Raw genomic sequence first — 144179 nt, forward strand, 5'->3', positions numbered from 1 at the left:
GGTGATTTATATCAAAATCTTTCTAGCTGTTCTAGAGAAATGGTGGTAGTATTTAGACAAGCTAAATATTTGCACAAGATGTAAATTTATCCAACAGCAATACATGGAATTATTTATACTCAACATTTAAGATTTACTTCTGCAAATATTAAGCATGGAAGTCTATTTGAGAAAATGTGACCCATGTTATTTTCCTTAATAAATGAGTATTATTTTTATTTATTATTCATATTTAATATAAAATTAACAGTGAAAGTTAGCTCTGAACATTTTTTACAACACTTAACAAAGTTTGATTTTTCTATTGTTTTGGATGTCAGTAGATTTACAAGAACAATCATTTAAATAAAAAAATATAAAGCCTATGTTTAAAACATGGCCTTTATTAATGCTCTCTAATTAACTCCATTTTATCTTACATTGAAATAGTTCTGCTTTGCTTAAGAAAAGACAGAAAAGTGCATTTTACAAGAGTACTTTTTCTTTAATTCTCTGCGAAAATGGAAGGAATTAGAATCACAAGTTGACAAATGTGGTAAAATGAAGTTTCAAGAAAACATCGATTAGTAATGCTACCCCATCACTAGTGTTTCGCTCTGACTTTCTGCTGTGTGAACCATAATATCCTGATATACAGTCTAGAGCATCTATGTTATTACTCTACAGCATTTTTAACACAGAAAGAGGGGTTAAAACCCTTTTCAATGTACAAACATGAATAAAAAATTGATAAAAAAATCACTTTTATACATAATGTATATGCAAACTGTTTTAAATACATGGTTTTGGAAGAGTTATTTACAAACTGCATCAGCCCGTGGGACAATCCACAGACAAAGTATACACAGTTGCTTTACTTTATTGTTGCATCTCAACTTTGGGAGATATAAATTCATTCGGCAGTATAGCAAACATAAAAACTGTGACAAAGCATCTTAAGGGCAACCCAATAAAATTTGTTCCTCAAAACAATTTAAGTACTAGGACTGCCAAAGTTTCCAAACAAGGTTATAGTTTAATCCAGATGCCCGATTACAGTTCTACATTGTGGAAGAATAGACAGACCCACTGCACATACAGGCATGGTTACTGAATAAAACCTCCTGTAAGAGCTACAACTGATAGGTATGTTTTTTCAAAAGAGTGAACTAACCTAGAATTTTTTTCCAATTTTATTAATATTTTAAAAAATACATAAAAATACAACATCCAATGTCTGAATAAATATATTTAACAAGTTGCAAGATACCTTATTTTACACAAAAAAATTCAGCTTTAGAAATCTTGTTAAATAACTTCATTGTTGTTATATATTTCATTTTTCGTCTTTTTGTAACAAAATAAAAACTCTGAAATTACATAGAAAAAAGACAAAATATTTTTGTCAAGGGATAAGATAGTCCACTGAAAACTTATTCACAATTCCACTGTAAACATTAATAAACATTAAAATATTTGCATAATTGTGTGCTCAAAAATCCTATAAAAAGTGGAAGACTTATTACAACTGTAGTTTTCAGTCAACTACACTTCCTTTCACAATTTATTTTGTCCCATTTACATCTTTAAAACTGGGCACATTGCTGAACATGTACTTTGGCAGTTCTGTAGAGCAAGTGCTTCCACAAAGAGGAACTACTCACCAAGGGTTAGCATACAAGCTGGGTGAAAGTGCAGCAGTAACTTGATTCTGTTTGATAATATTCTGATGTCTGTTTGATGCACTTGCTTTTCTATGATTTCCTAGAACACCTGAATGCTTCATTGGACATAACTTTTCAAATCTGATAAGTGCCCTTTCTCTGTATTAACAAAAAAACAATAAACACGATGACAAACATGTCAGACGGTGCCTACAAAACTTCAGTTACCAGTGAGCTTAATTTTTCAACAGTAAAAATAAAATAAAATAAAAAACCAGGGGGGAGGAAAAAGATACAGTCCAGCAGTGGAAGAGTGTACAGAATGTACTTGGCAATGTCAAACCAGTTGAGTGCTTTTTGTGGTTATATTTCAGGATTTATGTCCATGGCAGCAAACTGCTGACAAGGCAGAGAAACATGTATCACCTGCATTCTACAGCAAGCACATTCTGGGGAGGAGAAGACGATGATGGACTCATCCCAGTGTCTGATGAAGCAGATGACATGGATGCTCCTGTATGAGACACTGTAAATACATAAAGCAGGACATCAGCACCACACTGTCAAATTATCATTCACACTGGAGGCCCGCTTAGGTATCAGACTTCTTGTCTGTACACACACAAAACAACTTAACAGAGCCCAAGTGAGCCCTGTCAAGTTTGAGGTACGTTGACAGAGTTGTGTGTAGAAGCTTATATCATACCTGCACCCATTATACCTGGCTTAACATAGTGTCCTTACTAGTTGCTCATTTTAATGAGCATTACCTTCATTTATTTATTTATTTTATTTATTTATTTAAAATAGGCATGGAGGAGAAGAACTAGCAGTATAGGAAGACCTCTCAAAAGTCCTGTTATAGAAAAATACAAGTGGATTCCTCATATATCGACTTGTAAGTTCAAAGCCTTAATATTTTAGAGAACTACTCTAGTTTCTGTATGTTTCTACACTGTGCTCAGATACCTTGGAGATGAGTAAATATTACTGGATTAAAAATAAGATTTATTTTTACTACAAAAAGCTTTATGAAACTGGTCCAGATTATTTTTCTCTTATGTTCACACAAGTTGGATAACTAACATCATCCTTTCTGTGGCTTAAATCATAAAAGGGACAAGACAATCTGTTATGCTACTTGTGAAAACCCAGATCCAGGGTACAATACGAAGTCCAGATCCATGTCTTTTTAAAGTGAAATTTTACATATTCAAGATTTTATTTTATTATATGTATAAACTTTGAAAAGCAAACCATGCTGTGGATTCTAAATTTATCCTGTATGGATAGAAGACAAGTTAAACTTGATATAGTAACTGTTTTTTCCAAAAAGTTAAAATAATGGATGTCGAATATGTTGTCACTTAAATTTAATGTTTTGGGGTTTACATGTTTAAAACAGACATCTCATGAGAGGGAGGTCTGAGTGTAAAGCAAATAGGAAAGTTACCTTCTCTGTCTTTCTTTTTTAATCGTTTTCTTCTTCTGTCTATTGTTGCTACTTCTGACTTCAGGGACATGTAATATTTTCGGATTTCCTGTAGTTTTTCTTGTAGAAAGGAGATTCTCTCAGTGCTGTTCATGTTGTCTAGTTCATCTTAAGAGTGGGGGGAAAAGTTACTTTACAATGGTGATTTTAAGAAACGATAACTGGAACATCACATGCAAACCAATAATGCACTTCCACAACGCTATACTAAGTAGGGTTACATCCAAGACAGATAGCCAAAACCCACATTTTCCCCCTTCAAAACACAAAGGTTCTTATTAAATTCCATTTAATCCAAGGTGTTTTAATTATGGTAGATTAGCAAGAATTGTACTTCTTATAAAACAGACAGCTATGATATACTTATATATTATACTTTATTTACATGGATCAACAATTTTTTCCCTTGATTGATCATTAGTCCTGCACTAATGGCTTTGGGGGAAAAGATTATTGGTTCTAAAATATTTGTCTCAGACCCCCAGAGTTTTAGGTTACAATATCTTGGAATTTAAAAACAAAAAACAAAACAAAGAGAACTGCTCTGTCCTCCCCCTACACAATAATTTTGTTAGTCATCTTGCTCTTCCAACTCAAATCTTCAATCCCAACCTGAATTTTTGTAGCCAATAATCCAGTAATTCCAGAATTAGAGATGAATGCCTAGATTATGCCATCTGAAAACTAGGATTTCAGACTATTTTTGAATTGTATAACATATTAGTTTCACAGTCTAGATATTCTTGAAGTAATAAACTGCTGAATGCATGCTGGAAATTAAATGAGCGGGGGGAGTAAGATGATAATTTAAATCATACCATTTTTAAAAGAACTTTTGTAGTGAGAAAGTGAAGCACAGAAATAAATAACATTATACCAATAAACCTGGCTTTACAATGATAATGAGCATTCATGCCAGGTACCCTTTTGGAACTGAATATAGCAAGTTCTGGATATTGTACTAATATAATTTTGAACTCCAATTTAAATATTTAACACAATTTAAAAAATTCTTACTGAGTTGGAAACTCCATTTATACACTCTAGGGGAAGCATTGTGGTGATGTTTCTCTCTATGTTTATCCTTTTCTCCATCTTTGATGTGAGGGGAAATTACTCTTGCAGGGGATCGCGCAAGCTTCTGTGGTTTGGACACATTTATGTGTTTTACTGGAGTACATTTACTTGAACTGTCCATGACAGGAAGATCTTCACTATCACTGCTTTGTCCTGTAATAACAAATTAATTTTGATTAGAAGACAGACCTATAATTTTGGTATTCTTCTAACCCTATAATCTACCTTACTTAAACTGTGGTTATGGTCAGAAAAGTGAAAGGTAAAATTGTGCTTCCTTACTCAAAAGACCCAGCTCCATTTGTGGATTCCAAATTGTTTCAGATTACTGACAACCCCATTTAAAATTTTCTAATTTTGTTAGGTACACTATGAGCTGAATCTGCAGGTGCACCAGGGCTCTCTCTAACCCATGGTGGGAGCAATTAGGGGCTGAATCAGCCACTGCCAAAGTAGATTTTTTACCTACAAAAACAATAAAAAAAACAAAAAACCACCAATACAGACATTTATTCCAAAATAAGTGTTTGCTGCCAAAAAAGCAGGTGTGACTTAAAAACAAATTTAGTTATTTCAGTGTAGACAAGGCCTTAGAGTCACTTTTCAGAGTGCAAATGCACTAATTACCTATAGATGTGAACAATGTACAATCATTTCAATAAAGAGTATACAGCTCTGATACAGAAGAACATCAGTTACAAACACCAGAGTTATGAACTGATCAGTCAACCACACATGTCATTTGGAACTGGAAGTACACAATCATGCAGCAGCAGAGACAAAAAAAGCAAATACAGTACAATACTGTGTTAAAATTTCAGAGTAGCAGCCGTGTTAGTCTGTATTCACAAAAAGAAAAGGAGTACTTGTGGCACCTTAGAGACTAACACATTTATTTGAGCATAAGCTTTCGTGAGCTACAGCTCACTTCATCGGATGCATTTGGTGGAAAATACAGAGGGGAGATTTATATACACACACAGAGAACATGAAACAACGGGTTTTATCATACACACTGTAAGGAAAGTGATCACTTAAGATGTGCCACCACCAGCAGCAGAGGGGGGGGAAGGAGGAAAACCTTTCATGGTGACAAGCAAGGTAGGCTATTTCCAGCAGTTAACAAGAACATCTGAGGAACAATGGGGGGTGGGTTGGGGGGGAGAAATAACATGGGGAAATAGTTTTACTTTGTGTAATGACTCATCCATTCCCAGTCTCTATTCAAGCCTAAGTTAATTGTATCCAGTTTGCAAATTAATTCCAATTCAGCAGTCTCTCGTTGGAGTCTGTTTTTGAAGGTTTTTTTGTTGAAGGATAGCCACACTCAGGTCTGTAATCGAGTGACCGGAGAGATTGAAGTGTTCTCCAACTGGTTTTTGAATGTTATAATTCTTGACATCTGATTTGTGTCCATTTATTCTTTTACGTAGAGACTGTCCAGTTTGACCAATGTACATGGCAGAGGGGCATTGCTGGCACATGATAGCATATATCACATTGGTAGATGCGCAGGTGAACGAGCCTCTGATAGTGTAGCTGATGTGAATAGGCCCTATGATGGTGTCCCCTGAATAGATATGTGGACAGAGTTGGCAATGGGCTTTGTTGCAAGGATAGGTTCCTGGGTTAGTGGTTCTGTTCTCTGTGGTGTGTGGTTGCTGGTGAGTATTTGCTTCAGGTTGGGGGGCTGTCTGTAAGCAAGGACTGGCCTATCTCCCAAGATCTGTGAGAATGATGGCTCGTCCTTCAGGATAGGTTGTAGATCCTTGATGATGCATTGGAGAGGTTTTAGTTGGGGGCTGAAGGTGATGGTTAGTGGCGTTCTGTTATTTTCTTTGTTGGGCCTGTCCTGTAGTAGGTGACTTCTGGGTACTCTTCTGGCTCTGTCAATCTGTTTCTTCACTTCACTTCAGCAGGTGGATATTGTAGTTGTAAGAATGCATGATAGAGATCTTGTAGGTGTTTGTCTCTGTCTGAGGGGTTGGAGCAAATGTGGTTATATCGTAGAGCTTGGCTGTAGACAATGGATCGTGTGGTATGATCTGGATGAAAGCTAGAGGCATGTAGGTAGGAATAGCGGTCAGTAGGTTTCCGATATAGGGTGGTGTTTATGTGACCATCGCGTATTTGCACAATAGTGTCCAGGAAGTGGATCTCTTAGATTCATAGATACTAAGGTCAGAAGGGACCATTCTGATCATCTAGTCCGACCTCCTGCACAGCACAGGCCACAGAATCTCACCCACCCTCTCCTACAAAAAACCTCACCTATGTCTGAGCTATTGAAGTCCTCAAATCATGGTTTAAAGACTTCAAGGAGCAGAGAAGCCTCCCTCAAGTCACCCATGGCCCATGCTACAGAGGAAGGCGAAAAACCTCAGGGCCTCTCCAATTTGCCCTGGAGGAAAATTCCTTCCCGACCCCAAATATGGCGATCAGCTAAACCCTGAGCATATGGGCAAGATTCACCAGCCAGATACTACAGAAAATTCTTTCCTGGGTAACTCAGATCCCATCCATCTAATATCCCATCTCAGAGGATTAGTCCTATTTACCCTGAATATTTAAAGATCAATTACTTACCAAAATCCCATTATCCCATCATACCATCTCCTCCATAAACTTATCGAGTAGAATCTTAAAACCAGATAGATCTTTTGCCCCCACTGCTTCCCTTGGAAGGCTATTCCAAAACTTCACTCCTCTGATGGTTAGAAACCTTCGTCTAATTTCAAGTCTAAACTTCCTGGTGGCCAGTTTATACACATTTATTCTTGTGTCCACATTGGTGCTGAGCTTAAATAATTCCTCTCCCTCTCCTGTATTTATCCCTCTGATATATTTAGAGAGAGAGCAATCATATCTCCCCTCAACCTTCTTTTAGTTAGGCTAAACAAGCCAAGCTCCTTAAGTCTCCTTTCAAAAGACAAGTTTTCCATTCCTCGGATCATCCTAGTAGCCCTTCTCTGTACCTGCTCCAGTTTGAATTGTGTTGGACTGGTCCAAGCTGAGGTTGATGGTGGGATGGAGATTGTTGAAATCATGGTGGAATTCCTCAAGGGCTTCTTTTCCATGGGTCCAGATGATGAAGATGTCATCAGTGTAGCGCAAGTAGAGTAGGGGCATTAGGGGACGAGAGCTAAGGAAGCGTTGTTCTAAATCAGCCATAAAAATGTTGGCATACTGTGGGGCCATTCGGGTACCCATCGCAGTGCCGCTGATTTGAAGGTATACATTGTCCCCAAATGTGAAATAGTTATGGGTGAGGACCAAGTCACAAAGTTCAGCCACCAGGTTAGCCGTGACATTATCGGGGATACTGTTCCTGACGGCTTGTAGTCCATCTTTGTGTGGAATGTTGGTGTAGAGGGCTTCTACATCCATAGTGGCTAGGATGCTGTTTTTAGGAAGATCACCAATGGATTGTAGTTTCCTCAGGAAGTCAGTGGTGTCTCGAAGATAGCTGGGAGTGCTGGTAACATAGGGCCTGAGGAGGGAGTCTACATAGCCAGACAATCCTGCAGTCAGGGTGCCAATGCCTGAGATGATGGGGCGTCCAGGATTTCCAGGTTTATGGATCTTGGGAAGCAGATAGAATACCCCAGGTTGGGGTTCTAGGGGTGTGTCTGTGCGGATTTGTTCTTGTGCTTTTTCAGGGAGTTTCTTGAGCAAATGCTGTAGTTTCTTTTGGTAACTCTCAGTGGGATCAGAGGGTAATGGCTTGTAGAAAGTGGTATTGGAGAGCTGCCTAGTAGCCTCTTGTTCATATTCCGACTTACTCATGATGACGACAACACCTCCTTTATCAGCCTTTTTGATTATGATGTCAGAGTTGTTTCTGAGGCTGTGGATGGCATTGTGTTCTGCACGGCTGAGGTTATGGGGCAAGCGATGCTGCTTTTCCACAATTTCAGCCCGTGCACATTGGCGGAAGCACTCTATGTTGAAGTCCAGTCCGCTGTTTCGACCTTCAGGAGGAGTCCACCCAGAATCCTTCTTTTTGTAGTGTTGGTAGGAAGGTCTCTGTGGGTTAATATGTTGGTCAGAGGTGTGTTGGAAATATTCCTTGAGTCGGAGACGTCGAGAATAGGATTCTAGGTCAAGACGTCAAGAATTATAACATTCAAAAACCAGTCGGAGAACACTTCAATCTCTCCGGTCACTCGATTACAGACCTGAGGGTGGCTATCCTTCAACAAAAAAACTTCAAAAACAGACTTCAACGAGAGACTGCTGAATTGGAATTAATTTGCAAATTGGATACAATTAATTTAGGCTTGAATAGAGACTGGGAATGGATGAGTCATTACACAAACTAAAACTATTTCCCAGCTGGACTAGAATGGGAGGTGGTTTGTGGCCCATTTCCAGTGGTTCTGGCATTTGGGGGGGGGGAGGGTGCACTCTTACTCTTTGTGGGGACTAAAAATCCTAAGATTGGTGTTTGAAATATTGTTCCTCAATTCGGGGTTTGTTACAGGAGTTGTTGGGTGAGATTCCATGACCTGCGTTGAGCAGGAGGTCAGACTAGATGATCATAATGGTCCCTTCTGACCTTTATAAGTCTATGATTCTATGTTATTTCTCCCCCCCCCCCCCCCCACCCCACCCCCCCCCACTGTTCCTCAGATGTTCTTGTTAACTGCTGGAAATAGCCTACCTTGCTTGTCACCATGAAAGGTTTTCCTCCTTTCCCCCCCTGCTGCTGGTGATGGCTCATCTGAAGTGATCACTCTCCTTACAGTGTGTATGATAAAACCCATTGTTTCATGTTCTCTGTGTGTGTATATAAATCTCCCTACTGTATTTTCCACCAAATGCATCCGATGAAGTGAGCTGTAGCTCACGAAAGCTTATGCTCAAATAAATTTGTTAGTCTCTAAGGTGCCACAAGTACTCCTTTTCTTACTGTGTTAAATGTAAACTACTAAAACAATAAAGGGAATGTTTAAAAAATAAGATTTGACAAGGTAAGGAAACTGTTTCTGTGCTTGTTTCATTTAAATTCAGATGGTTAAAAGCATTTTTCTTCTGCATAGTAAAATTTCAAAGCTTATTATTATAAGCTTTCAGAATAGCAGCCATGTTAGTCTGTATCAATGTTCAATTGGAAACTTTTGAAAGAACAACAACATTTTTTCAGTTACAAACATTTCAGAGTTATGAATAACCTCCATTCCTGAGATGTTTGTAACTGAGGTTCCACCGTACCATATTCACATAGACATGCAGAGTGATCTTGTACCTCAGTGTATAGTTAGATTTATTTTGTAAAAACAAAAACAATGCAAGACTTCTTACAATAGTGCCAAAATAAAAGGTTCTCATTTCAAATATACAAGTCTCAGGAAATTTTAAGTTACAGTTCCAACAGAAAATCTTCACCCTGTCACTCTGCACATATTAGGCATTATTTAACAGCCTATGAACAATATTTGTTGCAGTTACTGTAGGAACCCAAAATATTTATTTGACACAAATCTTAACAATGCCACTGTTGGCACTGACTCTACTGACCTATTTGATTCAATTCCTTTAGCTATCGGAGGTCATCACTACTTATAAGGGGGTATAGAAGACTAAATCCAGACTTTCTGCAGCTGATTTAAGAAGGTTACAAATCTGAGCACAATGTCAACCACACATAAAAGTCCTGTCTCTAAAAGGTATCGTACTTACCTCATTGCAGTCTATGTATTTTTTCTTGTAAGTTATAATTAATGCATCTTTCTAGCCTTAGAAGCACTTGGACATGATTTTTCAAGGAAGTGCTTCTATTCAGCAAGCATAGGGACAAAAATGATAACTGAGCTGAACACATATAACTGTAAAATATTTGGTATCTTCTCACATACAGCTGCCTTGTAGAGAGAGATGATAATGAAAGTGATGACGGTAACAGTCATAAGACTGCCAGATTTTGTGGTTACTGAATAGCTGGTATATTCTACTAAATATATAGTCAGTAGTCCAGTCAACACTAATTAAAGGCCCTGGCAAGGAAACCCCTATACATGTACAATGGTGATAAATATCAAAAGGATGGATTACTATACACTTGTTATGGATACAGCACAAACATGCACTTCCAAATGTACCTGTTCCATTCTTTTCATTTTTGGCTACAGCACTTGATCGCTTTGGAGTACGTTTTTGTTTCTTTGCCAGTGTCCCACTATTGCCATCGCTTGGCCTTTTTTGACCTGAAGGAAAAGAAAAAATGTGCCTCAAATATTTCTGCCTTCAATATACCCCTTTTAAAACAAATAGATTGAACTGAAAACTAGTATTAGAAGCAGCCAAATGCCACTTTTGAGCCAATAGTCCTTAGCAAAGCAATACAGGATTTACAGTGGTTTCAGGAATTGTCAAAATAGAGATTGGCTTTTCACATGGGAAACACTTACCCTTCTCTCCAGGATCTCTGTCCTGTACTGCTATACTACAATTGCTTGAAGTGGTACTGGCTTCAAATCCATTAGCAGACTCGCTTTCACAGAGACCTTCTTGAGATTCTTCTGCCACACTATCCACTTCAATAGTTACATCACTTTCACTTTTTATACTGCGAGATTCATCCTGACTAAGAGCAAGGGGCGAGGCCACAGAGAAGTTAGGCTGGACTGCAGGCGTTAAGGCAGATGGATTGGAGGTCAAAGTGTTGGGGTCTGGCTTTTCTGCTACTGCATCCTCACTACTGCTCTTTTCCTTTTCATCAAAGTCATCCAAGTCCACTTCATGGCAAAGTAGAGTTTCAGGTCCAATCTGAGGCATAGTGTCATCCTCATCTTTTAATGGAATATGCTCATTTTCCTCAGATGTACATTCAGAGTTTTCATTCGTCAGCTCTTGAACATGTTGATCTGACTCTGCTACTAAAGACGGCATTTCCTCATTTTCAGTTCTGAGTGACTCTTCATCATGAAAGTCTTTACATTCCTCCATCCCAATACATTCATTAGTCCTCTCCTCAGACACAATATTTGGCACTTCCATCTCACACTCTCGTCGTACCTTTTTCTCAGGAGATGTCTGTTCCAACGTTTTCCTTTTCAAAAGCTTCTTATCTTTTGTACAGGGGTCTGTTTCATTTTCAATAGTGGTGGAAAACTCTTTACTGTCTAAGGAAGAAACGTCTGATCTTTCAGATTCTATGCGGGTTTCATTTGTTCCCTCTTCCTGGCTTTCTGGCAAAACCTTTACATTCTCTAAAGAGGGGTCTCTTGTCTTGCTCCTTCTTCCCTTCCCCTTAGGTGATTTTTCAGTCTCTTTTTTAATTTCTTCCACTTGTTCAGCTTTGTTTCCAAAAATCTGAACTATTTGTTCACTTTCTTCAACTTCCAGTTTTAAAGTTTCTAGAGGCTGCACTTGAGTCCTGTCATTTTCTTTCATCAATACATGTGGGATCTTTGGGTTTTCTTCAGCAGGTTTCTCATCAATTAGTTTTTCATTTTTTTCCATATCTGAAATTTCTGCAGAAAATTCTTCATTCATACTCTTTTCAGAAGTCTCATCAGCTTCACTGTCAGATGAACCAGAATCTGCCAAAAAATAAGATTAAAAAACAACACATTAGGTCATTGTTAAAGCATAATTTTTTATATTAGCTATGCAGATGCTATTCAATAACCCACACAGATATAGTGTCAAAAATCACTTAGTGGGGAGGGGGAAATCAAGAGTTTTGGTTTTGCGTCAACTCAAAAAAAAAATCCAAATGTGTTGCATTATTCAAGCTATTTTTGCTACAGTTTTTCTGAGTGTTACTTTAGATCTCTATGGAAGTATGGTAGCACTGGTGTAAACTCTTTTTTGGGGGGGGGGGTTGAGGGGGGTTTAGAAATCAAAAAGCCACACAAAAATCAGAGTTCAGGAGGACAGGATAGTTTTACAGGTTTCCTTATAGCTTGAATCTTCCCAGTCACCTCACCTCAAAAAGGAATGGATGGCTCAGAAGACTGGTAACAGGGTTACAGCCATTTTATTGCTAAATCAATGGTTTCAATCAGAAGCAATATAGATAGCAAGTAATAAGATGGTGCCTGATAGTTGTGCAAGACCTATATGAAATGAGTCGGTGGCTTCGATTCAGTTCATACTAGACAAGGGTTCTTATCATCAAACAACACTGCCACCATTTGTACTTAACTAGCCTCCCTGCCGGATGCATGAGCTGTGAGACTGGAAGATTGAGTGACCATAGTAATGGCCACAATTTTATCTCTGAATTAGGATTGAAGCAGACTGATGCGAGAACATGGGGTAGCTGCCCCTTTCCTAACTGCTTGGGGAGGAAATAGAGAATTTTTTTCCCTCCACTGGTGTCAATTTAGTTCTTTTAACAGCATTAAAATTCGCATGAAAAAAGGGGGGTTTAAAATTGCTTTTTCAAAAAAGGAATGAAAATCAAAACACAGGACAGAGATCACTCACCGTTTGATCCTCTATCAGAATCAAACATTCCTGAGCTACGTCTCGTCTGCCTGCGAGGTGTTCCTAAAAATCAAAATCAAAACTAATTAATTTATATAGAATAAAATTTGTTATACAGCTAGTAAACTGACTGACTGCACAAGACTTCAAAACTGTTGACTTACAATACAGCAATATGTTTATTAAACGTTTCATACTAACGTGTGGGGTTACATTATTAGTATTTACATACATTTCTCCTATGTATGAGCACCTAAGTGTCTCACATGACTGCATCAGGTACCTTCTGTTCCATTTGGTAATGATGAGCAATCTGACATATTGCTCCGTGTACTTCTGGCTCCTGCTTTACCTTCACTATTAGGTGTTTTGGATAAACTGCAAGACACGTTTGACAGAAGAGTAGATTTCAGAGGGGGGCGGCCACGTTTTGATTTCTGTTTCTCCTCATCCTTTTCCTGGTCTTCTTTACTCTGAAGACACAAAATTGGGCATTCTATGAATGTACATCACTGCTTATAGTCAAAACTTCACCCTTTTTGGGCTACACATTAAGGGGAGGGGCTAGGGAGTGAACAGCAAAATAAACTCATTCTTAGGAGCAGAGAGAGCCATTAAGCTCTTACAAACTATTACAAGTTTACTGATCTACAAATATTACTTTTGCTTTTTTCTTTTGTTTTCTCTTTGGTCCTCCTTTGTCCAAAGGCCAGATAATCCGATCAGCTTTCACCCATTCATCATATCTAAAGGCAAAACACAGCACACTGTTACTACTCCCATTAAAAACTGTTTTATTGTAATTTGATGGTTCAAAACTGAATTGCAAAGACCTTAATAACAATTCAAAATAGAACCCCAACCCCCTTTTAGCAACATATCAAGTATCTGATGTTTTAAAACGTATTTAGTGCTATGTTTTATTGCAATTACCTTCCTAAGATCCTGAGGAAATCTGAAGGTGCAGACCTTCCTGGTCTCCTGCCAGCAAAGCACTGGAAGTCAGGTGACCTGGGGTCAATTACAGACTCTTCCATCAACTTCATGTGACCTTAGGAAATTCAGTTTTAATCTCTCCACGCCTCAGTTTCCCCATCTATAACACTGTTATAAAATAATCATACTTACCTGTGTTTTTAAAGAGTTTTCAAATCGTCTGGCAAAAGACACTAAGCATTAGGGGAGACTGTCAAAGGCATAAATGGAATTAGGTGCTTATCTGCCATTTGTGCCTTTGAAACTCTCCTGCATTATTAATTATTATTATTATTATTAATATAAATGAGGGGATGTGAACAGAAGTTTGGAGAAAAGCTTTCTTTCAAACCTACATGATATCATAATGTCATTCAAGGAAGTCTGTTTAGATTTCTCAGGAATTCAATGAGGTGGCAAGTCTCAAATTTTAATGTACAAGGAAAATACATTTTAAAATATATTTGAGTTTTGTGGCATTAGCACAGTCACATTGTTTATAAAAATAAAGAAATGCCATTACACAGCAGGTATTAAACATAAGGAATGCATTCTTTTGGAATACAACGTAAGTGTTCAGTGGATTTTTTCTACACCTCCTTACAGTTCAGCTTCCCCACCCCGCTCCCACCATGAATTTCTTAAAACATGTATCTTCTTTAATTATAGCGAGCGTTCAACTGCCAGCATATTTTTTGTTGCTGAAATTTCACAGTTTAATAAACCAATAACTGTATAAGCTACCCTACTACTAAATGCAATACAGTTTCTAATACTCATGGTGACATCTGGAAGCACAACACCACTTTCTTAAAAGGCCAGAGTAATTTAAAAGTCACTATCATAGCTCACTATATTCGCCAAAGGTCCGATCCTGCTGACAATTACCACCAGGCATCAGATTTATTCCCACAAGAACTCCAACAGTACTACTCACAGTTTTATGATGAGATGGACCAAAATCCTGCAAACACTTACACACATGCATAATTCCATTGGCTTCAATAGGATTACTCATATGTGAGTGAAGGTACTCGCATGAAAAAAAGTTTTAGCAGAATCTGACCCTATTGTGCAATACTAATTCACTGCAGGGCCAAGAGACCCATTACTCTTCCCCCTTTGATGACATTTTCTCTTAAAAAGCAAAAAAATCTCTGAATACTACATTTTTTAAAAAAAGAAAAAGGAGTACTTGTGGCACTTTAGAGACTAACAAATTTATCTAAGGTGCCACAAGTACTCCTTTTCTTTTTGCGAATACAGACTAACACGGCTGCTACTCTGAAACCTTACATTTTTTTTAGTAAACTAAAATGAACGGTAATTTCTCCTTCTTACCTTACATTCCAGCCATAGTAATGTACTAAATATAAAACCTCTCCATCATCAATTTCTGTGCTTTTAATACTGGCTTCATAAATTTTCTGAGTTTTTCCACGTCCATATTTTACTTTCACTTTGGTTCCCGTTAGACAGGGCTCTGTGTCCTCCTCATCTTCCTCCCCTTCTGATTCTCCTTTGTTTTCAATTTCCTCCCTGTAGCAAGGTATATTTATAATGCCCATTGATTATTTAATTAATATCAGACCTAAAATTTCCAAACCTTAGTTAAAATATTCCCTTTCTAATCAGCAGGAGAAGAGAAAAAAGTTTGTACTTGGGAGTTCCTTGATTCATGTATAAAAAAAGGGATTGATCATAGCTTATTCAAGTCATACACCTCCACTCTGTTTTGCACAAGCTAGAAGTGTTAAAAATGATGAATTCCGATTTATTCACAAATAACATTTTAACACGATTTATGATGTGCAAAACTATCTGAAAGCTTTAATGTTTATCATCTGAAACATATGGAGATCACAGAAAGAAGATGGACAAAATATATTACATTAACTCACTGCTTTGAGGCTCAAATGAAACAGGAGGTGCTGAACAAGGAGATACTAACTTTAATTCTTAATATTTGCTTCTGATGTGCTATTTTAAATTTTTCCACCTTTCACAATTTGCTTTCAAGTTATCTGAAATGTTTGCACTATCAATGTAATGGCTCTTTTGTGGATATCTAATCAGTTCCACTGAAGCAAATAGTGGTAAACACAAGGTTACAATAAATGCCTTTAACCATGATAAAAATTCTTAACAGCCTCTTTTTTAAACTATATCTACCATTTAACTTAAGGAAAGATCCATTATAGGGACTAGGTGCCTGAAAAATGTCTTTTCAATAACCAATGTCTCATCTGATCTACATACTTACATGGCCTTTTAAACAAATTATTTGGAATAGAAGCAAAACCTAGAACTAAAAGTAGACAAAATAGACAGAAAATGCACAGTTTGCTCTTTACAAAAGATAAATGTTAGGTTATAGTAAGAGATGATCTATCTTACAGCAATAACAGTTTACACTAAAAGGAAAGACGATGGCCAAGGCATCTAGTACTTACAAGAAAAATGACTAAGAGACCGTAAATGTATGTAATACACCTATGCAACCTACTGTACACCCACGCTGTATCTATGTTTTAATGGAATTTTTGCTTGCTGTGTTATTCTACAGGATCTTTCTTTTGACTGAAAGCGCAGCCTTCTTTGAAGTCACTGTTTTTTCCACGAGTGCATCAAAATGAGATCAGAATGGCCATACTGGGTCAGACCAAAGGTCCATTTAGCCCAGTATCCTGTCTTCCAACAGTGGCCAATGCCAGGTGCTTCAGAGGGAATGAAGAGAACAGTGGTCCCATTCCCTGTCACTCATTCCCAGCTTCTGGCAAACAGAGGCTATTGACACCATCGCTGCCAATCCTGGTTAATAACTATTGACCTATCCTCCAGGAACTTATCTAGTTCTTTTTTAAACTCTGTTATATAGTCTAGGCCTTCACAACATCCTCTGGCAAAGAGTTCAACAGGTTGATTGTGATTTGTGTGAAGAAATACTTCTTGTTTGTTTGTTTTAAACCTGCTGCCTATTAATATCATTGGATGACCCCTAGTTCTTGTGTTAAGAGGAGTAAATAACACTTCCTTATTTATTTTCTCCACTCCAGTAATGATTTTATAGACCTCCATCATATCCCCCCATAGTCATCTCTTTTCCAAGCTGAAAAGTCCCAGTCTTATTAATCTCTCCTCATATGGAAATGATATGGAGATGATACAGTCAATACATTCTCCAGTTGTTTGAAACAAAAAGTCATCAGGCTTGATTCACTCTCAGCTTGTGCCCCAAGTGCACAAGTGAATTATGTCACAACAAGCAAAACCAATCCCTGAATGGAGCGGGGGGTAGTCAGAACTAGCAGGGTGGGAAGAGAGAGGCCTAGCATGTTTTCACAACCCCTGGACAGCAGTGATTTAAACCAATTCTGCCACTCAGTTTGTACTATGGATGCTATTTTCTACTAGTTGGCTCTTTACTACAACATCTCCTCATTCTTCCACATTGTTCTGTTGCCTGCCACTCTCTCCTTGCCCTCCATGTTGCTCTCTCTCCTTCCCTGCCTCTTCAATCCATCTCCCCTTTTCATTTTTAACCCCCTTTCCCTTCCTTTCTCCTTTGCTTATTAATTCATCCCCTCCTTGGCATCTAAAATACATTTAAATAAAAATAGAAACTAGCACAAGGTGGACATTTGCCAATCATCATGAGCCACTTTGCTTATATGTTTCATCCACTTTCTACCTCAAATCATACAATATAAATAGACAAGACAGAGTGTAGAAAACCATTTATCACTACATGGTTGTACAACACCTAACACAACACCTAGCCAATCCTAGGGCTGGCGCTTGCTTGTATTATTGTGCACAAATACCAATATAATCCAAGCCTGCAGTGACAGAAGTCCATCCAGAGAAGTGGTACAGCAGAGAATATTGTGTGCAACTGAGGAGGGTGGTGACACTCTTGGCTAAAGCATCGCAGAAGTGGGGCTGGGATGAGAACAGAGCTAGAGCATCCAGGGATGCACCGATTCAATACTTTTCCTGGGAAGCATCCTCAAGAGAAACTCCTGTATGGCCCCCAAAACTAGAATGCTGCCCTCCCTGACTGAAGCCTTGGAGGAAGATGACAGTAGAAATACTACCTGCTATCTCCCAGGGACGAATCCTCCCTCAGGTACAGCAGGCCGCTGCTATTTTGGAGATGCACATGGAGGGGCAAATTGTAATGGGGGGTACGTGTGTGTGTGAAAATCATGGACCTGATTCACACCTGATCTCCTGGAATGGAATCCTAAACCTCCCTTGTACTCAGCTTATACAGAGTGCCACTGTACCACCACACAGCCATTCTCTTAAAGAGCAGATGTAAGTTAATATGTACCTCTCTGGCCTTCTCTCTTCCTCTTCATCAGATTCTTTATCAGATTCCTCTTGTTTTTTCATTTTCTTCTCTTTTTGCTTTGGTGTGTTCTTTCTCCCGAGTGGTGTCTCATTTTCTTTCTTCTCTGCATTCTCAAGTGTTTCCTCTACATCTTTATTTTCTTTGTTGTTATCTTTTAATTTGTCCTGCATTTTATCCTCTTCAGTTTCTTTTTTAGTAGTTATTGTATCGCGAGCAAGTCTCCTCCGTCCCTAAGACAGAAATGCAATCTGTTAAACAAGCATAGTCATGTTCAGGGCAGGGGAGGTTATGCAGTGCATGCTGTGCACTGAAGTATTTTTATTTTTCTTGTACAGAAGACAGACTGGAGGCCAATGTGAAGTTTTGCATTTGAGAGTTATCACATATTTATAAATTTAAAACATTGTTTGGTATCAACAGAATCACCATTCTGTTTACAATTATGGGATTCCAATATCAGAGTTCTAGCTTTTCATTAGCTTCCAGGTGCATTTTAAAGGAATTTGTTTAGATTGAAAAGGCCTGTAATCCCTGAACACATGAAATATCACCCTCCCTAGCTGACTACGGCAGTTGTGGTAAGTACTTGAGTTGTCAGTCCCATGGTTTAAAAGGGACAGAGATGCTCACAAGGTATTTTCTATGAGAGATCCTCAACTCTGGAAATTGCTCTCCTTGGTCTGACAGGACCCAGATTTGTATGCAGTGTGGTTGTAGCCGTGTTAGTCCCAAGATATTAGAGGGACAAAGTGGGTGATGTAATATCTGTTACTGGACCAACTTCTATTGGTGAGAGACACAAGCTTTTGAGCTTACACAGATCTCTACTACAGGTCTGGGCCTGATGAAGAGCTTTATGTAAATTTGAATGCTTGTCTCGCTCATGAACATAAGTTGGTCCAATAACAGATATTACCTCACCTGTATTACTATTACAGAGACCTTGTCTCTCTAGATTTGTTAGCTTTCAGAGCATGCTGCAAGACTGCTGGAATTTCCAAAGGGGTAAAGAAAAGCAGTGGGGATAGCTGGTGAGTTTTGGGGAAGGGGGCCTTAACTGTTATGGGATTATTGTTTATTATTAAGCGGCGTAGGTGCTCTTTTTGGTAGCGTCACATTTTTGTACTCCGAATATAAATCCTTCTGTTAGTATATATTTATTATTCAAACAACAATCAAAACCCATTAGGTGCCCTAATAATTAAACGTATAGCAACATAATGGCAACCACCTGGAAGCATTACATAGTCACATACAGATAACATTACCTACGTATTATTTAATGCCGCTGGTTGGCTATGTTAACAGGTTAACTTTGTCATCCAATAAGTCAAAGCAGCATAAAAAAAACCCTTCCTCTCCCTCTTCTCTCCTGGTGCACAACCTTCCCCAAAAACCCTGTCAAATAAAAATAGCTTTTGCAGCATGCTGGAAGGTGATCAAGTTAGAGATAATCATAGGTTATTGGTCTGTATTATCTTTTTATATTTTCAGTGCTTGTCTAAAGCTAAACACTGTATATTTATATTATTGTAGAAGCCACATCTTTTAAAACTATTGATTCAATACAGTTAGAGCATTTTAAGCAGCATTTCCAGTAAGCATATGCTCACAGTATTTTTATTTTCATTTACTAAGAGCCTTTCTATCAATCATTTAATACCTTGACAGGATCTAGTCAACAAAAAACTTGAATAGGAAACAAACTTCTGATGTTATATGGAAACTATCTTGCATCACAAGGATAAGTGATACTAAATGTGCATTATTAACTATTTTAACTGGAAACATTCTTTCTTCTTTGATAATTGCCAGAAGTAACTTTTTTCGCCTTTCAGTGTGCTAGTTTTAATCAATGACATAGTAACTTCCTTAACAGAACCAGCCAGAGTTCTAGCCAGTTAATCTAGAGAATTGAGCCAGTTAATTTCTTGTTCGAATGAAAGAAAAATTCTTTTACGTATTTTCTTATACTCTACTGTAGTAAGAGGAGGCCCTGAAACAAACTCTTGTATCAGAGGCCCAGTCTGAGGCCTGAAGCCTGAACCAAAGTACTTCCAGGCAGTGTTAAGCAAAGTTGGGCTGTGAGCCAGAGGCAGGTCCCACTCACAGAAGTTGGCAAGAAAAGGTTGTTAGAAGCACGTGCACACACACATATGTGCTAATGAGAGGAACTTGCGCCAAGACGGCATCAGAACTCTCCACAGAGATAACAAGGAACAGGCAGGTGCGTCTTAAAGACAGGGTCAAAAGGACAACATGATGGATAAATTCGTTTGAACTATGATGAGTAATCTGTCCTGCAACGGTATAAAAGTAGGTCCTGGAGCTCACATATCTGTCCAGCCTAGGGGGCAGTGGAGTGTCCCACCACTGACTGAGCTGTGTCCATTGCCAGGGAGCACAAATTCGTAGTATGCCCCGTAGGGAACTATTACTGTGCTTCGTTTGACAATAAACCTGGCTCGGGTTCCTTCGTACCTTACTAGAGTCTGTGGTTTTTGGGGGTTCTCTCGGGATCTGCTGTGTTAGCTATCTGCGCAGAGCTGGGGCAGCACACAGAGGGAACACACATGCAGCTGACTGTTATCATCGAACAAGAGCACAGCACCACACTGGTAGCTACTGACAACATCTACTTTTGATTGAACATTGAATTAGATGGGTCACTGATATATCTATGTACCTGCTGATATGGCCCTCACCACCACAGCAGCCAAGCAATACTCAAAATAAAAAAATAAAAATAAAGACAAAAAAAAACCTCACTATTCCACCATTCCCCTCTCTGTATATGTGAATGAGTTGAAAGGCTGAAAATTTTTATTTTTATTTTTTAAAGAGAGAGTCATCATGAGAACACTAGGTCAAAGAAATGGGGTACTTAAAGCTGTGAGTTGTCTGCTCATTCTTATCTCTTGCAGGAGGAAGTTCCATAATCTAGGTCCAGCTCCTGTGAAAATTCTCCTCTGTATTCACAAGTCTACCCCATTTGGTGATAGTCTTACAGTTCTGGTGGAACACAGCTGTTGATGAAAGTCATGGTTGTGCAGGGAAACAAAGTCTGAGTCAGAAGGGACCATCACAATCATCTAGTCTGACCTCGTGCACATTGCAGGGCACAGAACCTCACCCACCCACTCCTGTAATAGACCCTTAACCTTTGGCTGAGTTACTGAAATCCTCAAATCACGATGTAAAGACTTCAAGTTACAGAGAATCCACCATCTACACTAAATTAAACTTGCAAGTGACCCGTGCCGCACACTGCAAAGGAAGATGAAAACCCCCCAGGGTCTCAGCAAATCTGACCAGGGCAAAATTCCTTCCCAACCCCAAATATAGCGATCAGTTAGACCCTGAGCATGAGGGAAAGACCCACCAGCCAGACATTTGGGAAAAAACTGTCTGTAGTAACTCAGAGCCCTCCCCAGCTAGTGACCCATCACCAGCCATTGGAGGAGATATTTGCTGCTAGCAATCCCAGATCAGCTAAATGCCACTGTAGGCAATCTCATCATACCATCCCCTCCATAAACTTATCAAGCTCAGTCTTGAAGTCAGTTAGTTTTTTTGACCCACTACTCCATTTGAAAGGCTGCTCCAGAACTTCACTCCTCTGCTGGTTAGAAACCTTCATCTAATTCCAAGCCTAAACTTGTGGATGGCCAGTTTATATCCATTTGTTCTTGTGTCCACATTGGCACTTAACTGAAATAACTCCTCTCTCTCCCTGGCATTTATCCTTCTCATGTTTTTTAAAGAGAGCAATCATGTTTCCCCTCAGCCTTCTTTTGGTTAGGCTAAACAAGCCAAACTCTTTGAGGCTCCTCTCATAAGGTAGGTTTTCCATTCCTTCAAATATCCTAGGAGCCCTTCTCTGCACCTGTTCCAGTTTGAATTCATCTTTCTTAAACATGGGAGACCAGAACTGCATACAGTATTCCATATGAGGTTTCACCTGTGCCTTGTATAATGGTAATTAACACTTCTTTTTCTCTACTGGAAATACCTCGCCTGATGCATCCTAGGACTGCATTAGCCTTTTCATGGCCGTATCACATTAGTGGCTCATCATCATCCTGTGATCAGCCAATATACCCAGGTCTTTCTCCTCCTCTGTCATTTCCAACTGATAAGTACTCAGCTTGTAGCAAAAGTTCTTTTTGTTAGTCCCCATGTGTATGACCTTGCACTATTAAATTTCATCCCATTTCTATTACTCCAGTATTCAAGGTCATCAAGATCATCTTGTATGATATTCCGGTCCTTCTGAGTATTGAAAATACCTCCCAACTTTGTATCATCTGCAAATTTTATTAGCACATTCCCACTTTTTGTGCCACGGTCAGTAATAAAAATGTTAAATAAGTTTGGTCCCAAAACTAAGCCCTGAGGAACTGCACTAGTAACTACCTCCAGCCTGACAGTTCACCTTTCAGTATGACCCATTGTAGTCTCCCCTTTAACTAATTCTTTATCCCCATCTTCTCCAATTTAACTAATAATTTCCCATGTGGACCTGAATCAAATGCATTATTGAAACCTAGGTAGATTAGATCTATTGCATTTCCTTTGTCTAAAGATGATCTCAGGTAGCTTGGTCAATCTCCTGGAGGGTTTTGACCATCAAGAGAGAACTTAAAATGGACTATATTCAATGGGAAGCCACTGTAATCAGTGGAGCATTGTCTCGATATGTGAATGGAAGTCTGTGTTGTTCAGCATGCGGGCTCCTGTGTTTTGTACAAGTATGGCAATTCCCATGTACAGCCAATCCTCTAGGGAAATCTCATATCGGTAAACTATTAAGGACACCCAGTTCTATTGAGCACATACGTAAAAAACCCCTCAAATTAGACTACTTACTCTCGGGGATCTTAATTCTATTTCCTCTTTTTCACTTTCGCTGCTGGAATCATTTTCTTCTACTTCATTTTTTACTTCTGCTGGAAGCATTTCTTGTTCCTCTTTTACACTTTCCTCCATTGGTTCTTCTTGTTTCTGAATGTCTTTTACCACTTTTGGTTCATTATGATGGATGGTCCTAAACTGAATGTTTGCAGAGCGGCAGTATTCTTCAAAACCATAAAGATACCTATATATGCAAACAGAGTTTCATTACATTTTTACCGTTGCATATCTGATTTTTATTTCACTGAACTGCAAAAAAATTCTTTATTTTCTTGCTCGCAGAAGTGCAAGAGAAGAGCACTAACTCCTGGGGTGGGGGAGGGGGCAGGAGGGAAACAAACAACCAATCCCCAAAACCCCAAACCAAACATTAAAAACCTCAACCCTATGTTAAGAGATTTTGAGGTAGCATGATTAAGCAGTCATATCTGAATGACTAAGTTTAACATTGCGTGTGCACAGCTTTAATTCTGTCCCATTTGCTTAAGCATTCATGACAGTCAAGAGCATATCATGCTATACAGTTTCTCAAACACACAATTGCTTCTACAATCTTAGAATCACCTTGCAATATTTTTTTCCATTCTTATATTGTTAGAGCGTTTTCAATGTCATAATGGTCTATCACAGCTTTACTAATCTTTGCATGCTAAATAATTTTCTCTGTAAAATATGCATCTTAAATTAGTACCCAGCTCAGTTCCCATTGAAGACAATCTGAATATTTTCATTTTCATTTACTTTAACAAGTAGGATGAGACCCTTAGTCACCTGCTATTCAACAAGCACCAACTTTTATTAGGTTCAAGTCAGAGAATGATAGTTAACCACTAAGCTAGTTTAGCTGCAAAATTTAGGTGGCCTATATATGCCTGCAAATTTTAATGAGCTGTCTGGCATAAACAACTGTAAAAAAGAGATAATACACATTAATCTAAGGCTTAGAAAACATATGACATACTGTATTTGAGAAACAAAATGCAACCATGTCATTAAAGATTTTTGTACTGCAAATGCACAACGGTGAGAGTTAATGTTGCATGTGTAACTTTAATTTAAGCAATTCCTGATACTGATGTCAACCACACAAACTCAGTGCTCAATTGTTCTGATTGTTTTCTTAAACAAAAAAATTAAGTTCTTCAGAATTGGGCAAAACATTCCCCCTGCTTCCCACATGCAGAGCTCAAAATGCTGAATTATATTTGCTCAATCTTTCAGGGAAAAAAAGTCCACTTTACTTAGAAAGTGAGCCTGAAACATATTTAATCCTGAAGATGTAAGAATCATAAATGAAAATACAACTGAAAATCAGGGGTTAGAATGAAAAAGCTTATACAGCCTTAACTCAAGTGGTCATCACCACTTCTCCTACTCTTATAGCTAACAAAGTGTGTCTGAAAACCACAGATCTGTAGATGATAAAGATATAACCAAAATTTCTGCACTGATGTTTGTAAGATTACTTCTGCAACACACAGGCATCTGAAGAAGTGGGTATTCACCCACGAAAGCTTATGCTCCAGTACATCTGTTAGTCTATAAGATGCCACAGGATTCTTTGCTGCTTTTACAGACCCAGACTAACACGGCTACCCCTCTGATACCTTCTGCAACACACTTATTTCTAGCTACATTCTACAGAAAGTTTAAAAGTCTGGAGCAAATAAATGCAAAGCTCTGCCCATAGCATGCAGCTATCACAGATCTCAATGGAAGTAGAATGTGTGCGCATCTGAGGACAGAGGCTGTCCATGGTGTTAAGCATAAGTTGCAAACTGATTGTACAGCAGTTTTATTGCTATATTCCAAAACAGTAATCCCACATGCCAACAATGGAGATTTCCTGCTCTAAAACAAGCACTGTTCTAAGAAACTGTAACTGCAAGATCCTACATGGTGCCCAGCAGTCTTCTACTCTCCTTTGTAGTTAATGGAAGTGGAGGATGCCAAGCACCACTGTCACTGCAGAACTCCGGCCCTTGTTTTCAAGAATTTCTTAAAATCTGGCAAAATTAATGTAGCAACATAACAAGAGAATGTGGAATACTTACTTGTCTACTAATATCAACTCCTGAGCCACCAAAATAAAGTGTTCATGCCACTTTTAAGATTTTCCATATTTATAAAACCATGAATTCATTCAATCACCTAATAAGATACAACTTACTTTCTATAAGCAGTTTTTACATTGTAGGAAGCAGCTGAGTTCAAAATAGGAATGCCAAGGTCCATATAAATTTGCTTCCATACAGCACCGCTGTCAATCTGGAAAAAGTAAGTTTTATTCGTTAACCAGGAAAATTAAGAACAAAATTTACTGTGACACTAGAACTGTAACCATAATTATCAAGAATATGAATAGATATTTTGCTTAAGAAAAATTTGACACTTACATTGTCACACCCACCCTGTTGATACACAAGTCTAAAAAGTTTGAAGAGGTTAAGATCCTTGTAGCCCAGAACAGGAGGTTTATTGATAGGAGTACCTAATTAACATAAGAATACAAATAAATAAAGTTGCCTTGCAGATGAGCAAACTTCTCTTCCATCCTATAGCACACACTTGATTGCTGGTACATTTTTCAAATTAGTGTCTTTAATAATATTTTTATCCATAAAAAGGTATCCCAAGTCAGTTGCTCCCAACCAATGGTCATACTCAGCTTTGGTGTCAACATCTGGTTGATTTCTAGGTGGATTATTATAATGTTTGGCATCATTGGTCTGCAAACTACACAGGTTTTCTCACCCTTCTCAAATCTCTCAGGAAAACCCGATCTGATTGACTGCCCTTACCCAAACAGCAGGGAAAACATAGAAGGGAAGCCAAAACTTGGAAGGGCAGCCTATCAGAATTGTTAAGGGAAAGCCTGGTAAATGGTAGGGGGTGGGAGTCAATAAAGAGAAGATCATCAAATGTTTGGGTGAAGGGGACATGGAGTAGAAAATTAAATTAAAGGGTCAGAATGTGAAATAGTGGAAAAGGTGGCAAGACAGAAAAATATTTGTGTAGAGAGAGAGTATGAAACTAAACTAAGAGTTGGGAATCAAGTAGGAAACGAGTAGCTATTAATTGTGAAAGAGGAGGCCAGAAACAAACAGGGGTAAGGGCTGAAAATTGATGAAGTTGCTGCTCTTCCCTGCCAAGGTAGAGAAGTTTTCCATGAATAACTGTCTTTAAGCAATATCGGTTTGTCTCAGGACCGAGTCTTTACTTTTACTGCTCTGTTACTTTCCTTGTTTTCCCCCTGTCCCACGGCCGCCTACACAGTCTCTCCCTGTTTCCTGGATTAACTGCACTTGAGGCCGGGTGACACTCCTCAATGAAGGAAGAAGAGAAAGGACAGCAACAGAAGTAGAAGAATCACATTATAAAGAAGCTAGTGTTGCTTTCACATGACACTTTTCTCTGAAGCCCCTCCTTATTTTTTCTCTCTCCCCTCCCTCCTCGAGTGCTAATTCCATATGGCATGGCCTTCAATGTGATGCTGGATGGACTCCAGAAAAGCCTGCCATAACAAATACATGACCCACTGATATATTTGTGATAGGCAAGTGGCAAGACTGAACAGGCTAGGTACTACTCCATTAAGCCTCTGTGGATTGGAAAATATCTTATTAAAGAGAAGACCAGCCTACTTAAAATGGTGACCTGTCATATTTTTTTAATTATACTGAAAGATTGTGAAACCATTTTGTTTGAACTAATATAGTCTGTTTCCCTTTTTATGTTTTTCTATCAACATTTATGGTCAGATTATTGTAACATTTTATGAACTTTTATGCACTCTTCCCTGGTTCACCAAAGGGCAGAGAAGGTATTCAGCATGTAACTGATTCTAAACTTACTCCTCTCAACCCCAGTCCTTTTAAATCCAGATATAACTACACGTGCTTTGCTATACTATGCTGTAATGTCACCACTGCTATGGAATCGTTTTGGAGCCTGGCAATTTGGGGATCTACAAATTGGTCAAATAGCAGTTTTTAGTACATACAGTGCTTACAGAAAATTTTAAAAGATATTTTTTGCCCTGTGTAAAACAGCTGCTAATTTTTAACAAAAGTATCTAAAGAAAGTCCAGTCTTATTTGTACATTTTTTTCAATTTTACTATTGATCAAAACAAGTCTGCAAACTTTTTATATTTAAAAAGACAGCCATTTCAGAGCGTAAAATATGTGGGCACAATATGTTATTTGCTGAAAGGATAACCTATTTTTTTGGCTTCAGTGTCTTTAGAAAAGCTCAGGGTGTTCAAACTGATTGCCTCCCCAAAATTGGAAAACTAGTATTGCATAAGCCACTGAGATATGCGGTTGTAAGGAAGGTGAAACTGGGAGGAGGGCAAAGCACTGTACTATGTATAAAGGTATCTGCAGCACTTCCAATGTATTCTTTGCCATTATAAGCATCTAAGTGTCATGTATATAACAGACTATCTAATTCTGTCGAGAAAAGTAGCAAATCTACTCCCTTCCTTATTCTAACTATTGAGCCAAGTTGGATCGCTTAGGTTGTTTTCCAGGTCAATGTCACTGTTGCTCCACTACTAGTAGAATGTATGTGCGTGATTAGGATAGCCTTGCAACAACACTTAAAAATGGCACATTTCCAGATTTCTGGTGACTGAAAGTTCCACAACCCAGGGACAAGTCTCAAAGTGTTTTTATCCTCCAAATCAGACTGCCATAGAGGGACACCAGCTCAGAGGCTATTTCAGAGATACTTTGGTACTGGCCCATCAAGAACTGTCTGAAAAAATCCAACACACCAAACAACAACAGAAAACCAAACATCAATTAGGCAGGGTTTGCTTTTACTCTGTGTGTTACGCTGATAAGCATCTGACAAAAGAAGACTTGCCCCATTTGAAAATGGTTACAAATATTTTCATCTGTATCAGGATAGTTATTGTAATATACATGTTTCCCTGATGCAAGGGTGATACCATAATACAACACATTAAATGGGTTGGTACACAAGAGATAATAAGTTAAGCAATGAAGTACCTCTGTCTTCCATAAACTTGTAAAGCTGTTGGAGGAAGCTGTCCCTCTCTTCAGGATCAAGCTCTTCCTCAGGCTGTCAAAACAAAGGGAGACATACTGAAAATATTAAATGCATAGGGACAGTCAGATCCCAAACAATTCATTTGCACAAAAAAGCCAAGCTAGAATTGTTCACCCATATAAAGATATGATATCCAGAAAATAAACCAATCAGAAAGGGCTAGCCACACAAATGAGCAAAAGTTTAAATAAGATGAGGAGGACTAACTTGGTTCCCCTCCGAAGGTTCAAAACCCCATAAACTGGAGTCTCAACTGGGTAAAAAGAAAATATAGAGCAGTGGGATCCTCAATTTATTAGGGGAAAAAAAGAGTAAGTAGTACGACACGGCCTGCACTAATATATTATGTGATGTCATACAGTAAAATCTAACACTGAATGTGTTATGTACAAGACCATAGCAGTTAACATGAATTCTAGCTTTCCCCAGTAGCAAAACTATAGTTAAGGGTGCAAAATGGTTTCCACTGTAACAGTCCTGATAGCTTCAGATGCTCATACATTTCTGGGGGAGGAGGGGAAGGAAATCCCTTGGGGAATGAAACTTTCCATGCTTGGTCTCAGCTCAAAGAGGTCATCTCTGGAAACATCTCAGGAGTCACTTGTATAATTCAGAACAGGAGAATGTATGTTATCTATCCTGTTTTCTTTTTACCTCTACTATTCTGACACTGCAACCACAGATAAATACACCTAAACTTTGAGTTGGATAGTCCACAATGTGGAGTAAAGCCTTTGCTATGTTCAAAGGGAAAATGTTAAAATAAATAAAAGTTATGAGAAAAAAAATCACTTTAGAGCATGTTCAGTGGTATTCTGAGATTTTAGCAGAGCCTAGAGGTCTTGCTCCCTGCAACATCTTATGTGTGCCACATTCTAGGCTTAAGGATTGCTGGCGAGGCTGTCTGTACAAAAAAGTGCCTGTCACAGAGGAAAGATGTACAGAAAAAGTCAAAAATGAAACTCCACTGCTCTATCATTAGTAGAAAAATCACAGGCAGTTTTGAGAGGAAGGGGGAAGCAATAAAAAGGTTACTGATCTCAGTTTTAGTTTGGTCTGCATTCAGCAAATTCTAAGCTTTCATTTTAATAAAATTACATTTCTAATTTTCTGTTGTGAAAATAGAGCCATTGCAAGCTAAACTGATACACCACTGCCTTGTTAACTGAAAAACGGCCTCCTGTGAAGCACTGGTATTAGTTCACCCCTTCTTCATCCTGCTTGCTTCAATGAGCTGTAATGTCCAGAGCCCAATGGGGGCCATTTAAATACTGACATTATTCCGCAGAGAGAATTTTGTGTTTTTCTCTTCTCATTTTTCTTTAAGAAGAAACAAGGAAATTAAATGCCAACCCACAAAATTATATAATGTTATAGTGGCCATTTTGCTCACCCTGTATATTCTATGGTATACATTTAACAGAAATATAAGTAAGCTATAAAATTAACAATAGAATCACACAGACAATGCTGCATATTTATTATTGCATAGGAACCTCAGCTTTTATATTTCCTGCTTTAAAAAAATTAAACTGTGCAATCTTAACGTTGCAATTAATAGATCTCACCATTTACTGTAAAAGGTTTTTATGCCTATGGATAAAAGCACTATAAATGCTAGATATCTACAGATGTTCAAAATTCAGAAGCACTTCCACCTTGAACTGTTTATTCTTGTGGACATATCCCCAAAACTAAAACAATGCAACTGTAGGTTAGAAATAGCTCTTCCATGAGAAGATATTTAAATAAACAGTCTCTCAGTATCTTCACCTGAAATTAAATAAAAAGCAAAGATGAAAACCCGTACATCCCAAGGGAACAGGAGAAGGAAGATCAAGTAAATGACTATCCATGGGGAGCATGGAAAACAGAAGGAAGAGTTAGGACAGTTGATGCACCTAATTGGCCAGTCACTGGACAGCAGTCCAGGTGAAACGAAGACTCATGAGTTGATTCTGGAGAACATTTCACATTCGGCTATCTATATGCTATCCTTACCTCCTCTCTGTGTATCTTGGGTGCAAGTGGTTCCCAGGACATCACCTGCTGTTCTGAAGCAGAGTTTCATTTCAATTATCAACTGCCCTCCAGACTTAATGAACTTAATGTCCCTAAGGGAACATCCTTGCTCCTGAGAGATGAGGAGGGATGAATTATTATTTCTGTCATGATCGCCTCAACCAATTGGGGCCCCATTTTGCTAGATGTTACACATTGAGAGAGACAGTCCTTCCCTGAAAAACTTACAGTATGAATAGACAGGACAAAGGACGCTTTATTATTCCTGTTTTACAGATGAATATAGGCACAGAGGCTCAGATCCACAAAGGTACATAGGCACACAAGTCCCAGTTTCAGGCTCCACTGCAATCCACAGAACTCCCACCAAACCCTGTTAGTGCCTAAATTCACCCAAGCACCTATATTTTCAGAGTAAATGTCCCTCATCCCAGATGGTTTCTGCCTCTATGCACACACACTGCAGCCTCACTCTAGGTGTCAAGGCATCCAGAGTTTTATACAAACCAGGGGAAGATCAGCATTTTCCCTCCTAACAAGGGTGCAGGGCCCAGTCCAGTAGATGTACTTAGAGACCACTTATCAGATAAGGTCTCATTCAAAATCTGAAAGGAGGTGGTGGTGATGGTGGCAACAATACTCCACCTTATAACTTTTAGCACAGTGGTTAGAGCACTCATTTGGCATGTGAGGATATACCTAAACTGCAATAAAAAAAACTCAGGGTACGATCACAACTGGCCTAGGCTTGCAGGACTTGGGCTGCAGGGCTCTAAAACTGCACTGCAGATTTTCAGCTTCAGGCTGGAATTTGAGATATTTGAGAATTTGAGAATTTCACTACCTGAAAGGGGGTTTCAAAGAGGATGGCTCTAGACTGTTCTCAATGGTAGCAGATGACAGAACGAGGAGTAATGGTCTCAAGTTGCAATGGGGGAGGTTTAGATTGGATATTAGGAAAAACTTTTTCACTAAGAGGGTGGTGAAACACTGGAATGCGTTACCTAGGGAGGTGGTAGAATCTCCTTCCTTAGAGGTTTTTAAGGTCAGGCTTGACAAAGCCCTAGCTGGGATGATTTAACTGGGACTTGGTCCTGCTTTGAGCAGGGGGTTGGACTAGATGACCTTCTGGGGTCCCTTCCAACCCTGATATTCTATGATTCTATGATTCTATGATTCTATGATATGAGACCCCAGGAAGGGGATGGGTCTCAGAGCCCTGGGCCCAGACTGAGCCTGAAGTCTACATTGCTATTTTCAGTCCCAGAGCCTGAGCCCGAGTCAGCTGACCCTGGCTCTCAGACTCTGTGCCACAGGTTTTTTACTGCAGTGTAGACATACCCTGAGAGACCCAAGTTCACTTCCCCTGCCACTCGGGAAGAAGGGAGACCCCTATTTGAATCCTACCTCTCAGGAAAGTATTCTAGCCATTTAGCTCTGGGATATTCCAGCAGTTCTCAAAAACTGTGGGTCGGGACCCAAAGGTGGGTTGGGACCCCCTTTGAATGTGGTCACCAGGACTGGCTTAGACTTGCTGGGGCCCGAGGGCTTCAGCCCTGGTCGGCAGGGCTCAAGTTATAGGCCCCCTGCCTGGGGCTGAAGCTCTTGAGCTTCAGCTTTGGCGCCTCCACCCAGGGCAGTGGGGCTCAGGCTTTGGTCCTCCCTCCTGGGATTGTGAAGTAATTTTTGTTGTCAGAAGGGGATTGTGGTACAATGAAGTTTGAGAACCCCTGGGATATTCTACTGTGGGGTGCTCTCAGTCTCTCCTGTTGGGTGTTCCACTGTGTATAAATAATGAGAGTCACTGGGCCGGAGAGAGTGTTTGAGTGACTCTATAGTTCAGTGGTCATAGCTCCCACATGGGATGTGGGAGACCCAAGGCCCAGCCCCCTGCTCCAATGACTAATTATTTATACAGTGTGCAAAAACTTTAAACAGGAAAGATTGAGGGAGCCCCTCTTCAGAACATCTCAGTGGTTAGAGCACTCAGTGCATCTCAGTGGTTAGAGCACTCTCCCAAGAGAGAGGATTTGAACAGGGTCTCCCACATCCCGAATGAGTGTTCTAACCACTGAACTAAAGATTATAAGGTGGGCACCACCACTGCGACCTCCTCCTGCTATTTTGTGTGGAGTTAGGCAGGCACCTAACTCATTCTCACAAGAAACAACTTAGGCACTTACGCTGCCTGACTCCCGGAGAAGGTTCCCAACTGTGGATCACAAGCAGAGAGATGCACCTCCCTGCAGCCTGGAGTTAGGTGCCTACCTCCTTGAGAGGGGCAGGAGGCAAGACATACTCCTTTAGTTGCCATCTCTCCTGGGCTTGTTTAGGTATGTCCCCACATAGAATGCTGGCTTTTGTGGATCACATTCTAAAGCCCATTCACTGTATAGGGAGTCTAGGCACCTAACTCGGGCTTCGTGGATCACAGTGTTGTTCCTGTGATTTCCTAGGCACCTTATGGATCTAGGCCAGAGAGGCCATGGTGACCTAGCCAAAGTCACAAAGGGAGCCTGTGGCAAAGCCAAGAACTAAACCCAGACCTCAAGTCTTACTCCAGTGCCTTAACCAGAAGGCATCCTTCTCCATAACGTTATGGTCACCTCCTTTCTTCTGAATGGTGTAGTGATCCTTTGGCTGAATAGCAGGTATTTGGCTTCTCTCCCCGTATTCCTCCTGCTGCAGCCTCCAGGAGGGGGAAGATAAAGAAGAATTGAAGGAACCTGGAATAAGCATTGCAGCATCTCAGAATTGCCATTGCCACCACCTGCCACCATTGAGGAGAGTGATATTTCTGTTGATAGGTAGCATGAACATTGCACTTCTAAGCATGGCATTCGTGCCACCCCCTGTGGTAGATAGCAGAAATGCTGCATGCCAAGCAGCAATCCCACCTCTTCTCAAGTCCAAATATTTTCACTGAAAGGCTTCAGAATTTCATATATAAAATCTGTGCAAATAATTTTCTGTGAAAATTTCCAGTTCCACAGTAGTTTAGTTTCTCATTTACATCCTTTTCCCACAAAGAGGCTCTAATCAAGGGTGAGTGAGGCCCAATGATTTAGTTCAAAGAAGAGGCCAAACCTGTTCACAAGTGGCCATTTAACAAATTAATTTACAGAGCTCAGAACTGAAATATTTATTGCTCACTCATTACATATAATCAAATGCAACACCGGGAGTTTTTATTTTAATTAAATATTTCTGTTATTAAAGGTGGTTTTAATTCAGAATACTTCTATGCTGCTTGGTCAGAGTGCTCTTAGTTGTAGCAAGAAGAGCCCATAAAATGTTGTGAGGGTTTAAGTTAAAAAAAAAAAATCTGGTCAAATTACTAAATTTTTTTTCCATCATGACAGATATAATTTGCAGTTATTCAAAACCAACAATACTTACATGATTTCTCTGTAAACTATACACCTTAACTCACTGAGTCTCAGAGTACCTTTCTTAATCCCTGTATTGCTAAGTACTTTGTAAGGTAATCATATATGTAAAAAGAAAAGGAGTACTTGTGGCACCTTAGAGACTAACAAATTTATTTGAGAACAAGCTTTCATGAGCTACAGCTCACTTCATCAAATGCATTCGATGAAGTGAGCTGTAGCTCACGAAAGCTTATGCTCAAATAAATTTGTTAGTCTCTAAGGTGCCACAAGTACTCCTTTTCTTTTTGCAAATACAGACTAACACGGCTGCTACTCTGAAACCAATCATATATGTGTTTTATTTAACCTGACAGTGTAGGAGCAAAGCAAACAATCACTATGAACCTGATCCAATGCCCACAGAAGTCTACAGCCAACTCCCACAGATTTTAGTGTGCCCTGCTTCATGCCCCATATGTTCAGCAATAGTTGTGTCAGCCTTGAACACTTCTATGGATTCAAATGAGAAAGGATACATAGCCCTGACATCCTGGCCTATTGCCTACTCTTCAAAACAGAAGTTACAGCTCTTGTTGGTCTTAACCCGTAGAACTGACAGACCAAAAAAACCCAAACCAAAACAAAGAAGCCCACTGGTTTGCTGTCCAAAATGAAGAACAAGAAAAATTTCAGACATTAATGCCTTTGAGAGCATGGACAGTTTAATATAAAAAGAGTAGCAGAGCTCAGACTACGTAATCTTTAATTCAGGATTGATATGAAAATCCTTCAAAATTTTGGATATTTCAACTTGTTACAATATATAGAATACAGTATTGTAAACTAAGATACATAAATATCTTTTTCCTTAGTAAAAAGAAAAGGAGTATTTGTGGCACCTTAGAGATTAACACATTTATTTGAGCATAAGCTTTCATGAGCTACAGCTCACTTCATCTGATGCATGCATCCGATGAAGTGAACTTTGGCTCATGAAAGCTTATGCTCAAATAAATTTGTTAGTCTCTAAGGTGCCACAAGTACTCCTTTTCTTTTTGCAGATACAGACTAACACGGCTGCTACTCTGAAACTTTTTCTTTAGTGTTATTGCTTGACCAACCACACTATGAACTTCCTGAAGGGAAAACAGAACCAATCTAGGAGGCAGAACAATATGATATGGCAACCAAGGCTCAGAAGAACGTGAATACAGTAAGATCAAAACAAGTCCACAAGTTATTGTAATTGAATTATTCTAGAGCTGTTACATAAATTTGTCAGTCACAGATTTGCTTTCTGATATTGGATTTCATGAAGTAAAGACAATTTAAAGGATTAAAATTACTGCAACAACTTGCAATTTGACACCAACTGAAGACAACAGTTGTTTTAAGTTTTTAGTTCTACTCATATTGCAAAGTTCCTTTATAAGAGGGGCTCTCCCTGTAAAAACTCGTAACACGATGGGCAAATGAAAAGGTAGAGAGAAGCATGATCTGATGCTCTAAACAGAAGAGCGGGAACCAAGAACTCTAAAGGTTTGACAATTTGCTACATACCTTCAATCTTTTAACGTCTCTCTGCCTCATGTTATCTGTACAATGGGGTTAATATAGGTAACTCAGAAGGTTATTATAAGACTACAACGTTCATATAGAACTTTGAAGATGAATACTGTATATAAAATGTCTAATTTTACAACAGGGTGCACTATAAACCAGAAACTCAAACAGTAATCAGAAATCTTGGATAAGTGAGTTAATTTAGATTAGTGAATTTGTCACCTGTAAATATATATTGTGTGGTATTACATTTATCATGGCTACTTACCTGCTATGTAAATATATGTATCTTAAGGAAGCTGTTTCTCGCTGAATAGCTTTGAAACTGTGATATTCTTGAATGCAATTTTTAGACTCAGATTTTATATGCTATCTTAAAACACATGCACTTGACACCAGAGATGGACTGCTTCAGATAACATTTGTATCTTGCCTCTGAAAACCATTTACACATTAGAGAAGTCTGGGAATAGTGGCAATTTGGAAGGAGCATTAGAAGTCGCTAGTTGTGTACAAGAATCCCAAATCTCTATTTCTAAAATGTAAGTCATGGGTTTCAAATATTTCCACCTCCCCACCCCCCATCCTCCACCCAATGTAAATTTAATGCTGGTGAAAGGTCCAGGAATGAAAATCCTTAGGACTGAAATCCTCTACTTATCCACAGAGCAGGTATAGCAGGGAAAGCTTTCTTGCACTGCTGGTGGGCAGTGACGTGACAAGTGCTAACTGGATGACACCTCCTCTACAGGCTAAAAGGTAGTCCAGCCATCGTGCCCATTCAGTCACTGGTTTGTCTGCTCAGAGTGCCAACAAGGGTGCCAACTGTGGTGATATTTATGATGCAAATACCTGTCCATTGGGAAGTAGACTTTGACCAAACAACTAATTTCACACAGGAAAACAATGAACACTTCATCCGTTTTTTATATACATCTGCAAATCTGGAAGTATCATATGAAACTTTCTAGGTAGCAACTTTTCTATGATAATTACACTTTCTATCTTTTATAGTATATTGTTGCCTTTCTGAGAAACAGGGATCTGAAGGGTGTTGGAAAAAGTGCATGCTACACCACGCTCCTGATTCAGCATTTAGGAATTTGACTTCATTAGAACATGTCTTATTTTGAAAAAAACTCCTCAGAGTCATTGTTTAAATGGACCATCTTTCCCCCCAGTTGAAGACTTCAGTAGAGTAAATTCACGTGACAAGAAATCTATAATTTGACCTAAAAATATATGCCCCTGTTACAAGGAGTTTGGCCAAGTGCTTGCCACTGCCCTGAGAACAGAGCCCACCCTCTGCCACCACATCCTCCTGGAATTTACAGTTCTTATTTTCAAACAGCAGGAAGTGAGTTAGGCACCAAAGTTTCATTTTCAAATGGAAAACAACTTACTTCTGATCTCATATGAGACAGACACCTTTAAAGGATGGCCAGCATGGTGACCTGTTCCCCCCCATTTCTCCCATGAGATGAATTGGCCAGCTTCTGGAATATCTCCCATTAGAAAGACTCTCCATGAAAAAGAAGCAGGTCTGCTAGCCAACCCTCTTGAGTGGGAGACACTGAGGGAGCAATCTAGCTAGCACTGTTTTTATGTTCTTAACTCTTCATGCTTCTAAAAATGTAAAAGGATAAGAAGAGATGAAAAATCCAAAGGGATAATAAAACAAAACACTACCTCCTCAGGGGCAATAGCAGTTAAATTTAGCCATGGTACACTATCCAAACCTGAACAGTGAAGGCCTTAAACACCATTCCTCCCTTCCTACAATGCCCCACCGTCCAAAGCGCTTGCCCTTTGATCCAATCATCATTTAATATGATGTCTTACTGTAACTCTCTGAAATCCCACACATAAAATCAAATGCATACATTCGACGTATAGGAATTCCTTTTGTTGCTTCTGACTCAACAAAAGGAATTATATATATATTTTAACTAAATGCATGAACAGGGCTTGATTTGTCCACAGGAAGAATGTCCAAAGAGACTCAAAAGATCAAACTGCAAGCTGCAGGCACTCTCCCCTTTAAACACAGGGCAAGGAAAAAGTTAATCATTGGACATTTTTATTTACTGGTAAACAACTAGCAATTGCCATCTTCCTTGACAGAAGAGTAGAAGTACAAGAATATAATATGGTTGTACATATTTTTGATTTTTAATAAGACATGCATATTAGAGACAGACCTTTCGCTTCTAGAATGTTTTCAGTGCAGTCAATGATATAGAAGAGTTTCAAATTTTGGAACCTTCAGTTCCAATTTATCCTCAGAATGGCTGCTACATCCTAATATGTATCTAGCACACTCGTACTTCAGATTTTTAAATTTACAAATTGAATACGAAAGTTTATAGCCAACAGACCAGTGGCTATATTCAAACCAACCACTCACTTCCAAATGGGAAAAGTTACCTTATTCAACCAAAAAGAAAAGAAAAAATAATAGTAACAAAAAGTCAGTTTCATTACTTAAATAAGCATCCAATTATAAGTTGAAAGCAATACAATAACTTAGGGCTGCTATGCAGTATTTTGAAATTACTGCAAAAAAATCTCATAAAGTTAATCTTTTGAGAAACTCATTCTGCAACATGATACATGTTAATGTTCTTCTAAAATTTAATACAGATGTCAATGCCAAAGCTATCTGCAGATTTTCCTCCTGCACTGCCAAATTTAAAGAATTCCACACTCATAAGTTACCTCCAACAGGAGGGATAACCATCTGGGTACCACCATGTTGATCCCATACTCTCTGATCCTGAGAAGACTATGCAACACCACCACAATACCTTGGTGCTTATCCTAAATTACTCCTTTGTACTGCACCACTAACAAATCAAATCACAAAAAAACCAAACCAAACCAAACAAAACCTACAGTGTGTCAAAGCAAAGTTATGGATCCTAATCCAGCCTTGAGAACATACTAGGTTCTATAATCACAAGCAACTACATTAGGTTCCATAATCACAAGCAACTGTTCTGACTTCATAATAAGACTATCCTTTGGATTTGACTGACAATATACTGGGTATGTACTAAATATATATTTGCAGAGTTAAGGGGACTCCATGTCATTTATCTGAGAAAGGCCTTCCATGTCTGTTGGCAGCTAGGCCATTACTGCACCACCATGGTAAATTTTAAAAAAAGAGAACAGAGTGACTCAGAGTCCCAAAACAGAAGATGCATTGAAGGATATTCTAACAGAAGAAGGAATGAGGTTATTTTGACCTTGATTAAAATTTGAGTGATTCAATATTTATAAATCATACATAGCCAAGGCAACAGTCTTTTATTCATTGGCTGCCTTAGGTCTGCATCCCAGATTAGTGACGTTTTGAAGAAAACCCTTAAAGGAAAAAAAAAAAATCACAATTCCTAAATTCTCTCTTTAGCAGAAATATTGAGCTTTGTCCACAATTAAATATTTAAGATTAGACTATTATAACAGAATAATCAAGATTTTGACTTCATGGTCGAGAATGACAGCTCTGCTCAGACAATCTAAAAAAAATATAAAAATATCTATGCTCCACTAGATATCTTTATGATCCCTTCATTTTTACATCCCTACTTGTCACCTGGAAACAATGGATACTACAGCTTTTCCTACTGACATATCTACATCTCTGGAATTCTTTACCTCCCTTTCCTTGATCAACAGATTATTTTCTTAGAATCAGAAATGAAAACCCCATTTGTTTTATAGGAATGCTGTTTTGTTTTTAAACAAAGCTACCCCTCCCCCTTCTTTGTTTGAAGCATACTGCACTTTTAGACAACATCCATTGTAAAATGACACAAAAAATTATACTAGAAGCCGATAAAGCCATCTTTTTTTCTTTAAAAACAAAAAAACCCAAAACTGACTGGGAGTATGCAATTTTAACAAACGTTAATATAGAGCAACGCAGACTGCAACAGTTCACACCCTGCAAAATGTGGCCTATTCAATTCTTATCACTACATACAGAGGAAAAAAAACAGTGGGATTTCATATTCTATGCACATTCATCCTCACATTTATCTAACCATATCAATATTTTCATATGGAAAACTACTCCATTTTTCAGAACACTATTACTAAGGCACAACATTGATATCTAAAAATAGGTTTTTATTTATTGTTTTAAACAAGGAAACATTTACCCTTGGCTACATGCTATATTACATTGTTCACAAATCAGAAACCTTGAACTCCAAGTCAAATCCACATTCTTAATAACGAAAAATGTTAATGTTTCAGATTAAAACACAAACTCCTTACCTATGAGCTGCATTTTCTCTCAACTGAAAAATGGTTATAATTCCCTTCTACCTAATCTGCCCAGTGCCTGGACATATTTCATCCTGACTTCCAAATATTTGCTTTCTTTCTCTCTCACTGCACGACATCCGCAGTTATATAGCATTACTTACATTCTCTTCCATATAAAAATCAGACATTACATGAAAGGAAAAGAAAGAGACAGTCCATTTCAAAGCATCTGGCAAGCCTCACTGGCAGGCTGCCAAGCCTCTGCTAAATCTTCCTCTCTTTCCTGAGCATGCTCACTTGAAACCAACATAATATTACTATGGCAACACTGTAGGCAGCCTGCCTCCAAGTATGAACAGCCATTCTGTTTTCAGTGGGACAAAACCACATACTACGGGGGAAGTGAAAGGGAAACGATATTTGACCCTCTTTAAAAACAGAAAGTTTACTTTCCTTTTCTATATAATGAATCTCCTAGTTCCATGTATGGTACACAAACTTACAAGGAAATATTTTGTTTGCAAGTAAATCTAATTCTGTAAGATTTAAAACCAGATAAAAATTAAAGGAAATTCCATAAATTCATTTTTGATGACATAAGGACAGATGATGCTTTACGTTATGGAAGCTGAGTAACTGGATCATTTTATCAATACTTCTGTGACACAGACACTTGTATAGTGAATTGAATTTAAGGCATATATTAAACAGACACTAACATTACCATTCCATAACTTAAAAACAATTAATATTTAAAGAAAGCTTCACTGAAATATTATCTACAAAGATAATTAGCATAAGATTCTGAGGTTCTTAGATAGCTAACAAATAAATTATAACAGGGCACAATCCATCTACCTACCACTTTCCTCTACTATGTCGATATTTTTATTTTGGCATTTTAGTACCTTCTCTGACTGGAATATTCTTCATTCAAGAGGATCTTGGATTTTAGAAGCATGTTATATTTTAAATCAGCACTAGGTTATTATTCAGACATGTATCAAATTTTAATTTTATTTCCTTTTGCTATCTGCATATTTTTTACCCAGACCCTCTCCAACAATGTGTTCTGATTTATTTCTGAGATTTGTCTCAAATTTGTGCATTGGATAATGGCAGACTATCTGCAGTTGCACACAGATACCATTAAAGAGAGTTGTGAAGGGAGGATAAACAGCTCTGAAAACTCAAAAGTGAGTAAGCCAAGTTTGAGATCACAACTCTGGTAACTAAAATGTCCTTGGACATTTAAATTCTGTTTCTGCCATTTCTAACTGCATAATTGTTTCTAATATAAAAAGAGAGACTTACCACTACTTCTTCCTCCTTTTCTTCCACTTTGTCTTCCTCTTCATCACTTTCTGCAGCAGCTCCATCTTCCTCATCACTGCTGGAGGACTCCAGGATTTCACTCATATCCATTTTCCAGTTATCAGGAACAGCTTTTGTGTTTAAGAAAGTGCTTGCTTCCTGTAACCCTACAGAGGAAAATGTCTAATGTTCAAGGTACTAAGACTCAAAATGATGTAAATTACAAAATATTCCTCATTTTTCAAATTATAATGAAGGGGGGGAGGAAAATTCAGAGGTGAATTGTCAATAGATGGTGAAAAGTTAATTAAAAATTTAAATACTATCATTTATCCCCCACACAAAAACTTAACTTCATCCTAAGGTTGCAAGCACATCTTCACGGTATGAGCAGATTTTAGCTTTCAAGAGTGTTAGATTAAAAACCCAAACACTGGAAATCCATGGAATTCAGAGTTAACTAAGGTGCTATTTGACAAGTACAATGTTATCTTAGGCAGGCACCTCTAGGGCAGAGTTATCATCTTCACCTTACATCCAACTTTATCAGAAACAAGCATCACAAAACACTGGTTGAAATATTTGCTTCATACATTCATACATGTCTCTTATGCCATGATGATTTCTCACCACATTATCATTTGCTCTTTTAATACAGTATTAGTGCTCTAATTTCATGATCAAAGCATGTGTGCCTCATATGAGAGGCCTTGAGTGACCTCAGCACTTTGTAGGATAAGACATTTAATGGTAAGGAATGAATGACTGCCTTCAGTATGCCCATTTGCCTGTAATTCTTCAGTCTCGGTCATGTATGACTGTAGGGTTTTAAAATAAATTGTTATAGGTGATAATATAGTAGAAGATTCTTTATTCCCCTCAGAGCATCCCCAGGGGGTTGAGTTAAGGCAATATGATTGAATTTCTCAAGCAAAGCAATCTTTCCTATGAACATATTTGGTTTCTAGTGTTTGGATTTTTTGTTTCAGACTCTAATGTTAAGGCAATACACATCTAAACCCACTGATAGATACCCACACTATAATTTTAGTGGTTTTGTATGGATATTCCTTTAAAAAAAAAAAAACTATTCCCAATATGGGGCTGGGGAGCAGAGTGGAGATTCCCCCATATCCGCCCAACTCCCTGAGAAGTATACCTTCCTCACACTCACTAATGTTCACTTAATACAGCCAACCTCCTGCAGATCTTTGGGATGGTGGAATAGGGCTTAACTTAGGTACCTGCATCAGTGGCCCAGTAAGTCTTTTTGGACTCAAGCTTGTGAGCCCATGATGCCTAGGAATTTGGCAGGGAGGGGAAGAGGCTGATTTTTGGTTGGGGAGTGTGGAAGAAGCAGAGGAAGCATGGTCCAATGATTAGCGGTGCTATTCTGGGATTCTAGAGACTCAAGTTGTTTCCAGCTCCACCACAGACTTCCTGTGTAATCCTGGGCATGTCACTTAGTCTCTCTGTGCCTCAGTTCCCCGACTGTAAAATGGGGATAACTGTCCTTGCTCACACAGGTGTTTGTAAGGATAAATACATTAAAGACTGTGAGGCACTTGGATAGTAATGGGGGCCATACAAGTACCTAAAATAGATAGGGGTGGGCACACCAAGGACCTGCTCAGTGTTGTTGTAGAAGGTTTGGGGAGCACTAATATCTCCTTGGCTTCCGATGAAGTGAGCTGTAGCTCACGAAAGCTTATGCTCAAATAAATTTGTTTGTCTCTAAGGTGCCACAAGTACTCCTTTTCTTTTTGCGAATACAGACTAACACGGCTGCTACTCTGAAATCCTTGGCTTCTGTAACTGATGAACCTCCTGTGGTTTGCAGAAGACTCTTTGTGGACAAGCCCTTGCTTGGCAAGCCCTCCTGTGACATACAAGTCCTTCCCTAACCTTACCTACTTTTTCATCCCTCTTTCCATTAAGGAAATTCTCTTTCCATTAAGAAGCCTCCATAAGGAAAACAACAATAACAAAGGAGACTTTGAATTCTAGTGAACAACTCTGTTTTTAGAGTGCCATAATTCAGGAATCCTGTGTATAAAGGCACTTCAAACTCGGTAGAATAATTCTACCTTAGGTCCACGCATATCCTACCAATTTGGAGGTCAAAATAACTTGGGTGGATTTTAGAGAGGGAACTCCCCTCCCCAAATAAATCAGACTTATAATGGAAGCATGGTTATCACCTTAAGTATGAAGCAATAGCTGCCAGTGCTTCTTAGCAAAGCACTGTTAAAATGCTAAGTCGTAGCATATAGTATATAGCAGTATTATTAGTGTTCACTGTAACCCTCCAATAGTAAACTGATAGCAGTTAACTCTGGTCACATCCCAGCAGAAGATTCAATATTGCATTAAACAACTGGTTTGTTTTTGAAACCAGAGAAGACTTATTCTAATATACCTTTTTTAGCAGACGGATCAGATTTTGATAGGTTTACATCTAGTTCTTTGATGTCCTTTCTTGCTATTGAATAACTGAAAGAGAGGAAAGTATTTAATAAAATATAATAAAATAGGAATAAGTCAAGTAGTACTCCATTTATGAAAAAAGTGGTTTCTCAAAATTCAAGACCCTTCATTCACTTTCAGCAATAAGGTCCTTTCAAATTATACATAAAGCATCTGTGGACATATGCACTAAAACAATATACACTAGCAATAATACAGAAACTCCCAATCTTCATTCCCAAAGTCATCAAAAGTGCCTTTTTAATTAAAAATTATTTAATCTGTTATAGTTACAGAGCTGTTATATTTTTAAAGATAAAAATATTCTTAATTTTTTCTTTTAAAACCCACAACATACTATCAAGGAAATTAAAACTTTGGCCAGATAGTTTGCCATTACTCTCAATCACACAAAGAGTTAACATCTGTAGCACCAATATACAGTAGAAACAAAGTTTTATCTCTACATTTCCTTGCTTTTCTCCATGTTAGTTAGATGTCATGTTAAGAATTGGTGGGATGACAAACGAAGACATGTTAGCATGTGGTGTGATAGAGGATATGGCACTGAACTGAGCACTTTGGAGGGACAGGACTTGTAGAGCAGACCTCATTTGAGGGAATTAATGCAAGGAAGAACAAGAACTGGATGTCAGGTTACAATATAACCTTTTACTACATTTCATAATAATATTTTAAGGAAAAGCTGCACATTTATTTTTTAAATACAAATTTTAGGGCATGCTACAGAGATCTGATCACTCAAAGCAATTTCAAGACCAGTTTATAGAAAATCCAATATAAAAATAGTCCCTCCAGCTAGATCAATGAAAATTAATCCTTGATTTTATAATATGTAACCAGCAGAAAAGGAATGGGGTGAGAAAAGAGGGAAGTCACTCTTTATAAAGTAGCTACTGCATGTATAAAGTAATATATCCTATATCAATATTACGGTTTACAAAAACAACTACTATCAAAAGGAAACAATCTATATATTGACAAGTAAATGTGTGCCCTGTTTTTAAACTGTATTTTTGCTAACACAAAACAAGGTATGTAAAGCAAATACAAATATTTGTGTTATCATCCAATTCTTTTTTTTTTAAGTTTCAAAAGTGCTCTCATGCTAACACATATGGAATCTTTTACATTTGGAACAAGATGTAGTCCAAATATTGAGTTAAATTTGGTTTGCTATATAGGAATATAGGCCAACCTACAATTGTAGCATTTCAAGTGAGTTATTAGAATAGGATTTTTCTTCTTTCAGTTCATTCACAGTAACTGTAGCAAAACCCCAATAGAGTTAAAGGAATTGGTGGCCACCACTTTCTCAAGCTAAAGAAAATTAGGGGGGAAACGGGGAGAGACGGTCCTTTTTAAGAAAAAATAAATAGAAAAACTGTCCAGTAGACACTGTAATAAGACATATTCAATGTTATTTATAGTGATAATTCACAACAAAATATACTTCAAGTAGGCTATTGATGCATGCCTTGGCCACATAATAAGGCCAAAAGGAACATTGCATCAGTAGCCTACTAATTCACACTCTATTGAGAATTATTGCTGCTATAACCATAGCTCATTTATTTTTTAAAAACAGGCATGTTTTGTACAAACACAATGTTGAGGTTTATGCACTATGAGAAGTAGTTACTAAATGATATATGAAAAAATAGTAGGAAATGGTTAAAATGTTATAATTGTTTTGAATATATTTTTTTAATAAAGTTATCTTATTTTTAAGATTCCCTGGAGTAATCAGACCCTCTTTCTCTCACTCGATATCCTAGATGCCCAGGTGCCCCTTCAGTAGCAGTTTGTAACCCAATAGATACTTTCCATTCACCTTCTGTTAATAAATACTGAGTTTGTTAGTTAAAGGCTACAAATTGCTACTGAAAGAGCAGTTTAAAAACATTGTTTCAACAAACATGCACAAAAATGTACCAGACTGACAGACCTTAAGTGGGGAACATCAGGACCCAAGTTACATAAAAAGCTTTTACAAAAACTTAAGACCTCTAAAAATGATTTTTCTATTTCAGTGGAAAGTTTAAAAAAGCCTACCAAAAAAACCCAGCAAATTCTAACTCAATGTTGCAACCCAAATGAAGGACTATGCTAATGTATGAAAAACCCAAAAGGAGAAATTAATTGGAAAGTTTCTGTAAACTAAAAAGTGAGAAAAACAGAAGTAAAATGCTTGACTAACAAAAATAAATTTTATTTAAAAAAATTATTTAACTTTAATCATCTAAGATTCATTGGTAAGCCCCCCACTGTCCTCCACCAAATATGTTAACTCAATTGAGCATCTTAAGCATGAAATAGTTAGAAAATTTTATTGTGTTTTTTCTTGAGTTGTAAATCACTTGCCTTTTTTCATTTTAAGTTGCAAGAAAATAATGAGTCATTGGTTATAAATTTTAACTAACTAGAATCCTGTACTTAAGTTTTGTATAGAAAGATCTTAATGTACAATTTAATAATGTCCACATAAAGAAATTTTTGTCACAACTTCACACATTTTTCAATACAACACTATTATTAAGAGTATTCTATTACTCACAATTTGGAATCTGCAAAAGATCGAACTAAACACTGGTCCTTTTTCACTGTGATGTCATCGTTACAGCTGGGAGATATTACCTGAAGTTTCAAATAAAACACATTGCTCTCAAGAGTTGCTATTCTTCTTGCTAAAAAAAGTAAGACTGTATAAATGCTTTCTACTTTTTATTGTTATTTCCAATTTCAGAAAAGGCAACAGCAATTAGGTTTTTGTATACTCCTATTAACATTGTAAAGTCTGGCAATGAAGAACTTCTTCATAAATACTTGACTAAAATGAAGAAGCTGCCAAACGAGCACCATATCCAACATTGTAAACATTCATGTGACAACCCAGGAAGTTTTGATCATTTACCCCCTAGATGTCAATAATAAAAGTGCAGTTATACTCTGAAAAGCTATTCTATAAAGACGGCATTGTAGAATTCCATGTTTACCCCTACAATAGTTTTTTTAGATTAAAACTTGCTCAGATTACAATTTCTAGTCTTTCATATTAAGGCTGGGATCCAAAAGGTAAGCTTCCTTTTTTTAGGTTTCAGAGTAGCAGCCGTGTTAGTCTGTATTCGCAAAAAGAAAAGGAGTATTTGTGGCACCTTAGAGACTAACAAATTATTAGAGCAAAAGCTTTCGTGAGCTACAGCTCACTTCATCGGATGCATTCATCGGCATCCGATGAAGTGAGCTGTAGCTCACGAAAGCTTATGCTCTAATAAATTTGTTAGTCTCTAAGGTGCCACAAGTACTCCTTTTCTTCTTCCTTTTTTTATGGTTTATGTATGATCCCCAATATTAAAAAGTTTCTACATCTGGAACTTAAGTAAATAATACTGTTGATAATGTCAACCAGAGCTCCTCCACAGTGGTATTAAAGCTGAAGGATTAAATGGTAGTTTGTAAAATCATTACCATCATGTTCTTTGTGCATTCAGAGTTGTGTTACTTTAGTGACACAAATAAGGTTATTTTTTTCCAGTCTGTTTTCCAGCTATAACTGCTTCTTAAGGTCTAGAGCAACGTTAACACTCTCAGGCAAAATCCTGGCTCCACTGAAGTCAATAAGAGTTTTGTCATTCACTTCAATGGGGCCAGGATTTCACACCAGACTGAATTCAGAGATTCCTATTTCTTGGTTAGCTAAGAGGATAACAACAGTTTCTGGACCTCTAGCAATTTCCCAGTCAGAATATTAGAACAATATTCAATTTCCCAGTTAGAATATTAGAACAATTTTTGCTTAATGAATGACCAAAATGGAGCGCTGACCAACAGTCAGAAGATATGGAACAATACTATATTTCATATTTCAGTGAACCGAGATCTACTGTCCTGAAAGAGATACATACCAACATGTTTTTAATAAACCTTGATGTGCACCTCAGAAGTCATCAATATCTACTATTTATTAGGGTACAATATACTGAAACATACTTGCAGCAGAAAAACACTATTGTGTATACAATTAATCTTTCTTCCTACTTACATCCAAAAAAAAAAATCAGTGTTAAAATTCAGTTAACCCAATGTGATGGGTAGTCTCTTTCCAGTTAGTTCCTGAAAAGCAGCACCAAGTGGCCAGATACAATGTACATTCATTTACCTACAGTAAATCTAACAAGGTAACATTTGAGTCAGTGGGTAAAATGTCCAAATTCAACACTCTAATGAAAGTATTTATAATAATGGGTGGTGTCCTTGATGTAAGGAGACAATATGCATACACTTAACTACAGGAACTACAAAAATGTATTGCTAAAGCTTCCTTTGATGGACATCAGCAATTTTTTTTTTTTTTTTAAGTTCTGTAAAACATCTCTATCCTTACATTAAAGGTAGAAGAGCAACAGAACACCAGGATTATTTTAGATTGCTCGTGTATGTTATTTGTAACCAGAACTATTCCAAGTCAATTTACAAATGAAAACACTAATACCCTTCCCTACTGTTCATGTCACTAAACAAAGTTTAATTTGTCAACTTTTTTAAAAAAAATATACTATAATATACAGAGCACACACGTGCATTTTATCTGGTAGTTTATAAATTTTAAACAAAGAAAAAGGATTAGAAATGTAGTTTTACATTACCAACAGGTAGTAGTTTTAATAAATCTGATTTTGTTGTAAGATCAATATTAAAAAAAAAACTATATATTTTTTGTAAGTATAGCTTTTTACTGAAGTCAGAGTCATAAAGCTGATTCAAGTTTCAATACTTCTCAGAATATTTATTTTTCTATTGCTCACCTAAATTGTAAAAACAAAAAATGGCCACCCCAGAACATGTATTCTGCATGAGCCTGCTGCCTAGGGAATCTTGAGTTTGATAGCTATCCACAAGTCTTGCTCCAGGAGCTGTAATGTCTGCAAGTAGTGCTGTTTATGTATAGAGGAAGGAAGGAGTGGTATTGTGAAGTGACAAGAGTAGTGCTCTGACACAGATTCAGAACATCTTTCCCCCCCGCCCAATCAAAATATAGTATTCTGAAGGCATTATACTGTGGATATGCCAATCATTTGTTACTTACCAAAGCCGGATACCAGTCAGTCTTCTCCGAACAAAAAATTACACTGACAACTTTGCCAAGCAACTCATCATTAAGACGTCTCTTATCTTCCTCTTCCTCTTCACTACTTTCTTCCTCTTTTTCATCTTCAGTGCTAGGGGATTAAGCATACAATATTTTAAAACAGCCTTAACTTGAAGATAATAATTTTGAGGAAATATAACTCGTGATAACAGCAGTAAAATACTGGTTAAGGGCCACTAAAACTAACTTTTAAAAGCAAAAGGTTGAACTTGAAAAAACTGAAATAGTAAAAGAGTATAAATTAAGTAAGAGGAGTTTGATTTGCTGAAGTTCCCCTGTGCTCACAATTATAATTATTTGTATTGCAGTACTTCCTGGAGCCCCAATCATGGAACAGACCTCCACTGTGCAAGGTCCTGTACAAACACAGAACAAAGAGCATTCCTGCCCCAAAGCTTCTGTATGTACAGTTTTACCAGTTAAAATGCCTAAGCACTATCCTAGATTTACTCATATACCAAAGTTTTTTTCATAAATTTGAAAGTGATTACATTTTAAAGCTAGTGCCTGACAGGATGACCGCTTTTCAAATACATGCTGTAAATATAATACATGAAAAAATAATGACAGTTTCATCCCTCCTACATCACTCTTTTTAGTTATTTAAGACCAAATTCTGTCTGCTATGCACACATGAATAGTCCCATTGAAATTCTAGGGTCATCAGACTTTGTTACCTTATTGTCCTTTGCTAAAGTAGCATATATAGAATTATAAAAACTCACACAGGAAGAGAAGATCTTCTTCCTCTGTTGGATTTCTTCCCAATTACTGGAGTTCCAAAGTGCTCTGGATTTGTTAGTGGCAGTTGGTCAAGTGTCTAGAAGATGGGAATATAAATTAGCTTGCAATTCTTCCACAAAGTAAAGACTTTTACTTTCCAGCTTGAAGAAAAGTTAACATCGTCTTACCTCACTTTCTGCAAAGTGCCTTTCCCCCTTCAAGCACAATGAAGTTCGTCTCAACGTCCTCTCATCTCCATCATCAAAAACTAGAATGAAGCCAGAGACAAAGATAGTGGCACAAGATTTGCAAATGTAACTAAATGGCCAGTTTACTCTTCAAAATCATAAATTAAATAATCCTGTAGAATATGCCTCTGAAGACTTAAATTAAGTTCTTTGGTTCACAAGTGGAAAGAAGTCCGATAGTCAAGAGCTGGCCCAAGAGCAGGCAAACATTCCAGTACATGGATTCAAAGTCACTGCAAAAATCAGGCTGCCAGCTGCAACAGTCTCTGGGTTTGTCATCTCTCTTATCAATACACTGTACTACTGAAGACCATGGATACTGGCTGCCTGCCAGTTATCACTTCTAACCAACATCCCCAGCTAAATTGAAACACCCAATTATTTCTGATTTAAGCTGGGCCAGTCTCCCAACTCTGTTTCTGTTGCCATGGGAAATCGGAAGTAGGCAAATGTCCACTTGTATACTCTGTGGGGAAATGTTGCTAGTGGGCAGACAATACACATGGAAGCTTCTGCTACAACATAAAATACTGTGCTACAGATAAGAGGAGAATTGGAAGCCAACATGTGGTAGTCTGGCCATCTCTGTTCTAGTCCCTACTGGACATTTTGTTCACCTCACAAAATCACATATAATCAGAAGCAAGTCATCTAAATTTGTAACGCATGGCCAGGAGAGGCCTAGAAAATAATAGCGAGGCTGTTACATACACAGACTCAGGTATGCTGGCAGATATATAAAGAATAGCTTGTGCTACTCCTGGTTACAGGGATGGTTAACAGGACTGTCTATTACAAAAACATTCACAACTTCTTCCAAAAGAGGGAATTTTACCTCGAAAGTAGTTTTTAAGATGAATATCTTAATATCTCTTAGAGTCACTGTATTCTTTAATTAAAATGCATAAATCACGGACTAAATTTGAAGTAGAATATATACATTTTTATCAATTTTCCATTTTACATTCAGAAATCCCGATCCTAAAATCAAAACATCTGAGCAAACCTTTGTGCATGTGCAGAGACCCAGTGACTTCCAAGGGACACCACACTGAACGAAGGGGTCCATGGCCTGGATTCAATTGCAGGATATATAGTTGATATTTGCACTATTCGGAAGAGATCCTCTATCCCATAGCCAATATATACCATACAGTCTGGACATGTTTGTTTTATTAGTGTGATAGCACTGGCATCCCTTTTACAAGAAAAATCTAGCAGGCTAACGTGAATACAATATATTTGTGTAGCTAAAAATTCAATACATTTACAGCAAGATATAAAGCAAAATTTGTAATTTAAATAATTCCTCTGTAATTCTAGTCTGCCAACCAAAAAGAAAGGAAACCACCATGTTCTAATAGCCTAATTTAAGACTAGAAACTGCAAGAATAACTAGAAATAAAGAGCAGACTACGTAAGCAATATCCCAACAGGCCTATTAAGCTTTATAATTTGCATGTCTGTAGTCTCCCAATTGAGCTACTTTGATAGAGGTTAGCCAATTGATTCAGGTTGTTATACGTGTTCACATAAACTACTATTAGTTTTAAAACAATAAGCAATCCTGCTCCCTAACTGCCTTCCAATAATCTATCTCAAAACATAAAATCACTAGATAGTAACTACAAAATAGTCGTATGATATACGTTTGCACACATTTTTATTAATGTAATCTATTTTAAAAGTTTAAACTCTATTACCTAGCTTCCCTGAAAAGCCACTGTGCACATTTTGCTCTTTGACTTTCACATTATTTCTTATCAGTTTTTTCGTTATTTCTTACTTTTTTTTTCTGCCAGTAATCAATGTTACTTTCTTTGTGTAAACAAGGCCATGGTCCCTCACCACCTTTTCTCCTCCCACCAGATTCTACACAGAAGTGAAAACACTGAATTTGTAGAAGTAATCATTTCTGGGGCAACAGAGTGATGTTCAGCATAAGAGCATCAAGCAGGACATGACAGTGGACTGCAATGGAGAAAGCACGTCTAGTTTATCTGGTATTTTGGAAGCTAGATTTTTAGAAAGAAAAATCTCTCTCAGACAAGTTTGATGAAGAAAAAAGGAAACTCCAGGCTAAAGCCAGATGACAGAAAGCTTTCATGTTATATTTTTAGGGGATAGTACAGGATGCTCAATTGTTTAAGGTTTTCCAGCTGTACAAAAGAAATCCTATTTCCTTCCCAAACATGTCATAGTAATCCTCCAATTAACTACTCAGCTTTCATTTTACTGTGAAGACCAACATCTTAACATCCATCAAAAAAAAAAATCCCAAAAGTTAAATACTGAGCAAAATATAACCAATACAGTATAGCATATTTCATAAAAAAATTCATAAAAAAATTAAAAATAAAACCTCTTAGGCTACTTGTGACAAAAATAGGAAATAATGTGCTAAAGAGGTCTTTCCTCAGCTAGGATTAACACATGGCTCAGGAACTCAAATAATCCATCCCTATTCCCTGCTAATAGGACAGTGAAGTGTTATCAAAACTAACTTATCTTTATCTCAGAACTTCAAATTTCTTTTTCATGGGCAGAGGGGCAAATCTCCTCCCATACTCTTACAAGTGGAAGAAATGAGGATAATTAACATGTTGAGCGAGATCTGAATGTACCCCTGCACCTCTTACAGACCTTTTCTACAGCCCCGATAACCCTCCCAGACATACTTCCCCTTTCACCACACACCTGAACAAAGGGAAGACGCTCCTGTCTAATGCCTTACTGCAGGCAGTCCTCCCCCTGCAAGGCCTGGTATTTGTCACCTCTGCATTCCCTGGTGCCAGCTACAAAAGTGGCTCCTTCTAGCACAGCTGTTTGTCTCTAACAAAAGAAAGGGAGTCTCACTGTGCAAGCTGCCAGGGGAGACAGACTGAGCAAGCACTAGGACATTCAGTAACAACTACAGCTGAAACACTGCAGCTAAGAGTCAAGACACCCCCATCTCCACCATGAAGAAAAGGGTGGGAAGGAAAGCCACTATCTGTGAAGGAATACAATTATTTATACAGCGCTCCTTTCCTCATCTTCCTTCCACACATGGGCCAACTGGAGCAGCTAGCTCTGCACTTCAGGAACGAAAAGTGGAAAAATATGAATTTTACACACTCCCTTCTGAACTCTAGCAAGCCAAGCACTTGGCTTAAGAGTTAAGGGGGGGGGAAGAGAATGTGTCTGTTCAACAGCCATGTGGGATTCTCCTGCCTGGGAGCAGAGGAAATACATGGCAGGCTTAAGAGTGCATGAGCTCTTCAATTTAATTAAAGCCCCAAGTTACAAGCTCCATTTTTATTTTGTTTCTGCATACCTAGGACTGAAGGTTTTTCAGACTAAAAGAATGGATAATGTTAAAGTAATTTGACTACAGACATATATAAACAAACTACACAAAGATTGATGAGGTTTGTCTCTATTCCAACCTGTGGCTATTCCCACACACGTCTGATGCACAATACAAAGGATGTTTTTAGACAGTTATTACAAGACTACATTTAAAACACCTAACATAATAGTTGTAGACTAGAGGGAAATAGCGTCCCACACAGCATTATTGTTACTTACAAAACCCAAAGCAAAATCCTTTAAAATACTACTGGAGAGGTGACTGTTTGATCTTTGAAGGAAAAAAAAATTGGGGGAAGGGGGAGCGAAGAAAGGGGCAATTTTTTTTTAAAAGGGTCACACTTAAATTACTTTGAGAGCAAAATGAGGGATTTCCTTTGCTCACATAGGAGTTTCTGTAAATATCATAATTTACAGATCATTCCACAAACTTAAGAATAAACAAAGGATGCTAGCCAACAAGGACAGGCACTCCACAGAAGGAATTTTTTGTGGATCAGACCAATGGCCCATATAATTGAGACCATAGATGAATAATTCAGAGGAGAGCACAAAGTTTCCATTAATGCACCAAAGTGTGCAATACTAAACAACGAGGATACATTTTTCCCTACTCCAGCTGAAGATCAGGTCACAATGAAATAGGAGAAAGAATAGCCCATGTATTGCAGAAGTTATTCTTACTTGTATACATTATCCAATCTTCCACTGAGTTTTACTAAATTATGGGCTAGAATAATATCCTGCAGTAACAAGTTCCATGGGTTAATTATATTGCATACGAATCTTTATTATAAATTCTAAATTCACTGCCTTTTGATTGCAAGTGCCCTCTCAATTATGTATTATAGTAAAGGGTAAACAGAAGCACACATCTGACCTTCTCAATACCTTAAAAACAAACCAAAGAACACTCACTTCTACCACGTTTCAGAGTGGTAGCCGTGTTAGTCTGTATCAGCAAAAAAACCGAGGAGTACTTGTGGCACCTTAAAGACTAATACATTTATTTGGGCATAAGCTTTCATGGGCTAAAACCCACTTCATCGCATAATGGACTGCTCTTCTACCATAATGGACCCACTTCTACCATATCTCCCTCACTGTTTTTTCTAAACTAAACAGACCTTGTGATTTTAATCTCTCCTCTTTTTAGTCTACTTCATATGCAGCATTCTTCAAATTAAAGTCTTCCTAAACATGACCTTTTAATATAGATCTTAAATGTTTAAAAATAGCCTTTTCAGAGTACAGCATTAAGGACCCACAAATTACGGACTCCCTGAATATCAAGCAACAGGACAGCCTGCAACAATTCTGCTGGCTCAGTGACACTTTGACACCATAGTAATGGGCATGGCAAAATAACTTTAAAAGATGCAGCAAAAATAGGTAATGATATTAATAGGGAAATAACATGGTACTTTTTTGTTTTCCCAACATGCAATATGCATTTGTTTTCAGTAACTGATTGACAATGTCACAATTTGTGACCTTAGTAAATGCTTTAGTACCTAACAGTGGCAAAGCCCTGGGTGGGATGATTTAGTTGGGGACTGGTCCTGCTTTGAGCAGGGGGTTGGACTAGATGACCTCCTGAGGTCCCTTCCAACCCTGATATTCTACGATTCTATGATTTTAAGATTTCAAATCAATTTTTTGTTACAAAAAAGTGTATTCTTATTTCTTCACCTCCAGAGGCAATATTGGTTGTTCAAGAGCTATACGATTCAAAAGTATACTTGTTGAATGCAAAACTGCGCTTCATTCAGTATCAAGCCAAGCGAGTTCTACAAGCAAGTTCTTATCAATAGCAAGATGAAGGTCTGCACTGCATTAGTCTACAGATAGTACCATACAAAAAAAGGGGAAACAGATTATTCTAGAGATCAGAGGAACTGTAAAAGTTAAAAAACTGAACTTCTTCAAGGCTGTTTGTAAGGACACCGTCAACTTAAACAAAATGATAACTTCAATCTGAAATTGCTTTTACTTGGATGATACTCGAAACAATAGTAAAATAACTAACTTAAAAAAGATTAATGGAAAAAAAATATTTTCCCCCCACTTTGTTTACTTTGCATATTCAAAAGCACTTTGCATAACCACGTGTTTCACCATTTCCCCTTTATACTCAGTCACAATACCCAAACAAAAACACACCAAAACCATGAGTTTAGAGCCAGTTAGAGGCACTATGAACTTAACCAGTCACAAGTAACTGTTCACTTTGTGTCCATAAAGCTTTCCTGACATCTCATCTATGTTTGTCCAGCTACATACTGCCTAACCATTTGTATAAGTGCAAGCTGGGCAAATCTAGGCAGTTTTCCCATGGTACCTTAGTAAGGCTTACAATTCCTGGATGACATATACACATAGCAGCACGTGGCATAATGCATCTGGGATGTCTCACTATACATATTGCATCCGATGAAGTGAGCTGTAGTTCACGAAAGCTTATGCTCAAATAAATTTGTTAGTCTCTAAGGTGCCACAAGTACTCCTTTTCTTTTTGCGAATACAGACTAACACGGCTGCTACTCTGAAACCTGTCACTATACATGATGCTGTGAGGAAGGATGATTGGTCAAACCACGTTTGAAGGCAGACAGCCAACCATGGCATTTGGCATGGAAACACTTAGCTGACTATGCTATATTAGTAGTTTTAATCTTGCTGTGGGTGGAACTAACCATGCCATTAACTGTTTACAAACTTGGTTCAGGTAGTAGTGGGGGACAAGTCAGTCTCCCCTCTTAGTATGGGTCTTTCACATAGCATTAAAAGAAAAAAATATTTTAAAGGTAGGTAAATGTGAATGTAAATCAGAGAATTAGCAGGGCCTGTTCAGTACCTGAGACTATTTGGAACTCTTTTTGAGAATGACTATATTTCAAGTTGACTGTGTCCGTGTAATATGGAGGAGATGTGAACTAGATAATTACTATCATGTTTTCGGTAATGTACCCTAAGTGGGATTTAAATTTTTTTTTATTAAAGCTACTGTTAAAATTATATAATACACAGGTTAAGGAAACAGTGTCTGTACATCTATACTACACGCGATCATAGCCAAGATAGAAGTCTGCATGTGCTTGATTTGGATGCATTATGCATATTTGGAAAGAAGAGAGAAGAATATAATCATTTTAATTAAATGGTTTCCTAACAGATTAAGACAAACTATAAAAGGAGAAAGACATGACTGCCCTTACATGAAGTGCTTCAGATAAAGCCTGAAGCCCACAGTTGCCACAACCCAACGATTTATGTTTCCTTCTACTCTGGACTGCATAAAAGGGCCTAACTGTGGAGGGCAAATCCTGCTGAAAGTTGCTATAAATGTAAATCTTTCTCATTGAAAATGGGAGGCAGAAAAATAAAGTTACTTTCCCTGCAAAAAACAAACCAAACCCACAATCCTCCCATATTAGAATAGCTAGGAAAAAGTTAAATGTGTATTGTTGTCTTTTTTGTTTTAAAATTGCAGATAAGGATAAGTTATACTTTCAAACAACTTTTTAAAAGAAATCATAGAATTGTAGGACTGGAAGGGACCTTGAGAGGTCATCTAGTCCAGTCCCCTGCACTCAAGGAAGGACTAAGTATTATCTTAACCATCCCCGACAGATGTTTGTCAAACTTGCTTTTAAAAATCTCCAGTGATGGAGATTCCGCAACCTCCCTAGGCAATTTGTTCCAGTGCTTAACAACCCTGACAGTTGGAAGTTTTTCCTAACGTTCAACTTAAACTGCCCTTTTAACCCCAAAATCTAGGCCTATAGGCGATGCTAAATTTTCTTGAGGATTCTGTCATCAGAAAGGTGTATACACTGACAGAGAATAAATGGGTCACAAAAAATACACTGTCATCCTACTCCCTATTACAAAAAAGTATAACAGCAATAGTTTAGTTGCTTGTCTAATGGCTGCAGTTATTGCTTCACACTAAAAGGGCTTTATCTGGTGACACAAGCCACTTCAGTACTTTACAAAAGTATACAAAAGTAGCACAAGGCATCCAGAATAAGGAACATGTACTTTTTTTTCCCACTTCCTAACCTGCTGGAACTCAGGTAACGTATCTGGGCACTAGGAAAAAGAGAGGAAGGAGAAGAAATCATCATTAGGAGCTTCATGAACAACTTATTCTGGATTTTTAACAGAATAGCACTGACTTCTAGCCTAAAAATATATACATATATGTATTGTGCATATACACACACAGCTCAGTGAATATTCCTTGAAAGAGAGCAGGACAGATATGAACTGAGCATGCATAAGAGCAAACCCTGAAGATAAGCGAATACCACAAGACAGAGTGAGTGTAAAGCGTTTCACTGAGGTCTCTGAACAAGAAATAAATTGTCTTTCATCCTAAGACACTGCTTTTAACTTGTTACTATTGTTACTATTTCAAATTTACAGAAACAAGTTTCCTCTTACAGAAAGTTTTTTTGAAATAATTTTTTAATGTTCAGGGCTAGGTCCAAAATTCATCATAATTATCTTAATGTTGCCTTTCGCAGCTGTTGCAAAACACCTACAGAACCATAGCTTATTTTTTATTATTATTGTTTCAGGGGCCTATTTCAATATTTAATATTGGAGAACACTATGGATGAAACACACCATAAAAATAAGCCTTGGTTCTAAAATGACTTGGATGAAAACAGATCTGATATGCCGAAGACTGTTTAAATCTATATCATTATCTCCTAGTGATAATACACAGCAGATACTGAGAATATAAATTCTCTTCAAAAACAGGGCAACACCCCACCAAATTTGTAATTATTTAAAATGAACTTTTTAAAAATTAAGATTAGCTGCTTGTTTTCCAAGGTACTGGAACTGCTGCCACTTCATTATGATGAGACTGAGGAGTGATAAAAGACTGGTGCGTGCAAAAGAGGTGTTTTCTAGAGCCTCTTAAACTCTTACTCCAGATCTCTTCTGTTTCTTTCTGTATCTATACTTTTGGTTAAGCAGTCCAATTCCAAAAGCATTTCCAAGCCCCAGTTTAAAATTCCAGCATCACTGTATCTCTGCTGTGCCACCATTACTAGATCATGATTTTTGATGCAGAGGTGTCTTCATGGAAGAAGCAATGAAAATAAAACTCCATTTGATCATTTTTAAACAGCCTGTTAATCAATTTAGAGCAGAGCAGTACCATTCTAATAGCTAAGAAAATTATTTCTAAAAACAAAGTGCTTTATCTTCATCGTTGCTATATCAATATTGAGGCCCTAATCAGAGATGGTGGCAACAAAGTAGCCTAGTATAGAGATTAAGGCTGGAACACAGTGAGCACTTTCAGAATGGATTGGCTCACTTTAGGACACTGGGAAAGTAATTTAGGCCTAAATTATTTCAACTGTCCATTAATTTTGTGCGTGTGTCCATCTGAACATGGGTTCAGATTTTCAAGTGTGCTGAGAACAACTAACAACCCTTAAAGACAGGCACTGGGTGTCTCAAAACATACACCTGAAAAATGACACACCAAGTTAGTGGATACTTTTGACAATTTTTGCCTTAATCCGTGTGTCTTATTAGCTGTCCTGTTCTTTTAAAAGGCGTTAATACTTACCTACCTTTGTAAGTGTTTTCAGATCACTGGAAAAATGATGCCATGTAAGAGGAAAATAAATCAGAACTGGAAAAGCATAGACAATTTCAACACAAGCTTCCCACATTGCCCTACCACTGAAACTTGACCTGGATCTGGTAGGGACTCCACAAGTAAAAGAGTTGTTCAGTCCCCAAGTCCATGCAGTTCTTGGTCTCTCTGTTTAAACAGCCAACAAGGGTGCTAAATGTTATAGCTTAATACCATTCACTAGGAAACTGAGTCTAACTCAGTGCACAGAAGTTACTCTACAGACATCATCTTTAGATCACTACTAACCCACAGTAAATTGGAACTGGTAACCTAGAGATGAAAGGTTGTATATCATTGCTATTTCCCTGAGCTACGAAGTTCCCCTATGTTTAAATGTAAACTCATTCCTTTATTAGAAATCTATACTTCACAACGTATGCACTTTGGTCAATTTTACCTCTGGTTTGCAAACTGACAAATGCATACCCTGCCAGTTATATATTATAGTTTACTTGCAAAAGTGGACTTAGAAGGTAGAAGGTAGGAGGCAGAAGGGTCAAGTTTTCCAACTTAGATTCTTCTGGGGCAAAGATGAAACAAAATAGTTACAACCCAAAATGCAGTTTTTATTAAAAATCTGAAAATAAGAGTTTAGAACAGAAATACCAACTTAGTACGTGTAACACTTTTAGTGCAACAGAGTATTTCCTTCTTCCTTCAATATTGGAAAGGAAATCTCTAAGCCAACAAAAATCCAAGTTAAAGTCAATAATGTCCTTTGCCTGCTATATTGCATCAGAGTATTGAACTAAACTGATGAGTACTCCTCTAATTCCTACAACTAAACGCCTAAATTATCACTCCTTCCCCCACAACACACACACATGCATCTGGAATTATACCAGTTTATACTACATTCCTGAAGCAGAAAATAAACAGCAGTGTAGATGGTCAACTTAAAACTAGCTAACTGGCTCAGATCCATAGGCTCACAACGATATTACCATAAAGTACTAAATCATGGACATCTAAGGCCCTATCCCGCTCCCACTAAAGTCAACATGAAAACTCCTGTATATTTCAATGAAAACCAAATCGGGCTGCTAAACCATTGCTTCTTCGTCTCCTAAGAAAATGAGTACATTAATAATTAAGATAATAGACACCTGAATGCTAGTCTGTAGAACTCTACTTTAAAATTCTTCAGTATTCTCTTAAAAGCATTTCAATAATTTCAAAAGGTAACAGACAGGGAAATAGGACCAGTGAATTTAAACATTCAAGAATTAATTTCTAAAGCAACGCATAGGAGAAACATGTATAATTTCCATTAAGTAAAGAGCTTCACCCACCCTCACAAACTCTGGAAATACAACCCTCGCTATCCCCAGTTTTTTTGTGGAAGGGAGGAACATGATAAGGGCTGGTATTTGCAAGGGTGTTTGATTTGAGTGAATATTATATTATTTGATTGGCATCTCTAGTTAGTTATTTTCTGATTTCAGAGAAACATAGTTTTTTATGTCATACTTTTAATGCTATGTCAGACACCTAGACACCAGACTATGCATTTTTATTAATAATCCAAAATAAATAAAGTTATCTCTACAATGAACCTACTTATGGCTTGACATCAATTTCATTGAATTTTCATTGTATGTGACTAGTGATGATTTTACTGGACTTATTTCCAAGGGCCATCTCAGTTATCTGTCCCTAAAATGAAAGCAAAAATCTTCTTCTACTTGTTCTTTTAAGATTTAGTTCCTTTAAAGGAAACACTATCAAAATGAAATCTAATCGTTTCAAACAAAGGAGTAAAATTATGGTTTCAAGGTACTACACTCTTCTCTATTCTCTTAAAAATGTTTTCTTCTCTGTAGTTGCAATGTGTAAAACACCCACAACCCACCACATAAACAGAGGGAAATGACTGAGTATGCAGGGGAACAACTGAAATTCTCTCTATATAAAGTCTTAAAATCACATGTAAACAAACCAGAAATATACAAAAACCAATGAGGAGTCCTTGTGGCACCTTAGAGACTAACAAATTTATTTGGGCATAAGCTTTTGTGAGTTAAAACCCTATTTGGGCATAAGCTTTTGTGGCCTAAAACCTACTTCATCTGATGAAGTGGGTTTTAGCGCACGAAAGCTTATGCCCAAATAAATCTGTTAGTCTCTAAGGTGCCACAAGGACTCCTCGTTATTTTTGCTGATATAGACTAACATGGCTACCACTCTGAAACCTGTCATCACGCAAGGCACTAGAAATATACAGAATGTTTTTTCCACTAATCTTTGTAGTAATTTATAACAACAGTAGGTAACAAAATTTTCAGACAGCATTGGGATTTAAGTATGTCCTTTCAAAATAGCAATTAAGCAATATGGGCTTCCAAGAAGTGAAACTGAATCAATATGCATCTATTTGACCAACTGAAACTTGATCATACAAGCAAGGTATCAAAATCCATAGGCTTTTCTATGGTGCTCATAATTATACTATTTGAGCACCAGACAATTAATTTATCTTTACAACACCTGTGAAGAGCTCTGTGCAAGTTTGAAAACTTCTCTCACCAACAGAAGTAGGTCCCATAAAAGATATTACCTCACCCACTGTGTCTCTTGAACACCTCTATAAAGTATGCAATGATTATTTTCTTAGTTGTAAAATGGAGATGAAACAGAGAGAGAGTTAAGTGACTTGCCAAAGGTCACACCAAAAGTATAACAGAGCCAGATCTTAAGTCCTGTCCTGTGCCTTGAATACAAAACCAGTTTAAACGAACCGAAAAAATATATATAGTGCCAACATTAAAAACCATAAGTTACATAGTTACTCACCTACAGTATACCAGCTGGCATCTGTCAATTTGTTGATAACAGCTTCTTGAAAGGATCCATCAGGCATCTTGGTTTCAACCATTGCACCAACCTGTGATATAAAATACTTAAAAATTATTATATTATATACACTTATAGTCCCAGATTCATACAGTGGAGGTAAAACATACCAATTCTTTCAGAAAGATTTGGGGGTGGGGGTTTGGCAGGTAAGAGACTCACTTAAGCTTCACTACCCGTGTGAAATGCATGCATTGGTTACATAGCCTCCAAAGTGAAAAATCATTAGTCAAATCACATTTTATTCGGACTTGGTTTTAGTTAACAGTGGGCAGTGAAATTAGCATACTAGGATCTCTACTGTGACTTTTGTATTATAACAACAAGAGGTAAGGTTATAAGTTTTTTTTAATTATAAATGTTAATAAATATCATGGCAGAGGTGCAGGAAAACAAGGATATGTCACGGAAGTTGCGGGGGGAGAACGGGGGCCTTGGACAGTGAGCCGAGCCAACCCACACTCACTCCGCAGCAATGGGTCCTATCCTATGGGGCTGGGCTCAGCTCCCCACATTGAGCATTACAAGCTGACCCACGTGGTCACAGCGCTAATCAAATGTGTCCCTCTGTCTCTATATACAGAGGGGTGGACACACTAAACCTGAGTGGTATTGTGACCACCTGGGCCAACTTGCAACATTCAAAGGGGAAAGGTGCAGCTTCTGCAGTAGTCATAGATTTTATTCAAATTTAAGATCTAAACCACTAATCCAACACTTTAACAGTATTAGTAGTGATATATGTGTCTATAATATAAGAAAATAAAGCCTTTATTATTACATACATTTACTCTTTGAACTCAAACATCAAGTAGATATGTTTCACTGTCAACTGGACAATACAACAGGGTTTCTGAATTTGGTCTAGATTTTGACAACAGAATTTACCAGTACCTTTGAGGTAGCAGAAGAGGCAGTAAGGACAAGGGAAAGGCAAAAACCCCAGGCAAATAAATAAATATTAAAACTCCAAGCAAACAAATAAATATTAGTCACCTGTTCTAATAGCTCCTGAGCAAACTGAATATATATCTGTTTTGCACATAGCAATCTTGTTTACTTCTGTCTAATGTCTGTAGTTTGCTTGACATAGTTGACCTTCCCCAATTTATGTCTAACATATTTACAAAAATAGTCTTGCCTACAATAACATTTCCATACGAAACTGTCAAAGGCAGTCAGAGGCATATGGATAAACATCTTTTATAAACTAAAATATTAGCTAATAAGGATAATTACTCATTGAGGGTCTGATCCAAAGCCCATGGAAGTTTTTCCATGGAAGTCAACAGACTATGGATTAGATGGTCAATGTCTAAAGTGTCTAAATGTAAAATAATTATAATTTAATTGTACATTTGAAAAACATGCAGCATACATACTCTTAAAGGTCCTTTTACTTGGTCGTCTTGCACTAACTGAGCTGAGTTATCCTGTTTCAGGATCACCTGAAAAATATTTTATAAACGGATATATACGTTTTACTTTCATACTACCAAAAAGCATGCACAACAATCCTTATGACAACGTCTAAAAAGTTAGAAAATACAACCCTTATCTATCAAAGTTGGTAACATTATTTAGCACAAACAATACAACATTGTTTGAATTTACAAGGACCCCAGGTGCCATCTGAATTACCAAGTAAATACCATGCATTCAATAACTACTAACTGATTCATCAAGTTGAGTAAGAGGATCTCTCACCTAAATCGAATCTCGGACATACCAAGAAAAAAAATGTACAATTTTTTATACAATTATGAGGTTGGACAATAACACAATCCTGGCTTTCCCTGCAGTGGGTCACTGGGCTAGAGGCTTAAGAGTTATACTTCTCTCATCTGTAGCATTCACTATTAACAAAGCCCCCATTTTCCCAGGGGAGAGAATTTCCTGCAGAATCCACACTTTGCTGCAGAATTATGATCCAGAACCTAAGGGCTTCTATACATGGTAACAGGAATCAAAATAACTGAAATCAGTTGTAATTCACACCTTTAGTTATTTTGGTATAAATCAGTATGTGGCCATTCTTTAGAGTGCCCACACAAACTTGCACACTAAAGTTGTGAATTTAAACCAATTAAGTTTTTTTAATTCCAGTTACTGGGTACACAAGCCCTAAGTTTTCCTTCCACAAAAATTATGCTTTCAGCTCTCATGGTTGTAAGGACAATCTTAAAAATATGTAGAATCCTGTGTGGATACAAAATTTGTATCTGCATCCAATCTGCAAAAATGATCCCTGCATATAAAGCAGATATCCGCAGATTTCCAAGGTTCTAGATACAAAATTTGCATCTATTTTCGATCTGCAATCCACAAAAATGGTCTATGGATTTGCAGAGCTCTAAAAATGTGGATTGATGTTTGCCACTTCCTGCAGAGAGACTGCAAACAGGTACTTAAAGAGATGTAAACTCGGTCATTCATTTCCACAGGCTGTTAACTTTGAAACTTAAAGATGAACATAAGATGTCAACATTGTTAATTATTTTACCGCTGATCATTTTAACAGAAACATGTAGCTAATGTATTTTTCCTACAATTAGAAAATGCTTCCCACATCTTTGCAGTGGCCAAGAGTCAAAACTACTCCCTTTGGATTTACCAAAATCTCCAAGTTCCTCCCAAAAAAACTTATACAATGTAAAAAGAAAAGGAGTACTTGTGGCACCTTAGAGACTAACAAATTTATTTGAGCATAAGCTTTCGTGAGCTACAGCTCACTTCATCGGATGCATTCAGATGAATGAATCCAATGAAGTGAGCTGTAGCTCACAAAAGCTTATGCCCAAATAAATCTGTTAGTCTCTAAGGTGCCATAAATACTCCTTTTCTTTTTTGCGAATACAGACTAACATGGCTACTACTCTGAAACCTGTCATTATACAATATAAGTTATTCTTTGTCAATATAAAAATCTATGGCACACTAAAACATGAACACGAGGACATAAAATAAACTACAGTTAATATTAAAAGTGACACAGGAGCTACTGTACACATTGTATTATTCATTTTCTTATTTAAGGTGTAGCAGGCAGACCCATGTGCTTGTGAAAAGCCCTACTGAATTCAATGGACTTGGAATAGGCACAAGGTGTGGCCACGTGCACCTAACTGCAAGATCAGGCTTAACTAATTCAAAAAGTCAAAATTTTAAAATTTAAATGAGATAGTGGCAGGATTTCCAGTCTGTCACAGCAATGTCAGAGATCCCAGGAACCGTACAGTGGAGTACACAGGGCCCTAACTATGATCCAGGGAGAAAAAACTCACATCTCAAAATAATCTAAATAGTTTGTGGACCAGTGCAGATCAAAAAAGTGGAATCCATTGCTTTCCACAACAATGCCCTCATTCAAAGAGATTTTAAAAAGCGCCACCAAAATCCCATAATTTGCTTATTGGTGACAAGGGAAGAAGAGATTTGTTTTGAAATTCAGAGAAGGTACTTTGACATAAAGTGATGAGGTCCTATAAGCATCCAGACAGATAGATCAAATAGGACAACAAAAGTACAAAACCACATAGAAACTAAGATGTGTACCAAAAAAGAACTGATTTCATCTAATTTTTTTGGCACTGTAATAGCTCATATATAGTCTCCTGAATGCTAGGCTAGAAGGTAGAAAGTATGAACAAAGTGCAAAGTAAATTTTTGGATCTACTCTGCATGCTGTATAAACATGTATGTTTGGATGGTTTCATTGTTGATCTCCATCTTTTATAAAAGAGTGTGTTTTTAAAAAAAAAAAAAAAAAAAAAAAAAAAAGAAAAGAAAAGCAATTTAAAAGGAATGCCAAAACAAAAAAAATGTTTCCTCCTGTATCAATGTACACTAAGTTTTAGCACAATCCTTGCCTTGGAAAGACATTGCACAGAAATTTCATACAGCTAGAGCTTGTTGCTTCAAAACTGTTTTAAAACATTTGTTTACATTTAACAGACATCTCATGGACAATTCTGAAAAACCGTTCAATAGAAATAATTTTTATCTCCTCTTTGTTTCCTAGCTATAAAAGACTGAGGATGTCTTCATGATATAGAATCTTTGCTTCTGAAGAATCTTTGCTCCTGGTTCTTGTTGCTCCCCTAAAGCCATAATCCTCTGTTTATGGCATCAACATTGATTACTGTGGAACTGATGTAGTCACAAACAGAAGGTTGTAACTGCAAATGAGAAATAAAGTAGCAAGAGCAGATAAACTTATTTTAAGGACTATTTTTATGCTAGTACCCTTGGGAAAAAAATTTAGATATGACAAACATAATTGCACCAATATAGAATTACTTTAAAAAAAAAAAATCTTTCCAAGAAATGTTTACAGCTTGGTATAACCATACGCTAATTTTAAGGCGTATGATTTTCCTTGACAACCCTTTTAATATATTTTCTTAAAAAAAAAAAAAAAAAAGGAATGCAATAGCACTAATGTCATAAACCCTACCTTGACTTTCACCAGTCGTTTCACTGTCTTAATTTTTGCCTCACAAAAGGCACCACGGTACTTGGCACTGACATCAGTTCCCACTGTCAGGTAGGCAGGCTCATCTGCTGCCTAATAAAGGAGAATAAATTGGAACATGATTTAGTCTTATATTTTACAAAAGTGTATTTTGTTAAAATAAAATAATAACTATCTTTACAGTTGCATCATCATATATTCAAATATACACCCAAACTTTTAGTCCTACTGACCATTTCTTAATCAGGTCATAAATGATGATTTATGTTGCTTCCCAATATTGCAGACAGCCTAATTTTTCTTTACACTAAGATCTGATGTACGCTAAACAGTGGCTCTTGATTTTGCTCCAATTAAATCCGTAGAGCATGCCAAGTGTTTACTTTTCCCCTCCAGATATACACATTTTTACCAAGGTGCTATGCATAACATTTTAACCATATTTAAAGTTTCATTGCACAGAAATGCTTTCTAAGCAAAGCATACAACTTCAATCAAACAGACAATGTAAGAACAATGAGTGGTACAGATTTTTCCTATGTAATTATTTTCATGTCCCCATTTTGCAAGAATGTACTAATAGACATTTAAGTGCAGAAATACAATTTAAAATAGCAATTTTTTTTTTAAAAAAAAAAAGAAACTTAAGTAACTGATGAAAAATGAGTAAGAATGAACCAGTGGTTATGGTTTGTAGCACTACTTTGCAGCATACATAAATCATTATGATCCAAAGAAATAAATCAGTTTTGCCAGTAAATTTTAGCATATTGGGCCGGCTAAAAACTTTACATCATTCTGAGTTTACAGATACATTTTTTGCTCCAGGAATCTTGACCCCCTGCCCCCCCCTGAATTTTATCAGTCTGACTGTTGTCTCAGAAATAGCAGTTCAATAATCTCAAAGAGAACTGAAGCATATGCTTACAAATGGAGGGAGAAAGATAAAGATAATTTCAATACATTGCTATAAACAAAACAATACGAAAGTGATATTTCATTTTGAATGGAGCTGCATCTTAGACAATTGCAATTTCAAAATTTATACAATAACCATAACCTTTATGTACTTAAAAAAAAATCTTAGATTTCTGTTGTTTCAATGAAGAAAAAAAAAGTGTTCTATGGTGTTGTCAACAGCAGATTTTCTGAAGGAAAAACAGCAAAAGAGCCACAGAAAAGTTTGCTGTAACCTTTCAAACAAGTATATTAAATGTTATTTTTCTCCCTTGAAAGGTCTTTGTTAAGATTTATTTTTCCTCAAAAACGTGTGCAAGTTTACCACTTTCAAGAACATTTGTGTGTACCTGGGAATTATTATTTTACGTTTTATTTTCTTTATTTGACTTTTACAATGATCAATAAACTTATGCTAAATTACTATATTACTAATTAAGTACTAATTACTATATTACTATTATTAAGTTACTATATACATAAAAAAACAAGCTACAGTAAAATAGGAAATGAATACATGCAATGAAATATTTTCTGTTGATAACGAACATAAATAATGAACTATTTTTGCTTGTCTCTGCATCTAAGAAGTGTTTCCCTCCGTGTTACTTATCCTGCAATTGTTAAACCTTTGCTCTCAAAAAACTGAAACTGCTAAGGAAGGACAAAAGCTGTGGTTCTGCAAACACAGGAAGCATTTAAAGATAGTACTCCAAATGACAACAAGTCAAAGGCATCCTATGTTTCCAAAGTGTTGTTACTGCATAGGTGAGGGATTGGGATGAGCTGCCCTTCAGTGAGAGAGAAGAAAGGGGATTTCATTCCATTCAACATGTGCCGATTTCCACAGCCAACTTCATTCTGCTGTTGTTCAAATACGTTGATTAAAAATGAAACCAATAAGGTGACTGGTGCAGGGAGAAGAGAAAGCATAAATGCTTCCCCTACTCCTCTTCTCGGGACCTGGACAAACTTACCTTCATCTTTGAAGGTTATTTGAGGGATTCCAGCTCAAAGATTTCTCTTGAACCCAGTTACACAGAAAAAAAGCTAGAAAACAAGAGAAGGAAGATGATCAGACACACATCTGCATGCATGTGGATTTATTAAAAGGAAACATCTTGATCTTGGGAGAACATAATTCAGCTATTAGCCTTTGGCAGATTATTAAACACACCCCTCCTCGCTGTTTACACACATCCCTCCACCCTCCGAGCACACCCACCCCTTACATCCCTAAAGCATTCCCTCCACAGGAAGCCTCCGAGCCCCACTTGCTGCCCTGCGTGTGCAGCTGGAGGGGACAGCGAGAAGTGCTGAAAAGGGGTCCTTGCTGGGGACAAATGGGCCCTTGAAGATCTGGGCAAGAAGCCGCTACTACCTCCTTCCCGCTTTGGCTGCCTCCTGCTCTTCCTCAGCCCCTCCGTGTGTCAGGTCGCCATTGCTCCCTCTGCCTTTGCACCATGTCAGGCAAGAAGAGGCTCCACACACACAACGCAGGCAAAAATACTACTACTACTACTAATAAGCTGGTGGCAGCCCAGCTGCTGGGACAAGGGCAGCTCTTGCGCAGGAGAGATCAGGCCCCCAGCCGCCCCCTTCCCTTCTCAACTTTCTCAAGCACAAGAAGAGAGATTACTTGGGAAGGACCCTCCCCTCTCCCCCAGAAGGCTTTAGACTGGGACGCAGAGAGGAGTTAGACCAAGGGTTCCCCACACCCCAACTAGCCTCCAGCCCCCCAACGCCTCCCCACCTCAAATACCTTCCAACCCCCCCCCCCAACGCTTCCCCACCCCCCTCCCTCCTCAAATACCCTTCAGCCCCCCAACGCACACAACCCAAACCCCACCGCTGCCAGGGGGTGGCCCCCTCAGCAGCAGCCCGCTCCCCAGCGGGGGGGAGGAAGGGGACATTGGCCCACCGAGAGGGGATGGGAAGCGAGGTCCCCGTGCCCCCTGAAGCTGAGCAAGGAAGAGCTGAGTGGAGACGCGGGAGGGGGGCGGGCAAGGGAAACCTGCCGACTCCCCCCACCCCCGAGAGGGCTGACGGGGGCGTTCCCCTACCCGGGGCAGGCAGATAAGCCGTCCCCGTCCTCCCTGCCGCGAAGGAGGGTCCCCAATCAGAGAAGGGAGGGGAAGAAGCGCCGGTCACCGCGCTGGGATGGGAGGGGGTGGAGTTCGGCGGGCGAAAGGAGTCCGAGTCCCCCGCTGACGGGAGCCGAACGGGGGAAGAGCGGGGGGAGGGGGAGGGGGGGGGGTCCTGCCTCCTCCGTGGCTGGGTGGGGGAGCCCCGATCCCCCGATCGAGGGGTTTCGGGGACCCCGATCCCCCTTCCCCCGGGACGGCAGCGGAGTTGCGGCTGCTGAGCCGCTCGCTGCCCTCCTGCTCCGTCCCCCTACCTTTAAACTCAGAGCCAAGTAGGGATCTGCTGCGAGCCCGGCCCGGCCCCCAGCCCCGCTCACGGCAGGCGCCTCAGAGACGGCGGCGGCGGCGGCTGGGCTCCGCTCCACCCCCTTCCAGCCCGGACTCGTACCGAATCACCAGCGATCGGCCAAATAACAAGCTGTTGAGCAGTATCTGTCTTGCTCGAACTCCCATTGGCCCTTCGTGACGCCCAGGGGGCTCTGCCCAGCCCGGATTGGGCGCCGCGCACAGCCCCCTCCCATTGGTCACAGGGAACCAGTGGGAGCGGATTGGTCAACAGACGACGCAGGTAAAACAATGAGGACTTTTGATTGGTGAATGGGTGGCGCTCGAGTCGATTGGACATTTCTGAAGTGAAGTAATCGTTCACCTCACGCTGACTGGTATGAACTCGATCGGGATGTAGCTTTGCGCGTGACGATTGGCAAGCACGGAGGTCAGGAAGAGCAGCGGGGCGATGTGATTGGTGCGGACTGTGTCATAAAAATGCAGCGGGGGCGGAGCCAGAGGCCCTGCAGCAGCGGCGGCGGCAGCATAGCTCCGCACAGAGCATGCGCCGCGATGAGCCTCCCGGTCGCCATTTTATACGCGGCTCTTTCCCATTTTAGGCGGGGAGGAAGGGAACGGGAGTGGTCTCTGCCTCCTCTCGGGCTAGGGGATGGGCTGCGAGGGACTTCCTCCTTCCGGCTGAAGACTCCGTCTTCTCTCTTGTCCGGAGGCGATGGTGGCTGTAGCGAGCGGGTAGCGTTTCCCTCCCTTAGCGCGGTGATGGCGCAGCAGCCGGGGGGGAGGGGGAAGCTCGGCGAGGCCGGACCCGGAAGTGAAGGGACCTCTGAGGAGCCGCTCACCTAGCCCATGGCGGCGGCGGCGGCGGCGGAGGAGGAGGAGCTCCGTGAGGAGGGGGAGGTGGCGGCAGCGCTAGCAGCAGCAGCCCGCGCTGATGTCTGGGCCACGGGAGGCGGCCGGGTACGGCAGAGTAAGTCGGTCGGCGCAGCCCCGTGGGGGGATTGAACCCGCAGCCCCGGTGGTAAGCGTGGCCTGTCCGGCGGTGAGCCCCGTGCGGGCGCCTCCTGGAGCTTGCTGGCAGCCAGTGCCGGTGCAGCTATAGGCGAGGTTCGAGCTGCCCCGTCCCGGAGCGTGTTGGCGCTGAAGCCTGCCCATCGCCACGTCGGAGGCGGTGTTAGCTCGGTCGCTCCAGGAGAAATGTGCAGAGGCTCCGGGGCTGTGGGTAGAGGTCTGGGGAGCTGCCTGTCCCGCGGGCATTGCGGTGCTTTGGTAACTCGCCGGCTGCTGCTTTCAGAAGAGCAGGGTTGTTGCACGCGTTGCTCTTGGACCACCGCACGGGACGTGAGGTGGCAGCTTGCTCCCGGGTTAAGCGCGTGCTGTATCTCCACTAGTCTAGTCCTACTCATGGTGCGCAGGATGGAGCCGGGCCGGGAGGATACGCGTATCTTGCCTCCCACGCAGTTTTTCACGTGGCTTTAGTGCTTGTGACCAGTTCAGAGGCTACAGCGGTGGAGACTGAGGGCATGTCTACACTGGCAATTTACAGCACTGCAATTTTCTCGCTTGGGGATGTGAAAAAAGACAGCCCCCCTCCCCCCCCCAGTGCAGCAAGTTTCAGCGCTGTTCAGCACCCGTGTAGATCGTGAACCAGCGCTGGGATACACACCCCTCATGGAGGTGGGGGTTTTTTTAGAGCGCTGTGTGAAAGGGGTCACCAGTACAAAAGTTTGAGAACCCCTGGTTTAGCTGTTGAGTACCCCTCAGATGGCAATGACTTCTTTGTTTATTAGCGTTTGCTAGATTTGGACATTCTAATTGGAAGTGAAAAATTCTCCTTATACCCTTAGGCCAAGGTCTGTGGAGTGGATGGCTAAGTCTTAAACTGATTATTTGGAACACTTTTTTCTCTTGTAGAAATTAAAGCATTACAATTGTTTTGGCTTTTTTTTTTAACTAGGGGTTCACTAAGGCTTGGTCTATACTAGGAAATTAGGTCCATATAACTGTTGCTCAGGGGTGTGAAAAATCCACCTCCCTGAGCGATGTAGATAAACCGCCCCAATCCCCTGGTGTAGACTTGGGAGAATTCTCTTATCAGCCTAACTACTGCCTCTTGAAGTAGATTATCTATGCTGATGAATGTTTCCCTTTGACATAGGTAGGACTTCACTGAAGTGCTACAATAGTGCAGCTGCAACAGTGAAGTTGCAGCATTTTAAGTGTAGACAAACCTTTAATCATCAGTTGACTTTATATATGTCTCTGCACTTGTGCAGTTGCAGGCACCATCATTGTCAAAATTGGTGGTAAAGTTAGTCATGCAAAATAATCACGTAGTGAAACGTGTGGGGAGGGGAAAGGAATTGTATCTTGTAAAGACTGTGGAAATGGCCGCACAGGTCAAAAGTGGATCACATCCTCATGCCCACTTCTCTTCTTGGGACCAAACATACGTGCAAAGGGATACAGTAGAACTTAAGAGTTACAAACTGACCCACCCAGTCAACTATACCTCATTTTGAACTGAAAGTACACAATCAGGCAGCAGGAGAGACCAAAAAAAAGCGGGTTTCAGAGTAGCAGCCGTGTTAGTCTGTATTCGCAAAAAGAAAAGGAGTACTTGTGGCACCTTAGAGACTAACAAATTTATTAGAGCATAAGCTTTCGTGAGCTCCGATGAAGTGAGCTGTAGCTCACGAAAGCTTATGCTCTAATAAATTTGTTAGTCTTTAAGATGCCACAAGTACTCCTTTTCTTAGAATGACTTAATATCTAATAACCAGCTTCCAAGTCTGTTCTAGTTCCAGAGTTTGGTTTTTATTAGATCTGAAGCTTTAGAAAGAAAGTGGCAAACTCTGACAACGGAAAAGTTTACGAATTAGGCAGTATTGCATAGTATGGATCTGCTTTAGGTACTTTATTAGAAATAGCATGTTGGAGATGTTTGGAGTCAGCTGTTCAAAGACTTAACTGTACCGGCAAAAAGTTCCGAACATAGTTCTGCTAGCTGGAGTTGAGTTGTGACTTTTTTTTTTTTTAAGATTTTTGTTGTTGTTAACTGGTAACATGTTTACAATACATGACAGAAGCATGGAGTTTGAGAGGAATTTTTTTGGTTTAGATTGTTGGGGTTTTATGCTAGTTAAGCAATGTAGTGAAAAGCATTGGCAACTTATTCATGCATAATATCCTTAGTTCTGTTTCATAAAATATTCAGATTCTTCATTGGATAAACTGAGGGGATTGTATTGCTAAGAATACAAGATCAGTTATTCTAGTAACTAAAAAATGTATGACTTGAAGATTGGTCCTTTTAACCTATGTATCTTTTGTTTGGAACGTGTTGCCCAAGTCATGATTTAGATTGTAAGCTTTTTGGAGCAGGGTTTGTGCTTTTGTAAAGCACTTAGTACACCAGTACTCAATAAATATTGGCTAAATACAAAACTAATAAGCCTTGTTTCTAATTTCTAGCAGATGCCCAAATGCTAGCTACATGCTGATATCACCATTGGTATCTGAGACTACCATGTTTCAGAGTAGCAGCCGTGTTAGTCTGCATTCGCAAAAAGAAAAGGAGTACTTGTGGCACCTTAGAGACTAACACATTTATTTGAGCATAAGCTTTCGTGAGCTACAGCTCACTTCATCGGATGCATTTGGTGGAAAATATAGTGGGGAGATTTATATATACACACACAGAACATGAATGTTTAGGAAGTTCTTGATGCATTGGTCATCTAATGGAATAAAATGATTTCTGTAGAGGGTCTACTTATATTATGATTACAATAAAAGTTGCTGAACAGTCTGAGGTAATCGGACCACCTAATTGAACATTCTGACACTACTTAAAAATGACATCTAATACAATGGAATGAAGATTTTTCACTGAGGAGGGGGAAGCTTTCATTTTAGTTTTAAAATATGAATTTCACAGCTTCACTGCAACAAGAATGGTATTGCGTATGTTGAAATTCTGAGGTTTTCCCAATTCATTGTAATGTAAATAGTTCCCAGTCAACTTACACTGTAGAAATCAGTTCATCCCATTTTGTTTCTGTCTTGTTACTAGGATATCCTATATGGAAACAAAACTTTTTAGCAGTCTGCTGCTTATTTTATCTAATGGCATAATCCTTTGACATAACTGCCCCTCTGAGTCATTTGGCATGCACAGCATTAGCAACCTTTTGGGAATAGGGGCAGGAGCAAACCGAAAATTTAGACACACAAGGGGAATTAAAAATTAAACTATTAATAGGGATCTTTTACATGGAAAAATCTTTGCATTGGTTCTAAGATTGTATGTACTTTCATACATATTGCATCTGTGTGAAAATTGGATATACACAGAAATTTGGTGTCTGTAGGCCTTTGCACAGATCATTTTGATCCTTAAACAATGTGACATGAAACTTCTTGTATTTCAATATGTAATCTTATTGATATAGATGTCAGTTATGAAGACAGTTTATCAAATATGTAAGCCTTGATCCTGAGTGATGGGGTACACTTTATAAGTACACCGGGGGAGGGGGATATGATAAGTTCTCTAATGACCATATCTAAACTGAAAACCTTATAGATATTATGCTGATAATTTCAAGCATCTGGCACTCTGTCCAGGGAAACTAGCAAGACAGAAAGGGAAGTCGATTCTCCATTTCATAATGCTCCTTATAAGAGCATAAATAGCAACCAAACACAAATTGTTAAAAGGAAAGATCTTTACTTCATTTTGCTCCCCTGGGTAGTAAAGGTCAGATGAGCATGTGTTAATTAGTTTGAATTATTCAAATTGATCAATGCATTACTTCTGACATAGATTCATAGATACTAAGGTCAGAAGGGACCATTCTGATCATCTAGTCCGACCTCCTGCACAGCGCAGGCCACAGAATCTCGACATATTCCACTTGTGTTCAGAACTAAAAACTCCAGATATATATGCAGTTCATGTAAACATGGTAGTCAAAATAGCTTTGTGAATACCAAAACTTTGTGTCCCTGCCAGTTTCTGAACACTTACATGAAATAGATGTAGAGAGGGGTACTGTTTTCATCCAAGAGTGTTTGAAAAAGAGCCTGTGTTGAGTGTGACCTCTTAATGATGCTTTTATTCCTACCCTTCCTTCATGTCTGCTACCTCATCTGAACTTCTTCCCACATTCACTATCCTATCTGTAACCAGGGAAGTGCATTGCATTGTGTGGCAAGCATGCGTTCTAGTGGAGCCTGAATACCTACCTCCTTTGAGTCGCAGGACATCTGTGTCACTGGAATTGGCACCTTCCTACAAAACATGAGCATGAATTAAGCTGTTCGTAAGCCATAAAGCTTTATTTTGTATCGCACATGATTGTGAGCTGTGTGAGAAGGTCTTTCTAGATAAAAAGGAAACATTTTTCGGTGTTTGAAAATATAGATGTCCTGTGAATACAAGTCCATTGCAGGGGGGGAAAATCAGTAAAAGTAGCTGCATTACTAAATGAGAAGGGTTAAAATAGTTTGTCAAAACAGTATTTTCCATTACTGTTAACCACAACTAGTAAGTTCCTCTTCTTGATGCTTTCCAGTGATGATGAATGCATAACACTGGTTTTCCCCAAAAGTTCACAACCTATTCCCTGTCTTTTGTAAACATATTCAAAATAATGGATTTTGTTGGAATTGCTGGGGAAGCTGCAATAAGTTGCCCCCATATAAGAGGCGTGAATCACCATTTTTATGTCCCCCTGAAGTTAGAGGTGGTCTTTTGGGTCAGTATTACTGGTATTTAGTTGGCAGCAGTGTGGTACCTCTTCTAGCTATATTGAAATATAGCCTTGTGTGTTAATGCAACATTAGAAACTTTACTACTCTGTTGCAAAGCCACTGAGGAAAATTCAATTGCAATTCTTAGGCAGTAACATTGACGTCACAGATACTGCTGCAGATTCCTCTGAATTTTGTGAGACTACCAATCAATTTTTCCACTGTCAGCAGCTCTTCCAGCAGGTCCAGTGATCTCGGGGAAAATTAAAATCTCCTCATTACTGAGTAACTCTAGTCTTGTCTCAGTTCTGCTTTGTGGCTGCAATTCTTTTAGATAGACTTCCTGATCATAGAATGTATGCATGGTTCAGCAATGTGTCAGTTTACCTGCGTGTGTTGGTAGCAGCTGTTGAGAGGGAAGCCTTGTGCCAAAACAAGGTTTTAATCCTGACTGGCTTGTTCAATGCTACTTCCAATGAAGTGAGCTGTAGCTCACGAAAGCTTATGCTCAAATAAATTTGTTAGTCTCTAAGGTGCCACAAGTACTCCTTTTCTTGTTTGCAAATACAGACTAACACGGCTGCTACTCTGAAACTTCCTTTTTAGTTTCAGACCAACCTGATTGCTCTCCATGTCTTCTTCTTTTTGACTCCCATAGCATAGTGACTCTAAATCTAAACATTGGATATTCTTCTCTGATGCTTTAGGACAAAAGCTTGGTAATCTGCATGTTATAGGACAAAATATAAGAACATAATTGTAAGTAAGACTTCTTATTTTTGCCTGCCATTTTTTCTCATTGTGATAATTGTAATCCAGTTGCATAGAATGCTAACTAAAGAGGCTAGAGCGTTGAAGCAAAGGTTTACTTTAGGTCTGTCTTTAAAACCAATTTTACATACTACTGACAGTGGATTATTCAATAAGATATCTTGATACAGACGTCAGTTTCTATAGCATTTCACTTGGGGAAACACAAACAATGTAATTGTTCTGATTTGTAACGAGAAATCCATTTAATGTTCTAAATTTTTTAGTGAAGGTGGAATTAGAGAAATCGCTATCTTAATTTGTAATAGCCTCTCTATAGTCACTGCTTGAGAAGTAATGACTGACTAAATGTGCAGAGAATTGACTCTTGCCTTCATTTAGTGTACTGGTGTAGCGCAATGGAGAACTAAACTGGAGACAGAGATCTAAGTAACAGCTCTGCAGGCTGAATCTCATTGTTTTAAAATATCTGTCTAGCCTTTACGGTAGGGATGAGAGCCTTTAGTTTTTGTCACATTTCACTTACCTCCGGACAGTTACTCTCTCACCATTTTTAAGACTAGGGCAAAGAATTGAGAAATCAAATTAGGACAAATTTCAGAAGTTTTCCCTTTATTTTTTTTTTTTTTGGCTTGTAGCCTTTTTCCTTCAGCAACCGTATAATACTTAAACTTGTTTAGCTCTTAGGTGAAGAATATGGAAGATAAGCAATAGTATGGACTTTGATAAAGGTAAAATATTAGCTATCCTTTACCAAATACATCATGCTCACTGTTTCCGGTCTTGTGAAGTAAGAGCCTCGGAGCTCCACTGTCTGGGTCGTGTGCACAATATGCTTTCTATAGGTACGCTTATTTTTTTTATTGAATTGGACTGATTATGGACTTTGGCTGTATTAGCATAGACTTTTATCAACAATGTCGCTGTTTAAATTTTTTTATATTTCCACTGTTGCATTCAGGCCTAAAAAAAAATAAAAATCTCATTTTACTGCATCCTACTTAAAACAGCTCTTATGGTGGGTTCCACATTTTGTGGGGGGAGGTTACAGCAAAGAAAAAAAACACTTTCTCCTATGTACCTGCAGATCTTTCAAATCTTTGCCACTTCTGAATGGATTGAGGCATGCCTGTATATTGCATGAATGGAGGGAAAAATTCTTAATTTCTGCCTGGTACATAATTATATATGCACAAACTAGTGACAAAGGCCAATTTTAGTGCTTGTAAGAAGTTCTAAAAACTTGAGCTTTTTAAAATTATATTGTCTTTGCATCTAAACTTCTGGATGTACAAGCTTTCCTGTTTTCTTGCTACAAATTCCTAATCTGTTAGAAATGAACTTGTGTCTGAAGGTTTTTGGTTGAATTAAAACTTGTACCATACATACCATGAATTTCAGAAGCCTTCTTTTTCTTTATTTAGATATAAACATACTCAAACGTGTGTTATACAAGGTTGTTTTTTTTTTTTTTTTTCAAAACTGGTTAATATATTTGTGTAAGGGGCTACTCCCTGTAGTTAGAGGTATTTTAGAAGATGTTATATTGTGAAATATAGAAAAACACTAAAGTGAGAAGAACAGGAGTACTTGTGGCACCTTAGAGACTAACAAATTAGACTAGATCGTTTTTCTCTTCCAGAATTACATGCCTAAATTTTGGCTCCTGGATCCATATTTAGGCATCTAAATATGTGACCTGACCGCTTTTAAAGTGGTAAGCACCTGCAGTTCCTGTTAACTTGAGTGGGATTTCTTAGGGTTCAGAATTTCTGAAAGCTTACACTTTTTTAGATTCCGGCATCCACCTTGGAGGGATTTTGCCTAAGTGCTTGCTTTCTAGTCTTTTGTGGTATTGGTCTTTGACTCACCATATGGTGAATTGGGCTATTCAGTTTCCCTCTTACCTTCAGAGCTAAAATATGCCATTTTCACTTGGATGGCAGAACAGAAATCCCTTCTGTTGGTCTTACCTTAATGTTGGCAATAGAAGAGCTAGTTTCTCTTTTTTTCCCCTGAGGAGTTTTTGTGAGTGGTCACTTGTTACCAATCAGAAGTAAATTGCTTCCATAATGTTTTCTCTCCCCCCCCATACCTGGCATTTGGTTCAGCTTCTTTTTAAATTCTTAAAAGTAGCTTTTTTTGACAAATGTCTATTAATTTTTATCCATGCTGCAGCAGGAGTGCAGGAGGGGATAAAATTGTGTAGGAAACTTAAACTGAGATTGAATGAATAAATTTGGTGCACAAACGCTGATAAGAAACGTGCATGTTTGATGTGGATTTTTCAATAACTTGTCTCTACACTTTTGCAGCACAGATTTAGATTTGGAGGCGGTATAGAACATAGCAGGAATATTGAAGATGAGTACATTGATTTGGGTTCATATCTCAGCATAGGTCTCATTTGAAAGCTCATGACTTTTTATAGGCTATTGGTCAAAATGACATAGATACAAACCTAGTTATGGGGCTGTTCAGCACCCATGCTCAAACTGATTTCAACAGGAGCTGCAGGTGCTCAGCATTCCTATAAATCAGGACCCAAATATGTTGCTGAGATAGCTTAGATAGTTCTTGGGTGGTAATAGGCGGTGATGTGGAAGAGAGATGGCCAGAATATCAGCCCCCAGGTTAAGAGACACTTCTTATATTTTACAATCACTGAGTACGTTTTTGGATTTCTGAATCCATAGGAGCAACAGAGTTTGATGTTAGAAAATTTCAGTCAGTCGTGAATTTACTTGAATTTAACTATGTTAAATTAGTTATTTTCCTGAACAATGTAAAAACTAGCTACTACTTTGTCTCACTTTCACATTTCTGTCTTGAATAGTGCAAATCTAATACCTAGGTTCTACCCTATTGACAGCTCTACCTGTTTTCTGTCTTTTGTCTATTTGGTACCTCTATGAGGCAAGGACTGACGTCTCTATTAGAATCACTAAACATTACCCTAATACAAATGAATTGATGGTAAGTCTATTGATTCTTAGTATTTTTAAAAAGCTTGGTGATTTTTAGACTATGATTTAATGCTATGCAATAGATGGCAAATTGTGCCTATCTTTACCACTAAGATGGAGCTAAAATTAAAAATAAACAATTCATAGCAAAATATTTTCTTAGAAGAAATAGTAAATATGCAATGTAAATCTTTGTGGTACATGCACACTGTATTTATCAAAGTATCACTGTAGCTCTTGAAAATTTTAATCTCAAATAGCTGTTACTTATGAATTCATAGAAATTTGGCCCTGTTTTCAATGTTTTGTACATTTCTCTCATCCAGATGCTTTCAGAAGTACTAAAATCAAGTTTGTAATGTTTTCCTTTAAATCCTCCTTTGAGTCTAGCTCCATTTTATGAGTACTGACAGGCTTTTTTAGTCTATATTTCTGCATATGTAGAATGATTAACAAAAAAAAAATCACATTTTATCTAATGGCACATTTCTCTGTTCTCTACTTTAGGACTTCCTTTTCCAGTCCAGTCTCAACCCAAACACACAGACTCGCCATATTTTGCGAACTTGGCTGTCCATCTTAAGGTTTCCCTTGTGTTTAGCTGGCAGTCATTGCCGATATCTTTCAAAAAGCATTAATGCTCTCGGTTACACTTTTAAAATTATAAGCACTTACATAAGCAGCTGCTTTGAACTGAGAATCCATAGCTGGCTGGCAATTCAATTTCTGAAATTTTTCTCAACTATGCCAGCTGTGGAACTTTATGGTGCTTGCAAAAGCTGCTCTTAACACCTGTTTTATCTAAAATGCTTAATTGAGAATATGAACTATCAACAAAACAGTCAGTGAACACTAAAAGGATCTGCTGTGTGACTAATGCCTGGGTAGCCTTTGGCTGACAGTAAACTGTGTAGCATTGTACCTGTGATGTTATGAATTTCAGTATTTTGGTACTGGCTATTAGACACACATCCTCCCCATCTTTTATTTTACAGTGTATTTCACATTTTTTCCAGAACACACAAGACATAATGGAATGGATATCAAGAAATCTCACTCCTTTGCACAAAATCATGACCTGCTTGTTCTGCATTATTTCCATCCCTATATGGAAACAGCTTGAATTGAAACTTAAGCATTGTCTGTTAAGTGTTTTATGTTAAAAATCATTTAGCACTTCCTGTTAGACATATGCTTGCCTTGTGCAGCCCTTGAACACTGCTAATACACAGTCTAGCTTAATAGATCATTGTCATCATTGTCCTGATTCAGGGCATAGCATGTTGCTGCTTTTCTAAAAGCCCTATGGACAAGATCACTTTAACTTCCATGAATCTTTTTTTTTTTTTTTTTTTTTTTTTTTTGTGGTGGTGGTCTTGAGGGACAAGTAACACTTTTTTTCTTATTTTTTTTTTTGGTTTGTTTTTGTTTTGTTAATGGAACATATCTCTTGATCCAACTTTGGGTGAGTTAACAATAACTTAAGTGTTCTTAAACATACAGCCAATTTTCTTCTTCCTGAGCTTGGAGTCTATTTTAATTATTTAATATGCTTATGTGGTGTGTTTATGATGAGTTTGGGATAATCATATTACCTACTGATGGTTGGCTCACAAATGAGTTTACAGGTCATCCCAACAAGTGCCCATAATTTTATATGATACTACACAATTTTATTTTATTTTTAAAGCTAAGCTTCATGGGTACAGTGTTACATTTGTCTCCACATCTAATTAATTGCCTTAGTTACTGTGAGTCATGACAATTAATGTATAGGTAGTGGGGATAAAAATAATAGTACTGACATTTTTAAAAACTCACTTGACTAAAGTAGCTTTTCTGTAGAATGAGGTGGGCAGGCGGCTAGCAATTCAATCTCTTCTCTGACGCCCCCAAAACCTGCTTCCTTCTAGCCAGCAATAGGTGAGAAAATGGCACCTGAATAAAAGCTGCTTGGGGATTCAGAATCTTTCAAGAAGATGAAAGGGACACAGTAGTTATTTACTTCCAAGATCCTAGAAATACAACATGCTGTGTGATGGCTGTTGTACACAATGTGTGCCGTATTCACATACTGCCTCTGAGAATGCAGGACCTGCAGTCCAGGGTAGAAGACTTCAGATTTGTAAGTCTCCGATTTGTCCTTGATTAAAAACTGGTCAGTATGGTATCAATTCCAATTAACCTATATGCTGGTGTTTGCATTTTGGCACCTTTGGAGACAATGAACAGTAAGAACTTCTAAAATAGGAAGTAACAAGCAGTCAATTCTAAAACTGAATGGGCTGTTTTTATTTAAAGTGTAAGTCATTACACATTGTTCTTGTTGCATGTTTGAAAACCTACATACAGTGGGTGGGAGGACACCTAGTTTCCTGTCTGACAGGAATATTTAACTGAAGGAAGAAAGGAGGGGGAGAACAATCTACTTACTGTATTTGTTGGACACAGGTACAGTCTTAAAGTTGTTATGGCAACCAGGAGCCTTACTGTTTTCCTTGCTGATAAGGTTTAGGTTCTGCATTTTATTGCAGTCATGAAGAACTGCCTTCAAGCTGGTAAACAAAAGATATTGAACTCAATTCAGTGTATTGTGCTTCCTTTTTTGTTTGGTCATATTTTCATTTTAGCGAGAAGAACTGGGATACAGTAGGCAGTTCTCTTTAGGCATCTCCCTTAATGGTCTTTGAATCTGAAGACTAGAAAAAATCACAAACATGAACATGTCAATTTCTGCAGATACACAACTAGCCAAAAACCCTGAGTCATCAGGCTATTTCCAGTTGTGGGGAGGAAGTAAGAAAAGAACTGCTGGCTCATTTAGAGATCTGCAAGAGAGACTATATTTTGAAGTGGGTCCTTAGTCTTCTCAGATTCTGCAGTGGAGTCTGAGTTTTGAGACTTGTACTCAGGTTTTTGTGTATACTGGTCATATTTGGAGCTTTTTGTCTGTGGGTACAAAATTGGTGTCATTTCTGGAGCCATTTTAAGATGGATAAATTGCTTTGACTGACATCTTCCAATTCACAGTTCACTTGCAGTACTGTTAGTCAGCCCTGTGTAAGGAAAACATTCTCTACAATTTAGCTTTGTGTTTTAATTTCTAATTGCTATGGTGATAAGGCAGTATTTGTGGAAGGAAAAATATGTAAATCAGTGGAAATTATGGTCCAAGTTCTAGAATAAATGTATAGGTTGGGTCCAACATCAATCCTATAGATGTTGGACCCATACTTCCTTTTTTGGAGGCAACCTACTGAAAAAAGGAGTGTTCCTCTTCTCTGCGTGTTCACCCCTCTCCCCCATCTGAACACTTATGGGTCTGATTCTTCCTTCCCTTCACCTTGTGTAGTGATTTATACCAGTGCAAAGCACTACCAGTTCAGAATTGTAGTACTTCATGCTAACTCTACATTGGTATAAATGACTACACAAGATCAAAAGGCAATGTTTGGGTTTGAGTCTTTATGTTGACAGACAACTTAATGGAAATTCATAGATTTCCAAGGCCAGAAAGGACCACTGTAATCATGTAGTTTGACCTCCTGTATAACACAAGCCATGGAACTGCCCAAAAATAATTCCTAGAGCACATCCAATCTAGGTTTAAAAATTGCTAGTGATGAAGGCACCATGAACCTTTTGTAAGTTGTTCCAATGATTGATTATTCTTGCTGTTATAAATGTACACCTTATTTCCAGTCTGAATTTGTCTAGCTTCAGCTTTCAGCCATTGGGTCGTGTTATACCTTTCTCTGCTAGATTGAAGAGCCCATTATTAAATATTTCCCATAAGGTACTTATAGACTGTAATCAAATCATCCTTTAATCTTCTCTTTGTTAAGCTAAATAGATTGAGCTCCTTGAGTCTGTTATAAGGCAGGTTTTCTAATTCTTGAATCACTGTCATGGCTCTTCTCTGAATCCTCTCCAATTTTAGAACATCCTTCTTGAATTGTGGGCACCAGGACTGGATACAGTATTCCAGGAGCTGTTGCACAGTGCCAAATACAGAGGTGAAATAACCTCTCTATTCCTACTCGAGATTCCCCTGTTCATGTTTGAGAAAAATATTCAGCACCTTTCCCTATTCAGTTAAGCTTCATACTCAGTTAAAGAGGCAAAGCGAGTCTCCCAGCAAAAGCAGGGTAGTTCAGACTTGACATTTCTGATATTTCTAATGTTTTTGTCTACTCGGAGGTACTAGTACAGGTATTTTAGTTCAGGATGCGTTGCGTTTTGTTAGCTAAATGGATACAATCCCTAGTGTAGATGTAGTTATAGCTCAGGGGTGGCCAATCTGTGGCTCTGGAGCCACATGCGGCTCTTCAGAAGTTGTATAGGCACAGACTCTGAGGCTGGAGCTACAGGTGCCAACTTTCCAATGTGCCGTGGGCTGCTCACGGCTCAAGCCCTGGTTCTGCCACAGGCCCTGTCCCCACTCCACTCCTTCCCACGCCCTCCCCTGAGCCTGCCCTGCCCTCGCTCCTTCCCCTTTCCCCCCAGAGCCTCTTTCATGCCAGGAAACAGCTGATGTACAGGGAGGGAGGGGGAAGGCACTGATTGCAGGGCTGCTGGTGGGTGGGAGGTGCTAGAAGCAGTGGGGAGCTGATGTGGGGTGGGGAGGGGCTGCTGAGATACTACTGTGGCTCTTTGGCAATGTACACTGGTAAATTCTGGCTCCTTCTCAGGCTCAGATTGGCCACCCCTGTTACAGCTGTATAAAGGACCTTATGCCAGCATAGCTTATTCTCCTTCCTTGTAAAAGTAGCTATCCTGAGAAAACTGTATCCACGATATTGGAATTGTGCTACTTAAACTATACTGGATAGCTAGAAGTACAATTTGTGTTAACAAGGCTAAGTTAGAAAAGGCAGGAGAACTTCTGGGGGAGGAGGGAAAAAACCTGTTCAGATATTTGTTATAATTAATCACATAAACAGGGCACAATCTAAATTCCCCCCCCCTTAAGATATCTTGGTGAATGTTGAGTTTTTCTCCTATGAAACCATGTATTAATATTTGAATGTTCTTTTAGTTTAAAAACCACTACACAATGTTTTGTACCTTATCTTTTGTCAACAAAAAGGTGTTTGAAGATGAACTGAAACATGTCTGTATGTAGAAAAGGAGTACTTGTGGCACCTTAGAGACTAACAAATTTATTAGAGCATAAGCTTTCGTGAGCTACAGCTCACTTCATCGGATGCATTTGGTGGAAAAAACAGAGGGGAGATTGATATACGCACACAGAGAACATGAAACGATGGGTTTATCATACACACTGTAAGGAGAGTGATCACTTAAGATAAGCCATCACCAGCAGCAGGGGGGGGAAAGGAGGAAAACTTTTCATGGTGACAAGCAAGGTAGGCTATTTCCAGCAGTTAACAAGAATATCTGAAAAAAGAAAAGGAGTACTGGTGGCACCTTAGAGACTAACAAATTTATTAGAGCATAAGCTTTCGTGAGCTACAGCTCACTTCATCGGATGCTGTAGCTCACGAAAGCTTATGCTCTAATAAATTTTAGTCTCTAAGGTGCCACCAGTACTCCTTTTCTTTTTGCGAATACAGACTAACACGGCTGCTACTCTGAAACCTAAGAATATCTGAGGAACAGTGGGGGGTGGGGTGGGGGGGAGAAATAACATGGGGAAATAGTTTTACTTTGTGTAATGACTCATCCATTCCCAGTCTCTATTCAAGCCTAAGTTAATTGTATCCAGTTTGCAAATTAATTCCAATTCAGCAGTCTCTCGTTGGAGTCTGTTTTTGAAGCTTTTTTGTTGAAGGATAGCCACTCTTAGGTCTGTAATCGAGTGACCAGAGATATTGAAGTGTTCTCCAACTGGTTTTTTGAATGTTATAATTCTTGACGTCTGATTTGTGTCCATTCATTCTTTTACGTAGAGACTGTCCAGTTTGACCAATGTACGTGGCAGAGGGGCATTGCTGGCACATGATGGCATATATCACATTGGTAGATGTGCAGGTGAACGAGCCTCTGATAGTGTGGCTGATTGTGATTAGGCCCTATGATGGTGTCCCCTGAATAGATATGTGGACAGAGTTGGCAACGGGCTTTGTTGCAAGGATAGGTTCCTGGGTTACTGGTTCTGTTGTGTGGTGTGTGGTTGCTGGTGAGTATTTGCTTCAGATTTGGGGGCTGTCTGTAAGCAAGGACTGGCCTGTCTCCCAAGATCTGTGAGAGTGATGGCTCGTCCTTTAGGATAGGTTGTAGATCCTTGATGATGCGTTGGAGAGGTTTTAGTTGGGGGCTGAAGGTGATGGCTAGTGGCGTTCTGTTGTTTTCTTTCTTGGGCCTGTCCTGTCGTAGGTGACTTCTGGGTACTCTTCTGGCTCTGTCAATCTGTTTCTTCACTTCACTTCAGCAGGTGGGTATTGTAGTTGTAGGAATGCATGATAGAGATCTTGTAGGTGTTTGTTTCTGTCTGAGGGGTTGGAGCAAATGCGGTTATATCGTAGAGCTTGGCTGTAGACAATGGATCGAGTGGTATGATCTGGATGAAAGCTAGAGGCATGTAGGTAGGAATAGCGGTCAGTAGGTTTCCGATATAGGGTGGTGTTTGTGACCATCGCTTATTAGCACCGTAGTGTCCAGGAAGTGGATCTCTTGTGTGGACTGATCCAGGCTGAGGTTGATGGTGGGATGGAAATTGTTGAAATCATGGTGGAATTCCTCAAGGGCTTCTTTTCCATGGGTCCAGATGATGATGTCATCAATGTAGCGCAAATAGAGTAGGGGCATTAGGAGACGAGAGCTGAGGAAGCATTGTTCTAAGTCAGCCATAAAGATGTTGGCATACCGTGGGGCCATGTGGGTACCCATCGCAGTGCCGCTGATTTGAAGGTATACATTGTCCCCAAATGTGAAATAGTTATGAGTGAGGACAAAGTCACAAAGTTCAGCCACCAGGTTAGCCGTGACATTATCGGGGATACTGTTCCTGACGGCTTGTAGTCCATCTTTGTGTGGAATGTTGGTGTAGAGGGCTTCTACATCCATAGTGGCTAGAATGGTGTTTTAGGAAGATCACCAATGGACTGTAGTTTTCCTCAGGAAGTCAGTGGTGTCTCAAAGATAGCTGGGAGTGCTGGTAACGTAGGGCCTGAGGAGGGAGTCTACATAGCCAGACAATCCTGCTGTCAGGGTGCCAATGCCTGAGATGATGGGGCGTCCAGGATTTCCAGGTTTATGGATCTTGGGTAGCAGATAGAACCCCGACCTGGGGTATTCTAGGGGTGTGTCTGTGCGGATTTGTTCTTGTGCTTTTTCAGGGAGTTTCTTGAGCAAATGCTGTAGTTTTCTTTTGGTAACTCTCAGTGGGATCAGAGGGTAATGGCTTGTAGAAAGTGGTATTGGAGAGCTCCCTAGTAGCCTCTTGTTCATACTCCGACCTATTCATGATGACGACAGCACCTCCTTTGTCAGCCTTTTTGATTATGATGTCAGAGTTGTTTCTGAGGCTGTGGATGGCATTGTGTTCTGCATGGCTGAGGTTATGGGGCAAGCGATGCTGCTTTTCCACAATTTCAGCTTGTGCACGTCGGCGGAAGCACTCTATGTAGAAGTACAGGCTGCTGTTTCGACCTTCAGGAGGAGTCCACCCAGAATCCTTCTTTTTGTAGTGTTGGTAGGAGGGTCTCTGTGGGTTAATATGTTGGTCAGAAGTGTGTTGGAAATATTCCTTGAGTCGGAGACGTTGAAAATAGGATTCTAGGTCACCACAGAACTGTATCATGTTCGTGGGGGTGGAGGGGCAAAAGGAGAGGCCCCGAGATAGGACAGATTCTTCTGCTGGGCTAAGAGTATAGTTGGACAGATTAACAATATTGCTGGGTGGGTTACGGGAACCATTGTTGTGGCCCCTTGTGGCATGTAGTAGTTTAGATAGCTTAGTGTCCTTTTTCTTTTGTAGAGAAGCAAAGTGTGTGTTGTAAATGGCTTGTCTAGTTTTTGTAAAGTCCAGCCACGAGGAAGTTTGTGTGGAAGGTTGGTTCTTTAAGAATGAGCTCTCAAAACTGGATACTCTCATAATCTTTCCCTGTTTGCTGTAGAGGATGTTGATCAGGTGGTTCCGCAGTTTCTTTGAGAGTGTGTGGCACAAGCTGTCAGCATAGTCTGTGTGGTATGTAGATTGTAATGCATTTGTGAGTTTAAAAACAAAAACCTCCTGTTTAATATCTTAACTCATGGAGGGTAAGACTCCTACCAGGGCAGAGAGCACTTGCAAGGTCACCTGCATCACTTGAATGAGCCTTAAAAGGGGACCTACAAAGGACTTTGGGGGGGGGGGGAAATCAGGTTTGTGGCCTTTTTATTCTTTAAGATAAATGGGTCCTTTTAAGAAAAATCTCACGTGTTTTCTGCTTGTTTTCTTACACTAAAAGTTGAGGTCTTACTGAGGCTGAAAGCCTGGGGAACTAGTGAAATGACATCACAAGAGAACAGTAAACATTAAGAGGGGAAGGGACTTTTTAGTTTTAAAAATTGTTAAACAAACCCTTTTTCTTAACGCACTTAAAATTACATTATATTAATGATGTATGATATACATTTAAAAAGACATACTTTCAGCTCAACTTTCCGATCGTAACTTTTTCATCTGAAGTTTTCTTTTGAGGCCAAAGCACCAAGGCATAGTTCACTCACATGTGAAGAGTATTCTTGGGATTTTCAGAGGTGCCTATGGGAGTTTGTTTTTTTTAACCCAAATCCTGTTGAAAATCAGTCTGAAAATCCTCCTGAAAAGTTCACGTGCCATAAAGAGTGGTAAGCTTTTCCTGCTGACTGAGTGGGTCCAGGACATCTTTCTATTTAATTTATTTTGCTATGATTGCAAAGTCCTTCCATCTTTGAACTGATGTGTTGTCTTCATGAGTCTGTAGGGGGAACAAATGAGACTCACTGTAGCTTTGCCAGGCAGCAGCAGAACAAAATTAACAGGATTAGTCAGTTTCACTGCAGTTCAGAACGTTGTTGGCATCAGCCGATGAAGTGAGCTGTAGCTCACGAAAGCTTATGCTCAAATAAATTTTAGTCCCTAAGGTGCCGCAAGTACTCCTTTTCTTTTAATGAAATCTTGTTTTCACACTAATGCTCAAAAAAGCTATTACGAGCAATAAAGGGAAGCTTTCCATGGAAGACAATCCCAAAACAAGGGTAGAAGAGTGGGAAACCTTTCTTCTTGATAGCCGGGAAACCGGAGGGGAGGACATGTCTCACACAGTACGAGGAAGGCTCTGAATGCAGTAGGAGTGACAAGCTCTTTTACATGCGTGGGAGTGCACTTGTGGGAGAGAGAAAAGGAAGCATCCCATTTATCAGCCATCTGTGGTTGATGTGAAAGATGAAAAACACCAGGCATGCTTTAGCAACAATACCCTGGCAGAAGTCCCAGCAGTTGAGATGGGCATTCTTACCAGCATGTTGGCCCTTGGACTCTGCTGACTGGGAGGCAGCTACAAACATCTCCTTTTTCTTTATAACTCTGACTAGTAGGTATCTAGTTTCTGGTCTCTAGTTCTGCTCTCACTGGACTCAAGAAAATGTGCTGTCTGTGGTTTGCTTCATAATCTTATTGAAACAAGGCTTGTGTGTATTGACTCACTTCTGTAAAATACATGAGTATTATAATTGGGAATCTGACAAGTTCACTTCCACTAAATACCAGAATAGTGACTCCTCAAATATAGAATAAGAACACATACTTTAGGCAGCAGTAAGATTTGCGTGAAAGAAAATGTTTGTAGAATCAGATCAGTACGTATGTGCTAGGTTACTTTCTGATAGAGCCACAGATCTAACCGCTGTTCGTGGTAAAACTGGGACTTTGTTTTGGTTTTGTCCTGATCAAGTAAATAGACTTTCAACCTTAGGGTGTGTGGCGTGACTTTTTTTTTTTTAATCATCAATGGTTGGTAGTGTATTGGGTGAGAAGAAACTGTTTGTAAGGTAGATTATTGAAACTGCTAAACCATAGCCAAAGATTTAGGCCCCAAGCCTGTTCTTTGATAGGGCAATTGTAACCATTATTTTGGTTTTATATAAAATGTGCTTGAATTGTCTATAGAGGCTTATACTTCCTATAGGAAATTGTATTTTGTACAAATAGTAAACATTGTGGAGGATGTGGTATTTCAGAGCTGAGTCAGAGATGTGTATATATTTTAAATATTGGCCTATCTGGAAAAAGTCTGCAGGGAATAGACTTTTGACTGTCAAGCTATTATATGGACACAAAGCTGAAAGTATGAAGCAGGTGGCTTCCAGAAACCTGTTACTTTGTCCATTAGATACAGCACTGGATGATACCGGTCTGCCAGTTTCTACTTCCAAGCAGTGTTAAAGGGAAGTACTAACCAGTAAGGTACCAGGATCTTTTTAAACTTCTGGAATAAATGTGCCACAAACTGTGGAGAGATTACCAAGGGACAAGTAAGATGTCTAGTGCATGCCATAAACTTGTGTGAAGATGTTCCAGACTCTCCTCCTGTTCATCAAGAGGAAACATATGGGAAGAATTGAGAGTTTTAACAGTAGTTGGTTGTTGTATCACAATAATTTATTAGAGAAGGACTTGGCTACACCAAAAGGAAAGTGTCAGAATCTTGGCATCTGGACTAAACAGCAATAGCATGTTCGGTGCTCTCCTAAGGCATATATTTTTAGGCAGAAGAGACAGTGCATGAAATGTTAAACTGCCTGTGAAATCCTGAAGTGTTTTGGAATAGAAAATGTGACTTTGAGTGGACAGTTACATATTTTTGTGCTGTTCTGTCAAGTATTACCATATATGGCTAGAGCCTGGATTGTCCAGTTTCTTCATGTCTGAAGCGAGAAGAGGAAGCTGCCTGGTGAGCCCAATCATGCTATCCTAATATTCTGGAGGGATGAATCTTTCCAGTAGCTGTGGGTACAAATATAGATGATCCAAAGTGAAAGCTCTATCTGCTTGCTCAAGTAGGCTGCTAAGAATTGGGTGAACTTTTCACCCTGGCACAAAGCAAAGTGTCAGATGTAGGATTTGATTTTACCTTAATTTTCAGTGTTTACCTTTAGGCAAATTATAGCTTGCTTTTCCCTGAAACTTTGACTACTGGCCTCTTGAGCCCTATCTTCTAGGGGGGTTACATGCTGGCCCCATTACAAACAGAACTCAGTACTACCTACATTTGTCATTTGCCTGGTTTTAATGTACTTTATAAATCTTACGTAGACAAATATTAAAGGGCTCAAAGAAGACGTGCAGAAGACAATACAGGGCAACTGATCACATAGTGCACCATGCTGGCTTGATGAAACTAAATGAATAGGGAACATTTCTTTTTCACCTTCAGATGTGTACAGTTAAGACAATTGTCATTAAATAGGTGCATTTGTAGTGTCAGATTCTGATATTACAACTCATCTAGGGCTCTAAGTAGTTTAATCTGAGACCCTACCACTATTTCAACTTACAATAGTGTATGTGCAGAGATATTTAATTATGTAGACCACAAGGGCAACAAACTTCTGAACTACATTTGGAGAAAGGTAGCTTTTTGCAGGACTAGTGACAGCAGCATTGTTTTGGAGGGATAAAACCAAGGTCATCCACACTGAACACAAAATTATTTACCTGGGCCCAGTGTCAAAGTACTGCAAGTGAGGGATGAGTTCTTTAACAAGCAACCACTATTGCTGGTGCTAGAGACCAATGATGTATTGCTAAAATTCCTAAACTTGCCATGGCTTCCAGTGGTTTGAAAGCATTTGTTTATATCCCTGGCTGTTTTCATACTGTCAGCAAATGGCATGATTTGTAAGGTCAATTTTGCTTTTTTCTACTTCTGATTCTTTAGCAGCTACTCTCTTAAAACAACATCTTATAATTACAAGCTTGAAATGTTTGAGTAGTAGCCGTGTTAGTCTGTATCCACAAAAAGAAAAGGAGTACTTGTGGCACCTTAGAGACAAATTTATTTGAGCATAAGCTTTCGTGAGACACAGCTCACTTAGCTGTAGCTCACGAAAGCTTATGCTCAAATAAATGTTAGTCTCTAAGGTGCCACAAGTACTCCTTTTCTTAAAGCTTGAAATGCAAACTTTCAGATCATGGAAGGCATTAATTTCTAACTAGTCATTCACTAAAGTAATGTTGATGACTGGTGCAGAGGTATTTAAATTGAAGAGTAATGTGCTTTCCAAAGTACTGGTCTTGAACTAGTGATCGGAATTTTTAGTGTCAGAAGTATTAAGTGGTTATATCATGGTGACGTGTAGGATGTTTTTAATGCAAGTGTTAATGAGCTACCGTCAGTGAACTCTAGTCTTGTCAAGTAGTCCCCAGTATAAATAGTGCACTATTCTATTTGAAGATGGAGAATTATATCAATTTCATGTGTCTAAACTCTTCACTAGCCCTTCTCCATTTCTTACGGGTGCCATCTACTTAAATGCCAGTACTACCATAATTCTCTTGCATTCAACTCCTGGCTTTCTATTGCTTAAATTTAGAGGAATCTTTGCACTAAAATGTTGAGTAATTTTTTAGAAATACTCGTCGTCCATGAGCTCTCTCCTAGTGCCATAACAGTTACACAAGCACTTTCACAGTGGTACAGGTGTGCTGCTGTAAGCTTGTAAGTGTAGGCGTGCTCTTAGTGAAAATGCCTGCTCATGCTTTGGTTGGATGTTCAACTGAAATGTATAGTTGATCTTCATAAGGTGGTTACCAAAGATTGGCGATATGGCAACAAGCCCTCTTGATCAAGTTAGCCTTTAAGATCAAGTGATCTTGTCTGGTTTTTTTAAAAAAAAAAAAAGAAAGGAAAAAAAAGCAGCCTTGGAGAGAATCCAACAACTTTCAGATAATCCTTGGACCATACAGGCCTCAATTTAGTTCCATCAGATAATTAAATGTTCGTTTGTAGAACAGGACAGTCCTCTTCTAGAACAGGAACTTGTTTGGTTGGTTTTTTTTTAAACTCTACTTGTGGTGTATTTTAAAACTAAGTTACTAACTTGCATAGCTTTCTACTGACAATTAACAGCAGCCTTGGCTCCTGTAGTTTTTTTTTTAAACTAGATCCAAAATAGTGGTATTTAAAGAGGTAGTATAATAATTGCTCATTCAACTGTGCACCCTTCTGGTAAGTATGTTCTTGTATTCTTGCCTTGAGCCAAGCACTCCATATATAGCTGAAATGAAGTGTAATCAGCAATAGCTAAGGTTAGGAAGTGGAAAACGCAGCTTAATTTGCAAAAACCCATATAGCATTCTCTTCCCTCAAATGTTTTTAAAAAATAGTAACACTAAATTGAGTTAAGTTGAAGTAAGGAGAATTTCAATTAAGATTTGAGGCTATATTTATGTCCCTATTACCAAAATATTAGAGCACCTCCATGTGTTTATCATGCTCACTCCTGATGAGGTAGCCTATTCTTATCCCTATTTTATAAATGGTGAATGGAGACCTACATTACATGACTTAAGGTTATAGAGAGCCTCTGGTAGAGCAGGGAATTGAACCCAGGTGTTGAGTCCCTAGTAATCTAACCCCTGGATCATCCCTTAGAAGTACGTACTGTAGAGGTCAGGGGAGAGCTTCATTTAAATCTTAGCTCCTACTTCCAAAAGCCAGGCTTATTTTATGCCCAGGTAGCTTCCCCCTCTTGCAATGAGAAGTAGACTAATGTAACACTAGTATGATTTAGACAACGCTTTCACAATATGCAGCATTTGCCTTTCCTAAACTCCATGGGTAATGTTATACTGACTACGAGAAATGCATTAGATGTCAGTCATATGTAGCACTCGAATGGTACTATTCTACTTGATATGCATGAGCTTAGCTGTTGCTACTGTATTACAGTTAGACATACTGAGTCTCTTCCAGATAAAGTTTGTCAGTTCGAATGTATGTATATTCTAGACATGACTGGCTATAAAACTAATGCAAAGATTAAGTAAACTTGGTTTATCTTTCAGTAAATGCCGACTGCACAATCAAAGCTAATATAAACACATGCCCTTGCTATTGCCTACCCTCCTAAGCATTAATGCTAGATACTTAAATCTAGACTTGAAGATAGATCTGCATATTAAGTTAATGAGGGGAGGTACCATACTACCATCAGAAGAAAGGACTGCATAACTATCTTTGATAATTAACAGTCACAATGTCAGAGAGGGAGACTATCTGCTTTAGTCAGTTACAATGACAAAGCGAGATTTGCACTGAAGTATTAGACTGGAAGTTCTCCATTCAAGAAAAGCTAGGCTGGGCCTAGCCTAACTTGGGGTGGAGGCTACCTTGTCATGGGGTAGGTAGTTGTCTCCTAGGTGCAGACAGCTAAAATAGCAGTAATCCAGGTAGGGCTGACTTTATTCCTAATTATCTTTTGTGGTGTGCTAAATTCTGATAACAGGACTGTTTGACAAACTGGCACCAGGGTTTGCTTACCCCCTCTGAAGGATCTTAAAGCAATACTAATGAATGGAGCCTCACTGGCCCTGAGAGGTAGGCAAGTATTTTGCAAAGTTGAAGTGATTTGCCCAAAGTCGTCACAGGTTTACAGTCCACTGCCTAAACTACAGGACTATTTTACCTTTCCTTAAAAAATTCAATGGTTGATATAGGAATAAATGGAGTGTAAAATCCATTTAAAACTGTTTCAGGATACAGTAGCTACAATACAAGCTCACTAAAGACCAATATCTTAAGGGCTTGTCTACACTAGAATGCTCTAAATGCCCTGGGGTAGACACTACTGGCACAAACTAAAAGGTACCTAGTGTATATTGATGTAGTCCTGTTTTAAACTAGGTACCTTTGTTTGTGCCAGTAGGGTTTACATGAGGCAGTTAGTGCAATATTTTAGCAGTCCAACATTCACGCCCCCTGTAAACTGGACTGCTGTGAAACTATTATTCAGGATAGAATTGCACTGTCTTCAACTTACAGACTTAGTGTATAGCTTTACTAGTTAACTCAGAGTTAGACTGCTTTCAGATTTCTTTTGAGGTTAAGAAATAGCACTCTCTATTCAACTGAAGGATAATTCAAGTTGTGAGTATTGTCTTTGATGTACATAAAGGTGAGACTTAAGTATACTGGTGCACGCAGGAAAAACCACCAGATTGCCAAATGTCATCTATTTCACTCTCGACACCATAGTCTTTGGCACAAAAGTTTACTAAAATTCATGCTTAGAGGCAATATCTTGTCTTTTTTCATAGGTCAACACAGCTGTGTCCAACTTTAAAATGAAGTCTGAACTGTGATCTGACAGTAAATGGGAAATTTATTTTAGTGCAAGTTAACATCTTTCCAGCAAGTAAATAATAATCCATGGTTAACACATTAACCCCTTCTACATATTAAGAAAATTGAAACTTGTCTTGAAGTAACAATGTGTTACATATTGTCGTCGTCTGATTCATCCTCCTCTTTCAAGGACTCCTGTTTTTAAAAGAAAAGAAAAGGCATAATCAACTCCTAGGTTTTGTTCAGTGGCTGCCTGGCAAGTCCTAGGAGTCAGCCTATGTTCAACGAAGTGTCTGATTCTTTAAAGCTATATATCTGGTATAGTCATTTACACTAGTTCAGTATAAGCAAGTAGGAAATGTTGGTATGGTAATTGTATTGCATCCACTTTGTACAGGTAAACTAAAGCAGAGAACAAGGCCCCATATTTACATGGATTGCATAGCACCGTGTGGCAGTCAAGAATAGTGTTGCATGGAAAAGTGTCATTCTGCAACTTCAGTGTACAAAAACACTATTGAAGTGCAGCCATCACTTCCAGAACAAATGCAGAACTAATACATGCTCGGATTGCTTCTATTTTTCCTAGTCAATTTGTGTTTTAAAGGGTTAGTGTACTGGATATAACTCATCATTACAACTACCGTTGGTTCTCTCAGTTAAAAAAAAAATTAATCTGATGCATTTGGTTTCTTATTTAGGCAAGGAGTAACATGCCTGCTGTGCAAGACTTGAACCATACGTTGTTGAATGCACAATGTGATCATCTGAAGATACCACTGGATTACTTTATCTTTCTATTCTTCCTTCCAAAGTTTCAGGTAATTGTTTCTGAAACATTTTAATCTAAAAACCCCAGACTAAGTTTGTCTCAACTAATGTACTTAAAATAATGCACTTCTAGCTGCCAAAACACTACATAAAGTGAACTTTGTGCAGTTTATTCTATTTTGTATTTGTAAAATGGAGTTTTGAACCTGCTAAATAAAATTCTATTGCTTACCTTAGCATATTTCTCTGCTTCTTCTCTGATGTCTTTTGGAACAATTTCATGTTTTCCTTTTGTTACTGTGAATGAAGCCATATTTATAAAGACTTTAGAAATTACTGGTATAAGCATGGAACTTGTAAATCTCAAAGTAGCAAACTTAGTGGATAGAAGCAACAACAGAAACTACAAACATTAACAGGTATGTTACTTTCCCCGTAGTATGGGGTGGAGTTTGAGAATTTGAGTCTTCAATTTGTTTTACTCCCACAGAACTGACATCCGTTTTAACTTCATTTCTATAATCAAACATGGTGTAGCTAAAGGCAACAAAACAAGGAAAAATGAAATGCATTACTTTCTCCAACCCAGCTGAGTTCAAGTTCAAAAGCTTTATCCTTCACTTCATCATGAACTATGTAGATTCTAGAAAGAAGAGTGGAAAAAAGAGGCTTAAGAGTTAGCCACTGACATTTTCCCTTCCCAAAGCCAAGGATTAATATGCAAAATAAACAATTGTTACAAAATTCTACTTGCTCCCTCCCTTCTTCCCCTGCTAGTTTGTAACATCAGTTTTCCTATTGTTTTTTTTTAACATGTTTCTCTTGTATGGTAAAGGACATGCGCCAGTATTATATGTACTAGTTTTACATTAATGTAAAAAAAATGCTGAAAGTAACATTCCCTCAATCACTTATAGTATTTGCTAACAGTAGAACTTTCAGCCAAGATACCACCCAGCCATTTGGTCTTAACTCAAGTTGTCTCTTATAACCAGTAATATAAGCACAGAACAAGTATCCTGATCAAAGATGCAGACAGCATAGCACTTAAGTGACCCCATGGGTATAATGCCCTTGGCCTCAACTATTCATGAAACTGAAGCCAGCAAGTAGTTTTCCTAAAACTATATTTCTCCTGCAAGTCACATGCAAATAAATTAATGAAGACTGAATAAATGCAGCTCAAACTTACAAATGTTGTCTAGTAGTACACATGTGCATGCACACACCTTGCACATCTGTAGTTAGTAACTTGTGTACAAGCCTCTAGTTACATATGGAACTGGCCATGTATTACAATTCTAATTCTGCATGCAATCATGGTAACTTGTGCATGTATTGTACATAGTTCTGAAAGTAGCCATCAATCTATAAAATAAAAGGCAAGCTGGCAATGACCACCAGACCATACACTGAATCTTATTTCTGTGTCCTGCAAGAACTTAACCTTAATCTTTTTGTTCACACAAACACTAAGAAAATGCCAAAGAAGTTAATGTTCTTCAACAGCCCCCTCAAAGCAGTTGCCCAAGTTAACTTTCTAAACAAAACATTCAGCTCCAGTTGTTACAGAAGCTTGCATTCTTTAGGATGCTTAAATGCAATGCTGAAAACAGGTAGTTCTAATGGTGACATTATATCCATTGTCCTCTAGAAGAGGAGCTAGAACCCACAAATTCACTAATTGCATTGGGCCTATGCTCTGGACTTACTTGCCAACCAAGATCAGAGCTCTGAATGCCTCAAAGCCCCCTATTAATCACATGGAATTGTAGGCACTGATCCTGTGAATTGTTCACACTATTTTCGTTACCTCCGCTCTCATCCACCTGTTATTTTTTAGACTGTAAATGCTTTCCTCCAACAGCTATCGTACTGCTAGTTCAGTAGAGGCCCCAAACTGGTTAAGGCCTTTCAGTGCTACTGTAGTGTTAAAGGATAGCTGGTGAACTGAAAATATAAAAAGAAAAGTGTAGAGTGCATTACAGCTGCATAGAGTTGCAACATTTCAAGCCTCCAATGCCATGCAGTTCACTTTCCCATTCTAGTTCTTTAGACCAAAAACTGAAAGTTTGATCCCCCTTCTCACAGGGCTTCAAACAGGTATCAAGGTCAGAGATCCTACTTAAGTTCTCTGGTTCAGCACATCTCACAGCAACCTGAGACACATCTGCTGTATGGAACATGCATATGCCCCCACTATAAAAAGGATTCATCCTAGTATATTTCTTCGTAGCCTTCTAAGATATTGCCACAAAAATACTGGAATCTCATTTGCAACTAAACTTTACTATTAAAGTTTCACAAGCAAGTACACTAGATGTTCAAGAAACTCAGTGTAATTCCTGCAGTGGCTAAAGTTTGAAGGGGAATAGTACTAATCCCTGCTCTGAAGTGTTTGCCATCTACCATTTAATTCTTACAAAAAGTATCTGAGGACAGAATCATGGTGAAAGCAACATTTTATAAATACCCAGCTGATTAGCCCAACTCAGTGCCAGAAATGGAAACTAAAGCCTTAAGATCACTGAGGGAAAATGTCTAGGAAAGAAAGGGTCAGATACTGATATGAACAAACATTAAAATACAAAGGAAGAAGACATGAGTGAGCAATGTGAACAGCTACAATAAGCTAAGCAAGAAGACAGTTGGGGATCCCTGAAGGGCCGTTTCAGAAGAATGAAGGTGGTATAAAGTTAAAACACCACCCTTACAATGCTGGATGTGAAGAGGTCTCACTGACCCTTAGTTAGAAAGAGTAGTGTAATGAGAGAGTAAACTAGCATATTTAGAGGCAGAGGAAAAGTTAGGGCCAAAGGGGAAGAAAGTGGAGTCAGACAACTCATGCCAGACTGCACATATTGTTTGATAGAGTTGGAAAGGTCCTGGATGGAGGGGAAGACTGCCATAAGGCAGGTTAACATGTAGGAAAGATTTCAGAATACCCCCTAAAGCCTGCTGCTACCCCTAACTCTGGACTCAAACACTCCTATTTCTTCAATTCTGCACCCCAGTTCTATTTTCTCTCTGCCTGTGTTTCATAGCAGCAGGGAAATGTGCTCAAGTTCAACAAGAGATACGTGGCCAGCAGATCAGACTAGGAAGGAAAAGTGACTATCCAGCACTAAGGTACACAGTATCTAAAATACTACTTTAGTCTTAATTACCTAACATGGTATTTGTAACACCTGTTTGCAAGTTTAATGTTTCTAAAGCTATTAAGCTACTGTGCCATCAGATTTGATTGTTAGTTTCCTCCAGGAGTCAGCTAAGTCCTATCATGCATTTCTCCATGCATACAGTTGAAGGCTACATATCATCTTCTGGATAAATTGCACTGCACTTGCTCGCCTAACCAAGCAGTGATGTACCTTAATCAGCTAGCCCTCTCCAGGAACAGTGTTCCTTTGCTTCATTCCCAGATACGGCCAAGCTAGGAAGCACTGAAACCACAATTAAGTTTGCATATGTCTATTTCCATATACCTCTGTATTATGAACTATGACCAGCTTCCCTTTCTCTCAAAATGTTTACATTTAAAAAGGGTAGAAATGCAGCCAAAACATTTACACTTAACCCACTGTTCCAGGCAACACCTAAAGTGACTAATGGAAAGGCTAAAGATGCATCTTTTCACTTGGTTTCCTTAGTGCTGCAAAAAGCTCAAAGATGACTCGTTTCACTGTTTCCTCTCTATAGTCATGCTGGATGGATCTTTCACACAGCAAGGAGGGAGGGAAAACCACATTTAAAATAGGGAATGAAGATTCTAACACTACCAAACTTAGTACAGGGACAGCCCTAGGAACAGGAGTAGTACTTTACGCTTCCAGTTTTGTTTTGTTTTTTAAATGACTCCATTCCATATTAGGGCCAGTTTGCTGATCTATTGAGGTTTATTTTTCACAAGGTGGGATAAGAGGGGAAAAAGAGTACTGAGGATGAAAGGCCAGAAGAAAGGAAACTTACATTTTTGCAACTTCTTTAACAACATCACGGCAAGTCATTTCTTTCATCTGTGGGTAAGGAATGTACAATTTAGTTGAGGATTTAACATTTTGTATTTTTGGAAAACACTTATCCACTAGGGGAAAGCTAGGATATTGGTGGCTGATATACCAAAGTATATTTTATTACCTATGCAGGAACAAAAGAAGAGCATCTCCTACACAATCCTGCCACAGTCTGTCAAGAGCCGAACCAAATTAAATTATCTAATTCTTTATTTTCACTTTTTATTCAGACTGCTACTTTTATGAGTCCTGAAAGTTATTCTTTCCCATATTCATTCAGTTGCAGACAACTCAGACACACAGATCTTCAGTTTGTTCCTTTCAACTGAACAGCTTTTTATAAATCTCAGCATACATACCTTTACCGATTTATACCTTGATGCCTTTTGACAGACTGTAACTCATGAGACTATCATATCAACAGATGCATCTCTATCTTAGCACCTGTTCTAACAATCATACTTTTAAGTGTCTCTAGGGCATTCCTATTTACATGCAGTGTCCTACTGGTAAATGCTATTCTAATTTTGATAAGACAGACCTTGTGAGGCTGAACAGAGGATTAGTTTTTCATTTTGCAATTTTTCCCTCAAACTCATCTAGTTACAGCGAGTCCTGAGGCAGTCCACTGACAGCTGACCAAAATAAAGTTTCAGACTTGATAACAGGTTTCAGAGTAGCAGCAGTGTTAGTTTGTATTCGCAAAAAGAACAGGAGCACTTGTGGCACCTTAGAGACTAACAAATTTATGTAATGGTAACATTTACAAAATTAAATTCCAGGGTCCATGATATGGTACAAGCTCATGTAAAAACATACATACACATCAGATCTCAACAACCTCCTCCTTTTAGAATAATGGAAAAGCAACACATCCTGTCATGTTGATTTAATGCAGGCACAAAACTAGAAGATCCTCATTCCCTTTCCCCAATAATTGATTCTTAATGGAGACAGGATCACATCCGGACAAACACTTAGCAGACAACAAGATGGGATACAAGTCTGCTGTGCTCCAGCATGACTTGTGCTAAATGTTCACGTGCTCCTGTACAATAAAAGTTCCCTCATACGCATTAATCTATTCTCATTTCAAAGCAGGATAGATCAGAGCACACTAGGGAACTTTTAATAGGTAGCAAGTCCAGACAGGAATCTCTTGCACAGCAGGCTAGTATGGGGTAGTTTTACACCATGCCATGAACTAACTGTTTGTGTTGACACAAGCCCTAAGATATCACACACCAGTATCTTTGTATAACTATTGCATGTACCACAGAACTGATTTTTGCACTTATGCACACAAGTTACTTGTGAAAGAGTGTGAGATCTTAGTCTACTGATGTTACAAAGGTTTGCAGGCCAAATGCTTCAGCTAGACATTATCCCTGGCCGCCTTTTTCATTTCAGATTTGTTAGTCCTGCAGACAATAATATCAAAAGCTTGACACTGAATTTATCATTCAAAGTATTACTTGAATCATTCAGTGTTCATATCCAAAGTAATATGTGGGAAATTTAAACATTAGATAGCACATGAATTGTCTCTGAAGAAGCTGAATTTGAGAGATACTAAAAAACTTTTCCCTGGATGAATACAGGGTCACACTTTGAGGTATTAAGTGTTTACAGCTACCACTAGATGTGATACAGTAGTTCTTCATAATGTGAACCACTTACAATGAAAAATATTTCACTAAAACCACATCCCCTCCCAGCTTCTGTATCTTCATTGCAGTATGCTTGGCTGTCTAAAATCTGACAGTAATAAGAAGGAAAAGACTTGCTTTAATATGATAGGTGTAGCTACTTCCTTACCTCTCCCCTCTTTTCTGGGTGTAGAATTTTATATGTAATCACCAGCAGGCCATATTGTCCATCACTTCAAGTCACCTTGCAGTTTGCTACTTCTCCTAATTTTATGTTTGAAACTTGATCAAAAGTTAATCTGTACCAAACATGCACCTGACAAATAGGTCAAAGTCTCTGGAAACCTGGGGCTTGTCTCCACTTACCGGGGGGGGATCTATGCGCAGTGATCAATCTACCAGGGGTCGATTTAGCAGATCTACTGAAGACCTGCTAAATCGACCGCCGGTCGCTCTCCCGTCAACTCTGGTACTCCACTGGAATGGGAAGCATAAGGTTAGTCAAAGGGAGAGTTTCTTCTGTTGACCCAGCATGATATAAACACCGCAAAAGGTCGACCTAAGCTAACCTAAGCTACGTCAACTCCAGCTACGTTATTTACGTAGCTGGAGTTGCATAATTTAGGTCGACTGAGCCCCGTAGCGTAGAACTGCCCCTAGAATCCTGAGTGAGGTACATCTACCAGGAAGCATTACAGCTTGAGACTGACATACTGTGTTCCCTCTAAGGTCTGCACCTGTGCAGCTTTGCAGGAGGCCATCAAGTGTCATGCACCAGCCATGCAGTGCACACACAGGAGAATGTGTAGGGTGTGGGGGAGGGTGAGGTGGGGAGCAGTGATGGAGGTTTGGGGGAACTTGAGGCATGCAGGGCTGTGGTGGGGACGGGAGATATGCCTCTCTCTCTCCCCTGACCCCAGCTCCAGCGAGGGCTGCGGTGGGGCCTGGAGACACACCTCTCTCTTCCCCCAGCCAGCTGGACTGCAGCAGTGGCAGGGGAGATGCCTCTCCCTGCTCCAGCACAGTATCTTGATTAGCAGAATGTGTTTTCTCGCCATCTGATTAGGTAGGAGATAATACCTCAATAAAACTGTCAGTAGTCTGCCAGAGCAATGCTTCTAACAAGCTCCACACCGGTTGATAAATTTTAACTTCATGTAAAGGTCTTATAAACCTCATTCTTGGCCATTACCTATCATTTAATTTTTTTCTCCATTACACTATCTACATTATTTTTTCTAATGCTTTTAAAAAATGGCAAAAATAGTATCTCACTGTTCCTGGTTTACAATTGCATAAGAGACCAATTACTTGGATCAGATGGCAGAAATTTTCTTGCATTGAGGTTAGTCACTGGATCAATATAACATTGTCCCTCAACTTGAACTGTGCTCTGAATTCAGAAATAAGAGCATGTGTTAAGCATTCCATGAAAGTTTTAAAGTATGAACCTGAAGGAGTGTGTCTTTCCCATTTATAGATTGCAAAGGAATAGTCTTTAGGTAAGACAAAGTTAAGACAAATTCTAATAAGCATATTTTGGTTGAGCTCCTCTTACGAAACCTAGGAGGTCTGATTATTGCCACGTGCAACCTTCATTAGGGTGAATGTCAGCTTTTCACACTTTTGTTGAAATTCATCCAGGAACACAGGTGGCCACAGAAAGTCCCCCATTGCAGCAGAACCATTGTGGTTACACTCACATGTGACTGGGTAACTCTTCAGTGGGTGCACAGAGAACACTGTACCTCCTACATGTGACCGAGCTGGGTTCCACATTAGCTATGCCTAGGCCACTCCAGAAAAGGGCCAATGAATGGGAAAAGGCCATGGTTACAGTGGGTGTGACAAGGGAAGTTATTAGACCAGTGTGCAGGAGTCACAGGTCTGGTACAGCAACTGCAAAGAGTATGCATCTGCTCTGGCCACGGGTTGGGGATGTTCATTCTGTAACACCCCCACACACACACCGTGCCGCACTCTCCCCATTTTCCAAATGGGAATAACGATATTGACCTTCCTCTGTAAAACACTGATATTTATAAAGGATAAGTACTAAATATTGTTGGCTTTTTCATTTGAGAGTTTTAAAAGGACATTACCAAAACTAGGCCTTGATGGAAATGTTTTTGTCTGATTTCCAGTGACAACAATTCCCTGTTGTGGATTTAAACCTTCCCTCAGTGTTTGCAAAGCTTTTTGTGGGCCGGAGGACACGTAGTTTATCTAGGGGCCTGGTCCAGTAACAGTTACACGAGTAATACTTTGCAGATGTGAGTGGCCTTATGGAAAGAAGTGGGAGAACTTCATGTCAAGTGGCAGTTTGCCTGAGCTCATGCGTTTGTAAAGTGCTGTGTAAATTTATAGAGCTGTGTGTGTTTCACTGTAATAACCGAGACACTGGAACGTTATACGTGTCCATGAGATGCTGAAGGTGAACTTCACCATGCTACTTTAGTTGTCCAAGATGATCCAGTGTAAAAATATAAACATGAAGATTGAATAGTTTATAGGATTTCTAAAGTGCTTTGTATTGTTAATACAAGATGATGGTAGTAAAGGGAATTTGAGCCTTAGTGTCCTGATTTTAAAACAAACTTTTACTTTGATTTCTAAATTGCAGTATTATATTTTACATTCAGATGAGACCTTTACAGATGAAGCCCTGTCTGAACATGAAAAATCTTTTCCTCTTATGCAAAATGCTTGAGATATTTACTCTCCAAAATTCCCCTTGTCTTTCCAAACTGCTGCACAGTGCTCTCTGTGCTGTTGACCTAGCTGGCTATTGATCTTCCTCCCCAGAGGTGGCTGTATTTCAGTGAAATATTTATATGTACAGTTTGTGACTCATGTACTGATCCTTGTGGAAGGTGGTTGTAAGAATGAACAGATAGATACTGCAAACGTCACCTGAAGACAGATCTTCCCTAAGACCCAGCTAGTACCAGCAGTAGGATGTTGGGAGCTCTTGGTGGGTTAAGGGCTGCCGTGAAAGTATGGAGGTGATGGCGCACCTCCGCATATTACCTCTATATTGGTGCTGCACATAAAATTCATTCTGCACATGGATGGAAAAAATTAGAAGGAACACTGCTTTGCATTACTGTGATAGCTCCACCGAACAGCTGGAAGTTCTCTACAGACAATGACAGCCATGTCAATGTGCGTTGGAGATTATTTTGTTTATACTGAATTATTATGCCCCACTGATAAGATCAAACAATATTTGGAAATATAAGGAAGATACTAGCAGGCTACAATCCTAGCACTACATACAAAGAAAGCATCATTAACAAACACCCTCAGGAATAAGCTATGTCACTTAAATGCAACAAGGTATTTTCTACCAATTTGTGTATACTGAAATTGACATAGTATTGTTTCTCAGATGCCAAGGATACAGTCAGCATTGTCTTTTAGCCTCTATATTTTCAATGCAATGTATGAACATTAGACTGAACTTTTAAGACAGATCTCTGATTAAATCCAGCCTGACACATACAGTAGATTAAATGAAATTTAATTATAAAAATTAAGCAAATTAAGCAATTTTTTAAGATACAAGATATGGAAAATAGGCTACATTTTAATGGTGGTTCAAAAAAACGTAGCATACACCAGGACCAAATTAAATTCCCATAGATCTCTACATTTTAAGAACTAGTAGGTACATTTTCAGATTATCAAAAAAAAAGATGCAGGAGGGAGATGAAGTGAGTTTTGTTTGTGGTGAATCAGTTTTTCCTGCTCTTTTAAAGGGCTTAATAGTTTCAGTAGGTTCATATTCTCAGATGCACTATGTGTTTGTGTATACAGTGTTTTATAGTAAAATAAAATGTAAGTTAGACAAGAGAGCTGGAGAGAAATCAAATTAAATTTAAGATCCTAAAACAGTATTGCAGAAGTTATTAGCATGAGGCTTGTTTAAATAAACTTCAGCACAGTCAGCCAAAACAAGTATTAGTTTTACATAACTGTCTAAATGCACATTAGATAAATTTAAATGTTTTGATAGGAAAAGACATCACTTAAGTCTCAAGATAATAAGCAATCCATCTGTATTTTGCATTACTCTAACTCCCACAATTTGGAACCCTTTCATAAAATACTGGGATACCATTTTTAATAAGATTATAACAATTTTTACAGTTACATGGTTGATCTAATGCTGTATTAACAGAAAACTAATACACTATTTAATCAGAGCAGAGCTAAGAGGAGGGAAAAAGGCAGATTGGTTTCCCCATATCAGCACAGTTTATGGGCAACAGGTTGTATTCTTGCATATGATGTTCCACTGTTCACGTAAGAGTTAGTTGCATTTATAGTTTGTTGATTTATAAGAACTTTCAAAAATCCTATCTTACAAGGGATTTTCTTCTAAAAACAAAATACTTATACGGTACTATAGGAAGATTCAACTGCAGTATTATGGAAGAGAACATGTTGAACTGATATGAGACTGGAAGAACTATAAGTGTTTAAGAAATTGATAGGTTTCAGGAATTCAACAAAAAGCTGTACAAGAGCTTTTTGCTAAATTGTCTCCTACCACCTGGATATGCCCCAGATAAGCTAGTAAGAGAGAGTTTCTGGATCAAGGCATGGCTGACTGCTGTAAGCCACCAGTATTTTCGAATACCTCAATCTAATTTTTTACACCAAAACTGAACGAGTTTAATTGTATTTCTTCCTAGTGTTCTGATGTAATTCATACATAGGAACACTATCATGCTAAAGTGTCTGGGCTTTCAGTTTAAATAAATATTTTGTTGTTGTTAGTCCATTTCACACTGAGGAGCAACACGACCAGTGAATGAAGTAGTCCATAACTGCAATTTCGTTTTTCTCCATTTGCTAGAAACCACTGTTACCAGTTTTCCACCAAAGCACAGAAAGCCCTACATAATCTCTAGCACAAGCTAAGCAATCCATTTTTTGCACTCTTAAATCAAAGTTGTCTAATATATCCAAGTTATTAGATGAATAATTTGTATTTTACACAATTAACTGACTTCAGGAGCACTATAGAATAAAGGTATGAATGACTGATATTTGCAGGTTAACTGAGCTCTTTGGGAGAGAAAGTCCCAACCTCTCCTGTTAATAGTAATAAATTAACATATTGCTTTTCAAGTTTCTTTGCAAACCTGAAACAATTAAAGTAGTTATAACACACTCCCTTATATGTGGCTCAATAGCCATTTAATAAATGCAGTTTACCCCACATGCTTTTGATTACTTCACCTATGCTCTGTCTACTAAACCATTTCTCCTGGGACTTTCCAAACCTCTGAGCAACTTCAAAGTGATTCTTCTCCCCTTCTCCTCGTAAAATAGATATCTATTTTCTAAGAGGTGTCCTTTTACTGCCCCTTCCCCAAATTATGCAAGCTTGTGGGGAAAGATGGGCAATGTTCCGATACTGGATTAGTAAAGTTTCAAATCCATCATCTGAGACTTCAAATGTAGAAACAGGAGCTTTCTACCCACTGGGAAGAAGAGATTTCCAGTTTTCCAATGGTGCCCTACATTAGCCTTGGAGGATCTCAAAATCTGACTTCACAGTAATTCCGTTTATTTCAGGCAATATTTAGAGGCTTTTAAACCTCTCATTTGGAGGCCAGATAGTTGTATTTATGTGAGCCAAACTTCATAGGTGGACGGGAAAGTTTTAATGAAAACAGTTCTAAAAGTGGTTTGTGTTCTGTATATACTGCATTTGACAGTGTAAGTTGGTATATAAGTTTAGCTGGTACTGGTGCTGCAAAACTCAAGTTATTTTGCCAATCATCATTAATATAGCCATCCAAGCTTTTTATGCTACATATATATATGTAGCATAAAAAGCTTTATTGACAGTATTTTTTAGAAAAAATTATATCAACATGATACTCAACAAGTATATTGAAAGGGAGCAAGATGACTGGCTGGTGCTTCACTTGATGAGAACAAACATCTCTGATCTTACTTCTCCATGACAGTATATTTTAGTACAATTCATAGTATTCCTCTGGTCATTCAGGATAGGAAAGAGATGGGCCTATAGCCCCATTCATTGTTCTTTAGGGGATGTTCCTGTACAGAGCAAGTAGTTTCATCTACTTGCTAACCTCCCTTGTGCCAGAGTGCACTGATGCCCACTAAACCTTACCTTCAAAAACCTAAAAGTTACAGCACAACAGTGGTAGCTAGGAATATCTGTCTTAAAATAGATTAGTACAAAATAATTGGATATACTGTATATTATTAATACCATCCTACCTGAAGTTTTTCAATCTCTGTCTTTGCAGCCTGTCTGGCTTTACCAATGGCACACCCCCAATAACCCTATAAAAGCAACAAAAGAAGAGATTAGTTAAAGTTTGGTTATAATCTTTCTTACAAGGAGGCTTTCTTTAATATTCTTTAGTTGTAAGAATTCAAAAAGTGTTCTAGTTTACAATGTAGAGCTCTGAGTATACCTGTAGGTAATATTACAGTAACAATAAAACATCTCTCTCAGTAAACTCCTCAGAGAAGAATCCTATTTATGCTGGTGTTTTAACAGAATAAGTGAAAACTCCCAAAAAACTTAACAGACAAACTTGGCATAGTAATATCTTTTATTGGACCAACTTCTGTTGGTGAGAGGCAAGCTTTCGAGGTTTATACAGAGCTCTTCTTTAGGACTGGAAATTAACTCAAAGTGTCACTGCTAAATACAAGGTTCGAACAGATTGCTTAGCATAAGTAGTTAACACATATTTCAAGGTAACCCCTGCAGTCATAAGGAGGAAGGGAAGGGGGTAGGGGAAACATCTGGGGTGGAAATGGGGTGTGTATATGTGGGTGGGGGGGAGGAGGAATTGTTAGGGGATTGCAGATAGTTGTAATAAGCCATAAATCCAGTGTCTCTATTCAGTCCATGATTTTTAGTGTCTAGCAAAGCTATGAATTTAAGCTTCCAGGCTTGTCTTTTGAAAGTATTATGCAAGTTTCATTCTATATAAAGGTTTCATCCTCAAAGGATCACTTTGTGAAAAGTGTTCACCCATAAGTGATATGGTGTTTTTGTCTTTTATCATTTCCCTGCATTCATTTGAGAGCATAGTGATCATCTGGTTTCAGCCACATAGTTGCGATGGAGCATTTAGTGCACTGGATGAGGTACACCACATGTAGCAATAGGCATGTGTAGGACCCATGGATCTTAAAAGGTGTGTTGTGGGGAGTGTTGATCATTGTATCAGAGGAGATATGTACGCAGGTTTCACATCTGTGGTTCTGGCAGAGTCTGGTGCCACTTTGAGTTAGCGTGTCCTCGTCTGTGGGGAGTTTGCTTCTGATGAGCTTGAAGAGCTCAGGGGGTTATTTGCAGGCCAGAAGAGGGGATTCAAGAAAGATTTCCTTCAGGATGGGGTCCCCATCAAATATGGGTTGTAGCTATTTGATGGTACCCTGTAGTATGGGTTCCAGTATGTGGTGGCAGGTGACACCTAGGGGTGTGCAGTTGGAGGAGGTTTAAATTCAATGTTGAAGCCGGTTCTCTCGTGGTATTTGGATGGTCCATTCCATGATGTAATCTATTTCTTTAGTGGAGTGCACCCCTCCACTGCTACAATGATCAATGCTCCCCACAACACATCTTTCAAGATCAATGCCTATTGCAACCTGGTGTACTTCATTCCCTGGTGTACTTCATTCAGCGCACTAAATGCCCCGATAGCAACTATGTGAGTGAAACCAGACAATCACTACACTTTCGAATGAATGTAGGAGAATGACAAAAGACAGAAATACCCGTCACCCGTGTGTGAACACTTTTCACAAATTTCAGAGTAGCAGCCATGTTAGTCTGTATCCGCAAAAAGAACAGGAGTACTTATGGCACCTTAGAGACTAACAAATTTATTTGAGCATAAGCTTTCGTGAGCATCCGATGAAGTGAGCTGTAGCTCACGAAAGTTTATGCTCAAATAAATTTGTTAGTCTCTAAGGTGCCACAAGTACTCCTGTTCTTTTCACAAAGCAATCATTCTATATCTGACCTATCAGTCCTCATCTTCAAAGGAAACCTGCACACTTTCAAAACATGAGCCTGAGAGCTTAAATTCATAATTTAGCTACATACTAAAAATAATGGACTGAACAGACACACTAGACTTATGGTTTATTACAATAATTTATATAACCAACTAGTAAGCCACCCCAGCTGCCCTTCCCCCTCCCTTTTTCCTTCCCCCCTATGACTAGAGGGGTGTTAACAGGCCACTTCATCTCCAATGGTCCCTTGAAATGTGTTAACTACTCATGCTAAACAATCTGTTCTACCTTGTATTTAGCTGTGACACTGAGTACCTTTCCCAGACCTGAAGTGGAGCTCCATGTGAGCTTGAAAGCTTGTCTCTCTTACCAACAGAAGTTGGTCAAATAAAAGCTGTTACATCATCCACCTTCTCTCTCTAATATCCTAGAATCAACATGGCTACAACACCGCATACAAAACTAAACATGCCATTTGAATTGTGTCATCACTTCCATCCCAAAAAAGTCAGTTTGCCTGTACAACATATATCCATCTCTGGGAATTAACATACTACTCTACACTCCGCCTTGTCACTACTTTTACCAACATCTCTCCTCATGCCATCTGTCCCTTCCCATCATTCTCCTTTGCCGAACTCCCACTGGTGTGTTATCTGCCTTGAAGCATCTTACGTGTTAAAGCCTAGCTGTTCTTACTGGGAGATGGTCACCAAACATTTGTTTAGTCACAAAGGAAGCATTTTTGCACTGCAAGCACAGTGGTAAATACAGAGGAGTTTAACCATGTATACCATTTGATGAAGGAAGGAGATATATATCAGTGACTCACCTTCTTATACCTCACAGCACAGAAGTCAATATAATACACAAACTACTGAAACACAAGGTTGAAATGCCTATGGGTCTATCTAGTTCAGTCTGTCTTTTGACAGTGGCTAGTACCAAAAGCTTCAGAGGAAGAAGCCCTATAGTGGACGATTATGGAATAATCTGTCCACAAAGGTAGTTTCTTGCTAACCTCATTCATGTTAACTATGACCTGAAGCATATAGGGTTTATATCTTTCCTAAAAAAAAAAAAAAAAGTTTTTATCTTTATAAAAGCATGAACACTCTCAGTACACAGATATGTAATAATGTTTAAATCCTAAATCCTTGGATTTAATGATATCCTGTGGCGCTGAGTTCCACAGGTTGTGTACAGTAGTATTTGTTTTGCCAGTTCTGAATCATCTTAAAGAAAGGTTTACAAGTCTTCAATTCCAAAATCACCCCAGCAACTATTTTAAAAATAGGTAAGAGCATTTCCTACCCTCCAGTATATTAAAACATGGCATATTCTTATTAACAGATGAGCCACTTAATTATTAAAGTCCTTCAGAATTCTTGGATGGATGCCATGTAGCACTGGAAACTTGCTACTCTTTAATTTATCAGTTATCTCCAGCAATTTCTCTTGATACCTACTCTTATCAGGGAATAAAGGATCTCCACAAATTCCTCTGCAGTAAAGACTGATGTAAAGAAACCATTAGGCTTTTCTGCAGTGTCCTGATCCTCCTTAATTGTATCTTTTACACCCTAGCCATGCAGTAGACCCACAGATTCTCAATGTTTCTTGCTTCTGATAGTAACAGAACGTTACTTGTTTTTTCAGATCTTTGGCTATTCTTCAAATTTGTAGCCTCCTAATTTCCATTTTACCTAACATAGTTTCCTATGGATTTAAAACCTTCTTTACAGAGGCTCTGAGGTTCCCCGTGTGGCTGGTCCTGTGCATGGAAGGAGAAGCTTTTCCATAAAAAGCTACTGTAGACATTGATGTGATTTGTCTAAAATTAGCTAGGAATAGTTAACCAATACTGAGCTTGTTATGGTTAGTATATATATATATATATATATATATATGTTAGACATTTGCTATAGTAAAGTATCTTTACTCAAAGAGGTGCTCATTAGGATAAAATACAAAGTGTCAGATTCTATGTGAATATTCATGCCCAACTTAAGTATTTAAATATATTCAAACAACACTATGAAAATCAACCATTAGCTGAAATTTCCAAAGTGAAACTGTTGTGCTGCAAAGTTTCAATTTTAACAGTAATCATTCAATGGTGAAGTAATATAACACTGACCTAGTACACCTCTACCCTGATATAACGTGGTCCGATATAACACGGTAAAGCAGTGCTCCAGGAAGCGGGGCTGCTTTACCTCATTATATCCAAACTCGTTTTACCGCAAGCAGTTCCTCAGTGCCCCCCCTTACTTGCTGCGGGCCTCCTGCCCCAGCTCACCTCCACCTCCTCCCACGAGTGCGCCACCGCTCTGCTTCTCCCCCCTCCCAGGCTTGCTGCGCCAAACAGCTGATTCGGGCAAGCCTTGGAGGGAGAGAGAAGAAGCAGAGCAACGGCAGTGTGCTCAGGGAAGGAGGTGGAGGCAGACAGGAGGTGAGCTGGGGCGTGGGGAGGGCCGCAGCAAGTAACCGGGGGGGGGGAGGGGGAGGAAGCCGCAGAGAAACCACTCCCTGCCCCAGCTCACCTCCACTCCGCCTCCTCCCCTGAGCGCGCCGCCGCCGCTCCTCTTCTTGCCCTCCCGCCCTTCCTTCCTTCCAGGCTTCCCGCGCCAAACAGCTGCCTGGCGCAGCAAGCCTGGAAGGGAGGGAGGGAGGGAGAAGCAGAGCGGTGGCAGCGCACTCGGGGGAGGAGGCGGAGGTGAGCTGGGGCGAGGAACGGTTCCTCTCCCTACCCCGACATAACGCAGTCTCACCTATAAGACGGTAAGATTTTTTGGTTCCCGAGGACCGTGTTATATCAGGGTAGAGGTGTATGTATACACCACAAGATACACACATGCTTTACTATGACTCTAATAGGGACAGTTTCTCAAAGTTTAACACAATTATGGTCACGAGGGAGCGGGAGGAAAAATTTAAACAATACAAACATGAATTGTATTTAGGAGTTGTTTAAGAAAACATTACTAGATGCCCCACAATTCCAGTGTCAAAGAATGATTCTTTGGTTTAAAAACATCCTAATTAAGAAAGAGACATGAAAGGAGCAGTAAAAAAAATCATAATCAACAGAAAGGGGAAATCAACAGGAAAGACTAAAAGTTATCAGTTATTAAATACAGACAGTTGACAGGAAAAGCTAAAGGTATAAATGAAAAAAAGCTACCACTAGTAGGATTAACAATAAGTAGTAATTTTTTAAATATCAGGAACAAAAGAAAACCTAGCACTGGTATCAGTCAGTTATTCAACAGGGATGGAAAAGCTGTTGATATAGAAGAGGCAGATGTAGTCAGTACGTTTCCGTTCTGCATTTGGAAAGAAGCCAGATGATGTATTCACAGCTTACACTGATAGTGAAATACTTGCCACTGAAAAATGTGACTCCGGAGGGTTTTCAAAAGTATCTTGCATCCAGGAGGTTTAAAAGTACTGGCTGATGCACTCTGACCCACTGATACTGATATTTAAGGAACCCTGGTGTACTGGGAGAGTTCCACGAGACTGAAAACGGCTGGAGTGCCAACATTTAAAAATGGTAAATGGGAGGACCCAGGTAACCATAAGCCTTTTTAAGCAGATGCAACTTTAATTCTAACATTTAATTTCTGAGTCTCTGCAACCTTAGTGTTCTTTTAATATAGTTTGTGTATAATATATATCTAGGTTGCAACTGAAAACTGAGTCAGGAAATTCAGATCAAGGCTTAGAGACTATCCTTAGCTAGCCACACTTTGAAAGATTTCCTTGCCTTACAAATGATCTTACTAAGCACGTCCTTAGGGATATAAAATGCGCAGGCTTTACTGTTACAGTAGCACTACACTTCCTGCTATTGTCTATGGTCTTGTATTGTCCTGTTTCTTCTTTAGCTGACTATTCAGAGATAGCCCTGTCAAGCATTATGATTTACAAGAGATGTGTCTGTCTTGATGTGACATTATTAAAGCAGTGTCTTAAGGCAGTCTACTTGGAGGTAGCTGTTAGTAAGTGGGACTCTTACTACAGTGCCACACGCTTTTTGTGTCAGAGTCCCATCTACTAATACCTGACTTCAAAAGACAGAACAAATAAAGTGATGTGCTGGGTTTCTGACACATTTAGCAGAGGGGTTTAACAGACAAGCTACTTTTCCAAAGAAGTCCTTGACACTCATCTTTAACAAATAAGTGAAACCAGATGTGAGAAACGCTGTCAATTACAATTGACAGTGATTTTGAAGAGGTCTATCTCAAGAGTACTTAGTTTGCAAACAGACAAGCCACACCAATGCCATACAACACTACCAGTTCAACTTTCATCCAGCAGTAGTGTCCACTATCCAAAGAGAAAATCCTATATTCCATGACCCTATTAGGTCAGAAGATATTTGAGGCTATTTCAAAATACTCACATATGAAACACCTGATGGATCAATCATGTAAAGCTGAGCACCATCATCCTCATCATAAGACCCTAACATGAAACTGAATAAAGAAAACGAGATATCAGAAGACAGGTTATGCACAGTGCTACAAAAAAAATCACACTAAATTACAAAGATTAATTATACTGCCTTGATTTTTTTTTTTTTTTGGCACACAATAGACAACAAGGTCTCATCATTGCTCTTGCAGTGAAATCTCCACTACATACTACCTTCCAACAAGTAACTCACCTTATCCTTTTGGGTACCCTCATCACCAAAGTTGTCAGTAAATTTTGCTCGACCTATAGCTAAAAACCATCCTTCTTAAGTCGCTGACTTACTGGTCCCTTGGATTGTCTTTTAAGATAGGCATCACTGAATTTACAATGCCTCACTTAGCTAAAGGGCTAGAGAAGCAAATTTTCAAATGACAATTTTGCTTTCGTGATTCCCATGGAAGTTACAAGCACAAGTGTCTCAGTTTTAAAATTTAGGAATAATTAGATATTTTGCCTAGTAATCAAATGCATTTTTGCACAGACATGTGAGCTCTTTACCTGAAGTCCTCCTCAATATTACTAATATAATTACACTTATTTTTAGGAGATAGATAGATAGATACACACACACACAGATACACCAAAGTGAAAAATCACCTTATAAATACCCAAGATAGATTTACCTATTGTGCACTGAATAAAGATTCTCACAATCAAGCACAAGCATTTAAAAAACTTATACCTGCAGCCAAAAGGTCTGACAGCACTGTATAGTGTGTAGGCATGTACATACATGGCGACTCTGTCAGCAAGATGCTGGGGGGGGAAAAAAAGGGAGGAGTTTAGAACATTTAATTTAATGAAATAAACATGCCTCAAGTAAAACAATTCAAAACAGGCTACCTTCCTTGTCACGGAATCCAAGGAAACCTAAAGAATGAATTTGTGCTAAAAGCACCAGTTACTTACCTTCAATGGAATATTATATCCATAGTTGGATCTAAAGTTAGAAGCTTCTTCTCTAGCTATGTCTGCCAAAGAACGAGCATCTGCCAGGAGTCCTGCTACTGCCTGAAATGAAGAGTATCACTGGCTAAAGTCAACACTCAGATAAAGTACCAATATTTCTTGCAAGGTAATTGACAAACTTTAGACATCTAATTCTGTTACTGTGACTTAAACAAGTTTTAACTACACCATACATATGCCCTTTCAAAACTGACCAAACCAGAATTTACACCGTCAACAAGCTGAAAAAAACCACATGAGAACAGGGAAAAAATAGACAAGCACCCCTAACAGTATATTATATATTTTTCCCCCTGGATTTTAAGACTTCTTGAATTGCAACAACACCTACCTTTCTGCTGACAGCATTACAGTTGCTAAAGCAATCCTCTTACTCCCCATGACTAGTGGTGCAGCTTCAAGCAGTTTTACTAGCATGGTTCCCATCTGATGTTTAGGGCCCTACCAAATTCACAACCGTGAAAAATGCATCACTGACTGAAATCTGGTCTTTTGTGTACTTTTACCCTATACTATAAAGATTTCACTGGGAAACCAGTGTTTCTCAAACTAAGGGTCCCCATCCATAAAGGGGAGGTGTGGGGGAAGGAAATATTGCCACCCTTACTTCTGTGCTACCTTCAGAGATGGGTGGCTGGAGAGCAGTGGCTGCTGGCCAGGTGCCCAGCTCTGAAGGCAGTGCCCCACCAGCAGCAGCGCAGAAGTAAGGGTGGCAATACCATACCATGCCACCCTTACTTCTATGCTGATGCCTTCAGAATTAGGTCAGGACTCCTACAGTTACAACACTGTGAAATTTCAGATATAAATATCTGAATTTATGAAATTTACGATTTTTAAACTCCTATGACCGTGAAATTGACCAAAATGGACTGTGAATTTGGTAGAGCTCTACTGATGTTACTAACATTACTACTGGAGACAGGTCAGTAGTCCTTGATATCTGGTCTCTTTATACCAGCGATTATAGCATCCTGCTCCTTCCTTCCCATGCCCCTTTCAAAAGAAGATGAGAATATCTTGTATGTTAGTACTGTTGTTGTGTGTTTTGCTATTAGAAAATGTGTTTTATGATATGGGTAACAAGAGGCTGCTTTCTTAATATTTAGTTTATGCATATTCCTGATCTAATTGGAGCATTTGTTTTAATATACAGAGAAAGAAACCAGAGAAAGTTAACTCTAGAATGAGTAAATATCATAGATCAGCCTCCCATTTTACTGTGAGATTTTGCTTGTATGTGAACAGGTTTATACACATACCCACAAACAGGACTAGAAGCGCATGCACAGAATTGAGAATCAGATTTGTCTAAATGTCCCTTGACTGTTCTCTGACTACAAGTTTAGAAGTGTTGGGATACAGTATTTCAAAAGCTATTTAATATTGGCTGTATTTATGCAATGGACTATCCATTTTCTGTGACGTTTTCCTAATTCATAGGATAAAAGCAAAAAGTGTTGCAGCACCTCACCATTCCAACATGTCGATCGACATTAAAAAGACGTTTATTGGAACCTTCTTCATAAAGCTTGGACAAGACTAGTTTTTCTACTCCAAAGACAACACCATCTTTACATCTTATGCCAATTGCTGTACTGAAAGACAAGTCAAATATAACAGTGAGATTTAAAATAAAATAAAATAATAATAATAATAATAATAATAATAATAATACACTAAACAGCTAGGAGTGGGGTTGGAAAGTTATTTTACCATTTCTTTATCAAAGTTAAGTGGGTGCAGGACTGAAGTACAAGACAGCTTAATTTAAAGTGAGGTAGATCTGCTCCATGATTTCATTGCTGCCTTGAAGATGGGGAGGAAAAGAGTAAGACCCACTGAAGTTACCCAGTGTTTCTATAAGAAAGGAGCACAGCATTTCCCTCCTTCCCATCCTACACAAGGAAATTTTCGCACACACGCTGTACATCTAGAACTAAATAGTTTGAGGGACATGGTGGGTGGGGAGCAGTTCTCCCTTCAAACCTGCAAGTTTCCTATAGTTTTGAAGTGGGAGCATTTACATGGTTATGTTATTTTACTTCCATCCCCCTCTCCCCCAATCAGCACATAATCATAAAAATAGGAACACAGCTCCTGAGAGTGCCCAGGCAGTGGCACACATATCTCAAGAACCTCTTGTCATCACTAAGTTAGGAGGACCATGGCCCCTATCTACTCCATAAGGCAGAGGTTCTCAAATTGGGGAGCACAGAATGAATTCTGGGGTGGCATGACAAGCAGCTCTGCCTTCCGAGCTGGAATCCAGAGAGTAGCGGTTGCTGGCAACGCAGCCAGCTCTGAAGGCAGCACCGCCACCAACAGAGAAGTAAGGGTGGCAATGCCATACCATGCCACCATTACTTCACTGCTGCTGGAGGCAGCGTCGCCTTCAGAGCTGGGTACCTGGCCAGCAGCCGCTGCTCTCCCCTCTGCCTTCAGAGTTGGGTGGCCATATATGTATTTGTGTGGCGAGAGCGGGAGTTGTAAACTACTACTACAGAGAAGGGGGGAGGGGCTCGATCAAATAAGTTTGAGAATCACTGCCATAAAGTGCAACACAAACAAGTTCCCTCCTCCCTCCATGGAGCTAAATCATGTCCTCTAAATGCCTAACATGAAATTATCTAGACATTTCAAAAAGTCTCACTGACCAAGTGAATAAAGAAGAGAAGATAAATCATTAGAACATGCACTTCAGTGAAATTAAATAGCTCTTAAATATGCATCCAAAACTATTTTGTACTAATGCTCACTATGATATGGACCAATTGGTAAGATTTATGGACCATTCCACAATTACTTTTAGGATGGTATTATAGATGGTAAGAGATCTTTAAAAGCATTTGATGAAGTCACTAAAAGGGTGATATACTCCCAATATATTAGGTATTCATACTAGCTGGAGTACCACACAGATTTATTTTGAACTATGTTATTTCTATTGCAATAGTATCCAGAGACCTGGCTCAAGACCAGCTGCAGTACAAATACAGGATGACCCAATCCATATCTCAAAGCACTTTATCTGTATTTACTAGTCAATACATCCAGATTGATTACAACACAATAGAGTATTTACATTTTTATAGCTGCCACCTGGTATATGCCTGAAGGAACATATGTAGTCTTAGGGAGGCTGGCATTGTAGTTTTAGCCAAACCATAATTCTTTAAGAAACTGGCAACAGCCAGTGAGGCTACTACAAACCTGTGTGGTCCTGAGCAAGTTAATTGACTTCTCAGTGCCTCAATTCACCATCTGTAAAATGGCCTTTTTGGTATTACCATAATAGATAAGCACCTTACATATATTAAGGACCTATGCAATCAGCTTTTGCCCCGAAGTATGAGATTTTATTACACTTAGCACACATGAATAATTTACTACCTTCCTTTGCAGTCTCTCAAGCCATGCCTTTATAATTTTTGTTACTCCAAACTGTAGAACAAATAAGGACGACTACACTCCCTTTATATTTAATCTGAAGAGCTTCCTGAGACGAATACAGTCACAAAATTGGCTAATCACTTATTTCAGGAGTACAATTTTCTTTGCAACAACACCTTAAATACTTGCCCTAATCGCATTTCTCGTCATTTTTAAAGAAACAGGTGAAGTAAAAAACAAAGACATTTCTCTTACCTACTATTCTCCACAGCTTTCATAGCATATTCAACTTGAAATACTCTGCCATCTGGAGAGAATGTGGAAGCTGACAGGTCATACTGTAAAAGAAGAAAAAAAACACTACTCAGCATAAAACAAGTTACAAATAGAGCCCACATAGCAGTAGTACTAAGCTATTTTTCTATGCAAAGTCTTAAAGTGAATCTCTGGAGAAAATCTGTATAAGAACATAAGAACGGCCATAGTGGGTCAGACCAAAGGTCCATCTAGCCCAGTATCCTGTCTTTCGACAGTGGCTAATGCCAGGTGCCCCAGAGGAAACAAACAGAATAGGTAATCATCAAGTGATCCATCCCGTCATCCATTCCCAGCTTCCGGCAAACAGAGACTAGGGACACCATCTCTGCCCATCCTGGTTAATAGCCATTGATGAACCTATCCTCCATGAACTTATCCATTTTTTTTTTAAACCATGTTACAGTCTTGGCCTTCACAACATCCTCTGGCAAGGAGTTCCACAGGTTGACTGCGCACTGTGTGAAAAAAATACTTCCTTGTGTTTGTTTTAAACCTGCTGCCTATTAATTTCATTTGGTGACCCCTAGTTCTTGTGTTATGAGAAGTAAATAACACTTCCTTATTTACTTTCTCCACACCAGTCATGATTTTATAGACCTCTATCATATCCCCCCTTATTCGTCTCTTTTCCAAGCAAAAAAATCCCAGTCTTACTACTCTCTCTTCATATGGAAGCTGTTCCATACCCCTAATCATTTTTGTTGCCCTCTTCTAAACCTTTTCCAAATACCAATATATTTTTTGAGATGGGGCAACTACATCCACACACAATATTCAAGATGTGGGTGTACCATAGATTTATAGAAGCAATATATTTTCTGTCTTATTATCTATCCCTTTTTTAATGATTCCCAACATTCTGTTTGCCTTTTTGACTGCTGCTACACATTAAATGTGTTTTCAGAGAACTATCCACAATGACTCCAAGATCTCTTTCTCGAGTGGTAACAGCTAATTTAGACCCCATCATTTTATATGTATAGTTGGGATTATGTTTTCCAATGTGCATTACTTTACCTTTATCAACAATGAATTTCATCTGCCATTTTGTTGCCCAGTCACCCAGTTTTGTAAAATCCTTTCGCAGCTCTTTGCAGTCTGGTTGGGACGTAACTATCTTGAGTAGTTTTGTATCATCTGCAAATTTTGCCACCTCACTGTTTACCCCTTTTCCCAGATAATTTATGAATATGTTGAATAGGACTGGTCCCAATCCAGCCACCCAGGGGACACACCACTATTTACCTCTCCATTCTGAAAACTGACCATTTTATCTTAACATATAAGAATGGTTCACTCATGTTAATATTTATTTCATGTGAATAAAGGAGGCAATACTTTTTAAAAAAAATTCAGACAGTTTCCTTTTAGTGAAAGTATATAAACTGAAAGTAAATTAGTAAACTCAATGTTGGCTAGCTTAGTTTTTAAAAGAAGTTCTTGCTTCAGTGATATTCATTCCATAATTCAAACCCATTAAGGAATCTCAAATTCCAAACAATGGCATAATTAGTAAGGCTTCACAGACATAGACACTTATTGTATGGTTAATACTATTTTTTAGTACATTGTGACTTATTTTGATACTTAGAATAGCATTAGTACTTTTCTCTTCCACTTTGCTTTCCATATGAGGATTTCAAAGCACTTCTCACACTAACATTTAAGCCTTTCCACAAACCGGGGCTTCATCTCTGGTACCTAGGCAATGTGTACAGCAGATGGTGGGAGAGGTCATTGAGCATTTGAGTGATGTCAATACATCATGATACAGTGCTGCCTACAGGCCAAATAGGTATAACATGAGCTCTGATTATAACTGTATTATTCTTGGTCCAAGGAAATTTAGGATATATCTACATCACCTCCCCTCACCACGTTTCAGAGCCTGGGTGGTAACATCTACACTGCTATTTTTAGCCCCATACCATGAGTCCCACAAGCCCGAGTCAGTTGACCCAGGCTCTGAAACTCATTGCCATAGTTGTGGGACCCTTAGTCATCTCAGTAGTGTGGAGTCTGTGCATGCCTGGTGCAGCGAGGGGCAGAAGAATAAAAAAGTAGCTGTTTCATGAAAGCACCCAACTACTATGAATATACAAGCTTAACCCAGACCATCTCATTCCCACAAAAGTTTTCAGGTCTGATTCATTCTTAACGAACTGGGAACTGCCAACAAGTAACAGATCATCTTTTTAGTACTTCTCACTGAGCTGTAGGCTACACTAGCACTTTTGCTGGTAAAACTTTTGTCCATCAGGGGTGTAAAAAAACCCACACCCCTCACCGACATAAGTTTCACTGACAAAAGCGCTGGTGAGGACAACGCTAAGTCAGCGGGAGACGCTCTCCCGCCAACATAGCTACCACCGCTCATTGTGGGTGGTTTAATTATCCCAGCGGGAAAGCTCTCTCCCATCAGCATAGAGCGGCTACAGCTGTGCCACTGTAAGGTCTGTAGTGTACCAGCATCTCTCAAACGCGGCCACCAGGGTTTTTTCTTGCAACCACAACCGTCTGGGTGGTGATGGGGGGGGAGGGGAGGCATGGCCCCTCCCCTGGGGCCACCAGCAGGGATTGGTCCCAGCCCCCCTTCTGAAGCCACAAACACTGTAGGAGCAGGCGACCAGTGTGAGTTCCCCACCTTCCATGGGGCAGTGAGGACTGGGCTTTGGTCTTCAGCCCTGGGATGGTGGACAGCAGGCTCTGGCTATGCAGCAGCAAGCTTCATTCCCCAGTTGCAGCGCTTTGTGCTCTGGCCTGGGCACATTCCCCCCACATCACTCCTGATCCCTGCTGCATCCTCCAACCCCCAGCCGTGCAGCAGGACCCCAGGATCCAGCCCTGGACTCACCCCTCCATTGCCCCAACCCCTGCTACCTCTTTCAGCCCCCCATCGCTCCTGGACCTCCTTACCCACCTTCCCATCCACGGTTTAATTTGTTCTCCAGCTTGTGGAGGATGAGTAAGTCTGCTGTGAAAAGTGATATTAACAAATATACCAATATCACTTTTCACAGTGGCAGACTTACTAGATAGCAAATTTATTTAAAAAAAATTCAACCAAAAAAAGCAAAAAACACACAAAGCACCTTATTTGTGTTTCTATTCTGTTTAGGTCCAGTAAAGATTAGAGACAACTGTACATTATTTTTATTACTGAGTCTGAAAAAAAAAAACAACCCTACATACATAAATTACAATGATTTGGGCATGTATATGTGTATATTTATTTGTTTTTCCTGAACTTAATTAAGTACTTTAGGAAAAATTGTAAGAGCGGCCACCAATAAATTTGTTGTGAGAACTCCTAGACATAGCCATGCCTTTGTCTCATGTAACAGCATTAGCCTGAGACAGGGTGGCAGAGGCTCTTGTCAAGCACCAGTTAAGTCTCCATATCCATAGACAAGAGCATCCCCCAGGAGTTAAATGGCACGTTCCCAGCCACAGCCTCCCCAGTTCATTAACATGCATCTGAACACGGAGAGGGGCATCCTGAATCTCTCCCTGCAGATGAGGCACCCCCTTTTCAAACACAGCAGCGACTGGAGGAGGGGGCATATGGTGGGGCTGAGCACATCCCCGGGGCTGAGAAGAGTACATCGGTGCCCTGGGGCTGGACAGAGAGCCCCCACTGCTCCGCCACCCCCTTCCCTCCTCCTAGAGCCCCACCTCCCCCCGGCACCTATTCACCCCACTTCCTATAGCCCCACACACTCCTCCTCCCAGGGCACCACCCATCCAGACCCACTCTCCTCAGAGCCACCCCCACCGTCTAGACAGACCCCCCCGCCCCCGCCCTAGAGCAGCGGTTCTCACGCCCCAGCCCGGGCTGAAGCCCTGACATTTTTAAAACACGTTGGAGACAGGCCTGGGGGGGGAGGGGGATTGAGAACCCCCTTGGCCTAGCCCTAGAGCCCCCCGCTCCTGCCCCCAGCCAGAGCCCCACGCCCTGGGGCCCCTCCCCTCGCTTACACTTTCGCTTTCCCACCAGCCGCGCGGGGCCGAGGTGACTCAGCAGAGCGGCGCCTTATCCGGCCCGCGCGGGCAGTACCGCCTCCTCCCCCCGTCCCCGGTCCCGTGACGGGAGCTCGAGCTGCCCCCCCCCCCCCACGCCTCCGCGCAGGCGCAGCGGCGGCCCGGCGCGGAGACTCACTCACCCCGGTGCCGATGGAGCTCATGGCGGCGGAGCCGTGCGGAGAGCGAGCGCCGGACGGACCCGATACACGCACGCGCACACCGCTCACGCGCCCCCGCCCTCACCCTCACCAACGCACATTCCCATTGGCCCGCTGCACACCGGCCAATCAGCTCCCGCGGTGGGGTCCTAGGTGCACGTGCGCGTCCGCGGAGCAGGCCCCGTCATGGCCGCGGGGGCGCGCCCGGCCCGACACTGGAAGGTACCCGCGGGAGGTGACTCGAAAGGGGAGGAGTCTCCGCAGCAGAATGAATCAACTAGTTCTGCGCATGCTCCTAACTATGTTTCGAATAGTCGCAGAAGGAAAAGGTGCCACAGCGCCCGGCTAGCTCAGTCGGTAGAGCATGGGACTCTTAATCCCAGGGTCGTGGGTTCGAGCCCCACGTTGGGCGTAGAGAATTTTGCTCCTATATCTGCAATTACCATAGGAGGATTTCCGTGCTTTTGCCTCGCACAACGATGGGGGCAGCTCGGTTTGCCTATGACTGAGCCAGGCTTGCAAAGGGGGACGGCTCAGTGGGGCTGTGGTGGGCCCAGCTGGGGAGGGGCAGGGCCACCTGGGGACCGATCCCCAGGCACCCTCCAGTACAGGAAAGGCTGCAGCAGCCCCTCTCCCAGGGCGGGGAGCCCCTGGTCCCACTGCACTGTGGGGCAGATCTGTGGCAACCCTCAGCGGAGCAGGCTGCCAAATTTCTACTGCATTAATAGCCCAAAGTCACTTAAAACTAGCCCCAAAATAGCCCAGTGCTGGTAACTCAGTCAAAGCTGAGGGTCATTTTTTCCTGCAACCCTTAAGAATATAAGAACGGCCACACTGGGCCAAACCAAAGGTCCATCTAGCCCAGTATCCTGTCTTCGGACAGTGGCCAGTGCCAGGTGCCCCAGAGGGCGTGAACAGGTCAGTATCCCCGAAAATGTCACGGCAAACCTGGTGGCTGACCTTTGTGACTTTGTCCTCACCCATAACTATTTCACATTTGGGGACAATATACACCTTCACGTCAGCGGCACTGCGATGGGTACCCGCATGGCCCCACAGGATGCCAACATTTTTATGGCTGACTTAGAACAACCCATCCCCTATCGCACATTCCCAGCTGTTGGCAAAAAAACCCTTTGGCATTTAAGCTGTGCCTAACATCAAACATATTGGGGCAGCTCTTTAACCCATTAGCAGCTGTATGATTGTGTGTTACTGGCGAATGGTCCCGTTCCACCAACAGCCGACTCAGTGTGTGTCCCTGAGGCTGGTTTATTATTATAAAAGGCTGGTTGTAGAATCAAAGGCTCCCCTGACACTTTTGAGAATACATTGCTTCGGGGGGGAATTTCGCACCAAACAATTACAAATTCTACGCACTATATTTTGAAATTCTGCTAAATTCTGCCTATTTTATTTGACAAAAGAACACCATGTAATCACTCCAGTTTCAATTATTTCGGTCATTTATTTCAAAATACCTGTCAGCAAGTGTGTCTGTAACAATACAGACAACAAAAAAGATTCAGGAAATGTTTTTTGACAAATAGATTCCTAACTAAGCATATGAATACAGACTGCTGAGTAATAATTCAATAATTCCAGCTCCTCGTGTTGCTTGGGGGAGGAGGCGGAAGCCACAAAGAGGCAGGGCGGAGGCTTGGAGGAAGGGGTTGAATGCGGGTGGCGAGGGGGCAGAGTAGGGCTGGGTCGCTTGCTGCTGCCGGCACCAGGCTCCTCACTCGCCCCCTTCAGACAGCCCTGGAACCACAGCCATCCTGTCCATAGAATGGACCAGGGCAACTGCCCTGGGCCCCACACTTTGGGGGACCCTGCACTTCAGGGGGATGCAGTTGCCCCAGTTTGTCCTATGGGCAGGACGGCTCTGGGTCCAGGGCGGTCTGGGTTGGTAGAGGGGGGCCTGGCCCTGGCAGCAGTGAGTGACCTGGCCCCAACCTGCCCCTACTCCGCCCCCTCCCCATCCCCATTCCATCCCTTCCCCCAAGCCTCCACCCCGCCTCTTTCCATCTTCTGCCCCCTCCCCTAAGCGATGCTGGGAGCCGGCAGGGTGAGGCGGGGCAGGGTGGGCTGGGGCTGGATCACGCACTGCTGCCGGCGCTAGGCCCCCTGCCACGCCCCAGGCTGCCCTGGACCCCACTTCCCCCTGAAGCGCAGGGATCCCCAAAGCACGGTAAGCCCAAACACTGGTGGAGCCAGGCCCACATTCCTAAATATTGGTGGAGCACAGGCACCACCAGCCCATATAACTCATCACCTATGATGCATCCGATGAAGTGAGCTGTAGCTCACGAAAGCTTATGCTCAAATAAATTTGTTAGTCTCTAAGGTGCCACAAGTCCTCCTTTTCTTTTGGTGAATACAGACTAACACGGCTGCTACTCTGACACCTATGGCTGTTACCACTCAAGGAGGAGATCTTGGAGTCATTGCAGATAGTTCTGTGAAAACTTCCACTGAATATGCAATGGCAGTCAAAAAAGCAAACAGAATGTTAGGAACCATTGTGAAAGAGATAGATAATAAGACAGAAAATATCATAATGCCTCTATATAAATCGATGGTACCTCCACATCTTGAATACTGTGTGTAGATCTGGTCACCCCATCTTAAAAAAGATATATTAGAATTGGAAAAGGTACAGAGAATGTCACCAAAAATAATTAAGGGTATGAAACAGCTTCTGTATGAGAAGAGATTAAAAAGACTGGGATTTTTCAGCTTGGAAAAGAGACGATTAAGGAGGATATGATAGAGCTCTATAAAATCTTGACTAGTGTGGAGAAAGTAAATAAGGAAGTTTTGTTTACTCCTTTTCATAACACAGGAACCAGGTTTCAGAGTAGCAGGTTTTCAATGTTAGTCTGCATTTGCAAAAAGAAAAGGAATACTTGTGGCACCTTAGTGGCACCAAGTTTCCACCTTGGTGGAAAAAACAGAGGGGAGATCCACCAAATGCATCCGATGAAGTGAGCTGTAGCTCACGAAAGCTTATGCTCAAATAAATTTGTTAGTCTCTAAGGTGCCACAGGAACCAGGGTCACCCAATGGAATTAATAGGCAGCAGGTTTAAAACAAACAAAAGGAAGCATTTCTTCACACAATGCACAGTCACCCCGTGGAACTCTTTGCCAAGGGATGGCAAAACTATAACAGGGTTCAAAAAAGAATTAGATAAGTTCATAGAGGATAGGTCCACCAATGGCTATTAGCCAGGATAGTCAGAAATGCAACATCACGCTTTGAATGTCCCTAGCCTTTGTTTGCCAGAAGCTGGGAGTGGATGACAAGGGATGGATCACTCGATGACTGGCTTTTCTGTTTATTCCCTCTGAAGCACCTGGCATTGGCCACTGTCAAAAGACAGGATACTGGGCTAGATGGACTATTGGTTTGACCCAGTATGGCTGTTCTTATGTTCTAATCCAGTTAGAACCAGTCTATGCAAGCCTTTCCATGTGGTTGTAGTTCTCTGGAGGTGTCACAACTAGAGTGAATTTGCCTAATCAACACCTCCTCCCCCATTCTTAGCTCCTGGAGGGCTATGGTCACTCTTCTCCATGGAATCACAGACAATGTCCTGGTTCACAATGATACATAAACTTAATACAGTAAGATCTCTCAAAGATATTTCAGGAGGTTGCCATATCTGTCACATTATGCACCATGCATAATGTTCGTAGGGCAGGGCTGAGGTCATCCGTGTAGGTGGGAGTGCAAACCTGTGTTCACCTCATGGTGAAAGTGGAGTGACTCTCATCCACCTCCCATCCGAATGGCATGATTTGGAGAAGACCCCACAGGGAGACCTGTGGGACTTTCCCTGCCTCCTGAAACGCACATACTTTACAGAAAGGTGGCACAATGGATTTATCAGCATGAGTTTGAGATGGGTTCATTACATACAAGTGAGTTATGCACAGCATCTCAAATTAGGGCTGATCAAACCCCTACACTGTCCCACAGCACCCTGTATTCTGTGCACACAACAGTGACATTTCTTTTAGAATTTTTTTTTTATTTTGAATTGGTTGATCCTGGGTTGAAACTATTGGGTACTTTCCTGTAGGAGAAGTATACCATTAAAGAATTAAAGTTAGCTTAAGGAAGTATATATGTGTACTTGACTAGCAAGTAGAAAGAAGACCTTGAAAATAATAAGTGATAAGGCCAGTCGGAATAAAGTAGGGAGGATGTCTAATTCAAAGGGGAGTTAATGCGGAGGTCTAAAAAGGAGGCCTCTGACCAATAAGGGTGATTGCAGATGATTTTAAATAAAACAAAGAGAATTTGTCTTAAAATGAGTCAACACAGCCATTTTCCAACCCACACACCAGTGTTAAAGACTATGTGAACCTAGAGGCAGTGGGAAACCTGTTGGACTGCAAGAGGAGGGGAGGAAAGGCCTTGGGAAGAAAGGAGGTTGTAAATCTTATCTGGATTAAGACTGGAAATAAGGGTGAACTGTCTGCATCTGGTTTTAGCTCAAGTCAGTACTTGGCAATGACATCCCTTGTTTGTTAAAAGGGTATAAAAAGTAAACTCTTAAAGGGTTCATTGTTAATACCTGCCTGACCACTTTGAAGCTGACCAATAAGGGTCTAAGCATCCCTGGCTTTAGCCCATTTGGAAGTATCTTGACCAAATGCTTATAAATGTTTTGTTACTGTTTGGATGTAGTAAATGGCTTATTGTTTAGGCTTTTTAGGCATGTGTTAGAGCAATTGTATAAGTACCATTTGGCCTTTGGACTGAATTTATGGTTAAATTAGTGTTTGGTAGTTTCCCATATTCAGATTAATAATTTAAAATATTAACAATTCCAACACTTCCCTCCACACCAACTGAGCTGGGGGAGAAAGACAGAGCTAGTGGATGGCACAGAGTTACCTACTTCAGCCGCCTCCATAATCCCTAGGGTACAGGAAAAATAAATTCCTCTTGAGGGCAAACAGGTCCAGTCTCAGGTGAAAGAGCCAGAAGTTGCATTAGAGCAGGAGCAGCTGGATGTGGAAGGAAGGGTGGCCCGCTGGAATCCTGGGCGCTGAGATGGAAAGGCTGAGAACCACCCTTCTCCTCGCAGAGGGCCAGCAGTAGCCAGAGCGGGGGAGATGCCAGGTAGCAGCCTGCAGTCAGGAAGACGATGCGGAGGGGTTACAATGAGCCCCGGTTACCTTTATAATCTTCTGCTGAACTACCCTTACAGGCTGGGTTAAGAACTGTTGGGTGACTTTTGTGGTAACAAGTATTGCCATCTCCAAATGTTCAAAAATCATGAGTAAGGTTAAGATTCTGTCACGGGTATTTTTAGTAAAAGTCAGGGACTGATCATGGGCAATAAACAAAAATTCACAGAAGCCTGCAACTTGTCCCTGACTTTTACTAAAAATAACCTGGGGCTGGGGAACAGAGCACTGCTGTGGCTTGTAGCTGCTCCAACCTTGCCGCTGCTCCTGCGTCAGGGGCTGACTGCTGCTGCTCCAGCCCCAGAGGGACTGACCCAACCCCAGTCCTGCTTTGAGCAGGGGGTTGGACTAGATGACCTCCTGAGGTCCCTTCCAACCCTGATATTCTATGATTCTATGACTGCTGCTCCAGCGACGGGCCACCAGTCAGCTGTTCTGGCGTGGCGGCTGCTATTCCAAAGGTAGAGTGACCAGATGTCCCACTTTTATAGGGACAGTCCTGATATTCAGGGCTTTGTCTTATATCGGTGCCTATTACCGCCCAGTCCCTGTCCCAGTTTTTCACATTTGCTTCCTGGTCACCCTATCCCGCGGCCCCAGGCCTGACTGCTGGTCAGCTGTTCCAGTGGCCGCTGCTTCAGCAACCCTGGGACTGACAGCTGCTCCAGGCTTGCCTCAGATGTCACAAAGGTCCCAGAAAGTCATGGAATCCATGACCTCCGTGACAGAATCGTATCCTTAATCACGAGTCAGGCCCCAAAAATGATGAGACTGGCTAAAAAAAAAACGATAGGATTTTACAAAATAATAAATTTTGCCTTCAGGTTTTTGGTGCATTCGGGTCACATTTTCAAGATTCTTGCCAGAACGAGTGCTAGAAACGTGCTTTCATTGTTCACAGATTTTAAGGCCAGCAGGGACCATTAAAACATCTAGTCTGACCTCCTCTACAACACAGGCCAGCATATTTCATCTAGTTACCCCTGAATTGAGCTCAATAACTTGTGTTTTGCTAAAGCATGTCTTCCAGAAAGGCATTCAGTCTTGATCTGAAGACTCCGTCAAGCTATGGAGAAGCCACCACTTCCCTTGTTAGTTAGTTCCAATAGTGAATCACCCTCACGGTTAATAATGTGTAATTGATTTCTAATTTGAATTTGTCATTGGTACTCGTTATGCCTTTCTTTGCTAGATTAAGGAACCCTTTGGTACCTGGTATTTTTGCCCCTCTCTCAGTGTAAGGCATTTTCCTCCAGCCATTGAATCATTTTTGTGGCTCTTCTCTGCGCCCTCTCAAGTTTTTCCAATAACTTTTTAAAAATGTGGACACCAGAACTGTACACAGAATTCCAGGATCAGTCTCACCAGTGATGTACAGAGGTAAAATAATCTCCTACTCATTATGCCCATTTATAAATCCGAGGATCACATTAGCCCTTTTTGCCACAGCATTTTCTAGGAGCTCATGTTCAATTGTTTGCCTATTATGACCCCTAAATCCTTTACAGAGACACTGATTTCCAGGATACAGTCTCCCATTCTCTAGGTATGACATGCATTCTTTGTTCTTAAAGCTGGACCTTGTATTTGGGTGTATTACAATAAATTTCATATCTGCACCAGTAAAGCCTGGCTACCTTCATACCAGGAGGTCTACTATCTATCAGTCCTTGGAGGGAGGAGAGAATTATAATCAATATACTTTAAAAAACAAATCAATGACCTAAAACATCTTTTATATTTTTAAGGTTTGATACCTATGGAATTGCCAGGCTACAAGCACTGGGAAATGGGGGAATATCTTCTTTTCAGCAGGATGAAATTTCTGTTTCTAACCATCATGGGCCACAAGGTATTGGACTCGGAACAACTAACAATAGACCTGTGAATTTCCATGGCTCCTATATTTGAATTTGCTGTGGTATAAGACAAATGAAAATCAAAGCCACACAATCTAAGAGTCTATTCTTGCAAACCCTTCCTATGGCGCATAGTGATTATTAATGTGAGCAATCCTCTGGCTTCCATGGGACTACAAGTAGCAAGCTCTATAGACTGCAACAGGCCAAGATCTTTCTTTTGTACATGCAACTGTCAATGCATTAAGTAGGATTTTTGCACATTAGGCCAAAACAGAATTTGAAACTTCAGATTGTTATCCTGATGCATTCACCTTATATTTACAAGGGTATGACAGAAACTTGGTCTGATCGCTCTCTTTCAAAGGGCACATTAATACACATTGCAAAGACATTTTTTTTTTTTTTTATAAAGAAGCTCTAATGGTACTATATAAACTGAAAATTAGTCATGAAAAGAAATAAAACGGGTTATCTAGAAGCTATATATTTTTCTCTCACACGCTTTTTTAGAATCGAGTTCACTTTTTGCAGTGATTTATGCTTTCCTAATTATTTCATTAAAAATGGGTAGGGGAATGGGTTAAATACTTGCCATTATCAGTAACTGTTCCAAGATCTTCATTACAAATTATAGCAGATACGTAAATGATGCCTAGATGGTAGGTGTGTACGGAACATGAATGTAGCTAGTATTAGATTCTGCCTCGCTCCAGTTAGCTCAAATATATTCCTCAATAATATGTTGGAAAACAAACATAATTTAAGGCCAGAAGAGGCCACTATGATCATCAAGTCTGACTTAATTTATAATATAAGCCATGGGACTTCAAACAGTGATTCCTGGACACACTAATTAAAAAGATTAAGATAGGATCTGTCAATATTTGCCAAGTAAAAAAATGCATACGAGGTTAGGGCACTTATGAAATGTAATGACAACCTCCAGATTAAAGCTTATTTAAATACCACTGCATGCTACACTGTTTAGTTTCAAAATCAAAAATCTTTGTTGTTTCTATACAAGAACACATTTTATTTCTAAACTACATTTCAGTAACCACCAGAAAGTGACCAACAGGCTGGGAAGGGGGGAATTAGTCATGCAAATCCTATTAGTGGTAATGAAAGAAAGATTGATCTAAACATTTAAACCTAAGGATAGGATTTAAAGGCACAAGAATCCATCTGTCTCAGTATTTAGTACAGTGCAAGTGAAAATTACTAGTTATCTAGAGATAGTTACGAGTCAGGCATATTGGTGTAAATTAATGACAAACTGATCCTTAATCTTGACATTCCTCACCTAAAAACAAGTCAACCTTTGTCACTGAAGTGTTCATAATTCTCAGATGGAAGGCACTATACCATGTGTTCACAAAATATTATTTAAGGCATTATAAATAAAATTGTAGCAGAAATAATGAGAATTGACAAAAATAACGGGGGGGGGAGGGTGTGTGTGTGTGTGTGTGCGTGCCACAAACTTTAGAGATACTTTTCCAAGTAAGAGAACCTTGCAGTATGCAGAGTTACAGGATTTATAGAAGCCTAATAATTAGTGTCATAATAGCACATTGTGTGCATCCAAATATAGGCTGTTGTGTTTTTTTAAAGGGTGAATTTTTGACTCAACAGACCTTTAGAATAATTAAAGTGGAGGATGGAACTCTAGAGTCCGGAATTGTTAACAATGTTAATGTGAATATACCTGAAAAAATGTATTTACATCAAACAGTAATTATACAACGAACAGCAACAACAAAGCCTGATCACAGGCACCACAGAGAACATTTTCATTTGATTCTGTGTTAGGAATTTAAAGTCTTTTATTACTTTTGGTCTATATATCAGTTATTGTACATTTGCCTTAGAGTTCAGTTTTGTATTTTTATTTCATATTTATTGCTGTAGGATTACATATTTTAACACCTGCCTTGCTGCTAACTTGTCTCTCCGCTCAAAATAAAATTAAAATAATTAAAATGTGCATGTAATTAACATTAAGTTTTTAATGTATAATTCCTAAGTGGTCAGACAGATTTTTTGGAATAAAGGTCGTTACCACGAAGGTTAAGTTGACACTTTGAAAACTTCATCATGGAGCAAGTCCCTGTTCCGCTTCTGAAAATAGGAATCTCTGTCTAAGAGAATTACTATCCCTAGAACAACTTCCACAAACAACAAACAACGAAACAGTTTCCAGGAGACATTTTAATGTATGAACCAACAGGTTATGTTAACATGTGCAACATTTTATGCAGAGTTTGGCAGAGAAACTTCTACAGATGGTTTCAGGTAACAAGGAATCTCCCTCATTCTTCTAAGATATTTAAAACAAAACAAAAACATCTAAATCCATGCCTCTTAATTTTGTATCTACTGTACATATATATATATATATATATAGAGAGAGAGAGAGAGAGAGAGAGCACGAGCGAGCAAACAACTTAGTAGTTAACAACTTGTGCCAGTTACAATATTTCCATAGAGAGAAAAGAAAAAAAAAAACAAAAACCCACAAGTACATCACCGTTGTCAAAACCAGTGTTTTGGGTTTTTTTAAATCTAAATGTAGAATTGTATCCAACTTCAATATAGTTCCAGCTAACAAGATGCTCCCAAGCCACACCTATATAATTAATTTTAAACAGTGTTACACCTGATTCCCTTACTGCAGAAGAAGCAACTTGTACAGGTCTGCTTGAAATACATGAAAGGAACCCTTGTGCAGCTGTGTTGAATTCAGATGCTTATTTCTCAGTGGAAAAAGCCCTCTTCATTAATGGTGGTGGGGCTTTGCCAACATCAAACATCATTTCCAAAGGAGGGTTATTGAGACAGCACCAGTCAGGTATACGGCCTGTCTGACTGTAATATTCCTTGGACACTGAACGGCTTCCAAGTATGTCCTGAAGAGCTCCAAAAATGGCTCCTGCATTGTAAAACAAAATTTCACATTAGTTCTCATCACACTGAATTTCTCTTTCCCCTTCTCAGTTACGGGAATCTCCCCTAACTCCTTTTCAACCCACCAAAGAAGAGACAAAAGACTGAATATACTGGGTCTAATACCTTTCCCTCTTTTATGTATTTTATTGCTTCATTCCACACCCTTCATAAGTGACTGAATAAAAGACCCATATGGGCTTTATTGCCAGTAGTTTCCTGCCAGAGGCCTTTCCCTGAAGCTATAAAACTCCAAGTGCTTCAAACAGGTACCATCAATCCCATGGGTAAATAAAATTCCCCCAGAAACTAAGCACTATGGGAAACTCCTAGCTTGGCACAACGTGCATGAGAATAAGTTTGTACTACTCGTGGAGAAAAGTAAGCCTATGCTGGTTAACTGACTTCTCTTTCTGAGGAGGAGCTGCAGAAAGGCTGATGACATTCACAATATCAAACATTTGCAGTTTTGTGGCACTCACTTTCAACCAGGCTTACATTTATTAAATTTTGTTTCTCTAAAATTCTACTCTAGTTACGTACAGAGGCTTAGTTTATTAGCTGAAACGTACATACTATAAATTCAAGAATTCTTGTCAGAAGAAATCTTTAGCCACATGGAATCGCCATGAAATGCCTCTCTTGGCCCTTCTCTTTCCCTGATTTACAATACCGCATCCAAAACCCAACATGGGGCCTGAATATTCTGTGTATATAGCAGGTATCTGGGAGTTGCGCAGTGAGTTAGCAGCCTTAGCCTAGCCCATGATTGGCAGCTTTTAAGTCAATAACTGCCTCCCACCTTTTTTTTTTTGGGGGGGGGGGGGGAAATCAGGGCCCAACTCACTCTGCGTTCAGCTCTGACCCAGGCTGCGACTGCTCCCTGGCTGGCTGGGGCTAGCACTACCAATGCAGCAATTGGAACTCGCAGCGGTCCCTGCATGCCCAGGGGAGACACTGCAGTGCCAGTTGGAGAGGAGCTATGAAAAATCTGGCCCCATAGCAAATGACACCCTTGTCCAGCAAGTTTGTGCTTTGGATGGTTACTTTGTTGGTGCCACCACACGGCATGAATAGTGTACTGCACACCTGAATCAACAATTCCTGCCTTACACACCACCGCTTCAAATTTGATGTTGCTGCTTTTCAATGATCTGCTATGTGGTGTCATTAGTGGGGCAAATCTCCCGCCCTCCAAAACTCCAGGAGGAAGCTTTGCTCTACAGGACTTTGACACGAGGCACAATAACTACAAAGAGCTCAGATGCAGTTTACACTTAGCAACGTTTCAAAGAACTATTGTCATTTGCTCCTTCCAAATCCCCTTGTAAAGCCTTGCTTTTCCCTTCATACTTCTGACTAACCCGTTTCATTCTTACCTCCCAGCCAAGCCACACAGTTGGGTTTGGCAGGTGGAGTGTGAATTCTGAAGGTCTTAGTGGCAAGTGCTTCTTTGTATTTTGGTTTATCAACCAGGTACCTAATTTCAGCCATTAATCTGTGTAGGAATCCTGGCAACATAGCAGTGCCACCAATAACTACTAAATTCTCAGCCAGCTGCTTCCTGGTGTCTATTGGGCACTGATACAAAAGAAAATTGAAAATGTTTAAATGAAGTTATATACACAGCATTCAAAACATGTCAGAAATTTCACTCCTCTCTCTTTACCAAGTGACATAGATGGGTATTTCTGTTAACATAAGCACAAAATAATATACACTATGTGCAGCAATTCATTTGTGTTTTTATAGAGGCCTGATACCCCTCTCAAGGTGTCCCATGCTGCAGTGACCCTCTCCTGTAGCAGAAGCCTGACTGACTTATCCCTCCAGAGCCATTGCTTGCTTTGGTCAGAGGGAGTCACTAGAGAACAATGTAATTTGACAGGTTTCAGAGTAGCAGTCGTGTTAGTCTTCATCCGCAAAAAGTATAGGAGTACTTGTGGCACCTTAGAGACTAACAAATTAATGGATGTAGAAGCCCTCTACACCAACATTCCACACAAAGATGGACTACAAGCCGTCAGGAACAGTATTCCCGATAATGTCACGGCTAACCTGGTGGCTGAACTTTGTGACTTTGTCCTCACTCATAACTATTTCACATTTGGGGACAATGTATACCTTCAAATCAGCGGCACTGCGATGGGTACCCGCATGGCCCCACAGGATGCCAACATTTTTATGGCTGACTTAGAACAACGCTTCCTCAGCTCTCGTCCCCTAATGCCCCTACTCTACTTGCGCTACATTGATGACATCTTCATCATCTGGACCCATGGAAAAGAAGCCCTTGAGGAATACCACCATGATTTCAACAATTTCCATCCCACCATCAACCTCAGCCTGGACCAGTCCACACAAGAGATCCACTTCCTGGACACTACGGTGCTAATAAGCGATGGTCACATAAACACCACCCTATATCGGAAACCTACTGACCGCTATTCCTACCTACATGCCTCTAGCTTTCATCCAGATCATACCACACGATCCATTGTCTACAGCCAAGCTCTACGATATAACCGCATTTGCTCCAACCCCTCAGACAGAGACAAACACCTACAAGATCTCTATCATGCATTCCTACAACTACAATACCCACCTGCTGAAGTGAAGTGAAGAAACAGATTGACAGAGCCAGAAGAGTACTCAGAAGTCACCTACTACAGGACAGGCCCAACAAAGAAAACAACAGAACGCCACTAGCCATCACCTTCAGCCCCCAACTAAAACCTCTCCAACGCATCATCAAGGATCTACAACCTATCCTGAAGGACGAGCCATCGCTCTCTCAGATCTTGGGAGACAGGCCAGTCCTTGCTTATAGACAGCCCCCCAATCTGAAGCAAATACTACTCACCAGCAACCACACACCACACAACAGAACCACTAACCCAGGAACCTATCCTTGCAACAAAGCCCGTTGCCAACTCTGTCCACATATCTATTCAGGGGATACCATCATAGGGCCTAATCATATCAGCCACACTATCAGAGGCTCGTTCACCTGCGCATCTACCAATGTGATATATGCCATCATGTGCCAGCAATGCCCCTCTGCCATGTACATTGGTCAAACTGGACAATCTCTACGTAAAAGAATAAATGGACACAAATCAGACGTCAAGAATTATAACATTCAAAAAACCAGCTGGAGAACACTTCAATCTCTCTGGTCACTCGATTACAGACCTAAGAGTGGCTATCCTTCAACAAAAAAGCTTCAAAAACAGACTCCAACGAGAGACTGCTGAATTGGAATTAATTTGCAAACTGGATACAATTAACTTAGGCTTGAATAGAGACTGGGAATGGATGAGTCATTACACAAAGTAAAACTATTTCCCCATGTTACTTCTCCCCCCCACCCCACCCCCCACTGTTCCTCAGATATTCTTGTTAACTGCTGGAAATAGCCTACCTTGCTTGTCACCATGAAAGGTTTTCCTCCTTCCCCCCCCTGCTGCTGGTGATGGCTTATCTTAAGTGATCACTCTCCTTACAGCGTGTATGATAAACCCATTGTTTCATGTTCTGTGTGTGTGTGTGTGTATATCAATCTCCCCTCTGTTTTTTCCACCAAATGCATCCGATGAAGTGAGCTGTAGCTCACAAAAGCTTATGCTCTAATAAATTTGTTCGTCTCTAAGGTGCCACAAGTACTCCTTTTCTTTTTGCGAATACAGACTAACACGGCTGCTACTCTGAAACCTAACAAATTAATGTTAGTAATGTAATTTGAACTGTCCCAATACCTCTAGGCCAAGGAGCAAGGAACCAAAAACATTGGGAATTATTTAATGGGATCAATTTTTATAACAAGCTGAGCCCTAACTTGAAATAATTGTCTTAAAACATCCAAGTTTATTGCCCTAGCAAAGAATTACTCATTTGCAAACTTTGGTTCAAACAATATATTTGTAACTGCAGAAATGCATCTTTAAAATATACCTAAAATGAGATGTAGTTTACATTTGTATTGGTCAAACCCATATTCCATATTTTTTTTTCCTAACCAGACAAAGACATTTCTTCTTATGATAAGCTATCATGCCTCAAGAGAATTTCCAAGTCCAAATAAAAGACCTTAAAAGAGTGGGGGGAGTAATAAAAATGCTGATACCTCTTGAATTATAGCATTCAAATTTCTAAGAGTATACAATATGCTGTAGTTTCTCATCTTCTCTAAGCCATTCATGAGCCTGATTCAGAGAACTCTTACCCATACACGTGGTCCATACTTATAATCAGTGAGACTGCCCAAGTGAATGACAGTTTGTAAAACCAGGCTCTATGCAAGGTCACAGCAATGGATGCAACTATTTGTACTGGTAGAGATACCTGAATAAGTGCATCCAGTATTAAAGTGGCAACTGATTTCTCTTCATTATCCTGCTCAAACACTATTTCAACAACTGAGTCTCTGTTGACAAAACAAAACAAAGCAAGGAGCATTAGCAACAAACAACAGCCTACCAGTATGGTCTCATTGTTTCCTTGTGTTCCCCCAAGTGTCTGTTTCCACCTATTGTCTTTCATCTTTCAAAAAGTTTAGAGTCTTAGTGAAACAGGGACAGTTTTTGTTACATGTTAGTACAGCACCTAGCACAATGGGGTCTTCGTGCATGACTGGGGCCTCAAGGTGGTACCACAGGCTGTTATTATATTGTGAAGTTTTAGGGACCTCAAATCACAAGATCAAAGTGCAATGGTTCATTAATGCCCCTAAACACACAAATAAGTCTTACCAGCACACAACTAAGGCATCATTTCTAATGGTTTATTTCAATATTCAGGCATCTGGGCACTACTCTAACACAACAATAAAGTAATAATGCATTTTAGATATAGTATTTCTGACCTGATTGATCCAACTACATGCAGAATCTTCTCTCCATCTAGAGGGTACTCTACATCTGGAGGTGGTGAAGGACGCTAAAACAAAACACACATATCATCTGAAAGGCAAAAAAGAGATCTCCTTCCACTTTGAAGAGGAGGAGAAACATTTACTCTCCACCTACCTCAGCACTGCCATCCATGTTAAACTTTGCTGCCTGGATTTTCAGCCCACGCTGGAGATCACTCACAAAACAAGTACGGACTTTATAAAAGAAAAAATAAAGACTTTCTTTTAGATGCCTTAACTTCCCATTACCTTGGAGTAGCTTCAACACAGCTTGTGACTTCTATCCCTTTACTTAATGTACTTGGGATCAAATTCTACATTTTTATGTATGCAAGATATTGCTACTTCCTGTGAAATACTCTGACACTACTTATCAGAACTTAGGCTCTGGTTGGGATGCAGAATTCTAAAGGAAGTAGCATTCATACCACAACTATGCTGCACTAGAGAGGATTCTCTTTTTGAGGAACTAAATAGCTAGATTTAAAGTCCATGGAGTGTTATCAACTCTGCCTTTTTGTTGCCAGAAGGTGGAAAGGATAGTGTACTGCATTTGAATCAACAATTCCAGTCTTACACGCCACCATCTCAAATCGGATGTTGCTGTTTTCTAAATGGTCTGCTATTATATGGTGGTGTTAGTGGCGCATATCTCCTGCCCTCCAAAACTCCAGAAGGAGCGGAAGAGCCAAATTCCATTTGTATCTTTATTATAACAGAAATAACCATTCCAGCAAGTAACATCTTATATCTGGTTAAAAAAAATGGTGTCAAAAAAAGACAACCAATCAGAAAGCTGCATTTGTGTCCAGAATTTTAAAAAGCCATTTCCATGAATTAATTACATGTGATAAAATATTAGCAGTGTTTAAAAGGTATGGAGCATCTTAAGATATCGAGGTGCTTGACATGTGGTCTTTCCCCCTAGTTTGGCCCAACAGGTAGATACTATTTCTGTTAAGACTGGTTAATAAGCCATAGGAAACATTTCTTAAGTTCATCAACAATTTTTATTTTCTATTAAATGAGTTTCAAAGTGCTTTGGGATGAACTGCATCTAACGTGCTATAGAGAAGTTAGTATAGTTTTGTACAGACGTATGCCCAATTTTTTGAAGTGTAAATTTATTAAGTCGATTAATATTTCATATCTGATCCAATATTCCAACACGCCTTTTACATGCTATTTTCAGTTTTGGTGAAGCTATCATATTATGTGGCAAACACAGAGCACGCCTAGCTAAATCATTTTAAGCAAGAACTAACGATCTTTTAAGTCAGAATTTCTCTGGAGTAGTGGTCTTTTTGACCAGAAGCAACAGAAAGTTGATGTTGCCAGTTTGTGGAAGTTAAGTCTGCTATTAATCAAATGTAGGGTACATACTGAGTGTTTCTATAAACAGTCATCAGAAAAAAACAGAACACAAGTATTTAAAAATGCAATACCAAATTAACTTAAACTGCTGATGGATGGATGGATACATAAAACTACCCAATATCCTTACATTGCGTTTATATGCAAAAACATAAACACTCAGCTATATCTGGACCAATACCTCACGTCTAACCTCAGAAGATGGATGCAATATGACCCGCAGAACACCTACAATATGTACAGTACTTCAAGTTCTCCTGCCGATATAAGAAATATGACAAAAGTAATTTAAAACAACAGAATCCCATAAATTTACAGTGGCAGGATACTGTAAATGTAGTGACATTGTTAAGTTGATCTCTGGGGGAAAGCACAAAATAGGGTTTCTTGAAGTAAGAGTTTTACCTTTTATATCCTCTACAATGTCTTCTGGAACTGAGCCTAAAAATAGTTAATAGTTTAGTACAGATCTTCATTAAGTAAAAACAGAACTTGCAAAATCCAACTAATAATTGAAGAAGTGTGAATTTAGTACAGAAACTGCACAACAATAACTTTAAAAGATTTGCTAGAAATAAGCAACTTTACTTTCGGGGAAGAAATCTACATGAAAAAGAGAACCTGTCTTACATTTGGAACCAATGTAACATGCTCTTCTCACATTCAAAATGTAACAGACAAAGAATATAGCACCGACTTTATTTCAAACCAGTTAACAGTGGTTTGTCATGAAAGTAACATACTAATTAATTTTATCCTGGGAGAGGAGACATGGAAGCAGCAACATGTTAAACCTGGTGGACAAACATTAATTTATTCTTTTTGATGTTAGCAGCTTGAATGGAAGCAGAGAAGGAAGCGGAATTAACCCACCTTCCCCAGTATGATTACCTAAAAAGGAACACATTTAGGTTACATCAGAAATACACCTTACCCATCACTGATGAGAGTCTTTGTCCTTTAGCTACTCCTGTGTCAACAGTGCATTGCTCCAACAACTGATTCTCCAGCTCCCTAAAATGTTGTAAATATAAATTATATATATGTAGTAAAGTATAGTTACCACCCGCTACCGAGCCTATATATTTGCACCATGCCAGCGCTATGTTATTTACTTCCTTCAGTAACACTTTCTTTTAAAGAAAGACCGAAATAAATCCAATTTCTAAACTGTTATTTCCACAGTTCCCATCATATTTCCATGGCCACTACATGTTTGCAACTTTAGAATGGGATGGTAACACAACAGAGGTTATAATACAATTTAATTATATTATAATAAAGTAATTGACTAAAGATTAATTTTCACAATCAAATGGCATAATCAAGTGACAGAATCATCTTGGATGTATAACTGTAAACTTACTTGTGAATTGCTTTTCCTCCGAGGGGAAGGGCACCCCAGCAACTCAAAACTGGGATTCCCTCATATACCTACAAGCAGCTTAGGAAATCTCACTATAGTATAACGTGTTTTCCATCTGAAGACACAGGGATTGAAGGCATTTTTCTTCCTCCTTTCCCTGCATCAGTTATAAATATTTCCAATAGTCAATTCTGTCCAGAACTCTCATTAATGTGTAGTATGTGAGGGAGAAACACAGAACTGTCAAGCAACAGAACACAGATTATGTCTGTTCCTATCCCATCCTTTGCAAAGAGCATAGGTCTAGGGATTCTCATGTAGTAAATCAGGATATTGTGATATTCTCCGCTCTAAAACAGCAAGCCAGAATACTATGATCAAAGCTAAATTGCTGGTCTCCCTATTTTTGTCTATCATATTTCAAGTCTATAATAAAATTAGCTACTTCTGGTTATAGTTTTCCTGCTGAAGATTTGATTTCTGGATTATTATTCAAGGATACAGGCAGCACAAGACTTTCTGCGTATCCACAGTCTAAAACCATAGCAGAATTAATCCCAAGCGTCAGAAGAGACATCAAGTGACTTGGGGCAAACAACACGGAAGGAACCTATAATGAAACCAAAATGATAAATAAATTCAGTGCAAGAAAACTTGAAGTTTTATAATTTTCACTGCCCCCCAATTAAATATAAAAACCAAAGTCTGAACAATCAAGTACTGAACGGCCTAGTCTTAATTCAGGATTTAATCTAATATGATGATGACCAACTAAATACAGAAGCATACTCAAATTCATTCCCAACATCGCTACACGATGTCCACATATATGCTTAACAACACTGAATAGTAAGAGGATTGTAAGAAAAACAAGTACTGTGTATGGAACATAGCTTAGGTCAAGTCACAATTGACTACAGAAGGCCAAACATAGCTCTTCATAACATGCTGCGAAGACACGAAGAGGTGAACAAAGGAGACAAAAACTCATACAAGTTTTGATGCGTGGCCAGTGGGATCATGCTCTCCGCTGTACAAACACTGATTAAAAGCCAGTACTAGGAAGTGTTGTTCTCAGAGCAAATCAACAGCTCTTTTGGCCACAAAGATCACATTGCAATACAGGTAAGAAAGAGGGAACTCTAAAAGGAAATGTGGAAGAAGCAGCTCAGACCATATAGCTAGATGAGAGCCCCAGTCTTGCCCTAGATATCTCGCTCTCAGGGTGGTGACAACCCCTTCAGCAAATACCCTCCCCCGAACTCTGGGGAAAGAGAAAAGTAATTCCATAAAGCTTTTATTTACTGGCAACAGTACAGCGTAATTAGAACACAAGATAACTATTTAGAAATGCTGACCTTGTATCAAGTGTCACATGTATTTGGAACACCACTAATGGTGGCCCTACACACGAGGCTCACTTTACGTGGCTACCAGCAGGTTTGTTATCATAGAACCAGGCCTCAAAACCAAAGTACGAACCTCTCCCTGTCACCAATCATTTTGGATAATGTTTAAAGCAGCTCTGTGCTAAGTTCATTATCTGTCATCCTCACATTGCAAAGTAATCAAAAATGAAAGGCATTTCTCTCTCCTATTTTTTAACTTTCTGTAAACGGATTAGAAAATCCACTCACACTGCTCATCAAATTTAAGGCGAAAAAAAAGATTAAGTATACCAGGAAGGATTTATACAGAAATGTAATCTCTGACGGTTTAAAATTAGTTATAAAATTAGTCTGAGGAGGCAAACTACTTATTTGCATAGTCTTTACCAAAAAATCATAGCCACCTGACCTATTTGAACTGGAAGTTTATGGCCTCATCTTGCAAGACGTTTTCCATTGACACTAGGATAAAAATTAGATTCTGATCTAACAAAAAGATTGGTTATATGAAGGACATAAATATCAGAGAAGTTCTTATTTAAGTGAGTACAGCCAGAGTTTAGGTCACGTGCTAGACAAAGATATTGGCTTTTACCGTAAGACTTTATCAAAACTTGTGTTGAGAGAGAGCACTAAGAACTGTTTAAATATAGACTCAGGTTTCTGGCAGCACTCAGTGGGGATTATTGGTCCTGTCAAAAATGAGATTATGTGAGCTATTTTTTGCCAAGCACAAGTGAAAAAAAAAAAACCTATAGGTAATTGTTGCTAATATATGCTATTTAAATAACTGCTATTTAAATGAGTCAGGAAAAAATCCCACTGGTCTCAATCTCTCTGTCTTCCTCTTTTCACTTTCATTCTTTTCCTTTTATCCCCACTCCTTTGTCCATTACCACAAGTGCCAAGTAAAGCACTGGCCACTAGCACTATTGCTAACATCCTATTTAATTATTCTACATATCCTACATGACAGATGGTATTCACCCAAGAATTCTAAAGGCACTCATATATGATATTGCAGAACTACTAACTGTGGTATGTAACCTACTGCTTAAATCAACCTCTGTACCAGATGAATGTTGGATAGCTAATGTAACACCGATTTTTATAAGAGGCTCCAGAGGTGATCCTGGCAATTACAGGCTCGCAAGCCTAACTTCAGTACCAGACAAATTGGCTGAAAATATAGTAAAGAACAGAATTGTCAGACACACAGATGAACAAGATATGTTGGGGAAGAATCAACATGAACAGGGAAATCATGTTTCACCAATCTATTAGAATTCTTTGAGGGTAGTCAACAAACATATGAATAAGGGTGATCCAGTGGATATAGCGTATTTGGACTTTCAGAAAGTCATTGTCAAGGTCCCACACCAAAGGCGCTTAAGCAAAGTAAGCAGTTATGGGATAAGAGGGAAGGTCCTCTCATGGATCAGTAACTGGTTACAAGACAGGAAACAAAGCGTAGGAATAAATGTTTTTACAGTTGAGAGCAGTAAATAGTGGGGTCCTCCAAGGATCCGTACTGGGGCCAGCATTGTTCAATATATTCATAAAGGATCTGGAAAATGTGGTAAACAATGATGTGGCAAAGTTTGCAGGGGATATAAAATTATTCAAGACAGCTAAGTCCAAAGCTGACTGTGAGGAGTTACAAAGGGAATTTCACTAAATGAGGTGACTGGACAACAAAATGGCCAATTAAATTGAATGTTGATAAATACAAAGTCATTCACAATGGAAAACATAACCCTAACTATACATACAAAACAATGGGGTCTAAATTAGCAATTGCCACTCAAAAGAGAGATCTTGGAGTCATTGTGGATAGTTCTCTGAAAACAGCTTTTTTTATTGCTGCTGCACAGTGAGCAGATAACAAAATGTTGGGAACCATTAGGAAAGGGATAGATAATAAGACAGAAAATATAATAATGCCATTACATAAATCCATGGTATGCCAAAACCTTGAACAGTGTGTGCAGTTCTGGTTGCCCCTTCTTAAAAAAGATAGGTTAGAACTGGAAAACGTACAGAGAAAGGCAACAAAAATGATTAGGGGCATGGAACAGCTCTCATACGAGGAAAGATTAAAAAAGACTGGGAATGTTCAGTTTGGAAAATAGACAACTAAAGGGGGATATGATAGAAATCTATAAAATCATGAATGGTGTGGAGAAAGTGAATAAGAGTTATTTACCCTTTCACATAATACAAGTACGAGGGGTCACCCAATGAAATTAATAGGCAGCACATTTAAAACAAGCATAAGTATGTATTTCTTCACACAACACACAGTCAACCTGTGGAAATGATTGCCAAGGGATGTTGTGAAGACCGAAAGTACAACTGGGTTCAAACAAGAATAAGATAAGTTAATGGATGATAGGTCATCAATGGATATTAGCCAAGAAGGTCAGGGACGCAACCCCATGATATGAGTGTTCCTAAACCTCTGACTGACAGAAGCTGGGACTGGACGACTGGGGATGGATCACTTGATAAATTCCCCTGTTCTCTTCATTCCTTCTAAAACAGCTGGCACTGGCCACTATCAGAAGACAGGATACTGGGCTAGATGAACCACTGTCTGACACAATATGCCCATTATTATGTAATCAATTAAGACAATGAATGCCAATAGCTATGTAATACACATACCTCAAAATACTTGAAAAGAACTCTAGTGAGTGTCTCTCTGAAGTGTGAGGGGCATAGCACAGATTCCACTATTACAACGCGGCGATCTCTGGGATTCACCAGCAGATGTCTGGAAAACAGCACATATATTTGTAAAGAAGCATAAATTGAGACTAGTATGTTAAATTTAAGCGTCTCTTATGGGACCTGATATGTTCCTTCAAGTTTTTTAACTACTTCTTTTGAAAGTTAATTCAGTCAAAATCATAATAAATAATAACGTGCACTCAGATAGCACCTGCCACCACACATCTCAATGCATCTTACAAGGAAGCTTAACAACACTCTGGGAGGTAGAGATTATTCCAGATTTACAGATTAGGAAACGGCGGTGCAGGCCAAGGTTACAGTCTTGTCTACAAACGGATTATGTACTTCTAAGTGTATTGGTCTGTGTGCAGGCCATCCCTCAGTGACTTGTCCAATGCCATGGTGCATTTGTAGAAGACCTAAGAATATGACCCAGATCTCCTGACCCACAGTCCTGTGCTTCAACCTCTAGCCCATCATCCCTCAAAAAGTTAGAAGAAAAAGGGGAACAATTTGCATTTTCTCAAAACGATAATAAAACCATCTTCTAGTTGCAGAAGAACGTGTCCCCAGCATTGTTAGGATATAGATATTCAGGCCTGTCTGCAAAGGCCTATACTCTAAGAATTTCGGTGTATTCTTATCACTTAGCTAGTTCTAGAAGTATAAAAGAAAGAATCAAAATCACTGTCTGCCGGTGTAAGGTCCTTCTCTTACTGTGATAGTCCGAGGCCCTGTGCTTAGGCTAAGATCTTTGGCTAAGCAGCAGAGGCAGCCATAAGCTGGGAAGCGACCGGTCACCTCCTCACATTCCAAACTAGTCACACTGAAATCAGGTGCTATTGGGCTGTTAGGATACAATCCTGTCCTGATTGTGCCTATCACCTCCAGAGAAAGAGAAATGCCTAGAAAATGTAAAAGAAAACTTAGTTTGATAGCATCCTGTCTGG

At 39.5% G+C, this 144179-nt stretch overlaps 3 protein-coding genes and 1 non-coding gene across 10 annotated transcripts in view; 1 reads left to right on the forward strand and 3 right to left on the reverse strand.

Annotated features, from left to right (window-relative positions):
• Positions 1-363: 363 nt before the first annotated feature.
• On the reverse strand, positions 364-69177 carry ARID4A (AT-rich interaction domain 4A). 7 transcript variants are annotated; one of them, XM_043516586.1, is made up of 27 exons: positions 68966-69177; positions 67411-67483; positions 65459-65569; positions 62385-62450; positions 60943-61033; positions 49068-49147; positions 48882-48976; positions 48094-48226; positions 45565-45644; positions 42940-43013; positions 40521-40687; positions 27912-27984; positions 25291-25385; positions 25065-25162; positions 22850-23078; positions 17960-18210; positions 14965-15162; positions 13582-13659; positions 13310-13394; positions 12932-13121; positions 12649-12711; positions 10623-11756; positions 10314-10418; positions 4153-4365; positions 3097-3243; positions 2070-2169; positions 364-1802 (listed from the first exon to the last, which is right to left on the reverse strand). In XM_043516586.1, exons 2-27 carry the CDS (start codon positions 67414-67416, stop codon positions 1640-1642), a joined length of 4125 nt encoding a protein of 1374 aa, XP_043372521.1. In that variant the 5' UTR covers positions 67417-67483; positions 68966-69177; the 3' UTR covers positions 364-1639. The 7 variants fall into 7 exon arrangements, with proteins under 7 accessions (XP_043372521.1, XP_043372522.1, XP_043372520.1 ...); XM_043516587.1 differs by having other exon boundaries at positions 13001-13121; positions 68832-69177; XM_043516585.1 differs by having other exon boundaries at positions 68832-69177.
• A 24473-nt stretch (positions 69178-93650) lies between these two features.
• PSMA3 (proteasome 20S subunit alpha 3) lies at positions 93651-121653 on the reverse strand. The gene is made up of 11 exons (XM_038404284.2): positions 121424-121653; positions 117198-117280; positions 115024-115147; positions 113490-113591; positions 113263-113336; positions 112507-112579; positions 106332-106397; positions 98372-98418; positions 94978-95045; positions 94635-94699; positions 93651-93826 (listed from the first exon to the last, which is right to left on the reverse strand). The coding sequence occupies exons 1-11, from the start codon at positions 121442-121444 to the stop codon at positions 93782-93784; spliced, it is 768 nt and encodes a 255-aa protein (XP_038260212.1). The 5' UTR covers positions 121445-121653; the 3' UTR covers positions 93651-93781.
• A 127-nt stretch (positions 121654-121780) lies between these two features.
• Positions 121781-121853, forward strand: TRNAK-CUU. The gene has a single exon. It is a non-coding gene; the product is annotated as a tRNA-Lys (tRNA).
• Positions 121854-130943: 9090 nt separating this feature from the next.
• Positions 130944-144179, reverse strand: part of ACTR10 (actin related protein 10) — a 21707-nt gene continuing 8471 nt past the window's right edge. The window contains exons 4-13 of the mRNA XM_038406935.2: positions 143161-143269; positions 139608-139715; positions 139106-139173; positions 138674-138753; positions 138145-138180; positions 136481-136560; positions 136318-136391; positions 135798-135879; positions 132833-133034; positions 130944-131439 (exon numbers count right to left, since the gene is read on the reverse strand). Coding sequence (XP_038262863.1) covers positions 131258-131439; positions 132833-133034; positions 135798-135879; positions 136318-136391; positions 136481-136560; positions 138145-138180; positions 138674-138753; positions 139106-139173; positions 139608-139715; positions 143161-143269 — 1021 coding nt within the window. The 3' untranslated portion in view covers positions 130944-131257. The remainder of the gene's footprint in view (positions 131440-132832; positions 133035-135797; positions 135880-136317; positions 136392-136480; positions 136561-138144; positions 138181-138673; positions 138754-139105; positions 139174-139607; positions 139716-143160; positions 143270-144179) is intronic.

This window comes from Dermochelys coriacea, chromosome 6 (assembly GCF_009764565.3).
Source record: "Dermochelys coriacea isolate rDerCor1 chromosome 6, rDerCor1.pri.v4, whole genome shotgun sequence".
Lineage (NCBI taxonomy): Eukaryota > Metazoa > Chordata > Testudines > Dermochelyidae > Dermochelys > Dermochelys coriacea.

Excerpts from the sequence above, each read along its gene's own strand:
- ARID4A (XM_043516586.1), bottom strand. Across the intron at positions 15,163-17,959 it reads GAAGAGAGAAGGCCAGAGAG|GGAGGAAATTGAAAACAAAG; the intron begins GTACATATTAAC and ends ACCTTGCTACAG. Across the intron at positions 13,660-14,964 it reads TACTATGGCTGGAATGTAAG|GTCACCTGACTTCCAGTGCT; the intron begins GTAAGAAGGAGA and ends AATTGACCCCAG.
- PSMA3 (XM_038404284.2), bottom strand. The coding sequence starts at position 121,444 with ATGAGCTCCATCGGCACCGGG. Across the intron at positions 95,046-98,371 it reads GTTAAAGAAGTTGCAAAAAT|AATCTACATAGTTCATGATG; the intron begins GTAAGTTTCCTT and ends TCTTCTTTCTAG. Across the intron at positions 94,700-94,977 it reads ACTCAGCTGGGTTGGAGAAA|TAACAAAAGGAAAACATGAA; the intron begins GTAATGCATTTC and ends CTTCATTCACAG.